Source organism: Tenrec ecaudatus, chromosome 1 (genome assembly GCF_050624435.1).
Source record: "Tenrec ecaudatus isolate mTenEca1 chromosome 1, mTenEca1.hap1, whole genome shotgun sequence".
NCBI lineage: Eukaryota > Metazoa > Chordata > Mammalia > Afrosoricida > Tenrecidae > Tenrec > Tenrec ecaudatus.
Genome location: NC_134530.1, coordinates 17142910 through 17281450, shown reverse-complemented (window position 1 = coordinate 17281450; position 138541 = coordinate 17142910). Strand labels below are relative to the sequence as shown.

The following is a 138541-nucleotide window of genomic DNA, read 5'->3' as shown; positions in this document are numbered from 1 at the left end:
GAGTGTGTGAGTGCATGCATAGTGAGTGGTCGTGTTTTCCATTTTCATCCCTCTTCTTTCCTCTGGATGGAGAGAGACCAGTGGTTGCACTTTAGATGTCTGCCCTCCTTGGTTAATTTTGCCTCCATTGTGCACCACCAGATGTGTGCATATGTTTGAAGCAAAGGTAGATGCACATATATAAATACCCCTGTCAAGTCCGTAAGTATTTGTGGGGATATTCCCACTCTCCCTCTCCTACCTGTCCAACTAAGCATCTTCTCATAGATCCCCACTGTTTCAGGATTGTATGGATAACAGGACTTGAAACAGCTGATTTCTGATGTGTGTGTGTCTTTCTGTCTTATTTCGGACCATTGCACTTCTAGGCTTAAAGGCCAGATCAGAGAGCCAGAAATACTGACTCCCAGGTCTGCCCCAGGCAGCCCTATCCTAAGTACTTGGAAAAGAGGTGAGAAGCCGGAGCCCCTCAGGACCCCGCCTCAGACAGACAGGAAGACATCCCTGCCCCTGGCCACTCCTGACGTCAGCTCTCCAGAGGCCAGGGCCAGGAGAAAAGTGGATGCTGTGTGGATGCCCACCCTTTATGTTTGCTTATTCTTAAGTGTTTCATTATGAAAACCCCAGGTACAGAACCACAGCATGCCAGAAAGCAGAATATACAGCAAACAAAGTTTAAAATATGTATGTTGACAACTGAAATACAACCAGCATCCCTGAAGCTGCTTGCACCACCCATCCCAATGTATCTTAAATGTCCTAACAGACTTCCTCTTATTAATTCCCAGACTTTATATGCCTCAAACCTCTGTTGGGACAATCCGAGTCCGTGAGTGTATTTTCATGCTCTTCATGACTCTTCTGGCGCCACCTCTGAAGTGGAAATCATCTGGTCTTCTTCACAGTATGCATGCCCTTATACATGTCATCGAGTCTGTTCTGATTCCTAGTGACCATTTGGAACGGAATAGAGCCGCCCATAGGGTTCCTGGCTCTTTCAGGAGGCAAATCACCAGGTCTTTGTCCCTCAGAGCCATGGAGGTCAACCTTTTGGTTAGCGGCCGAGTGCAAACCAGGGCTCCTTATACTATACATACAAACACTTATTCACACAGAACCAGAATTTTGGCCCCTTTAAGTCTCTTATTACTATATTTCTTTTATTTAACCCAGCAGATTGAAAATATTATTCTTTCAAGATGGAACCAATATGGTATTGCTGACATAATTTACACTCCTTTGTTTTTGTCCCCAGCCTTCAAAGTTCAGTATGTATTCAACACACAGCACATCTCGATTGCTGTATCGCATGTCCATCTAGCAGCAGGGCTGGAGTTCAGGTGGAAAGGTCAGTGTAGGATGCCTCTAAGCTACCCCTTTGGGAGTCGAACGACCCTTTCACAGGGGTCACCCGATTCATAACAGTGATGAAGTAGCAACAAAAATAATTTTAGGGTTGGAGGTCACCACAACATGAGGAACTGTATGAAAGGGTCGCGGCTTTAGGAATGTTGAGAACCACTACTCTAGGCCAGCACAGCTCTTCCTCTAGTCCTTAGGTTGCCTCAGAAACCTCATCTTCCAAACCAGGAGGAACCCTAATTTAGACTAAACCCTCTGGGCAAGTCCCAAACCCACTGGTATTAGGAAAAAAATATCCAGGAAGGACATTGTATAGGGCTTTTCCTTTGACCTTTTGGACTGATGTTAACTGGCGGGTACACAACAACTGGCCAAACTCAAAACCTGATTGTGGCTGGTATTCATTTAAGGGGTCCTGGTAGTGCAGTAGGCACTGTGATGGTGTAGTGGGTTGTGCATTGAGCTGCTAAGTGCAAGGTCAGGCATTCAAACCCACAGGAAACAGGAGGGGCTATTTACTCCTATAAAGATGTAAAGTCTTGGAAACCCAAAAGAACAGTTCTGGACCTTGGGCCTCTACTCAAACACTCCTTCAATGCATGAATACTTTCTTTTATTCAATTGGAGCTCTATGATGCTCACTCTCCCGACACAACTGCTGAAGCCAAAGTGGGTGAACAAGTAAATGTGAAGAAAGCTGATGGTGCCCAGCTACCAAAAGAGATAGTGTCTGGGGTCTTAAAGGCTTGAAGGTGAACAAGCGGCCATCTAGCTCAGAAGCAAATAAGCCCACATGGAAGAAGCACACCAGCCAGTGCGATCACGAGGTGCCAAGGGACCAGGTATAAGGCATCATGCAAAAAAAAAAAAGATATAAGTGTGTGTATGTATGTGTATATATGTGTATATGTATAGATGTATATGTATATATGTATATTTATACCATATTAAATGAAGGGGGAAGTGCAGAGTGGAGACCCAAGGCCCAAGTGTCAGCCAATGGAGATCCCTTCATAGAGGGGTTTAGGAGAGGAGATGGGTTAATTAGGATGTGAGGTAGTACCGATGAAGAACACAGCTTTCCCCCAGATCCTGGATGCTTCCTCCCCCCAACTACCATGATCCGAATTCTACCTTGCAGGGCTGGATAGGACAGAGGCTGTACACTGGTACATATGAGGGCTGGAGGCACAGGGAATCCAGGGTGGATGATACCTTCAGGACCAAGGGTGTGAGGGACGATGCTGGGAGAGTGGAGGGTGAGTGGGTTGGAATGGGGGAACTGGTTACAAGGATCCACATGTGACCTCTTCCCTGGGAGAGGGACAGCAGAGAAGTGGGGAATGGAGACTTCGGATAGGGTAAGATATGACAAAATAACGATGTATAAATTACCAAGGGCACATGAGGGAGGGGGGAAAGGGGAGGGAGGGGAAAAAAAAAAGAGGACCTGATGCAAGGGGCTTAAGTGGAGAGCAAATGCCTTGAGAATGATTGGGGCAGGGAATGTATGGATGTGCTTTATACAATTGATGTATGTATATGTATGGATGGTGATAAGAGTTGTATGAGTCCCTAATAAAATGTAAAAAAAGAAAAGGAAAAAAATGATTAGGGCAAAGACTGTACAGATGTGCTTTACACAATTGATGTATGTATATATATGAACTGTGATAAGAATTGTATGAGCCCCAATAAATTGTTAAAAAAAAAAAAAAAGAAAGCTGATGGTGCCCAGCTATCAAAAGAGATAGTGTCTGGGGTCTTAAAGGCTTGAAGATAAACAAGCGGCCATCTAGCTCAGAAGCAACAAAGCCCACATGGAAGAACACACCAGCCTGTGTGATCGAGTGGTTCCGGAGGGATCAGTTATCAGGGATCAAAGAACAAAAAATCATATCATTGGTGCACACCTCCATGATAGGATCGCTGAAGACAAATGGGTGCATAAGCAAATGTGGTGAAGAAAGCTGATGGTGCCCGGCTATCAAAAGAGATAGTGTCTGGGGTCTTAAAGGCTTGAAGGTGAACAAGCGGCCATCTAGCTCAGAAGCAAAAAAAGCCCACATGGAAGAAGCACACCAGCCAGTGCGATCACGAGGTGCCAAAGGGACCAGGTATAAGGCATCATGCAAAAAAAAAATATATGTTATATGGAGTTCAAAGGAAAAAAAATATATATATATGTATATGTATATATATATGTGTGTGTGTGCGTGTATATATACATATATACACCATATTGAATGAAGGGGGAAGTGCAGAGTGGAGACCCAAGGCCCAAGTGTCGGCCACTGGAGATCCCCTCATAGAGGGGTTTAGGAGAGGAGATGGGTCAGTCAGGGTGCGATGTAGTACCGATTATGAACACAGCTTTCCCCCAGATCCTGGATGCTTCCTCCCCCCAACTACCATGATCCGAATTCTACCTTGCAGGACTGTATAGGGCAGAGGTTGTACACTGGTGCATATGGGAGCTGGAGGCACAGGGAATCCAGGGTGGATGATACCTTCAGGACCAGGGGTGTGAGGGGCGATGCTGGGAGTGGAGGGTGAGTGGATTGGAAAGGGGGAACTGATTACAAGGATTCACATGTGACCTCCTCCCTGGGAGATGGAGGGCAGAGAAGGGGGAAAGGGAGACTCCGGATAGGGCAAGATATGACAAAATAACGATGTATAAATTACCAAGGGCACATGAGGGAGGGGGGAGCGGGGAGGGAGGGGAAAAAAAGAGGACCTGATGCAAAGGGCTTAAGTGGAGAGCAAATGCTTTGAGAATGATTGGGGCAGGGAATGTGCGGATGTGCTTTATACAATTGATGTATGTATATGAATGGATTGTGATAAGAGTTGTATGAGCCCCTAATAAAATGTAAAAAAAGAAAAGGAAAAAAATGATTAGGGCAAAGAATGTACAGATGTGCTTTATACAATTGATACATGTATATGTATGGATTGTGATAAGAGTTGTATGAGCCCCTAATAAAATGTTTAAAAATAAAAAAGAAGAACAGTTCTACTCTGTCCTATAGGGTTGCTTTGAGTTGGATTTAACTGATGGCAGTAAGCTTGGTGTTTTTGTGTGGTGATGCAATGGTTCTGGCGCAAATGATGCTAAGTGAACGGTCAACAGTTCAGCCCCACCGTTTGATCCACAGGAGAAAGACCTGGTGGTGAGTAAAGCCTAGGAGATGCCATGGAGTCCTGCTCTGTCTTTATGGTCACTACAAATCAGAATTGACCCAGTGGCACACATTTGAGATATGGCACCCTCATGCCACAGTGGTGGTTGCTGTCCATCCAGTGGCTCAGAAAGACCCCGGACTTGCTTTTGTAAAGATGAAAAGCCAAAACCCAGCCCATTGCCCTCGTGACGAGTCCTGTAGAGAGCTACACAGATTCCAGGCTCACTGCTCTTAAGCAGACTCTTCTCTGCTGTGCAAATCTTCACAAGAGCAGAAAACCTCACCAGCAGTGACTGGTGGGGTCAAACGTATGATCTTGTGGTTGACGTTACCACTACGCCACCAGGACGACTCCTTGAAAAATCCAGGGAGAAGATACCATTTGGGGTCTATCATGATCTTCCTCTTTGACCCGATGGATTGGCACAATGGTTGCAACAGTGGACTCAATCATTACAACAATTGAGAGGAGTGCAGAACTGGGTAGTATTTTGTTCTGTTGTACACGGAGTCTCTGAGTCAGAACTGACTCAGGAGCACCTAACAACAACAACGTGATCTTCCCCCACTATCCTCAGGAGCTGTCCCTTGTTTGTACCCAGTCTAATTGACAGGTGGCCTGGTGCTTTTGAATTACAATAAGGTAAAAGAAACTCTATCAAATTCTATTTGCATAGAATTAAGTCACACAGGGAGCCAGATTATATACACTAGGTGATGGGTGAGCCCTGGGGGTGTAGCATTGGGCTTATGTCTGCCAAGTCAGCAGTTTGAATCCACCAGTGCTCCTCAGGAGAAGGCTGAGGCTTTCAGCTCCCAAAAAGATTTGCAGCCTCGGAGACCCAAGGAGCAGTTCTACCCTGCCTGTCGGGTCACTGTGAGTTGAAGTGACTCGATGGCAGTGGGGTTGGCATAGAATTTTTGGTAGGTGACTTGATCTATGTAGTTGTCAGGGCCATAGAGTTTTGTAGCTATCATCAGTCAGTCCATATAATCCAGGTCTCTGAATGAAAGCCCATGCCTCCTTAGCTCTTTGTTTTAAGCCCTTGTCCCAGCCCTGCCACTTCATGTCAACATCATTAAAATGTGCCCACACCTCTATATAAAATTTATTAGTAATACTTGCTCTTTTGTCTTTATTTCTTTGCTTTCTTTTCTTCTTTCCCTTAATTTCTTGATTCCTTCCTACCCAGTCCCCTCTCCCCAGCCCCACATAGCCACTGATCTACTTTTCTAGGAGTGCTATTAGGTAAGCATTGGACTGCTAACCACAAGGTTGGTGGTTCAAACCCACCAGCTACCCCATAGGAGAAAGATGAGGCTGGCTGCTCCCCTAAAGATGTACAGCCTCAGAAACCCTACATTGTATCACTATGAATTGGATTGATTTATCTTTTTTAATGTCCTGTTTTATTGATAAATTCTTGGGGCAAAAATATAGAGCAGATAGTTTGTTGTTTATATTTTTAGGAAATCTTATATATAGTCACTATGAATTGGCAATCAGTTAACATTATTTGATTGATTCATATTTTTGAAGTCCCTGTTTCATTGATTAGTTTGTAGTAAAAAAAAATATTGGTGGTGAGTTTGTCTTTTCTCTTTTCACCTTACTTTTCACAGTCCAGTACTCCATCCTGTCCCCCTCAGTGAAACTAGTGGGTAGCTCAGAAACAAATGCCTGGGGCAGAGCCATTTCTGGCTCCTTTTTTTTTTCTTCCAGCTTTCTTCTTCTCTAGACCTCTTTCAATCAAAACTGGTCTGGAGACGTCACACCTGTGCGATTTCTCTTCCAGTAATAACACTTCTGGGCTGGGAAGCCACTCATAAACCTTTGCTTCTGTGCGTTTGCCTATTCTCGATATTTCAGCTATGTTGAATCCTAAAATAGTTGTCTTTTTGATTCTGGCTTATTCCCCTCAATAGAATGCTTTCAAGGTTCACCGTGCTATGGCACTTCTCTTTATGCCTGCATAAGATTCCATTTATGGAGGGACCATCCTTTGTTTACCCATTCGTCTATTAATGAACACTTGGGCAGTTTTTACCTTTGGGCTATCGTAAATAATGCTGCTGTGGACATTGGTACTTGCCCACTTGCATGTAGTTCTGTGTGTGTGTATATCTCTGTGTACATATACATACATACGCACGAAGGAGTGGATTTGCTGTGTCCGATGGCAATTCGTGATTTAACTTTGTGAGGAACAACTAAACTTTATCACAATGGTTACACCACTGTATGGAAGTGGTACCAAAAAAAACAAAAACCCAGAATTGAACTTGGTGGAGCAGAGCTTCCGTAGTATGCATTTTTCCCACTAGGCAAGCATTAAGCACCTTGCTCTGAGTTAGTGCACCCAGTGGCGTCTCTGGTCACAATGATGTTTTTGTAAAAGCAATTTTGCTCGAACCTCGTTTTTTGTGATGGCCCATTTAAGAGAGCAGCATGTGGCTGTGAAATTTTGTTTCCTGCTCAGGAAAAATGCTGCAGAAACTGTTGTGATGTTGAACACAGCTTAAAAGGACAGCACTATGGGAACAACTAAAGTGTGTGAGTTTCCAAAAAGGTGAAATGTCAATGAATGACAAACCTCATTGTGGACGTTCATTAACTTCCTGAATCGACTAAAATGTTGATTTGTAGTACATTTGGATTTCATTCTACCAGACTATTAGACTTTTAATCAAGCTTTCTATATGGATGTTCTGAAAAGATTGCATAAAAGAGAGTAACAAAAAAGGCCTGATTTGTGGCAGACGGGGGGGTAGGGGAGTAGGACAACACTGCATGACAATGCACCTCTTCACACAGCCATCTCAGTGCACCAGTTTTTGGCAAAAAACAACATGCCTCTCTTGGCCCATGCACCTTACTTACCTGCCTTCTTTCTGCACAACTTCTTTTTGTTTCCACAAATGAAGAGGGACATGAAAGGACAGTGATTTGATGACATTGAAGAGGTGAAGAAAAAAACAAGGGAGGTGCTGTCAGCCATCCAACCAGATGGGTTTGAAACATGTTTCCAATAATGGAATTGCAGATTTGACAAATGTATTAAGTATAATGGAGAGCACTTTGAAGGTGATAAGGTTTTATATAAAAAATTCTAATACAAAAAATTTACTACATAGCTTTGAAAAAAAATTATTTTTGGTGGGGCTAACCCCTCATATGTACCTACTAACAATGAATAAGGATCCCAGTGTCTCCCAATCCTGACTGACACGTTCTCTCTCTCTCCTCTATCTGTGTGTGTGTGTGTGTGTGTGTGTGTGATAATAGCCAACCAAGTGGGGTGCAGTAGTGCTTCCCTGTGGCTTTGAGTTGCAGTAATCACTGGCACTGGGCTGCTGACTAAAGAAGAGGTTGATGGATGGCCCTCTCTGTCTTGTCTGCACTGGGAGCAACTCACCTGCCACCACCCCTCATCCCCTAAAAATGTATGCCTGTGCCAACTTTGTCTCCACCCTTTCCCTGGTCAGGAGCACCTCCCAGCTGCTGAGCTGACCATTGTCTGTGTTGGTGCAGAAATAGCCCGAGACACTGACAGCAGCAGCTTGACAGCCCCACGTTCCCTGACCTCTCTTATCCCTAGTTGAAGCTTCCAGACCAGGACCATCTCAAGGGATGTGTCGGGGCTGTCACAGATGGAGTGCGGGCTCTGAGACACATTGGGACTAGGTTTGGGAGCCTCATCATTGATCATGCCAGAAACCCTTCTCTGAAGCAGCAGCTCTTCTTCTGTGCCATTCTGGGCTTTGCCCTCTCATGGGTCCTGGACTTCTTTTGCCTGCTGATGGCCTTCCTCATCCTCTTCACCATGTGAAGGAGCTGTCGCCACCTCCCATAGTTCTCTGCCCTGGGTCTTGCCTGCCCTATGTCTTCCTTTCCCTGCATCTCCCAGGGCAGCCTGGGGAAAGTAATTGGCTCAGGGTGTGACAGAGGGAAGACAAATAAATACTGTATTAATAAAGAAAAAAAGGTTTTGTGGATGGAGTCACCAGTAGCTCTACAGGAGAAAACCCTTCTGCTTCCCTATAGCTGCAGCCTAGGAAAGCCTAGGGGCCTGTGGTACGTACTTTGTCCTACCGGGCCAGTGCAAGTCAGAGCTGACTGGCGGCACACACAGGAAAGACTAGTGCCGTCGAGCGTTCTTCATGGCTTGCTGGCCATTTGAACACCTTCTTTGGAGAAATGTCTGATATTTGCCCATTTCCAAATTGAGTGATTAGCCTTTTTGTCTTGGGGTTGTAGGAGGTCTTTAGATATTCCTGATATTAAACCCTTAGCTGATAAATGAGTCTCAAATATTTCTCCCATTCTATAGGTTATGTCTTCACTTGGTTGATACTATCTTTTAATAAGTAGAAGTATTTAATTTTTATGAACTCTATTTTCCCTTTGTTGCTTGTGCTTTTAGCTTCATACTTACCAGTTTTTGCAGACACGATGCTGTTTGGATCAAGTGTTTCTTGTGTCATCTTGCCATTTCTAGAATTTGCCTTATAGGGAGCCTGGGGCATCAGCCCACTCAAGAATCCCTGTTGAGTTTAGGAGCCCGTTCCTGGTGTGTGCCTAAGGGGTGCAGTCAGTGCTGTCTCGGACACAGTAGCTGTATTCTAGAGGTGGGACTCTGCACCCTTCTTAGGAGCTGAGTATAACCCAGGTCACTGTTCGCTGCCTCCACTCCACCTTTTTTAGCAGATGCTCAAGGGGCTCCCTTTTGGGAAGCCTTGGCCTGACTTTTTAAGAACTTGGTCTTGGAGCCCCAGCGCCTTCTCAGTTTTGTCTTTGTCCACTCAGCACCCCTGATGAAGACACAGAAGTCCCCAGCAGGCAACCAGAGAAGGACACGGCCCCCTTCCCTCTTTCCCAGGTGAGCATCTGTGTGTGTACAAGGCACAGCTTTCTCAGCTCCAGCGTCCTGTGCTGCTTCTCACTGTCACCAGTGCTAACCAAGGACAGCAGACGGGGACAAGGGCTGCAGTTGAAGCAACGAGAAAAAACAGACTTGTTTTTCTTGAAGACCCAGTTCTTTATCCCTCACTGTCCTTGCTGCTCTATTCTTGTCCTGTCCAATTTACAGAACTCAGTCCGGAAGTTTGTTCCTCCGTTTTCAAAACCCAAGAAAACCATGACAAGAAAAACAGAGGACTTCGGGAGTGGGGCCTTCAACCTGGTAAGGGTCTAACACCCGCCCTTCTGAGCCCTGCAGAGTTCCGCACTCGGCCCAGCCTCAGTTAGCCAGGGCACCTCTCCGTGGCTCACTTCATTTCTTCTGGCAACAACCAAACCTGTGCTGTCAACATTCCGCCTGATGGTCAGCGCATCCCATGCTAGGGGTTTGAATGCGTACAAGAGTGGGAGCTCACAGGCCTACTAGCGGCATTTAGGAAGGCCAACCCCTTTCCCCCAAAGTTAGTTCACTCCCCATCCCTCACCCCCTTTGTGTTCCAGGGGCTTTTGTGTGAATTGGGAGCTTGGTCATTTGCTGTGGGGATGGCAGTGTCACTGGTAGCACGTGCCCACCATAAAGGGGCCTGTGGACTGTTCACATCTTCATAATCTCTCCCTAACTGGGGACACTCCAAATGGCCTTCAACAGTGACTGGTTCATCCCCACCACAGAATACTAGTCGGCAATCGAAAGGAAGAACTGAGGAGAAGCATGAGAAATGAGAGGGGGAAGCCCATGTCAATGCCACATACGTGCCGTGTGCTCCCGTATCCTTCCCACAGCTGACACGGCAAAGTGATAAACATCCAGCGTAGACGAGGGACTGTGGGAGCGAGGGGCTGTGCTCGGTGGTGTTGGTACCATTCAGGGTCTTGACGTTGGTGGACACAGAAACCACCACAAGTGACAAAATTGTCCAGAAAGTAAGACACATGCTGAATGAGTCCAAGTCACAGTGGGGAAATCTGAATGAGATGCTTGAAGTGGATCATTATCATCACTGTGAAATTACTGCTGTGGCAAAGCCCAGGGTCACCAACAAGAGCGTGGTTTACACACGGGCAGCAGATGAGTAGCACCTTATTCACATAGCGACGGGGCTAGGGCAGCTTCCACCGTTGGTGTCAGACCCTGTGGCCAGCGGGTCACTCCCTGCAGCTGGTGGTTGGTATGCACTCCTTGTGCTACAGCTGGGAGACTCGTTCCCATGCTGCCAGGAACCAAGCCAGCAGTGTTGGCCAAGTGTGTAACGTGCATATGTGAGCAGAGACTTGATGGGGCCTCCTCACAAGCAGAAGAAACTGGTGGAAAGAGGAGCTCAGGCAGGGCTCCTAGCCCAGACTTGACAGGGCAGCAGGTGAGAGGTGGAGGGACCTGGGCCACCCATCTGCCCTGCACCCATGGCTCTGCAGGGGGCTTCTGCTGCAGGCCTGTGGTAAACCGAGCTCAGGGTGCTTGGGCTCCTTATAAGTAAGTGTCTCAAAGTAAAAAGTTAATCAAAAGGCAGGAGTGGGCAGCTTCCTGATGAAGTGAAGACGTAAGTGTGTGAGATTCAGCAGGCTGATGGCCTGCGGCACTAGAACTGGTGGGTATCTGTAGTGCACAGTCCCTGTGCTGAGAACTGTGGAAGAAGCAGTGCTGAGGAGTGCATGCTGGGCAGAGCTCTGTGCCCCCTTGTGGACTTCTTTCTCTGCAGCTCGTGTGTCGCAAAGTTTCAGGGCCAGTAGGGTGTAAACGTTTCAGGTATGGGTTTTGAATGAGACAGAGTTTGTGTCCCACCTCTGCTGCTCGCCCACCCTTACTTAACCTTGTAAATGAGGCATAATGACAGCAACGGGTCTCCCGAGTTCACTGCCAGGACTCTGCCAGGCACTGTCTGTGATGTCAGCACCTCACCAGCCCACGGACTGGGTGTCAATGCTAGCCAGATGCTCTGGTGGTTATTTGTGCTTGCTTCTTAAAAGCTTTTATTGTGGTGAAATAGATAAAACCATAGAGTTTTCCATTACAGCCATTTTAAGGGTCTCATTCATTGACATTGATTGTATTCATGTCACCCCTGTCAAGTTCCTGACCTTTTTCATCACCCCCAAAGGGAAACCTGGTCCCCATTAGCAGTTCCTCCCTACTTGCACCACCCATCTTCTCCCTGTCTTGGTCCACCCAGTCCACAGGGCTCAAGGAAATGGAATCACACATGTGACCCTTGGCATCTGGCCTCTCTCACTGTTTCTGGTGTTTGTGAGGTTCATCCACGTGGAAGCACATGTCAGTGCCATGTTCCTTTTTAGGACCAAGTAGCATGCCTTCATGCTTAGTGAAGTAGAGGGTCAGCCAAGGAAAGAGCAAGATGCTTGGGGAGATGGACTGACACGGTGGCTGCAAAAATAGGCTCAGACATAACACTTGTGGGGATGGCACAAGGCCAAGCAGTGCTCTATTATGGTCTATGCAGAATCGCTATGCGCTGTGGGTCAGAATCAACTCCAAGGCACGCACCAACAATGTCCCGTTGCATGCATCCACCACCCTGGGCCTCTGTTGAACTGCTGCAGAACGCCCGGGCAGTTCCCACCTGTTGGCCCTCATGGACAGTGGCCATTTGCTCAAGGGGCTTGAGTCCCTTGGCTGTACTCCTGCTGGCAGACACTGCAGCACACGTGAGGGTTCACTTGGCCTGACTTTTCCCAATCACTCCAAAAAGACATCTGTCTTCTCTTGCGTCTTCTCAGTCCCTGACTCTGCTGTGCTGCCCTTGCGGGAGTGGTGCTGCCATGACAAGGGAGAACCTGTTAGGGACACCAGTGTTTAGCTTTTGCTTTTTGAACTTTTTATATATCTTGAAGCAATTCTAGACACAGGAACTTAGAAAGACCATACAAAGAAGTCCTCCACGCCCTGCTCTGGCCTTCCCCCTGTAGTAACATCTAGTTACACAACTGAAGTCCCTGGTCAAGACCAGGAAGCTGCCACCAGAGCTCGCCAACCTTGCTGCCTGGCCAGAGAGGACACCAGGCTCCGGGTGGAGTGTTGGGGGATGTGCAGGCAGGTGGGACAGTGTGCATCAGGACAGTCTGCCCAGGGGTGGCCAGTGAGTGCTCTGCTGTCTTTCTTTCCACAGGAAATGCTGCTGGAGCCTGTTGCCCCAAAGGCAGGAAGTCAACAACTACAGGCATCCCTGGAACTGGCTGCCTTGGAGCAGGGCCAGCTGCACAGCCAAGAGCTCCCCCTGGAGCCCGGGCCTGGCAGTGGGGCTTCTCTGCTTGGCACATCCACCCACAGCTCCTTTGTTTCAGAGAGAGCCAGCCAGCAACCTCTGTCAGAGCCAAGCAGGGCCTGTGCTCTCAATGGGGGCTGCAGCAGTTCAGAGCCTGGGCCCCCAGTAGAACAGCCTGGGGACAATGGTCTGGCTTCCCAGGGTCCTGCCCAGGAAGGGTCCCCACCAAGCAGTGAGTCTAAAGGAAGGGACTCACATGGAGAAGGCCCCCATGAGGAAGACAGTGATGTCCCAGGCACCTCAGGCCCTGCTCAAGGAGAAAGTGTGCTAGAGCCCGGCTTGGCCACTCAGGTCCACCCCGAGTACATGCAGACCCCCAGTCAGCCTCTCCTGGTCACCACAGATAAGAGCACAGACCCCACAGCACCACCACTGGAGCCACCCAAGAGGGGCATGCTGGGTGGGCAGGCCCCTGACAGTGGCTTCAATGGGGTCCAGCTGAGCAACTTGGAGGCTTCGGGGGAGACAAGGCTAGAGGACCAGCTTCCGAGCAATACCCCCGGGTCCCCAGTAGCCTCCCCAGCTCCCATTCACAGGAACCAAGAGTCTACTGTAAATGTTAGTGATCCCTGGCCTCTAGCCCCAGCAGCCAGTCCAGGTGCAGATTCAAAGCTGATGCCAGGGCCTGCTCAGGAGGTGCAGGCGGGTACCTGCATGCTGCCTTCCCCAGTGGAATCTGAGGGTGAGAAGGCAGTCAAGTCCAGCAGTGGCAGCCAGCCAGTCCCTGAGTCCTCAGGACATGGCCTCCCCCTCCAAGCCACTAGCCCACTAGCACCAAGGGAGGTGCTGGATGGCCCTCCCCAGGAGCCTGGGGCCTGCTCTGCTCCCAACACCATGGACCAGTCTGTCTGGGGGGACGCCTTGCCCATGGAACTTGACTTCCTGCCCGACAGCCAGATGCAGGATGCTTTGGATTGCCCCGATTTCCAAGCCCCACCTGAACAGGTAAGAGCCTCCCTGGGGCCCACCCCCAGCCTGCTCCAGGGCAGGCTCTGGCTAGCGAGGAGCCCTTCCACAAACTACTGCAGGGGCCTTCAGGAATCTGAGTGGCAACAGGGCTGGGTGATGGTAAGTCGTTTTCTGGGAAGGTCAGAACTGCCTCTGAGGGGCCTGCCCCATAGGGCAGTGGAAGAATCTGGGGGCCTCTTAGGAGCAGTTACCTCACTGCCCAAGCAGTCATTGAAGTCCTTCCCTCAGCCCTGGGGTCTCCCCGACCTCCCCACAAGAACCTTTGCTCATCCATAGGGTCACTGGACATTCCAACAGGATTCTATTAGTTAACTTCAAATAATAGCTATGTGTATAAAAGTGCATTTTAAAAAAGGAAACCAGTTACAGATAGCCTTGAAGCCCCGCTGCCCATGTGCAGTGGACCCAGCCAATTTGGTTTAATTTATGTGTATGTATTTGTGTATGTCTTTGTTCACATGTGTGTATGTTCGTGTGTGTGTGTTTGCTTCCCCGCTGTGATTTTTAAGGGCTTCACTGCCTGACACCTGCCCACCTGACAGGGCAGTGGGAAAAGCTGCCCAGGTGTTGCCTTCTTTGGCAACAGAGTCTATGCCAGATGCCCCTGGTTCCCTGTCAGGGCAGGTGGCTGCCTCCATTCAGGAGGTGTGGGGTTCCTGACAGTTGGTGCACCTGCGCCTGGCTGAGGGCTTGGCAACCACAGGGGGTAGGGGCAGGCAGCAGTTTGCACACACAGGTGCAGACAGGACACTGAAGGGGTCAGGCACCTGCCGGAGGGGGCCCACAGTGAGCAGAGGAAGCAGCCGGCCCCCAGGCTGGTGAGGTGCTGACACTGCACCTCAGCCACGCTGTCGGCGGGGTGAGGAGCCCATTTCTGTGGTCATTCCTGTCAGCACCTGTTTATGGAGCACTTGCACCTGTCAGATGTGGCCTCGGCCTCCTGGTTCTCCTGAGGGGGCATCTTCATTCTGCCTGGTTTCCCCTGTAAAGAGGTGGTGCAGCATGGTGAACTAGCTTGGCTGTTGACCAGAAGGGGGGAAGAAAGACTTGCAGACCTACTTCTAGAAACCCAGCTGTTGAGAGCCCTGGGTAGCACAGTTGTGCCCCAACACATAGGGGTCACCATGAGTCAGGTTAGCTGGACACTGAGGGTTCCTAGAACACAGCTTCCGAGTGAGCACAGATGAAGCCTCAGCTCAGGGACCAAGGCTGGGTGGGGCAGAACGGGGACCGGGTAGGCTGGACTGAGCAACTGAACCATCAGCAGCGTCCCCAGTGTGGCCCTGTGGTAGGAGCTGGAGGAGTCCTTTAAAGAGCTGATCCTGGGTTCTTCCCCCGGTGAGCACAAGTCCTAGGGCAGGTTCTGCCCCATCAGGAGAGCCCCTGGTCCTGGGGAGCAGCAGTGGAGCTGCTGAGCATGAGAACGACTCTTGGGCAAGAAGAATTCAGTGGTGAAGGACATTGAAATGGAGTTAAGTTGCTACATTGCCTACAGAAAAGAGGGGTGACCCAGTATGTGAGTACTGTGAGGCTTCTCCCCCTGGTTCCACTGGTGCTGGGGGCCAAATCACTGCCTGTGGCAGGTCATCCCACACAGTGTAGGGTATGTAGCAACCTCCCTGCCCTCAACCCATCAGGTGACATTAGCCCTTCCCGCCCCCCATTATCACAACCTGACATGTTACCAGACATTGCCAAGTACCCTATGGGGGCCGCAGTCACTCCAAGAATCACTGGGTTATAGGCAGGACCTGCTCTATTTTTTAAAGAGCTTTAAATGAAAAGTCCAAACTCTGCCACTGAGTCAATGCTGACTCACAGCAAGCCTATAGGACAGGGTAGAACTGGCTCTGTTCTGTGGGCTTCTGAGACCGAGAACCCCACCTTTCTCCCTCAGTGTGGCTGGTGGTTGCAAGCTGCTGGCCTCATGGTTTGTAGCCTAATGTATAATTACTACCCCACCAGGGCTGCTTATCTGTGCATTTCCACAGTCCCCAAACAGAACATTCCCATAATTTCCCCCCTCCCCCCAATCCTTGCAAAGTAGCCACTCCACTTCCCCGCCCCTGGCCCCACTAATCTGCTCCTGTCTCTGGGATTTGCCTCCGGTGCTATGAGCTAGATGTTGGGCCATTAACTAAAGGGTTAGTGGTTCAGATCCCAGCCACTCTGTGGGAGAACAAAGCTGACTGCTCCTGTGAAGACTTAGTCTCAGAAACAGTCTACGGGGCTGCTATAAGTCAGAATTGATCGCCGACAGGGGATGACTTTACAAGGTGTCAAAGTGCCCTAGTAGTGCTGTGAGTGAAGCAATGAGCTGAAAACTGAAGGTCAGTGGGTCAAGCCCACCAGACGCTTCATGAGATTAAGATGAGGCTATCTTGCCATCAAGACTTGCAGTCTTGAAAATTGTGGGAGGTGGTTCTCCTCTGTCCTGCAAGGGTGGCTGAGGTGGGGTGGGGGCGTCCGTGTTAGTGGGATGGGATAAGATATGGTGTCAAGATTCATCTACTCGGGACCCTCAGGCAGTTCCCTTTCTCCATCTCCATTCAGGGACATTTGGGCCCTTTCCAGCTTCTGCAGTTGTGGACAGTGCTGCCCTGCAGGCACCCCTGAGAATCTTTGGATCCTGGGGCCCTGGACTCTGGTGACTGGAGCCTCTTGCCCTGTCATCTGGTTTGGAAAGGCATCCTGAGAACAGGGCCCCTCTCCAGAAGCGGTGGCCCCACGGCCCAGCTGTAGCTCTGCCTCTTAGCGGGATCTCAGGTCATCCCCATGATCCAAGCTGACAGTGCCGCAAAAACTCAACCACAGCTGACATTTAGATACTTTCCTTCCCGTGGTTACCAGGCTGGCTCCTCCGTTCATAAGAACTTGCCCTTTCGCACCAGGGGTTGGTGGGGTGGGGGTGGCGGGGCAGGCAGAATCTCTTCCTGTTAGAGTAGACGCAGGGCCACCTGGCCGGGGTCAACAACTGCTTCCCCTGACCTGGCTGTGCCCATAACGTGCAGCTGAAGACCCCAGTGGGCTTCTTGGCAACCTGCAGTTGGTTTGCCTAGTTATGGACAGTGGGTGTATCCTGGGGCCACTGGTGCCCACCCAGGAGCCTGCAGGGAGACGCAGCACCCAGGCGGGTGACTGTATCAGCAAGGAGAGTGGCTGGTCTCCCCCAGGAGGCTTCTTCCCACAAGGAGTCCTGCTTGGTGGGTCGGGGGTAGGACTCAGGGCTGGTCTCAGCTGGCTATGTCCTACATTTGTGTGCTTACTTTTCAGGCCTGCCCCGGAGGCAGCAGACCGCCTGCCAACAGAGCCCCCATCACCACTCTCCAGCCCAGGTGGGTGTAGAAAGCTGTAAAAAGTCCTGGGGACACCCCCCTCTTTACCCTCCCCAGACACCCTCACATCTGCCATGTGGCCCCCACTCTATCAGTAAGGGGGAGGCAGAGCCAGCCTGGGTTCCCCCTCTTTAGGCCCATTTCACCAACCAAATAAGAGCTAAGTCTGCCTTTTTTTTTTTTCTAAGTCTGCCTTTCAAACCCTCAAATCATAGAAGAGTGTTCAGCATCCTCCCAGTAGGGTCCCTGGGGTGATGCCCCAGTGCTCTGTGTTCATATTGCATATCTCTGCCTCTCCCAAGAGGACAGGGGCAAGGGGTAGGGGGGTTAGGAAAGCAAAGAGCCACAGGCTGACAGTGCCATTCCCAGTGCTGCTCTCAGCTCTGGTACCCTCGCCACCTTGGTGCTCTCCCTCCTGGGAACCACAGGGGGTGGGGGAGTCCTCCAACCAGCCCCTTGGGGTATCCTTCCTTCACCCTATGCTGCTGTCCTTCTGTCACCTTGCATGGGAACCTGCCTCTGCCAGGCACATTCAAGGGCTGTCTGGGATGGGGCTGGGCCACACTGGTCTCCTCTGCCCTGCACATGGTCACAGCTAGTAGCTGTGGGGCCACCTGCTGTGCCCTTTTCCTTTCTCCATCTTGTACTAGTCTCTGGTTCTCCCTACAGGGTGTCCCCCCAGCACAGATGGCACACAAGCCCTTGGGAGAGTTCTGTGGCCTTAGGTTTTAGAACCCGAGGCTGAGTGAGACACCCAAGAGGCTCAGGCCTGTGGGCAGCCAGCCACCCTGGGGGCAAGGCCACAGCTACTGCCTGCAAGTGTTAAGCAGTGCAATGCCCTAGGGAAACCCCAGCCTGTGCAAATGATTAAAAACTCTAAAAAACTGCTAACTCAAAGGTTTGAGTCCACCCAGAGGCACTTGGGAAGAAAAGCCTGGTTATCTACTTCTTAGTTGGAGTAGGCTCTTTAGGATTTTGTTCTCACAACCTCTCCTCTCAGTTGCCTAATGTCCTGGTGGGTGGGGACCATGTGACAGGGCTGCAGCTGCTGGGGAGCACTGGATTCAGGCACGAGTGGCTTTGGCCCGGCCAGCTGTGTTGACAATAAGGACTTTGCCCCAAACAGAGAAACCCCAAACCAAGCCACTGCTGCCAAGTCGATTCCAGCTCACAGCAGCCTTAGAGGCCAAGGTAGAACTGCCCCGTAGGGTTTGGAGACTGAATCTTCATGGAGCAGACAGCCTCTTCTTCTTCTAGAGTGGGGCCTGGTGGGTTTGAACTGCTGAGCTTGCAGTTGGCAAGCCAACATTTAACTGGGGCAGAGTAAATGGTGGGGGAGGGGGAGAGGACAGGGGCAGCAACCCAGCTACAAAGCCCCTCAAAGGTCCCTCTAAATGGTGCAGCATTGGGCTGGGGCCCAAGTCAGATCAGAGTCTTCTGCCCTTGCCTTTCCCAGGTCCTGCGACTCCTCAGACAAGGGCGTTGAGGGTCCTAACCTGGAGGATGCCACGGCCACCATGTGTGGCCTCGTCCTGGAGCTGTCCAATCTCAAGTGAGGACTGGGCTGGGGGATGGCGTGGGAGAGGGGCAGGGGAGGAGTGGCTTGGGTATCTGGGTGGTCCCCTTGGGAGCTTCCAGGGTTAAGCAGGATAGAAAGGGTTGAATTTTGGAGAACAGTGACAGCCCCCTCCCCACGACTCTGACAGGACGATTTGGGTGCATGTGTGCCCCAGGTCAGTGAGGCTGTGTGCACGAGTGCATAGGTGAACATCTGCCCTCGTGTGAGTGTGCCTGTGTATATGCACAAGCATGTCTGCAGGCGTTGAGGCAGGCGGTTTCGCACGCATGCGAACCCCTCTTGGGTGAAGTGTCTGCACCACAAGCGCCCACCGCAGCACATCTACCGATCCCCTCACTCCCCAGCCGGCTGATCATGAGCACCCACCGGGACCTGGAAGCCTTCAGACGCCTCAGCTACCGGCAGGCCAAGCTGGCGGGAAAGCCTGCTGCACCCTATGCCTTCAAGGGGTCTGGGAGTCACACTCGTGGGGACCCACCCTGGAGGGACGCGTAGGACAACTTCCGGCTACCAACTCTATGTGGGTTGCGCACAAGCCCGGTTCCTTTCTCGAAGGACGCTCCTGCTGTTCAGAAGGTTTGGGGGTTCCTGCAGCATCACCAGGGCCGGGGTGAGGACGGCTTGGTGTGTGGTTTCCGGCCAGTGTTCTCAGCCCCACCCCTCCCTGAACCATGGGCACCTGCGCCGCCTGCAGGCAGCCGTGTCAGAGCAGCTTGGTAGGGGGAGGGGGGCACCCAGATGTTTATCTTGGTTTGCGAATTTCCTCTTTGGAGAGGTGATGGAAGGTTCAGCATTTGTTTCTTTCCCGTGTGGGAATAGGGCTCCCTTTGTTGGTTGTATCCATCTCCGGATTTCCATTTCAGGAACAACAGTTAATAAATGATTCATGAACACAGGCCAGCTTGCAGCCCTTTGCCTCTGCGCGCTTTCCTGTTCTTCCGGTGAAGCGCTCTAACTCGCTCCCCTTAACCCCCACCCCGACCCCCACGGAAACACCGTCCCTCCTGTGATCCATTCCCACCTTTTTGCTGGGACAAAAGTCGGCTTGCCACCCCTACCCCTCCATCAGTAAGTCTGACTACGCCTAAGGGCACACGTGTATAGTGTGCGCACATAGCAAACTCAGACGTGTGAGCCCACTGGGACACCATAGCTAACGATTGGCCTGGAGTTTTGAGTCCAGTGCTCAGGTTCCTACCCCTACTGGGCCTTGGCATCCTGGCAGACACAGCTGTCCATCAGAGGGAGGCACCACCCACAAGGACCTCACCAGACAGCTCACCTGGGGCCCCAGGGGCTGTTGTCCTTGTCCCAGAGTAACACTGCTTCCATCAAATATGGCCAAGGCCACCTCCAAATCCCAGACAGGGCTGCCCCCTCATCCCAGAGACCCAGCACCAGGTGAGCTGGGGCTCCCCAAGCTGTGGCCACCCAGATTCCACACTCTGTGATGCCTCCTTCCACGCCTATCCAAGTAGACCTCCAAGCCATCACCGTGCCCTCTGCTCAAGACCCAGCTGCCCTGAGCCCTAGAACAGTCCCATTCCCTGCCCCCAGAGTGTCCCTAACTCCCACCAAGTCTCCCTTTGCTTGCTACCAGCTGCCTGGAAGGTCTGCACAGTGCCCTTTGCCATTAGGATGCCCATGGCAGCACATGTTCATGGGGCCTCCACTCTGAGACAGGGTGCTTACCCCACCAGATTCCAGTGTGGGAATCCGGCCCATTCCTGAGTTTTAAAACAACTGAATTCGCAGACATGTGGAGCCCGGCAAGTACAGTGGTTACACATTGGGCTGCTAACCTTGAGGTCAGCAATTCAAAACCACCAGCTGCTCCATGGGAGAAAGATGAGGCTTTCTATCGTGAAGTTTCAGTCCCAGAAACCAAAAGGGGCAGTTCTACCCTGCCCAATAACTATCATGAGTCAGAATTGACTCGATGGCATTGAGTTCACAGATAGGGCCCCTGAAGTTGAGCCCATGATGAGAGGATGTGATCAGAACCCCACATGCCCACTCCTGTCCTGGGACTGGTCCGGTGAGAATTTGGGAATAGTTGGGGAGGGTGGGTTGTCAGGGTAGGTCCCAGGGCTGGACTGAGCTGAGGGAGGGAAGAGGCACTCAGGCACCTCCAGCCCCAAACGCCCGAATGTTCAGGCCCAAGATGGTCTCATGTGACACTGCTCCATTCATCCGGCATTTTATTGAGCGCTGACTCCAAGGGGGTGGGGGGATGAATGGGACAGGCTGGGGTTTGGGGCTAGCAGTGTGGGGGAAGGAGGTGGGGTGTACCTGGGACTCCCCTCCTTCCCCATAGGAAGGATAAATCCATCAAGGCCATACTCCCAGACCTTTGTGTGCCCACTAGCCCATGTGGCCTCATGCCTAGGTCTGGGGGCCAGTCCTAGTCGGGTGGGGTGTATCTTCCTGGAAATCCTGCCTGCACCAAGCCTCAGTCCCTGCCCACAGGCGAAGGCAGGCCAGCGGGGAAAAGGGGGTTGTGGGGGGCTGTGTGTGAGGTGGGGTGGATGTCTGTTCTCCCAGACCTGGCCTCCTAGGCTTAAGTGGAGGGACTGCAGGAAGAAGGCGAGGGTCCTTAAGGCTTCCCGGCACCTTTGGAACCTGGATTTTAAAAGCGGGGAGGAGAGGGATAAAACAATATTGAAAATGAACTGTATCCTCAAACATACCCCCTTCCCGCACCCCACCCCACCCCAAGCTGGAACTTCGGCATTGCTGTGGCTTGGGCGCCACCTGGGGGCTGCTCAGAGTAGCAGCCCCAGTGCCTCCCAGAGCCGAGGTGGCAAGCTAGGCTGGCGAGAGCACGTTCCAGGGCCGGACTAGTTAGCCCACAGTAGTTTGTTTACCAGGGTGCCTCAGGTGACCTTTCTGGGTTCGTATCCTGGCACTACCTCTCTCTAACCTGCATGGGAGTTTTCCTGTTCCTTAGGTTCAAGGGGGCAAAAACAGACCCCAGGTTGTCATTTCTGTGCCTCCTCTGCTTTCAGCATCTCCCACTTGGCCTTCATCAAACCTTGGAATAAAGCCTGATCCTAACGGGGAACCCAGGAAGGAATTTCATTCATATCCCAGTGTCCTCAGCTCAGCTGAGGTGGGAGAGGAATCAAAAGTCACCGGTCAGCTACTACCCCCAGGGAGAGTCTAGGGGGAGGCAGCACCCCTGCAGCCCCTCCTCCATCCCCTCAGGCAATGAAAGGTGCTAAGTGGATGGGTTTCTCTTTAAAATCCCTGGAGACCTGAGCTCTTTTGCACTGTTAATAACTCCAAACCCTGACTCCTCCCTCAAAGCCTGACACCATAGAGGGGACTGCAGACACCAGGCCCCACCCCAGCCCTGCAGAGCTGGAATCTGCATTTAAACAAGGTGCCAGAAGTTAGAGAAAAGGCGGGGGGGGCGGGCGGGGGGGGGGCTGAACTTCCACAGTCCAACCATAAAGCCTGCTGCTACCCAGGGCTCTGCACCTCCACTTAGGAGACTTTGGCAACACCAACCCTCTCCCTATCATCCAGCATAGCCTCGCCTTCCACTCGGACACACAAATCTGCCTGGCCTTTCCCATAGCTCCCCAGTGACCAAGACTGAAAACACACACACACACCACCACACCCCCCCCTTCACAAAGTCCCTAAACTGGCTGCTCCACACACCCACCCTGGAGCCGGGCCCCCTCCCCCGCTGACTGAAAGAAACCTCCAGAAATCACTTCCTCCAGCAAGTCCTGGGCTGGGCCCCCATTCAGCACCTGACACACATTCCCCCCTGTGCCCCAGTAACTGTTGGGTCCTGCCCAGTGCCTGGCACGGGACAGACAGGAGTTCTCGCAGCCGCACTGCTCCTGTACCACTGCAGTGCTGCTGCCGCTGCCCGGTCACTGGGTCAGGACAATAGTACTTCCAGGCTACCAGAGAGGGTGGCAAACCATAGGAGGACACACAGCAGACCTGACCCTAGCTGCTTCACACCGAATACCACTTCCAGATCTGTTTCTAGAACCCTAGCCCAAGGTCTCTGCTGGAGTCCTGTCCTTCACCCAGCCCTCCAACATAAACCCTGGGGTGAATCCCACTACACGGAGGCCCAGGGGCGTACTGTCCCACTCCAGGGCCCCTGTACAACATCCCACCTACCTGTTTCTCCTCCTCGGCCATGACCCTGGACCTGCATCCTCGTCTTGTCCGACCGGACGACCTTCTTGCCAGCAGAGTTGCGGGTGGTGTAGCTGTAGACGGAGGTGTAGCCCTGGCCCGTGAGCGGGCAGAACCGGCGGGTGTGGGCCCGCTCTTGGGTGGCACCACATTGGGGGCACACATAGTCTCGCAGGATGGGGCACAGCACCCGGCCAGCCTCGTCCTTGAGCATATGAGACTGATAGATGGCCCGGGACTCCCCATTGTGTTTGCAGAAGGTGCACAAGCGTTCGGGGGCCAGAGAGGACTCTGGGCCGGGCCTCTGATCCAGAGGCTGTGGAGCTGGCGGTGGCTGGGAGTCCAACCTGGTCTCGCACTTCTCTTCCCCACGGGGGGCCCCCACCAGACGTGCCAAACCCAGGTAATCGGTCCACAGGTTGAAAGACCCCATGGCTTGGGGGAGAGCCAGGCAGAGGTGCAGACAGAGAAGCTACCTTTGCCTGTAGCTCAGCCCCTTGCTCCTACTCCTCTCAAGAGCCTGGGAGTTTGTTCCCTCCTCTTACCTCCTACCTATAAGGGGGTGTGAAGGGGAGGAGCCAGTCGAGGGAGGCTCTTTCATGTGGGAGGGCGCTTATTGATGACCACCCCCCCCCACAATGCACCTGTCAATCTCCCAGGTGGCTAGAGGCAACAAGATGCAAGCTCTAATGGGGGGGGGGCGTTACCAGCTCGGGATCCACACCACCAAAGGGTAGTGGGTGTGGGGGCTACCCTGACTCTCCTTTCCCTGGCCTCAGGCTGGCCTGGGGGAACTGGGAGCCCCACCCACCCCATAGACAGACCTCGTAGCCAGAACTGGGCTGGGGGAGGGGCCAGGTGCCTCTCTGCTCTGGAGGGGGTGGCTGGTGTTTAGCAGCCTCTATAGAGAATGGGGGTTGGCTTCTGGGTTGTGGGATGTTAAGCCCTGAGGGGTTAAACCCTGCAGGTGTGTGGGGGTGGGATGGCGGGAGCCAAGCTTGGTAGTGTTTCCTGGGACAGGCTAGTCTGAGGCCCCCCGGCACTGGGCTTCTCTTCCCCCAGTCCAGTGAGACCCCGTGTCAGCCTGGGCACAGGCATCCAGAGGAGCCAGGGTGCACAGAGAGCAAGTCAGGGCCCGTGGGTGCTGGGAGGGCACGGTGCAGCCTCAGGAGTTGACATCAGATGAGGAGCCACTACATCCGTTCATTCATTCAAGAAAGCTGTCCTGAGTCTCCAGGAAACAGAGCTGACTGCACTTTCTGAAAGCTTTCTCCCCACCTCCCTCCGCCCTGGTTTGCCCCCTGTCTTACCCTACCCGCCAAGATTCCACCACCAAATCCCAAGGGCTAAGAGGCTGGGGGTCAGGGCAAGAGATGGGCACTAAAAGACTGAACGGGGGATGGAAGGGTTCTGCCCCCGCCCCCCATCTTCAAGTCGTGTCTGGCCCAGCCACAGTGACATTCATCCTCCGGTGGGTCTGGCCTCGCTCCTCACAACCCACCGACAACAATGAATGTTGATTGTGACCTTTGCGGCGGCCCCGGGGGCTACGTGTTCTCTTTGGGAGCCCCAGACCCTGCCCCACCCAATCTCAAGGTGCAGGAGTAGGGGCGGGTGTGTGTGTGCGTGGCGCACAACAGGATGGCAGTTCCAGGCCTCGGGGTCCACTCAACGGTCGATGGTTTGCCTGTGTTGCCCAAACTCACCGACAGGTTGAATGTTCCCCCAAACCCTTGGTTGGCTTCTCCGGGGACCAGGTGGTGGAAGGGGTGATGGGCAGGGAAACAGAAAGAAGAGAGAGAGAGCCAGGGACCGGCTGACTATCATTAACATGGCCAGCAGTTACTGCCTGCCAAGTGTCTGCTCCAAACCTGGGGGACACATGGGTTGGAAAATACCAAAAAGCCCCAAACATCCACAAATTCCACTGCCCTCCAGTCCGTTGTCCCATAGGGTTTCCAAGACTGTCGTCTTTCCAAAAGCTGCCTGCTATATTCTCCCACAGAGCAGCTAGGGGTTTCAAACTGCTGACCTTTCAGTTAGCAACCAAGTGCTTAACCCAGCTGTCCTCAACCTTCTCAACCGTGACTCCCCCAACGGTAACATTACATTATTCTCATTGCTACTTTATAACTGTCATTTTGCTACTGTTATGAATTGGGTGACCGCTGTGAAAGGGTCATTCAACCCCCGCCCACAGGTTAAGAACTGCTGGCTTAACCACTGGGCCACACCTGCTGCTAGCTAGCACCAGCAAACCGAGTTACATAACCCTGGCCCGCAGTGCCCACAGCTAAATCCCTCAACACAGTTCAGGAAATGGGGTGAAGACCCCATCTGTCAGGGGAAACAGATCTAAAGGCCTGGCTCGAGAGACAGACAGACAGACAGACAAGGAATTATGTGAGACCACATCCCACTCCCCTCCCCAGGAAGATCCAGTCAGAGGGCCATAAACAAGTCATTTTAATACAATGTAACACCTTTGTCTCAATGTTTCCAGCACATTGTTAGGAATAGGAGGAACTAGCCTGAGGCCACCCACCCCCAATTTTACCTGGGAGAAGGCAGCCCACCCCCTCCAGCTGGCCAGCAGGATTTGGGGTGCACACCTTGGAACTCAGGCCCTTGAGGAGAGCTGCCCTCCATAATGTAGGGGTGTAGGACCCCACTCTAGGGCCTTGAAACAGGCTGTAACTAGCCGGCCCTCAGATGGACTACAGTTGAGTGCTGCTTGCCTTTTCTCCTCCCTACAAAGCCCCCCAGGCCCTCCCTCCAGCAGCTGTGTAGTTTCCTCGAACTGGGGGATCAGGCTCCATTGTAAACTCCATCCCCCCACCTACTGGAATTGCAAGCAAGTATCATACATGAAGAAAGCAAAAGGTCATTACAAAGAAAGAAAGAGCGAGAGAAAGAAAAGTGGAAACTAGGAGACTCTGGAATGCGAGCAGCTAAGGAGACAGGAAGCAAGGATGAAGTCCCGAGAGCTGAACATCAGATTTTAAAGGGCGGCTCCAGAAGACAAAAAAAAGCATCTGTAGTGAAGTGTGGAAAGACTCGGAGTTGGACAATTAAAAGGGAAGACGCACTCAGCATGTTTCAAGCTGAAAGGATTGAAGAAAAGAATTCAAGCTCCCCAAGTTGTAATCCTGACAGATTCTAGGGGCAAAACAATCCTTTGCGAGGGAAGCAAAAGGTCATGAAAAAGACAGGAAAGAAAATTCCGAAATGGGTGTGAAAAGAGACTCTTACACTTGAATGAAAAAAAGCTAAAGCGACAAGGGAAAAAAATGATGCCGTGAAAGAGTTGAACGCACAACATCCTCAAGATGGCTTTAAATGACTCCCACATGTTCGGCTCTTTCCCCAAGCAGAACCCCAAGTGTGCTGAGCTTGGGTGAGCCTCAGCACACTAGCGTAAAACAGCAGGCCCTGCCTGCGAGACCCCCCCATCCAAAATCCACCCTCTCGTGAAAACTAGCAAGCCCACCTCCCTATTAACTGACCCTAGGGCCCTCTCCCTAAAGCCCACCCAACCCCCTCCAGCCTGCCAGCGTCTAGTATCCCTTGGGGCTCACCCTCTAGTATCCCTTGGGGCTCACCCGATATCAATGCCTTCCCAGCTCCACAGGCCAGCCCACAAGCCCACGACCCAAGGCACCCCACCAATGATTTGTTCAGGAATAGCCCCCACCCCTTAAGGCCCTAACCAAAGAAGCCCACTCACCTAGAACCTAAAATAGGCCTCGGATTCCCTCTCCCAGCCAGTCCTTGGGGGCCCACACCCCGCCCCAAAGCTGCCCCCACAACTGACCCAGCTAAGTCCCCCAACAGGCTAAACCCTGGAGAACCTGTCCCTTGAGGCTCCCCTTCCGTACAGCTGCATCCAGACACCCTAGCCCGCAGAATGGTCGGGTGGTGGCCGGGAATTGCTCCACTCCCCACAGCCCCCTCCCGGACCCATCCACAAGGTATCCAGGCCCTTGAGCCTTGGTCTCCCCTGAGAAATGGAAGCTTCGAGGGCTGGGTGCTAAGGAGGTGAATGCCTAAAGAGAAGGGGCTGGGAGAAAACAGATACGGAATGCAAATTATTAGGATCCGAATAATACGGCCTTCCAGGAGACCCATTTAAGGACAGGCAGGGATGGTGAGCCTCAGAGTTGGGAACCGCAGGGGGCGCAGCAAGGGTTCCCCAAGTTAGAGGTTCCCCAACTTAAAAGCGCGGGTGAGCGGATGGGCAGCCCTGGAGGGGGCGGGGCGCTCCCAAGTCACTTCTGTGCTTGCTTCCCTCCGTGGCCTGAGACCTGCAAGAGTCTCCCCAAGACTGGGAAAGGCCGCGGCGGGGCAAGAGGGCGGGCCTGCCAGCCAAGGGGGTGGGCGGAGCCGCAGCCCCGTCTGGCCCGCGGGCGGGGGCTGTCTGGGCCTGCGGGTCCGCCTGTCTCCCTTTGTTTGCCCCTGGTTGGTCGCAGCCGCTTTCCCTCCCTCGGCGTCTGTCGGAGTCTGCCTGCCTTTGTTAGCCCCGGGTCGCCTGTCTGGGTCTGGCTGTGTGTGTGTGTGTGTGTGTGTGTGTGTGTCTGTCTCCCGCTGTCGGGGTCTGCCTGTGAGGGGTTGGCCCTTTTCACCCAGCTAACCCCTCGGGTCCAAGCAGACCCTGTGGGTGTTGGCGGCCCCCACTCCTGCTTCTGATTGGCCGGCCTGACACCCTCCCGCCACGTGTCCAGAAGCTCTTTGGGGACGTCTGGTCCTCCAGTCCCCGTTCTGATCCTCCAAGCCTGACACCGGTCCTCCTTTGAAGGCCCAGCAAGTCAGAGTGGGAGGGCAGCACCGCTGCCCCTCTCAGCCCGCCCTGCCCACTGCTGGCCATTCTCTGCCGTAGACGCCTCCTCCTTAGCCCTTGGTTGAGACACCCCACCCCCAACTAGGAGGGTCTGTCTGAGTCAGGGGCCTGGGGCTGAGTAGGGTGGTGGTGGTGGTACCGGCTCCAGAAACCTCTCTGCCGCCCTCCCTGGGTCCTGGAAGGCAGGCTAGCTGTCTGGTCTGGGGGCCAGGGTCAGAGGTGAGGGGTCCCAGCAGTGCCAGATCGGCAGGCGCTGGACAGAGCCAGTTGTGTGCAGCTGTCAAGTTGAAGAACAAGGAAGGGGTGAGGAAGGTGCCAGGCAGGAGTGTCCTAAGGCGTGTATGTATCCCTAACCCAGGACTCCTCTATGTGTATGCCCGTGTGTGTTTCTGTGCCCTTGTCACTGTGTAAGTCCCCAGGCCTGTGTCCCTCTCTCTGTATATGTGTATGGCTCTGAATGAGTGTCCCTAAGTCCCCATGTGTCTCTGACTATTCCTGAGTGCACGGGAGGTGGCTGGTCGGACAAAGAGCTTGTAGAGAGGTACTGTGACAGTGCACCCCATGGGGGGCCATCTAGACTTGAGGGCCCGTAGCTCCTGAGTTGGATGACACCTGCATGGTTCCCTGGGTTCTGTCCTCTTTCCCATGGTGCCTCCCGGCTTCCTTTTTGGCTACTCAGGCCTTTTTTGCCAGTGTCCTCAGACAAGGGGCCAGTCTGTCTGGCCCAGATGTGGTGGCAGGCGGACCAGAAGCACAGCTTCCTTCCCTGACCAGAAGTGGAACCTGAGCTGCTGCAGCGAGCTGGGGAGGCTGGGGCTGGGGCTCTAGGGGAGAAAGCCAGCCCATTCCACAGAGGCTCATGGGGAAGAATGACCCTGAGCCAGGTCACCTGGACTCTGGGAAAGGAGCTCAGAGGGCTGCAAGTAGGCTATTCTGAGGGGCTACACTGGGGGATGCATGAGGTGGGGGGTGTCCATGAGTCCAGGTGGGTGAGAGTCTGGGCCATACATCAGGGCTCCCGTGGGCTTCTGTTTGTGTGTGGATGTCAGAGCAGCTGTGGGAGGGCGTCAGGCTAATTGTGGGGAACTGCAGGTTGATGTGAGCCAGTGTCCGTGGGTGTCTGGTGTCTGTCGATTGCAGCATGGGTGACTGGAGACTGTGTCATCTGATTAAGGTTTCTGTGCGCCCCCCCTAAAAAAAAAACAAAAAAAACCCTGGCTCCAGGAAGGCAGGGACATTGATGGTTTGTGCATAGCGGTGTCCGCGGGGCCTGACACACAACAGATGTTCAGGAAACGTGTGGCATCTGAGTGTCAGGGCAGCTGTGGGAACTTCTGCACATCCTAGTGTCTGCTTTCCTATAGGGACACCACCTGTGTGTGTCAGTATTACCATAGTACCTGGGGGGCTGATTGTAGACCAAGTGTCAGGGTACGGTCAGCACTATTATGGATGATGGCCACTGGAGGACATGGGGCAGCCGTGTGCTAGTGGTGCATAGCTGTGTTACCTGGTGGGGGGCAGGGGGGGCTCACAGGTCAAAATGTCCCCTTTGCAGGCTTGGACCATCTGAGTGTGTGTGTGTGTGTGTGTGTGTGTGTGGTGTGTGCCATTGTTGGGCAAGCCAATACAGAGTGCTGGAGTGCATGGCCCTGTCATTTTGGATAATGGAGTCTGGGTCACGGAGTCTATGTAACTGTATTTGTCAAAGGCGGCTCTGGGTGACTCTCTGTGGATGCCTGGTCCTCATGACCACTGTGGGGGTAGCTGACAGATTCAAGGTGGCCCCAAGTGGTCCCAACCCCACTGCTTTGTGTACACACGTGGCAGTGTTATTGTGGGTGACCGTGCACGTGTGTGTGCCAGTGTGACTGCAGGTGACCCTGGCTCAGTGAGTTAAGGGGATGCAGTGTGGCTTGAGAGTCCTTGATGACTTGGGAGACCCTGTGTCTAAGTGTCTATGACCACAGTCACAGGTGGGGGAGAAGGTGGCTATGGAGATGAAGTGGGAAGCCCCAGTGCCCTGGAAGAGGACTGAGAGTCAGTGTGGGGGCTTACCTAGTCCCTCACCCCAAGCAGAACCTTTCTTTCTGGGTGATGTCCCTGGAAAGACACCCTGTCCCTTTAAAGGGGCTCCCTAAGCAGGGGGGTTTTTAAGGCCATTTCCCCTTATTTAGGCCAATTTTGGGGGGTAGGCTACTCTTAGCAAACCGTGGCCTCTTGTACACCCAGCAGCTGCTGTTAATGACAGACTGCCGGTGGCCCGGGGAGGGCGCCATGGCTCCCACAGGCGGCGCCGCTGCAGCCCCCGGCCCCGGGCGCAGCCAGGCCCAGGAGGGCCCGGCGGCCAGGATCGGTTTCCACAAGGCCGAAGCAGGCCCATGCGCCCCTGAACTTGGCCGGGGACGCCTTCCTGAGCGCGCACGCGAGTCGGAGCCTCTTCCAGCCCGGCGTCTGCGAGGCCCACACCCGCTCTGCTCCCGCAAGAACAAAGCTCGCCGCTGGACACGGCCCTCCCGCCGTCAGGTGCCCGCGCCCCCCGCGCCGGTGCCCCTACGCCCCTGTAGCTCGTCCCCGCCCCGCGGGGTCCGCTCGCGCGCCCTCCCCGCGGTGGCCCCGGCTCAAAGACTTGGGGGCCTGCCCTCTTTTGGGAGCCTGGTCCTCGGGCCCCTTTTCCCGGAAGGCGAGACGGAGAGATGCCACTGGGGCTGGGCTCCCCGCCCCCTTCCCAGCCGCCGCAACAATGGAGGGCCGGGCCGCAGAGGCCGGGCGCCCGCCCCCGGTCGTGAGCAGGTGCGCGAGGGGGCTGCGGCCGGGCCCCCGCCGCGCCCCGCCCAGGCGCCCTCGCCCGCCCCCCGGCGCCCCCGGCCGCCCGGCGTCCGTGCTCACCTCGATCCAGCCGCCGCCGCAGCTCTCCTCGGCTTTCCAAACCCGCCCGGAAAAGCCCCCGCGCCCAGGCGCCGGCACGGGAAATTGCATTTCTCCGGCTCCGGGTCGGGCGGGGGCTCCCCAGGCCGCGGGGGGGTGGGGGGAGGGGGGCCGCGGGCCCGGCGCCGGCTCGAACCCGCGGCTGCCGCCTCCTGCCCGCCCGCCGGCCTGTCTGTCTCGGTGACGTGCCCGCGCGCCCAGCCGCCGCCGCCCCATCCCTCCTCCCCAAGCCGCACCGAGTTCTGGGGCTAGCCGCGGCCGTGCGCTCCCGAGTTCTCCCGCCAGGCGCCCCTGGACGCACGCGGGATGTCCACCAGGCTGGGTGCCAGCACGCGGCTCCCCAGGCTCGCGCCAGAATCCAGGGGAGCGATGGGCACAGGCAGGGCGCCGGACGATTGCAGACCTAAGGCGCGCTGGGAGCACAGGCGCACAAAGGCACGTGAACCGCAGCCTCTGGGAAGGGTGTGCAGGGGGCTGGGAGAGTCACATCAAGGGAGGGGAGGTGGGACAGATCGGGGCGCTGGGCACGAGGCCACATTGGGGTGGCCATAAAACAAGTTCCTCGCTGGACGACCCCCAAGGAAATGCAGACACATGCAAGACTCCCTCACCCAGGAGAGGAGGGGTGCTCCTCAGAGCCGAAACCTACACAGAGACGACCGGAGGACACCTCACAGATGGCCACACATACACGTACACGCAGGGGCCACAGGACCCCTAACAGCTCAGCCCTGGATCACACGCAGACACACACAATACACAGAAAATCGGCAAAATCTACCCCCTCCATCCTCATGCACCAGATACACACCGTGGGCACACCCCAACACACAAAAGAGCCCCTAATGCACGGACATCCACACAGAACTGAGACAGCGCCCTAGCAACACAAGGGGAGCTTCAGATTTAGATGCACAAACAGGCACTGTCAGAGACAAGACCCAGGGACTTCATAGCGCGGGCGCGTTCCCTGCAGATCCCTTGGCAGGGCCACCAGGGTACACACAATTCAGGGACGCCCAGTAATATGCAATCGGTACACAGGACATACAGACTATCAAAACCAGGACTCCCTGATCTCTCTCCTGCTCCCAGGTACATGAGCACACCCACAGGTCCCTTCCAGGGACAGTCACACATCTGTGTCCCCCACCCCACTCCCTATAGACTTCTCTAACACGCACACACAGCTGAAGCCCACCTGACACCCATGGCCTGCAGACAACACACGCACATGGGGCAGGCTGTGCTCTCAGGTGGCTTCCCATTGGCCTAGTGGCTGCACAGGTTTTTCATACCATTACTATATCCCCCACCCCAATCTGGCCAGAGATTGGAGAGATTTTCCACAGGGGGGGGGATTTTTTTTAATTTAAAAGCCCAGGCGTTAACCCTTTCAACCCCAGTCCCCTCCCCCTCACCACCCAGCCCTGGTTATCCTGCCTCAGTTTCTCCCTTATTCCCCCTTATTTCAAGTGTCATGCCAGAAAGCCAACCTCCAGCTGCCCCCAGGAAGGTCGGTGTCCCCAGCAGGCAGTGGAGACCACACACCATTGCTAAACCTGTTTTGTTGGACTACCAAGGAGTCACACACACACACACACACACACACACACACTTAACCCCCACTCCCAACAGGCTTTCACCCTTCCCTCCATAGGCTATGGATCTGGCCATGTGATCGACAGGGTGTTCATGGGTTGATTTTCTAAAGTAGATCACCGGGCCTTTCTTCCTAGGCTCCTTTAGTCTTGAAGCTCCACTAAAATGGTTTGGCATCACAGCCCTGCACAAGCCTTCCACTGACAGCACATGAGGGGGATTAGCAGGGAATTAAATATGAAAGGTGAAAATCCTATCACCAAACTATCAATATCCCCTTACCTAGATTTACCTCACACCCACCCCCCACACACATACACAAATCAAATTCACTGCCATTGAGTGGATTCCGACTCACAGCGACCGCATGGGACAGAGTAGAGCTATCCCTGTGGATTTCTGAGACTAGTAACTAAATAGGCGTGGATAGAATTCCCCGGGATGGCAGGGGGAAGGAGAGGGTGGGTGGGGGTCAATAGGAACTGGGTCTTCGTGGGTGGGTTGGCTCGGTGGGTGTCCCTGCTGTGTCTTTCCCTCTCCCTATTCTAAAGGGGGGGAAAAGGATGGGGGGGTTACTCTGAAATATCCGACGTTCATTCCGTCATTCACTCGCCCGCCCCACCCCAAGGTACCACTATAAATAGGGATTGGGGTCGGAGCTGGAGGGCTCCCACGTCTTCACTTCCCATGACCCTGCTCAGTCCCGGGGATGGAATCTTCCGGGCACAGCCTGCAAGTGGCAGAACCCGGGTTCTGGGCCAGAAGCGCCTGGTAATTTCTAGGTTCGATTTCCAGGCTGGGCCAGAAATGAACTGGGACCAGCTCTCCTGCTCGCCGAGCTCTCCGCGGCTACCAGCAGAGGGCAGCAGACTCCAGGATGGGGGGGGGGACTGGCATTCAGTGTGCCCCCCCCCTCCCGCCCCGCAGCTCAGGGCTGGGCCAGCTCAACAACCCCCCCCCCCCAACCTCCCCGCCCCCGCCTCGCCAGGAGCTTCCTCTACAGAACGCAGAGGCCGCAATAAGGCGCTCTTCTTCAATGAAGCCTCGTGGAACTGACGTACTCACAAGTGCCCCACGCGCACGTGGTCCTTGTTAATGTCTAACTCCACTCCTTCAGCTGCAACACGTTCTCTGGGCGGGCAGCCTCGGCATTCCTAGACTGGGTCAATCCAGGAGAGAAGATTCCTGGATCCTGGCCCAGTGGCCAGTCCACCCTTGGGTTCTCACCCCTCCTCCCCAAATACCCGGGAGTCAGCCAGCACAGGATGGGAGGGGTGGGGGTGGGGGAGCTTCATGCTCTGGACTCCTGGTCTCTCTAGCGTGGGAACTATTCCCCCCCACAACCCCTATTCCCCGGGGGAGCCCCTGCCAGTGCTGACTCATAGGGGGCAACCGGGGCAGTGACTCAGCATTGCTCTTCCTGAACCTCTCCTGGAGAGGCTTTCCACATCCCAGCTTAACTCCTGCCCCGCCTGGTGGGGGGGGGGGGCATGTGTGCTGGATGGGAGCATGAACCCCCTTTACTGGTTTGTGAACCCAGGCCCCAGGGGGTACAGACCTTTAATTCTAGGTGGTCAAAGGTTGCAGGGGCTTGGGCATGTGTGCCCGCCTGTGTATGGCTAGTTTGTAGGAATCAGGAGTCCAAGTCTAGGCTCTGGGGGCATCTGCCTCTGTACCCCACTCACCAGGGCTGTCAGGGCCCCCACAGGGCCTACGACTCACTCCTTCAGGACCCAACCAGTGTCGCCAGCAAGAGCAGCTTCAGCTGCGAAGGCCAAGCACTTGGAGGTGCCATGAGGGTTATGCAATCCGGAGACAAATACAGTTTTGTTTTGTTTCTCAATCGTTTTATTGGGGGCTCATACAACTCTTAGCACAATCCATACCTACATTCATTGTATAAAGCACATTTGTACATTCGTTACCCTCATCATTCCCAAAACATTTGCTCTCCACGTAAGCCCCTGGCGTCAGCTCCTCATTTTCCCCTGCCCCTCATGAACCCTTGATAAGACAAATCCAGTTTACTGTTGTTTATGAATACATTGAGTTCAACCATTCCATCTCCACCCTGATCCAGCCCCAGCCATACAGTCATGCCCCACTGCTCCTCCCCTCACACGGACTGCCCTCCCTTGGTGCCCACCTCACTCCAGGCAGAGAAGCCCAGGTCCTCCCTGGCGCCTGTACAATCGGCACTACCACCTCCCAGCCCTCATGTCTGCCCCTAACTGCCGCCGTGCCCCAGGTCTCCTCTGTTCCTCAAACCTCCCAGCGGGGTTGGACTCGAGTCTCTCTGCACACCGTAATGTTGCTTCTAAGAGGAGGCGCCTCCCACAGATCCCCACCTGGCCCCCACCTTCCTCCCAGAGGTCTGACATATCTGTTTAAGAAGGCTCCCCCTGGCTTGCTGCTGCTGCAGTTCCCCCAGAAGCCTATAGCATTTCAACGTCTTGTGTGTTTTGAGGGCACACTCTGCCCTTTGTCCATGGTGATGGTGATTCCTGCGGTGACCCCTACAGCAGGACCTGGGTGGGGTCTGTGGAGTCAGTAGATTGCTAACTCCCATCCTCTTGGCCTCTCGGGATGGGCAAAGGCAGACACATGGAGCTTGGCTGCCACCGCTGGGTGGAGAGGGAGTCATCTAGCCAGTGAATGACAATGCCGAGAGAGCTCAGTGCTAGTGCTGAGAACGCACAAGAGGTGCCCAGCCTGGGGGGCCTGTTGTAAGCCAGAGGGGCTTCTGGAGGAGATGGGGTCCTGGGGAGTCCTGTCCACCATCGTGAGAACTGGGGAGTGTAAGGAAGAAGAGAAGGCTTGTGGAGGATTTTCTTCTTTGGGCCAAGTGCATGGAGGTCTTATTTACACACAGCACAACTCACCCTGTCTATACCTCGAGATTTGATCAGTGTACACAATGACGTAACCATTTCCTTGGAAGCCCTGTAAAGGAGGGTGGGGTCGTATCACAGGGTGAGGTGCGCAGCATGGGCAGGGGAGTGGGGGTGGCAACTGTGGAAGCCCAGGGCCAGTGGGGAGACCAAGGTGGTTGTCCAGGGCAAAGGCCATTGCCTGGGTCAGGTCAGGGGGCTGAGGGGGGGACATTCCAGGATGGCCAGCTTCAGGAAATGGGCTGCCAGGACTCCAAGATGGACCAGGTGTGTGTAGTGGGTACAGAACTACAGGGAGATGTGGGGCTCAGTTGGACTCCACTCCATTTGAGGTGCCTGGGGAACACCCACGGGGGAGTTGGTTTTGAAGGGGTCATCAGTATATGGGGAGGAATGGTATCTGAGAGAGTGGAGAGGTGAACCCATGGGGTGGGGAGGGGAGCCATTCCACTGAGAAGACAGAAAGGAGGGCCTCCAGTGACAGTTGCATGCCAACGCCAAGGAGGAAAGGGCAGGTGCTATGTAGAGGTTGAGGGCGGTGGCATGTGAGAAGGTGGCCTGGCTCGGCTGGTTGGCGTCCTTGGTGTGATCGGGCTGCTGCATGGAGAGTAAACGGAGAGGAGGGAACAAAGGTGGCGGGGCTAGTACAATGTTCGTTGTCCCCCAGAACTAACTTGTGAACTTCAGGTGGGAACCACATGCCAGACTTAAAACATTTTTTGTAGCCACATCCAGAGTTACAAAGAATCGGGTGACACTGCCATTAACAGTATTTCATTTGCCCCACTAGATCCCAGAGAGCAGCAGCATGGGCTCCAAGACAGGCCCACGTACCAAATACATGGAAGCAAATGTGTCATAGAAGTGACCCATGTGGAAACTTCCCAGCGCAAACCTAAGAATGGCTGTGAGGGAGGCACAGGACCAGAGCATCTCGTTCTGTCATACACCGGGTCGTCATGAGTCAGAACCTATTGGACAGCAACTACCAAGTCTCCCCTAGCCAGTGGGGGCTCTCTGACCCACACAGCTCAGTGTAGACCAGCTGTGTGTGGGGAGGTCAGATGCTTAAAGACATCTTCCCTGAAGGCAGTCACTGCCAGACTGCTGTCTCCCCACACCACAGGGGTGGGGTCCTGCGACCATTAGCTTGGTTCCTGTAGGTGGAGTTCACACCCCACTGATAATGGTCTTTATCAGTTGAGCCAGGGAATAGGCCAAACCAGCTCCTTGACATCCAAAGTTAGGCTGCCATCCTGTATCTAGGATCCGCCCATCTTGTCACATGTATACCCCTAATCCCTCCTCTTCCTATTGCATGGATACCCCTAGATCACCCCCTCCCATCACTGTATTACCTATAGCGCAACCCCTTCCGGTGACGTGGGTCCTCACCTGCAATGAAGGGGCTTGCATGTCCCCAGAGAATATAAAAGCCTGGGCTAGCATTAAAGATGCTCTCTCTCTCCCTCCACATGGACCACCAAGAGGGACTAAGGTGTGCATGCTACCATGAATCGTGTCTGACTCCATTTATTTCAATACTTCTCTCTCTCATGCCCTGGGAAACTTTACTATGATCTTTACTTATTGCTGTACAGTTGCTCTTACCGGACCTGTAATGATGTGTTAGGGGCTGGCTTCCCCTGACACAGCTGTATTTGGGACTCACAGAAGCTACCTTGGAGCACACCTGTCTGAACAAGACCAAGCCCTGCCCTTGCTTCCCACTCACCCCACCCCCCCATGCTAGTCCTGTGGCCTTCCATTTGTCCTTACAGTTGGAATGTCCTGTTCAGTGTAGATTGCTGTTTTTGTGGTCTGGATTTGGAATTTTTTAAAGGCATTTAAGTAATTCACCCTTCCCACACACGTGTGTGAGCGCGCACACAGACACACACACGCACAAGCTTGTACGTGCACATTCCTAGCAGCGTTTTTCATAAGTGAAAGAGCGGAGACGAGGGACGAATGGGTGCAGGCGGTGTGATACATCCAGGCATCGGGCGCGTATGCAGGCTTGAAGAGGCATTAAGTCTTACCTACACACACGCTGCAACACGGAGGAATCTGGACATTACGGTCCCTGAACGAGGGTGGTGGCAAAGAGTCGTTTGTATATTGTATGCATCCATGTATGAGATTTAAGTTCCCCAAAAAGTAGATTAGTGATCGTCGATGGTTGGGAGGTTGGAGACTCCTCGGGAGTGACTGAGGGGCCCCTTGCCTTTGCAGTGATGAAAAGGATGTTTGCACAACGCTGTAGAGACTTAAACGCCAGCCATTGGAGGTGCACATTCAACCGCTGTTCTGAAAGAAGATCTTTAGGGGCCCTGGCAGTGTACTGGTTCTGAGTTGGGCTGCGATCCTCATGAACCATCGGCAGCTCCGCTGGAGAAAGACTGGGCTTTGTACTCCCGTAAACAGTCTCAGAAACCCACCCTAGTCCAACACACGCCAAGCTGAAGAGGTGTGGAGAGAGGGGCCCAGCATAGGTGGATTGGGCAGATGGGGTGTGGATCTGTGGTCACATCACCCTCTTATCTGCCCCGAAGCCATGGGCTTCCCTGGGATACACATTCCCTGAGTGTGTGCGTGTGGGGGGTATGCTTATTCCAGGGGGTTCTCTGAAGGCTGATTCTCAGAGCCCTGCCCATCCGCCCTACGGACCTCCTATTCTGACTCACTTTGCCCGCTATGTGCCATGGGCTGTGCGTGTGACCCTCCGCTTCCCGAGTGACTCAGGGGCCTGGGAGCCCCCTCCACCTCGGGGACACCAGGCTGCCCACGAAGGCTTTCGCAGTCCTGGCGGAAGCAGGCTGGCGCCTCTCTGGCCCAGACCAAGCTCCTGGGGGGCAGCCTAGCTGGCCTGGGCCCCACAGCCCACCCCTAGAGAGAGCCTAGAGGCTGGGGGGAATTTTCTCAAAGAGCCTTTGTGGGAGCGGCTGGGTGGGGGGGGCTACCGGGGGACCCCGCCCTGCGTGACTCAAGCTTCATTGCTGGGCGGTGACTCACACCCTGGCTCCCTCCCGAAAAGGCCGTCTGCAGCAGGTGTTGCCTGGGACAGCATGGGCCTGGAGCCTCCACAGCCACATCCATACCACTGTCCAGAGGGGCCCACCCTGCACGATCCGGGCTTTTCTCTGTCTAGGGCTCAGAGCGCCCACGAAAAGTCCCACTCCCCGCCATGCCCCTTCCACTGAGGGCCAATAAGCACTTGTGTGGAGCGTGCTCCTGTCCCCTCCTTTTACAGATGGGGAAACAGGCAGGCTGTTTGAGTGATGAGGTTAAGTCAAGTACCGGAGGGGTAGCGGGGAGAGATGGGTCACCACGCAGGCTCCCCAGCGTAACTGCGCAGCAACCCGAATTACCCTCGGCACCAGGCTTGGGTGCCGGAGACTCCCAGCGCCTAAGTACATCACACACCCACAGAGGTAGGCGAGGAGGGATTCGAACTGATGACAGAGTCTGCGCGCCGCTTCCCCACGGGCCTGGGCGCCCTCCCTCCCCAGCCCCCACGCCGCCGCCGCCGCCGCCGCCGCCGCCGCCTGGGCCCCTTCAGCCGCCGCCGAGGCCGGGCCGCCCGCCAGGCTGCCGGGCGCCGTGCCCGCCGCATCACGCCGCTCTGAGTCACCGCGCCGCCGGCCACGCCCCCCGCCGCCAACAAACAGCGCGTTGCTTGGCAACCGCCGCCGACTCCCTCCCCGCCTGGCCCGTCCTGGTGGACCTGGGTTCCAGACTCCTCGGTGGGTGCAGAAGCGGGGCAAGATGCCCAGGGTGCATTAGGGTGGGGACAGGAGGTGGTTTCTGCCCAGCCCCGGTTAGTCTGGGGTGCGTGCCGGGGGCAGCCTGACCCACCTCTGTCCTCTGAGATTCCGGTGGGTGGCCTAAATGCTGAACCCGAGCTGTGGCCCAGGAGCGAAAGCCCTTTTCTTGAGCGATGTGGGGCGCCAGCCTGGACTTTCCGTGTTAGAGACCTTCCGCTTCTCATCCTCCCCTACCCTGTGAAAGTCGCTAATCCCCAATGAGGCCCTGCGGGACTTCAAGCCCAGACCTGTGTACAGTCAATGTGTGTGCCTGTATATTTCCATTCCGTAGATGAGGAAACTGAGTCACAGAAGGGTGGAAGGCCCATTTTGGAAAAGACGCGCCCCAAGCCGCCAGGCCCAAGGCCCCTCGTGACCCAGGCGCCACCAGCGCACACACCTGATGGATTTTAGAGCATGGGGTGGGGGAAGGGGCGTGCGTGGGACATGTTTAGACTGTGGCGGAAGGCGCTAGGCCAGGGGCTATGTCCATCTCCTCCCCGACGGTGGCCATGTCATTGAAGGCAGCACCCCCCACAGTTGTCATGACTGAACTGCCCCCAGGCGGCGGCCTGGGAAGGGACCACCTTTGAGCCATTCAGGTGGCAGCATTGAGCGCTAGGGATATATATGGCCAGGCAGCCCCAGGGATGCCTGGTTGGGCGGGAGTAGAGCCTCGCTGGTGATGTCCTGGGATCTGAAGGGTGACCTTCAGCTCCTTGGAGGGGTGGAGAGACTTGATCCGGGCCCTAGAGAGTTTGGGATCTTGGGGGGTAAATGGCTTACAGTCTGAGTTGTGGGTGAGAGAACCCACGTTCAGTTTAAGGTTTAAAAAGCTCTCTGGAGAACAGGGGGAGCAGGGTGGCCAGAGCTGGGGGAGTGTGTTGAGCTGGCGACTTGGGGGGAGGGCTGCGAGATCTAGCAAGTAAGAATGCAGGATGCCAGGTTATATTTGGAGTTTCGGGAAGGGACGAGTAATTTTTAGTACATATGTGTTCCAAATTTTGCATGGGACATACTTATAATAAAAAATTATTTGCTGTGGATCTCAAAATTTAGAGTTAATCTGTATTCCAATCCAACAACAGACAGTTCTTGGGGGGGTTTGGGGGCCCTTAGGGGTGGGGAAGACTCGTTGGGCGCTCCCTCCTCAGAATGCACTACCATTAGACCCATTTTCCAGATAGAGCACTGGAGCCCAGACTGGGGGTGGGTAAGTCGCCTGTGCGGTTATTAAGAGACTGGGCCACGAGTTCAATTCAGGCATAGTGGATACAGTTCCACCGCCGCTGACCCCCACCCTGTGGTCCCCCTTAGCCCAGGTAGGGGTCTTCTTAAGCCAGGGCACGGAGGCAGTGGCAGGTGGGAGGAGAGCTCAGGGGCGTCCTTGGGGGCCTCCTCTGGCCTTGCTGTCCCGGGTCTTCTGCGGCGGGAGGATCGGCCGTCTGCGCCCGCGGTGAGGGGGAGGGGGCTGGTTATTTTTACCTCCCTCCCGGCGGCCAGCCCGGGCGACAGGAAGTGAGCACGCGGCCCGCCAGATGTGGGGAGCCAGGCAGCTGGGAGCAGCCACAGCTGGACTGGCCGGCGGCCGGGAGCGGTGGGGGTGAGGGAGGGGGGAGAGGGCGGGTGTGTCGCAGGGTGGAGGTTGGGCTTCAGGTCCCACTTTGTTCCCGCCGCCCTGACACCCACCCCCCACCCCCAAGTCGCCCAAGCCGCCCGGGGTGGCTTCGCTGTCCTTGTCCGTGTGTCCGTTTCTGCGGTGCACGCCAGGCTCTCAGGCCATAGTCGTGGAGACGGATCCTGCTCGTCGCTCCGGGGATCCCGGGTCCCAGGCGAGTTGGGGTGAAGGGGGAGACGTCCCCTGGCCGGCCCCGCCTGCCACCGCCATTGTTTACCCGTCGGCAGCCTCCTAGGAAACTTAACCCGCCAGCGGTAATTTTATTTGGGAACTTCCGCCGGTTGTCATAGCAACTTCCAGTGACGTCAGAGGGGCTGGGGCCCGAAATCCCCAGGAAAAGGTGGGGGGCGGCGGAATGGCGCTAGGGGGAGACCCTGAGGAGGGCCCCCAGTTAATCCTGCAGTGCCAAAGTAGCCTAGCTACTTTGGATGTCCTGATGTGGCCCCACAGGGGCGCCCCCTACCCTGGCACCGTGCCAAGTCAGAGTGACAGGCCAGGCTCTGATGTCATTGTTTTCTGGGGGGCTGGTGATGCGTCAGCGCCTAGGTAGGGGCTAGGCTTAGGGCTATTCCTGGGAGCCACCCTATTGCCCCTGAGGACTCAGGGGTGGGTGGGTGGGTGGGGGGTATTCCTACAGCTCCCTGAGGGCCCCTGCTCCCTAAACCACCAGTAGATATAGGTCCTGACATCTCTCCCAGCCTCTGGACACTGGGCTGGGGCACTGAAATGGAAGAGTGGGAGGTAGAGAGTGGGGGGGCCATCTGCCCCTTCCCAAGACTGGAGAAGTAGCTGGAGCCCAGATGAGGGAGGGGGGCAGGTGGTGGGCTCCCTGCTTAGTCCATAACAGTCAGTCGCCAGGGTGACAAGAGGCAGGGGCCCTGCTGGCAAGGAAGCCAGGGAGGCACAGACAGGATCAGGGGCTGGGCTGGGAGGAGCGGCTCTAACCACAGTGACGCGGGACTTCCTCGCAGGGCCTGTTTGATGTCTCTGTGTGCAGCGTTGCCATGGGGCCCGGCGGGCGGTCTGCATGCCAGCCAGGGTGACCTGCCTCGCTGCTGGGACTGTCAAGGTCCTGCATCCCAGCCACCGCCCCTGCCCCTCCACCTCCCCCCTCCTCCTGGCCTGCCGGGCTTTGCGGACCTGTGTGCACTGGTTGATCCAGCCTCTGCCCCAGCCCATGTCCCGGCTGTGACACTTCTCACCCAGAGCCTGTTGGGCATAACAGCCAAGGTCATGCTTCCATCCCATTTTCCAGCTGAGGAAACTGAGGCTCAGAGCATTCCAAATGCTTGCCCAAGACCTTCCAGAGGAGAACATTGGGGAGGGAAGGAGGTAAGAGCTGAACCTCCTCCTTCTACTCCACTCCTCCCCCATTCACATGCACAGGCATCATCGCTCCCTCAAAAACCCGGAGGTGTTCCCACCGCCAGGCCTTTGTGCCAGTGTGTCCCTCTTTCTGGAACACCATGCCACCACGAATTAGCCGGACTGCCCTCTCACCTCCTCCAAGCCTTTGTTAGAAAGCCACTTCTCCTCTGGAAGTACTGACCCTGTCCTCTACCTCATCACTCTCAGCTCCCTTCCCCCTTTGCACACATCTCCCCCCACCCCCCACGTACGCACTACCAAACCGAAGCCCCCAAACCCAGAGCAGGCTCCCTGCCAACGCTGTAGGACAGGGTAGAATAGCCCCTGTGAGTTTCCTAGACTGTAACTCTTAGGGGAGTAAAAAGTCCTGAGTCTTCCTCCCGTGGAGCGGCAGGTGGTTTTGAACTGCTGACCTTGCAGATCACCACCTGAGCGCGCGCACACGCACGCACACACACACGCACCACTACACGTACCCTTCTGTGCCCCTTCAGCTGGTTGTGTGTGTGTTTTCCCTATGGAGGTCAGCCTTGGGAGGGCAGGGACTTTTCCATCTTGGTCCCTTCTGTGCCCCAGTGCCCAGACAGCCTCTGGCATACACCAGGTGCTCAAGGACTGCTGGTAGAATAAAATGAAGCGGGAGTGGTAGTCCGTGTGCTCAGGGTCCCTTCGCCCCTTCACCACCCTGGCCCTCCCCTATCTCCACTCATCTGTCTCACGATGGAGCAGGCATTACTTAGGGGGCTATTGTCCAGAGTAAAGTGGGTCTGTGGGGGGAAGATGTAGGGGACCCAGAGGAAAAGCTGGCATACGTGGGTGGAAGGCCCTCTGTGATTGGCTCGAGTCATGTGAAAGAGGACAGGATAGGGCAAGTGTCCCCTGAGGCCAGCCTGGAGGAGCTTGCATCACCCCTAGCTGTGCGGGCTGCACTGACAGGTGTCCAGTGGGCTGGCCACAGGGTCTGGGGTATGAGGGGAGTGAGCCTCCTGTAGGGCCAGAGGGTACTTGGCAGAGAGGGGTGTGGTGATAGACTAGCATGGCTTCCTGACTAGTGTGCCTGTGGCCTACAGGGGGACTTGGGTCTTGCTGCTTTGTAGCTGCTCTGGCCCCACCCTGAGCTGGGGAATTCTGTGCCACCCCAAATCCTCCCCCGGGCCCCATGGGCGGCTCTGCCCCTCCTGCCCCAACCTGCCAGATCCTGCAGCCGGGGCCAGCCTACCCCTCCGGGCCCCACAGGGAAGAAAGACCCAGGAGTGCCCGGGGATGGGCCCATTGGGATGTTCGCCAGGTGTGGCTTCCGCCCACCTCTCTCCTCACGCCCTCCAGGATGCAGGGTGGGAGCTTGTTGAGTTGAACTGAGGGAGGTGGGGACCCTGGAGGACATCTGGAGCACGGGTGACCCAGAGGTGTCCAACCAGTCCCTCCAGTCCTCTGCCTGGGCCTGCGTGGGTGGGGGGGGGGGGTAACTCCCCCAGCCTTACTCAAAAGGAGAGGTCACCTCCTTTCTGCTGGGATGTGGGTGGTGGAGACTCAACATTCCCAGTTCCCAAGAAAGGACTTCTAGAGTTGGGGGTGGGGGCGTGCGCAGTTTGGAGGGGTGGAGTGGGAATAGCTGTCCTCCAAAGCAGTGCCCACAGAGGTGGGGCAAGGTTGTGTCAGGCCCCAGCGCCTACCCAGGGTGTGGTGGAGGCACACAACCCCTCTCCTGGACAAGAGAGGGGAAGTGGTGGCTGGACATGCCCAAGGAGGCTGGCTTGGCAGCAGAGGGCACCAGCCCCTCCTTTGTGGAGTTTTGTTCCCGGCCCCCCACCTGGGCACTGGGCCAGGCCCTGAGGCAGAACCCGTCCTGGGGAACAATGGCTCCGTGTTCCTCCCGGTGGAGGCTGGAGGATGGCGGGAGACACGCATGCACGCAGGGAAGGAGGGAGGGACCAGGGAGGGCCTCTCTCCCAGGGATACTCCAGGAGCTGGGGAGTTTCCCAGAGGCCCTGGGGAAGGGGATGCTGGGAAGTATGGAGTGGGGGAAGGGGACCCAGACCAAGGGACCCCCTGGGCTGGGGTCTGGAGGTCTCTTCTATGTCAACAAGAGAGGGGTCAGTGGGCTACAAGGAGGGACTGCAGAAGGGACTGTGGAATTGGTGAAGTGAGGAGTCCTGGTTTGGCCGGATCCCAGAACACCCAGACCCAAACCCTCCAGGAGGCTAGATGCCCGGGCACCAAGTCTCCCCTAGCGCCCACCCCTACGTGCCCCCTCCCCGCGCTGCTCTTTTTCCACTTTGGGTCAGGACCCCCCGGGGCCAAGCGGGGTCCCTAGGGTGAGAATGGAGGCTAGGATCCTCTGCTCCCATCCTATTCCCTCAGGGAGGCAGGCAGATACAAGGCTTCGACACCCCCCCTACCCACCCCCCTGTGGGGAACCCAAGTTCAGCACGCACAGCGAGAAGTTGGCCGGGGGTTTGGGTCCTGGGCAGATTAGGGGCACCACACCGGGAGAAACTTGGGCCTGAGTTGGGGACGGGACAGAGTTGGGGGACAAGGGAGAGAAAGTGAGGGCGGGCCGGCTCGGGGGCACATGACGGCGCGCCCGCCCCGCCCCGTGCCCGCCCCCCGCCCGGCACGCGGGGGTGTAAGGGGGGCAGGGGGAGGAGGAGACGCGAAGGTTTTAAAGGCGATCAGGCCCGGCGGCGGGCCGGTCAGTGAGTCGGGTGGAGCGCCGGCGGCCGCCTGAGCCCGCCGCCCGCCGCCGCCGCCGCGTCTCGGCCGCCGGGACCTGGCGCTGGGAGCCCCAGAAGCCGGTTCTGCTCCCGCCGCGGTAAGTCGGAGAGGCGGGATCGCAGAGAGCGGCGGCCAAACTTCTCGGGCGCCTAGTGTGTGGAGTGGGGCGCGCCCGTCCGCCGGGGCCTCAGCCTTGCGCCCCGGTGCGGGAAGGAGGGGGCGCGGCGGGGCACGCGAGTCGGGCGCGCTCAGCCTCTGGGTCGGGGGCGCGGGGTGCTGGGACGGCCGCTTCTGGCGACCGCGGAGTCCCGGGGCGCCCCCTACGGACCGGGGCCAGGGTGGCCCGCCGCTGTTCCAGCCCCGGGCGCCTAAGGCGACCCGCACCCAGGTCCCCCAGGAGACCCAGGGGGGCGGGTCCTAAAGTAGTTCAGGGTGGGCAGGGAGGGAGCGGCGGTGGGGTCGGTGGGCACGTGCCCGTTTGAGCGCGGAGGGGACAGATCTGTGCGTGCCCGCGCTGCGCGAGGTGCCTGGTCTGGTGGGGGTGGGGCAGGAAGAGTGGGAGGCCAGGGGCCCCTCTGGAGCTCCGAGGCCCACGAAGTACGGGAGTCCTATGGATGGAGGGACAGGGTTCGAGTTCTTGTGCTGGAGTGTGGTGGGGAACCCCCCACACACACCCAGGTCTAGGGCCTGGTAGGGCCGAGCAGTTCAGTAGGGTTTAGAGGACGGCTCCTTGGGGCCTGGGAGGGACCAGTTCCGTCAAGGTTGCATGGGAAGCCGGCCAGGACCGGGAGCTTCCTGGAGGGGTCTCTGTGCAGCCCCCACTGCCATGTCCTTGAGCTTTGGGAGATGGGAAGGACCCGGGTTGAACCTAATCCCCAGCCTAGTCCCTGCCTGGGTCCCAGATCCATCTAATGGCTCCCTGTCAGCTCCCTTTCCCTCCTGCACCTCATCCGGCTGATGGTGGGGTGGTGGCGTGCAGGAGAGTGGCACCCGGGGGCTGGTAGACCCTTGGGATGCGTGGTATCCCCGTGTAGCCTTGCCCATGCCAGCTCGAGAAGGAGGGTAGCACCCGACAGGTGCCCAGCTGAGAGGCGAGGTGATTGATGTAGGACACGCCCTGTCCGCACGCCTCGCCCACGCACCCTGCCCAGGCCAGCTCAGGCCCATGTGTTCACACGCCACCTGACCTGGGAAGGCATGGGCCCTAGGGCCTGGTGCCAGTACTGCCTGGACATCCAGGGCCACCCATCACCCTCTGCTCCTGCTGAGTGGCCTGGGAGAGCGCCCTCAAGACCCCAGTTGGTAGGCCTAGCCTGTAGGGTGAGGGGGGGGCCCTAAAATAGCTACGCTGCACGCTGGGCCCTGGTACACGAGTAGCCCGTGCGTGACAGGGCGTGTCCAGGGGGCTCAGCGGCGGGGCTGTCTGGGCAGGCCCGGCCCAGTGGCCTCCGCGTCTACTCAGACCCTTGCTTGCTGTAGAAAGCCCAGAAGACGTGGATGCTCCAGGGGTCCTCCCACAGACCCTCTTGTCCACCCCCTGCCTGTTGCAAGTGGAGGCCAGATGCTGTATGCAGGCTGCAGCTGTGGGCCAGGTCCCCCCTCCCTTCTGATGCCCCAGGATAACTGACTGTGGGGACAGTAGGGTGACCTGATCGCCATGGGCCCAGATGGCACTTTGACACGCTTATGTTTGCCCTTCATTGAGGGAGACTGGCTGGGGGTCTGCTGCCATCGAGGATGCCTCAGGAACGCGGGGTGGCCTTGGCAAAGCCCTTTCCAGCCCTCTGGCTTGCCCGACTCCCCGCCTCACTCAAGGTTTACTGTGTCCCCCGCTTTTCTGCGTCTCCTTTCCAGACCTACCTTGGTCCAATCCTGATTCTCCCTGGGTTTCAGTTTCCCCATCTGCAGCCTTGGGGACTTGAGCGGAGGGAAAGGGGATGCTTGTGCCTGACCCAGGCCCTCTTGGGTCGCAGTGGCCACCTTGTCTCTGGCTGCCTGCCAGGTGTCTGGGGTGGGCTGGGAGGTGTGTCTGGGGCCAGCCCTGCCTTCAGGGGAAGGATGTACGCAGAGGGATGGCGGGCGTGGGTGGGTAGGCTCCTTGGGTATGGAAGAGGGACGCCAGAGGGACGCCGCCATGCTGGGCTCGGCTGAGTCACGCTCCAGCGGCGCCTTGCCCCAGGGTGCTGGAGCTGGCGCCACCCTGGGTGTGGTCATTGTGCTCTGGCTCTGGGCATGGCGGCGGGACTGGGTGGTCTGGTGAGGAGCTAGCATAGGGGCCGCCCCCACTGTCCAGGTTTGGGGTCAACCACACCTTGAGGTTTCGTGGGGAGGTAGAGACTCTGATGTTCTGGACCTGGGGACTGTTGGGGTGCTGATGGAGGCACACGGGGCCCAGAGGCCAGACTAGCTGGGACTGCTCTGGTGCCCCCCAAAGGCCAGCCCAGGGCCATGCACTTGTGTGGGGGAGAAGGTGGAGGTGGCCAGGGAGGTGGGGATGTGCCCCTCAACTCAACTCAGGGCTCACAGCATGAATCTTGGAGCTCCTGGGCAGTCTGTGGCTGGTTCGGGGGAAAGAAAGTCTAAGCCAGGGATTGGGGTGTGGTGACTCTGGGCCCAGTGGGGGTTGGGAGGTGACTTTCGTGGTTCCCCTATTTTTAACAAGTGATTCAGTCCTCACTTACTCACCCCTTCCTGAGCCCCCCTCCCCCAGCCTGGGTGGGCAGCCAGGGCCCACCCATTGACCAGCCCCCTGGCTCCCTCCAGCCTGGTGCCAGCTTTGAAGGTGCCCATCTGAGGGCTGTTTTTTCACAGTTGAGATCTGGTTAGAAGTGGGGGGCTTGCAGCTCTCAACTGGCTGGGAAGCCCAGGTTGGCGGCTGGCTCTGGGCCCAGCCCATGGAGCTTCTGCTGAGAGTCTGGGCCCATTAGGGAAAGCGTTAGTGACAGGCGGGGAGGGCGGGGCCTACAGCCCTTGGTATTTTCCGATCCCAGCTGCTCCGTGAGGGTGGAAAGTATTTGGGGACCAGGCTTGGGGGCGGTCGTCGTGGCGCCCCCAGCGGAAGTTGCCCTGATTCATTCTTGGAACATGGGGTGGGGGTGGGGTAGTACTACGAGTGCCCACATAAGCCTCACCGGCACACGCCCTGTCTGCAGAACGGAGATACACACACAGACAGGCAGGGACTGGCTGCTGGGTCCTGGCCCTCCCAGACCCCAGGGTCTGCCCTTCCCCCAGGCCTCCTGATGCCAGAGACTTGGCCTTCCCTGGACACCTATCCCATGAACCTTTGAGGCACACCATGGGTAAGGGGGGTGTCCGGCGCTGACCACCTATGTGGCAGTACCCCTTCACAGGAGACTTAGCCTTTTGCTCCCTTGGGGATGGGGAGTGGCCTTGGCTCTGGCTCTGGGCAGGGGAAACCCCACAGGAAACAGGCCTGGCCAAATGGCCGCCCTTCCCGTTCTCGTCCCTGGGACACGAATGTGCTGTCTCACTTCCGGAGGAGCCTGGGGAGGCTGGCCGCTCTTCAGGGCCTCGCTGACCCGGCTGCTGCCCCAGACCCTGCCGAGATGAGACTGAGCCTGGCTGGGCTGGATCTGGAGGGGAAATAGGGTGGCCAGTTATCTGCATGTGTCAGGGGATGGGGTTGGGGCTCGGGGCTGGATGTTTCTCCCTGCCTGCGCCTTTCTGTTGAGGTCCCACCCATGATGTGTCCATGTGTCCCTTCGGCCTGGTGTCTCCTGGACCCTGTCCTGGTTGCAACAGATGAAGGGGATGCTAATCTTATCCCCGTTTTGCAGATGGGAAAACTGAGTCCTAGGGAGCGTAAGTGACTTGGTTAGAGTCACACAGCTAGGAAGCTGCGGAGCCGGGGTTCAAACCCAAGCAGATGGGCCCAGAACTGGTCTGTACTCAAAGGGGGCTTTGAGCCTCATTCAACATTCTGCTGCTGGCGTCTGGAATTTTTAATGGTTGAAGGACTTGGGGTCCCCGCACACGCTGCCTCGTCCCAGCGCTGGGCACTGTTCTGAACTGTACACACATAGCCTTGATGCAACCTCCCTGGGCCGGGACACAGTAGAGGTGCTTGTCTCCGTTGAACAGATGGGACTACTGAGCTTGGAGGTCACTGGGGAAGTACAGGACTGGGATTTAAACCTCGGACTGTCTGGCTGGAAAGGCCTTGCGATGATGACTTTCAGCCTTGGTCTGGGGGCTCTGCAGTGTGTGTGTGCATCCAGGGACAGAACTAGGTGCTCTCTGGCGATGCTCACTCTGCTGGGACCTGAGAGGGACTGGGCCGGGCAGGGAGCTGGACTGGCCTGCTGAAGCCAGGGCTGTAGTGGGGGCGGGGGACTGGTGGTTTCCTCCTGCCCTCCAGGCTCGGAAGTGGCGCCAGCTGGGGTGAGATCACTTCCTCACCCGCCCGCCCCCCCCCTTCCTCTCCTCCTGGCCCCATTTGGCCTGCCCAGGGCATAGGGCTGTGGAGCTGTGGGGGTGTGGGTGCAGGACTGGCTTTGGGTGTTTTGAGCACTCTTTGACCTAAACAGATTTCTTGAGGCCTGGGAGGCAGATGAGGCCGAGGCGGGGTGGGTGGGGTCAGCCTCCTAGTCTGGTTCTTCCTGCTGTGGCTCCCAGAGAGGTCCCAGAGGTGTCAGGCTAGGACCTTGGGGTGGGAGTGTTTTGTATTTCATCACCTTTCTTCTATCCCCCCCTTAGGTGCCAGCTGCAGGCCCTGCCGGTGCCCCCACCCTGTGCCACGGCCGGCGGGGGTTCCTGGGGATGGGATTTGCTGCCTGTCACAAATCACATTGCCAGGGATTTCCAACCGACCCTGGGCCCTGCCATCGGGCCACCGCCCTGCCACCACCACCACCACCAACACCACCACCACCACCACCACCACCACCGAGAGGCTTCGGGGAAGGGGAAAGGGTAGCAGGGAGGTTCCGCCGGTGCCTGGCCTGAGGAGCAGGGCTTAGCTGCTTGTGAGCAGGGTCCACACCAAATCGTGTTCACAGTGGCTAAGTTCCGCCCCCCGGGCCCCCACCTCACCCTGGCCCTGCCACCCTTCCTCCCCACCACTGCTGCCGCCGCCGCTGCCACAAGTCAGGCTCCCTGGGCTCTGCCTCCCGTGCCTACTGAGCTGAAACACAGTGGATTTGTGCAGACTGGCTCAGTTCAGCAGGAACAGGAGTCGTGCCCCCTCGGAGCCCGTGGCCACCCCCATCCCCCCACCTTCTGTGGCAGATCTGGACCCAGACCGAAGTCATCGAAGGAAAGGCTTTGGGAGGGGGTGGGGCTTGGGATTGGGGTGGGTGGGCCTGGTGGTGCCCAGCTGTCTGCAGCAGGCCCCTTCCCCCAGTCTGCACTTGGAGACCCCCCACGTGGCCTCTCATTGGGCTAGGCTCCCAGGCAGCCCTTCTGTGAAGAAGGGAAGCCAGCTGTGTCCCCAGCCTGGATGACACCCCCCACACACAAGGCCTGGAGCCTAAGCCCTCCTCTCCTTAGCCTGGCCACCAGTTAGTTACCCAAGAGGAAGCGGTGCTGGGCCCCCAGACCGTTAAATGCCAACTCCAGGTTTCCGGCACCAGCCTGGCCTGACCTAAGCCTGCCTGGCCTCTTCTCCCTAGGCTACGCAGCAGCCTTCTAACTTGGGGAGTGGGGTGAAGGGAGGAACACTGGGCCCCTTCTCTGACACAGGCAGGGACAGAGACTTGTCGACCAAGAAAAGCCACAGGCAGGCCTGTTTGGTCCCCTTGGAGTGGGGGGGGGGGGGCTGTCCCAGGACATGGAAACAGGCTGAGATTGCCAGGAGTCCCGGATAAGATGGGGTGGGGCTGGAGAGAGAGCATGCCCCTCCTCACTAGTGCAGCTGCTGTCCCCAGGTCCTCAGGGCTGGCCTGGAGCTCTCCCTAACCAGGGAGGGACAGACAGAAGCTTGGGGGTGGGAAGTGGGGAACGGGGAGAGGGGCAGTTTGTACTGTGTTGCCTGATCAATAAAAGTCGCCCTGGCTTAATTTCTGAGTGATTCTGTCCATCCCTTCTCTTCCCTTCCCAGGAAGTTCGGGCTTTTGTGGCAGGAGGGTGGGTCAGGCGACACTGGGGGGCTCTGGGAAAGGCAGCAGCTTAGTTCTGGAGATGGAGAGGTAGCCCTGGGTGTGGAAGGGCATCCTGAGGTGGGGAGTGGTCCTGAGGGAAACCCTGAAGCCGAGGGTCTGACACTTGGGGACAATGGGGTCTGAGAAATGACAGGGAGAGAGCTGGTCCTGGGGCTAATGAAACATTGGGAATGTTGAAGGGAGTCCACTTGAACCGTAGTGGGGTTGACCTGCGGGGAGCTCTGAGGCCACAGACTGACACTAGGGATGACCAGGACTGAGGGATGTTAGTCCTTTCCTGGAGTTAGTGACCTTTGTGGGCAATCAGGACCTAAGGGTCCCTGGTGGAACAATGGTAATGCGTTGGACTGTGATCTGAATGGTTAACAGTTCAAAATCACCAGTAGGGTCTTGGGAGGAAGACTGAACTTTCTACTCTCTCTACAGTCTTGAAAACTCACAGGGTGTGATTATGAGTCAGGATTGACTCGATGACCCTGAGTTTTTGGTTTGGGGGGACAACTTAAAGGACCGGCGTGTGCAACATTTGATAAGTTCCAGGCCCAAGTAGGGGCATTTGGGGTGACTTGGACCTGAGGAGTTCCCCAATTACAAAGGGCATATCGGGAGCCCGAGGGTGGGCAGTTTGCCGTGAATGGAGGCCCAAAGAAGGGATTGAAGTAAAGCCGGCTTTGAAGCCCGGCACTACCTCTCCCAGGCCTCGAGGCGGCGCCAGGAAGAGCGCCAGCCGGCCACGCCCGCACATACCTGCGGAGCGCGTGGGGAGGGACGGAGGGCGGAGCCGCCTCCCATTGGGCTCTTGGGACTGATGACGGCGCCGCTAGCCAATCGCTGGGCCCAGCGCCGCGGCCGCCCCGCCCCCGGCCGCTCTACCGCCTGGGCGCCCGCAGCCAGCAGGCCCCGCCCGGTCTCGCTCTCGGCCCCGCCCCTCCGGGAAGCGCCTGTCCTCGGCTGCCCTGGCGGACAGTGACCCAGACTGAGGCCTCTGCCACGAATACCCCTATTTGTCCGTCAGCAGGAAGGCCCCGTGGAAGCTGCTGCCTGGACAGTCACGGAAGGAAAGCAGCCCAAGACCTTCCTGCCGTCCTCCAGACGCCTCATTCCATTTGGGGGCCGGGCGCCGCCTCTGCAGAGCAGAGCGCCCCTGACCCGTCGACCGCACCTTCCGCCTTTGTCCGGATCACGCCCCCCCCCCCGCCCCTCACTTCGAGGTTGGAGCCCCACCCTCCATGGCCTGTTCTAAACGAAGCCCGGGCCCTGGCCTTCCGGCCGGGTGCTTTTCTAACCCTGCCCATCTCCCTCGCCCGTTCAGCCCCGAGTGCCCCTGACGGTGTGCCAACCCAATCCTGGGACCGCGGGACTCTCCGCCACCCTGGCCGGTTCATCAGCACCCAGGGCCCCAAGTGGCTGGCCTGCTACTTGTAATTGTAGACCAGACCCTGGGTAGCCTGTCTGGTGCCAGTGCACCCCCGAGTGGCCGTTCCTAGACATGCAGGGGCCACGCAGCCTGGGCAGGGGGCAGCCGGGTACTAAAGCTAACCCTTCGTAGCAACTTCTGGGCTTATTTTCCCAACTGTAAAATGGCCACGATAATCACACCTCCCAGGGCTGCTGTTCGGAATGAAAGGGCAGAGGTAAATCGCTGGTACCTGCCCCTTAATGTCGGCAGCAGCGGGGCTCCCTTGTGTGGAGCTATGTGTAGAATGGAAGTGAGATTTTCTGGGGACTGAACAAAAACGGGGGGGTTCTGGCCCAGGCGGACGCAACAGTCACAAAATAAAAGGAAAAGTGAAGTAGTGATCATTCTTTTTTATTTTTAAAAAAGGGAAAAGCAAAAAGGAAATACAATATACGGTTCAATAAATAGAAAAAAATACAAAACAGTATTGATCTTTTGTCCTTAATATACATGGAGAGAAGAGGATGCAGAGGGGTTGACCTGGGTGGGGCGGTTTCCCCTCCTCTCTGGGCTCAGGACGGGTGGGAGAGACCAGAGAGACAGCAGTTGGGGCTTAAGGATACAAGTAGCAAGGCAGCCATGAAAGGAGAGGAGGGAGATGGGAGAGACAACTGGATGGAAAGCAAGTAAGAAGGGGGCCAGTTCCTGGCTCTCCCGGTTTGGAGGGGTGCTATGTGAGCGTGAGCCTTGTTTATGTTCCTGAGTTCTGAGTCCAGTGACTAACAGTTAGGGGGAGGGGCGACGCTGACTCCAGCCCACCCTGGGACCCTAATGCTGAAGAGAGGGGGTGGTCTCTGCTGGAAGAGGGGTGATGAGGTATGTGTTTGAGACTTGAGGCCTCTTCTAATCCTTCACTGGGCAACCTGGGTGGGGATGGCATGGAGTGGGCCCTGAGGCAGTGAGGGGAGAATGCACAGGGGGATTGAGTCCCCTGTGGTGGCCCAGGTAGGGGGTGGGGGGCTTGGTTACTCGGCCTTGGAAGGCTGTTAGTGTGAAAACCCTTGCTCCTAGGCCCCCCAGAGTCCAAGCCAGACCTGTAAATCCCAGCAGGGGCACTTGCCTATTGCATCTGGGGTGCCTGGGGACACCCCCACTCCCGCTCCAGGCCTCTGGGTGGTGGCTATGGCTTCTGATCCTGTGTCTTGCACACTCCTAGGCACGCCTGTGGTAGGATGCCCCTCCTGTCCCCTACTTCCGGTTGGGCTTGAGGGGTGGGGGTTGGCGAGCAAGACTCTTTTTGGCCCAGGCCAACTCCTTCCTTCCCTGACTTAATACTGAAACACCACGTGGGCCTCTCTTGCGGAGGCCCCCAGTGGAGAGTGGTGCCAGGGGGACCTGGGGAGGGGGGACGCGGAGCCCCTCAGCCGAAACGCTCCCGCACCAGAAGCATGAGCTTCTTTTTGCCCTTGTAGGTCTGTTTGAGGTTCTCCAGGAACTGGGTGAACTGCAGGTGCCCGTCGGGCGCCAGCAGGAAGGTCTCGCGGGCCTTGTCCAGGAACTCGATGAAGTCGCCGTAGTGCCGCGGGCTGATGTGCGTGAGGCGCGAGTGGCTGGTGGTGATGTAGGCCGTCACCGCCGCCTCCAGCAGCTGGCAGAGGGGGGCCCGGTCGGCCCCCATGGGCTTGGCCGCCCGGCGGGCCCCCAGCGGGCCCAGGCCAGGCGCCGAGAGGGTCCAGCGGCGTAGGATGTCGGAGAGCATGGGGGCGCAGTGGACGCTGCGAATGATGAGCGGTACAATGGCGGAGAGCTCGTGGCGGCCCAGCGAGTGGCTGAGCGAGCAGGCCCAGAGCACGTCGTTGACGGCCGGGTGGCTGTCCTGGTTGAAGGCGATGCTGAGCTGTGCCAGGGCCAGCGTGGCCAGCTTGTAGGCCCGCAGCGGCAGGCCGCGGTGCTCCATGTAGCGCGCCACCGTGAAGAGGTGGGCATGGCCCAGGCCGCCGGCCGCCGCGTCCAGCACGATCTGATAGGCGGCCTCGAAGGCGGCGTGGTTCTTCTCGCACAGCGTCAGGGCGGGCAGTGCGCAGTTCTGCGGGTCCTTCATGGCGCACTGCAGGGCCAGGGTGTGCGCGCAGGCCCAGAGTTCCTCGCGCCGGCGCCCGTCCAGTTGCAGGCGCAGCAGTGTGGCATGCGTGGTGCCCGTGACGGCCACGATGGTGGCTGCCTCCACAGGGGTGAACAGGGAGTACCAGTTTTGCATGATGTTTATCAGGGCTTGCGGGCCTGGTGGGAGGGCAGTGGGAGAAACGGGTCAGGAAGAGGAACAGGCGGGTGCACGTGTCTAGGTTAAGTACCCTACGGACATCGTTGCCTGTCATGGCTGAAGACCCCACTCGTGCATCACAGGACCTGTCTCTTACTACCTACCCTAAGGTCTATGCACTTTGGGGAGCAGAGACTGGCATCCTAAAAGCACATCAGCAGCCACCTACTCTACAGCTACTGGGCTCTCCCCATCCGAGGGAAGGGCAGTCATGAAAACCAAATGACACATGGAAACAATGACTCCAACGGGCTAACAGAGCAAGCAAGTATCAGTCTCCACAACCCAGAGACCAGAAGAACTAGATGGTGCCCCACGGCCACTGCCAGTTGCTGGGAAGAGGATCACCCGAGAAGGTGCCTGGATAGAGTGGGACAGAACATGGACCAGAACTCAAAACCTTAAAAAAAAAAGAGACCAGGCTTATTTTTGAGATACACTGGTGGGTCACCACGACCCCATGCCAAGTCTGTGGTTCTTAGGCGCCCTGGGGTTCTAGAAGGGTACCCACCTGTGTGTTAGCGTAAACCACCATTTAAGATGCAACATTTACCCAAGGACAACAAATCAGAGTGTTAGTGAAGGAGGAGGAAAGGAAACGGGTGGCACAGGGTGGAAGTGGGCTCAGGGATGGAACCATGAGTGGCCATGGGCGAGTGGAGACAAAATGCCTATCAACCGTTGAATGAATGGCGGATGATCTGCTATGTAAGCCTTCACCCAACTCAGAGTTAAGTTGGAAACAACCGACTGTGGTTTACTTGTCCAAAGGAGATGGGGGCCACCGAAAGGAACGAGGCTAGATGAGAACAAAAGTAGGGGGGCTACAAGTTATAGATCGGCTTCCTCCCCAAAGCACTTTCACCTGGCCAGCCTTCTGGCCTTTGTCCGTATGGGCTCTCCAGCCTGATGCTCCCGTCCAGCCTATTCCTGTGCAGAGGCCGGGGCCAGGGAGATGGTCTTGCTTCTCCCCTGCCTGGCCCGTCCCCTTGTGGCACCAGAGCAAGGGGCCAGGAGCTGGGTCCCACTGGAAGTTGTACCGGGGCCAAAGAGTTTCCCCCTCCCCAAAATGCGTGGCTACTTGGAACCTGTGAATGTGAGCTGATTTGGAGATTGGTTCTTTGCAGGTGTCAGAGTGAAGAAGGGTGGATTCTTATGAAGAGGGACATTTCGACCCAGACACACACGGGGATGCCAGCCATGATACGCTGGAGCTAGACGTTGGCATCATGCTGCCACAGGTCAAGGGATGCAAGGATTGTTGCAGCCACAGGAAACTATTGGAGGCCAGGCAGCGTTCTCGTCTGGAGGGAGCGGGCTCCTGCAGCCGCCTCTGCAGCTGGCCTCCAGGCTGGGAGAGAACAGGCTTCTGTCGCTTTAAGTCACCCAGTTTGTGGGGCTTTCTTAGAACCCAGCCCTCACCGATCTCGGTGGCACAGCTGACCAGCCAGCGCACCATCTCCCGGCGGCGCCACGTCATGGTGTTCAGGGTCATCCGCATCACCTGTGGGGTGGGGTGGGGAGAAATAGGGGGGAGAGGTTACCCAAAGCCGTGAAGTGGTTCACCTGGATGGGAAAGACTATTCCCATGAGTCATCTAACCGGGGGCAGGGAGTCACCTCTCTGGGTCTCAGTGGGCTCCTCCGTCCAAACGGGGTCAAGGAAAGTACATCTCATGGGCTCTGAGAGCGAAATGAATCGATGTGGGGAAGTGCCTGGCACGCTGCGTGGAAGTTCTCAGCGGACACCAGCTTTCATGTCTGCTGTGGGCATGACTCTGAGACCCACGGGCCCTACCTCGGTCAACAAACCAACCCAGTCCTCCTCTCTGGAAAGTTCCATGCGTCATAGTCCTAAATTCAGCACCTGTACTCCAGGCACTGCCACCTTCAGGTCCCACTCCCCAGTGAGCACCCTGCCTGCTTGCCTCTCCCTCGAGAAGCCCCCCCCTCCCCAGCCCTGGTGGACCTCAACTTTGGCCAGCTCCTTACTAGCCTGCTTCCTCCAGAGCCCACAATAGATCCAGCTCCACAGGAGCCATTCCTGGCCAAGCCTGCTCCCCAAATACCCCATGCCGGCGGCCTTTTCTTCCAGGGAAGGTGGGTGTAAGCCCACCAGCCCAGTTGTTCCTTGATTTACCTCCAGCCCCAGCCCCTCAAGCTGAGTCCACAACAGGACCTGTGCTGGCCTGGCCTGTCTCTTCTGAGTGCAGAGCTCACCTGCCAGGTCCACCCATGCTGGGCCCTGACTTGGCCCCAAAGGCTTCTGGGATTGCCTATGTACTCCCCCAGAAGGCCTTGGCCTGCAACTGCAGACTCCACCTCAGAGGTACTCTTTGCCCCCAGGGACTTTCTGAGCCCCCACTCCAGGGATGCCTCCCTCACTCCCAAGAAACTGCCTTGCTGTTGTCCACCCACAGTCTCAGCCACAGGCTCCCCACGTTCCTCCGCCACAGCCCAGTGCTAACACACTCTGCTTTGTCCTCTCCGGAGACCCAGTGCCTTGAGGTTCCCCACAGTGGTCCCCAGACCTCACCCCCCCAGCCAAGCCCCTCCTTCATGGGCCCCTCCCTCATCAGCCTGACCCTCCAGGCCCTGCCAGCTGCACTCAGACCCTGCCTTCACCTGCAGGCCCAGCTCCAGCGCGATGCCCAGCAGCGTGGTGTCCGGCGGCGCACTTGCCGGGGTGGCCGTCTTGCAGGCGTCCTGCGCCAGCTTGAAGAGCAGGGCGGGAGAGTGGATGTTCTGCTGGATGGAGCCCAGCACCACGTGCAGCCACTTCGGGTCTCCTGGGCAAGGTGGGGAGAGGCATGTTGGGCACACCGGCACCAGTCCGGTGCACACCCAGGAGGGCAGGGAGGGAGACACTGCAGACAAGCGGGCGCTGGCTCCGTGAGGTTGGGACCCATGGCCTCTCCTGCCAGCCCCTTCTCTCCTCTGTACCTGCTGGGCCACTGGACCGAGTGCCAGGAAGCCAGTAACTACCATGGCATCTGCTGTGTCTTGGCACTGGATAGCCGTGTGACTCTGGACAGGTCACCTCACCTCTCTGTGCCTCAGCTGCCACATGTATCAAGTGGGCATGAAGGGGGAGCCCTCAAGGAGAAGCAGTTAAGGGTGTGGCTGTGAACCCAGCAGCTGCCCGCAGAAGAACGACGTGGCAGTCTGCTTTGGAAAAAAAGATCACCACTTTGGAAACCTCTGGGGGCAGTTCTACGCTGTCCTACAGGGTCTTACGAGTCTGAATGGACTCCACAGCAAAGGGCTAGGGTCTCCCTCAGAGGAGCGAGGTTTCGTGGTCGTGAGGAACTCCACATGGTGATCACTGAAAAAGCAGTAGCGTTTAGCCCAATTAACACTCCTGGCCTGCTCCCCACTCCTCTCTCTCCTTCTCCTCCAGGCACCTCAACCACACCAGGCTCGGTCCAGCCCCAGGGCCTTTGCACTGGCTGCTCCCTCTGCCGAGAGCAGCAGTTCTCAACCTGTGGGCTGTGACCCCTTTAGGGGTCAAACTACCCTTTCACAGGGGGTTGCCCGATTCATAGCAGTAGCAAAATGACAGTGATGAAGTAGCAATGAAGATAATGTTATGGTTGGGGGGTCATCACAACATGAGGAACTGTACTAAAGGGTCATGGCATTAAGAAGGTTGAGAACCACTGGCCTAGAGCGTTTTCCCCCCTTCAGATTTCCACAGTCAGTTTCTCCCTGTTTGGGGTCTCTGGTCCTTTCTCTGTGTTCACTCTACAGGTTGGGACCCACCAGCCACTGGGGGGAACAAGATGTGAGGATTATGGCTTCAGAAAGGTCGTGCGTGGTGTGGTTCTGCTCTGGCCCACAGGGTCATGAGGAGTCGCGTTCTACTCCATGACAGCGACTTTGAATTTGGTTCTTTCCCTGGTGACTGCCCGGCTTGCCAACCAGGCGGGGAACCCCAGGGAGCAGGGATCTGGGGCTGTTCTGTTCCCAGCTCAGTCTAGTAAGGAGCCCTGGAGGCGAAGTGTGTAGCCGAGCATGGGACTGCTCGTGGCTGGTCACAGATCAAGCCCACCAGTCCTTCTGCGGGAGAAAGTGAGGGCCTGCTTCCATAGAGACCGGCAGCCTTGGAAACCCCTGGGGGAAGTTCTACTCTGTGCCATGGGGTCCTGGTGAGTCAGAATCGGCTTGAGGGCAGGGTTTGGGTTTGGGTTTCTGCGCCAGCACCCGGAGGAATTTCAGAGGGAGCGGAGAGGGCGGTCGCTGTGCTCACCCTTGGCGGCCGTCAGCATGGTGGAGGCCAGCTCACACTGGCGGGTCTCCAGGTGGCCCAGAATGAACCAGCGGGGGTAGCGGTTGCTCAAGACGGAGTCCAGTGGATTAGGGTGAGGTTCTCCGGCGGGAAACGCTGTCTCCAGGACCGGTAGCCTGGGGTGAGGGGTGCAGAGAGCCCATGGTGAGGCTGGAGGCCCACTCAGTGATCCCGCCCCAGCCCATCCACCCTCTGTGGCCAGCAGAGCCCTGGTCTCTGGAGATGGCAGGTGTGTGCCCGTGACGTTCACTGCAGTGCTGTTTATGAGAGAGGGGCTACGGACATCCCTGAGCTGTCCAACACTTGGGAGAAGGTCACCGACGCCAGGCTGCACCAAGGGCAACAAGGCTGAAGAGAGACGATGACTTGTGTCCTGATGGGGCCTTCTATCACCCTTTCTGTGACCTCCCTAAGCCACACCGTGCCACTGTCAACCCACCCCAGGGCCTTTGCTTAGGCCAAGTTCTCTGCTCAAACCTGGTGGCTCCTCCGCACCTCCTGCAGCTCTTTGCCTGATCACCCCACAGGAAAATGGCTGGTTCCCACCCTTACCTCCCTCTCTTGTCCCCTTCCTCATTTCATTTTCCCCAGTGAATTTAGCACCGTCTGCCATACAATGCATTTTCCCCACTAGCCGCCTGTCTTTCCCTGCCCACAACCTCAGCTCCGCGCGGGCAGGGTTTTTTCTGAGTCCTCCGCCCGAGTATGGGGTAGGTGAACGGTATGTACTTGTGGGGTGACTCAGTACCCAAGCTAATGCGGTGAAAGTGGCTCACTGACATGTATGCCCGCATTCCCTGAACGATGGGTGACAGGCTTGGCTCGTGACAAAAAGGTGTTGGAGGTTCAAGTTCACCCAGAGGCCCGAGGATCGTTCAAAAGCTGGTATTTGAAAACCCCACGGAGAGCTTTTCTCTCTGGCACACACACACAGGTCTCTGTGAGTTGGAAGCAGGGGCAACTGATCTGGAATGGGTGGGTTTGTTTTTTCTTATAAATAAATACGAGCTCCGGCTCCTTGCTGTGTGACCCTGGGCAGTGAACAAGCATATCTTGGGTCACTTTCACTTTCTTGAGGTGAAAAATGGTCTTCCCTGGGCTGCTAGGAGGGTGGGATCAGGCACTAACTAGGTGGACATCGTGGACTTCAGTGGAGGGGCCACTGAGTCTCTACTGAAGAGACTCAACTCTGACAATCCTAAGCGGATGAAGGGGTTTGGCTGTGTTTTAACACAGAGGCGCTCTCATAGCAGGGGGTGGGGTGGGGGGCCGTCACATGTTGGGCTGCTAACCTCAAGAGTAGCAGTTTGACACCACCAGGCACGCCTTGGGAGAAAGATGAGGCTTTCTACTCCCCTAAAGAGCTATGGTTTTGGAAACCCTTAGGGACAGTTCTACCCTGTCCTATAGGGTTGCTAGCAGTCAGCGCGAAGACAATGGCAAGTGAGTTTTGAGTGTCTTAATACCATTGTATCTCTGGACCCCGAAATTTGAATTTCCCCTAATTCTCCCGTATGGCACCAAGCAGTCTGCTTGGACCATTTCGCCCAATTATTTGAAAATGCAAGCACACCTGGTGCTCGTTTAGGAATGCTCGAGATGATTCAGACCGGAATGCTGGACTGATCCAGACTGGAAGTTCAGGGGGGGGGGGGGGGGCTCAGTTGGACAAGAAGGTCGAGAAAGCCCACGGTGGCCTTGAATGCCAGGGTGACGTGGAAGGGAGAGTCCCCTGAGCTGCCTCCCCATTGTATCCACCCTCTACCCCCATGCCCGTGTCCCCAGTCACCTCATGGCTCGCAGCGCCAGGCGGTAGGCCAGGTCGGGATCGTGGGGCAGCAGCGCGGTGAACAGGTAGCGGGCACAGGTGTGCATGGGCACACTCTCCCGGAAGAGCACCTCCCCGAAGCCGCTGAAGGGACCACCTGCAGGGGCAGCCTTGGCTGAGACCTCAGGAGTAGGCGGGCCCCTGGACAGGGTGACTGGGGCTAGGCAAATCCCTGGGGTGGGGTGCCCAGGGCATTAGGATATGCTGGAAAATTGGAAGCAACGGGGACAGACCCCTGGGTGCGCCCCCCGCTTCACACAAAGGGAGGGTGAGACCAGAGGGAGGAGGTGGGGCCCGCATCTGTGGTGAGGGCAGGGCATTGGACAAGGCCAGTACACATTATTACCATAGAAGAGAGGCACCTGGAAGAGGCAAGGTCAAGCTACCTCCACAGTGTGGTAAAGGGAGCAGGGCCTGGAGGGGGGCGGGGACAGAGTTGAAGGGCAGGGCCTAAACTGGCCCCACCACCAACATGCTTCTTAGAACTGAGTTAGGTGAGACTTTTGTCTCCGGTACTTTGGGTGGGTTCTCAGGCAGGGCTGCTCCCCGGAGAGGAACTATCATACTTTGTGAGTAGAGAGCGAGAGGAGACCTTCTGGAGATGGACTGACACAGTGGCTGCAACAATGGGCTCAGTCTTTGGATGGGACATGGGGGTCTCGAACAACACAGACCTGCCTGACAGTCAGGACCAGGGGAGGAACCCTCGTGGAGTTGGCGGGTCGAGCTGCTAGCCAGAAGGCTTGAAGTTCAAACCCACCAATGGCTTCCCTGGAGGAAGCTGAGGCTGGCTGCACCCATAACGATTTAAAGTCCCGTGGAGACCCCCAAAGGGCAGTTTCTACTGTGTCCTGTAAGGTTGCTAGGAGTGGGAATTGACCCGACAAGTGTCTTTTGCACCCCATAAAGACTTAGAAAGAAAACCGCAGGAAGATTCCCAGCGAACTGGACCGACTTCGAGACAGGGGGGTGAGGGCCAGGAGGCGGGTCTGGGGGCGGGGCCTCACCTTCCAGCAGCAGCCCCGCCTGCTTGCGCAGCACGTGCACCAGCCGCTCGTCCAGCTCCACCTCCTCCAGCAGGGCCAGCAGCTGCTCCTCGTTCCGCACCACCTTGTCCTGGGCGTACAGCCCCTCGGGCAGGGCCCGCTGCTGTCCCAGGCCCAGGAGGGCCACCTCCAGCGCCAGGGCGAAGTAGGACTCGCCGGGACTTCCGGGCACAGGCACATGCTGGTAGGCCACCTTCCGCTTTTCCGGGCCTGCATCTGTGGGAGATGGGTGTACTGTAAGGGGCTGCTGGGGTGGGAGTGGGGTCCTTGTGCGGGAGGCAGGGCTTAGGGGAGGCCCAAAAAACCCATTGATGGCTTCGTGTTCAACTGATAAGCCAGACACAGGCGGGGGCGTGGCCAAGCAGGGTCGCCCCACCTTCCTCAGCCCCCTCCCATCGTGGATACCTGGGTGAAGAGAAAGGGTCTCTTCTTCCAAGCGACAGACCTCCAGCAGCGCCCTGCAGAGACAGCCAATGGGGTCCAGGGGGTGGCCCACCCATCCTTCCGTGTTGGTGACGCAAGTGGACCCTTTCTGGAGCAGCTCTGTGGACGGAGAGGGGCTGGCTCAGTCCCTGGGTGGCCGTCTCTTGCACCGTAGGCTCCCCCACCCCCTATCCGGTGGCTCTCTTCTCTACCCTCTTCCCCACCTCCGAACTGACGGTAGCCCTCAGCCTGGGCCCTGACAGGGTCCCCCACTTCTGACAGGATAAAGCCTGAACAGCTGGCTCCCAGGGCCTCCTAACCAGCGCTGGGTTGCGCGTGCGTGGGTGCATGTGTGTTACCTAGCCTCCCTCTGGTCACCGCCCACAAGCCATAGCGCTCCTCCAACCTGGATCCTGGAGCAGTCTTCTCCCACCTCTTCCTCCTGGGGGAGGTGGTCTCCTAAAATCGACCCCCCCTTGGGCGCACCTCACTAACCGGCCTTTCTCCCATTACTCCTGCACGTCCCCCCAGATCTTTTGTTTTGCCTTAGTTTTTTTTTTCTTTTTAAAAAAACCAAACCACATCAATTTGAATGGATGGCTCACGTTTAAAAACCAGCCATTTGGGGTCCACGCATCGAGATGCCCGGCCTCATTTGATGAGCCCCGTTGGCTCGGAGAGGCAGGTGCCAGCTCTGTGAGGAGTGGTCATGCCCTGGTGACTGGGATGGTCCGCAGAGTGTGGCCAGCAGGTTCTGGGGTCCTCTTGAGAACCGTCCCTTTGGGGGCTGCAGGTCCTCGGGCCAGCCCGCCATGGGCGATTTGTCATGACTTGTTGCCTTACCATGGCTCTGTGAGTATTTCCCAAAGTCCCGGTCTTAGCTTCCTGCTGACAGGGGGTTCCCACCTTTTTTCTGCTGCTTGTAGCTCTCCAGCTGATGGCGCCGCTGCAGCCTCAGGGTGTTGACGATGGCGCCCGCCAGCCGCAGGGCCTGACGGGGGTATCCGTGTGCGCGCAGGGTGTCCACTCGGGCGCAGGCAGTGGGGAAGGCCTCTCCCAGCCAGAGTGGGCGGCCCTGGGGGTCAAAGGCCAGCTTGTCTCCACCCACATTGCCTTTGAGGCTGGGGCCGTAAGAGTCGCTGGCCAGGATCCTCTGCAGGTGGGCATCGCTCCAGTGCAGCTCCCCGGCCTGCAGGGCTCGGCTAAACACTGTGTGGCGGGGACCTGCCGCTGCCACTTCTGAGCCTGGAGGACAGGGGTCCAGGAAGACTGGGTGAGGTGCCAGGTGGGGGATGTGGTCAAGCTCCCCAACCAGGTGCGGATTCGGGCCTGGGCCCTGGCTCAAATCCTCACCCCAGCCCTCTGAAGGGGCCTGTGGGGACCTAGTGAGCTGTGATCACCCCATCATGTAAATCAGCTGTTCACAACCTGTGGGTCGAGACCCCTTTGGGGGTCGAACGACCCTTTCACAGGGGTTGCCTCATTCATAACAGGAGCAAAATGACAGTGATGAAGTAGCAACGGAAATAATGTATGGTTGGGGGTCGCCACAACACGAGGAACAGTATGAAAGGGTCGCGGCATGAGGAAGGTTGAGAACCACTGCTGTAGGTGGAGACCCTCTACCCATTTGCCTATGCTGCTGCTTCGGTCTCCACTTGGCTTGCCTCCCCCTCTGCCTCGTCCCTCCCCTCCATCTCTGCCTCTCTCCTCCTTGCTATCTAGATTCCCCACCCCCTCCATTCTCCCTGTCTCTGTAACTAGTCACAGAAGGCTGATCCAGGACCTCAGCCAGGATGAGAGGTGTCTTTACTTTCACACTTCAGCACCTCCACTCCCCACCCCACCCCCGGACTGCCAACCTCCCCTTGCCTTGGGCAAGTGCTCTCCTCTGACTGGGGCTGCCTTTCCGCTCCCCCACAGCCTCTTCTCTCCGGGGACAGGGACCCCTCTCCTACCTGAGCTGGGGGTCTCGGAGGGCTGCAGGCTGGGGCCATCAAAGGCATAGTTGCCTTCTTCCAGGGGGCACACCTCCAGTTGGTCCCACTTGCGTAACAGCTGCAGCCAGCCACCCCGCTCCTCGGGCTTGCAGTGGGGGCTCAGGACAACACAGACCCAGAGGGCCCCTGAGCAGGGAGGACAAGCCCTTAGTGAGCGTCTACTGTGGGCCAAGCCCTGCTCTGCTCAAGCCTCTCCTGGCCCACGAATGACATTTCCACCTTGATTGGCTCAGGGCCACACAGCTGGTACGTCGAGCGGCAGGAGAGGAACCCAGGGCACTGGTGCCGTCCCAGAGTGGGGGGGGGGGGCACACTTGTATCTAACATCTCTGCAGAATGTATCCACCTGCATCCAAAGCCACTTTTGAAGTGTTGAAAAACAAGACTAAGAGAACACTATGTGGCTGATGACAATGCTAGGGAAGTCACACAGAGAGACAGAAGTGGCCCCAAAGAGATAGAATGGAACACAGCCACGCACTTCCACCCAGGTCTCCTTTTGTGGCGGGGGCGGCAGAGTAGGTCGGCTGCAATGGAAACTGCGCTGAGGTCCTCACGCTGAATGTACTGACTATCCGGCTGTCCTTGCGGGGTGTGCTCCACCTCCCCCAATTCACATCCAGATGGGACCTGGAAAGGGGACCTTTTTTTGGGGGGGGGGAATAAGGTTTTGCAGATTCTAGCTAGTGAAGATGGGCCTGCGAGGGGTGGGGTTGTGTCCTTTAAAAAGATACATTCAAGTCCTAACCCTGCACTTGGCATTGTGACCTCATTTGGGGCAGTGGATGTCTTCCTTTGAAGCTTTTGTTTTAAGTTGAGAAACATTTTATCGAGGCAGGGAAAGAACTTCCAGGAGAGAAGGGAGAGCAGAGAAAGGGACAGCGGGCATCTTGAGCCCCTGGGCAGGTTCCAAGACCCAACAAGTTAGGTCAGGGAAATCACCCACCCCCTTTGAATCTATCTATTGGTGAAAACGAGGTTATCCTGGATTCAGCGTGGGTCCTACTACTATCTGACAAGGATTCATCTTACAGACTTTGGACACGTCATCAGGAGAGACCAGTCCCTGGAGGAGGACAGCATGCTGCGTAAAGTGGAGGGACAGACAAGAGGAAGGCCCTCAACAAGATGGGTTGACACGTGGCTGCAAAGGAGCACTTGTAGAGATGGCGCAGGGTTTCCTTCTGTTGTGCATAGGGTCACTATGGGTCAGAACCTAGGGTTCCGTAGTCGATGGCACCCAATAACAATACTATCTGGCTAACACATTGCTGTTAAGTCCATTCAAACTGATGGGGGCTCTGTAGGACAGAGCAGAACTGAGCCATAGGAGTTTCAAGGCTAAAATTCTTTCTAAAAGCAGTCCTGGGGGTGTCGTGGGTGGCTGGCTGCAAGCTAAGCAGTTCAAAACCACCAGCTGCTCCTGAGGAGAAAGATGAGGCTCTCTACTCCTGTAATAAAGAGTTACAGTATCAGAAATCCACCGGGGGCCATTCTACCCTGTCCCACAGGGTCACTATGAGTCATCGTCAACTCAATGGCAGGAAGGTATTTTTTTTAAGATTCCTTACAAAAGCAGACCATCACGTCTTTCTCTGATGGCTCTGAACTGTGGGCTTCTCTCATTACCACCCGAGTGCCTAACCACTGGGCTCCCTAAGCCAACATGACTAACTAACCAAACTCACTCACTGCCATTGAGTCCGTGCTGACTCACAGTGATCCTCCACGACGGCAGAACGGCCCCTGTGAGCTTTGGAGATGGCAAGTCTTTACAGGACTAGAAAGCCTGGTTTATTTCCCGTGGAGCTAGCTGGATGGTGGTTTGGAACGGCTGACCTTGAAGTTAGCAGCTGGCTCGGAACCACTAGGCCCTCAGAGCTCCTATGTGACTGGTATCAAGTACCTGAAACTAGTCAAGTATCTTATAAAGAAGATGGACCCGGAGACCACGTCACCCAGGAGGACAGGGTGCCACAAGCCAACAGAGATGGACACATCCAGAAGCAGCAAAGGACTGCCGAGGGCTGCTGGTGGTCACTAGAAGCAAGGGACAGTTTTTCCTCTCGGGACTCTCAGAAGGAATCTGTCCGATGAACGCGTTTCCAGAAACAAGACAATCCATCTCTCTTCTTCAAAGATACCTCCTTTGGGCTATTTGACACCGACTGCCCCAGGAGACCCAGAGCAGGTCCTGCTGGAAGGGGATGAACCGAATCCACGGACAGAACACTTCTTAGAAGCAAGGACAGCAAGACTTGGCTTCGCATACATTGGACATGTTGTCGGGCGAGACCAGTCCCTGGGGAAAGGCCTCGTGCTTGGGACAAGAGGAAGGTCCTCAACAAGATGGGTTGGCACAGCGGCTGCAGCAATGGGCTCCCATCTAACAGTAACGGTAACGGTGAGGACGGTGCAGGGCCGGAGTGTCGTGCTGTAAAGGGTCGCTAGGGGCTGGAACTGACGTGACGGCACCTAACCACCACCCAGAGAGCCGGAAAAAAGATGGCGTTTGGTCCCAGAGATGTGGGCAGAGACCCAGCAGCGAATGCCACGTGACGACGGAGGCAGAGGTGGGAGCCATCTGTCTGAGCAAAGGGGCATGATGGATTGCTGGCCACCACCAGAAGCCACACGAGGCAAGGAAGCCTTTGGAAGGAGCCTGGCTCTGCCAGTGCCTTGACTTTGGACTTGGGGATCTCCAGGCTGTGAGCCCCTACACTCCTGTTGTTTTAAACTCCCCAGAAGCAGCATCGAGCTGACCTCTGGTCGAGCGTGTCTGTTGCATTTTATTATCTGTCTTTCCCACGAACTGTCAGCTCCGTGAGGGCAGGGATTTTGTCTCTCGTCCTCTGCTGGGTTTCCCATACTCAGGATACGGGCCATAGTGCACATAGTAGGTGCTCAACAAATACTTCTGTAATGAACGGAGGAAGGATTCACAGGCCAGGCCTTAATCTCAGGCAGGAGCCTGGTCTCGGCCGCGCTCAGGGCCGGCCCTTACCCAGCTCGTCCCACAGCTGCCGGCACTTGTCAGTCATGCCCGCGCCCTGCTGCCGCCACAGCGCCAGGCGTGGGTCCTGCAGGAACTGCTCTGTCATGAGGATCAGCATCCGTGCTCCGTTGGAGTCCCGCATGCGCAGCATTTCCCGTACCTGTGGGGGGATGGGTGGTGAGGAGGGGGCGGGCGTCCAGGGCCTCCTGAGGACGCCTCCCGCCGCCCCAGAGCCCACTCAGCACCTTGCTGAACATGGAGCGAAGCTGCTGGCTGGCTCCGTAGTAGCCACCATGGGACAGGAGCTGCTTCACCTGCTCCTGGATCTGCTCTTCGTCCAGGTGCCAGCAGTTGGCATCCTCGATGCCAGCCCCCGCTGTGGGGTCTGGGGCACCTGAGAAGAGGAAGGGAAAGTTGAAGCTGGGGCGGGGAGAGAGGGTGTCTGCCCCTGCTGCCTGTCCATTCCTCCAAATTCCCCACCCCACCCTAAATAGCCATCTGTTATCCCACTCACCCATGCATCAATTTACCCATCCATCCATCGGTCAGTCCGTCTCACCATAACTATCACCCCTCCTACCCATCCACCCATCCACCCCACCTAGAACATCACCTGCCTACCCAGAAGTTCACCCCCACTCATCCATTTACTCATTCATACACTGATCCATCTCCTCTTAAACATGACCTACCCATCCTCCACCCACCCTTTATCAGTCTCACCTGAACCGCCACCTGCCTGACAACCCATCCATTCATCCCGCCCAAGTCACCACTGCCCCCCCTCATTCATCCATTTACTCACCCACTCATATGTCCACCTCACTGTAAACATCACCTGCCCACCTGTCTGTCTCATCCGTACCATCAGTCATCTGTCCCACTCAATACCCCACCCCCACCCACCCACCTACCCACCCATGTACTCATCCATCCACTTGTCTATTCCATTTACTTATTCATCCATGCTCTCATCCACCATCTACGCCCCATCCATTTGTTCATTCCAAAAGAAACGCCACCCACCCATCCATCCATCAGCCTGAAAAACCATCACCCATCAGTCTCTCACCCAGGTCGTCCTGGGCACCTAGGCCCTCATTCTTTATCAGTTCGTCCACACGTGCACACCTCCCTGCGTACCTATCATTTATCACCCACTGTGCTGTAGCTCCTACCCTCTGTACGTTGTTGGTGTTTAGGTGCCGTTGAGTCAGTTCTGACCCGTGTTAACCCTTATGTCCAACAGAATGAGACACCGTCAGAGCCCACACCATCCTCCCAAGTGCTCTTACACTCGAGCCCACCCATACAGCCATGGCGTCAGTCCATCTTGTCAAAGGTCCTCTCTTTCGCTGCCCCTCTACTTTATAAAGCACAGCATCCTTCTCCAGGGACTGGCCTCTCCTGACAACATGTGCAAAGTATGTGAAACAAAGTCTCGCCAGCCTGGCCCTAAGGAGCATTCTGGCTGTCCTTCTTCCAAGACAGATGTGTTTGTTCTGTGGTACTTTCCACAGTCTCTGACCTCTATCTACATATCCATCTCATGTATCCATCCAACCCTTTGTCCCATTTGCCATTCCAACCCATCCAGACCAATGACCCACCAGCCCCTGACCCTTGTAACCATCCTCTCCATCCACCCAAAGAACCACAACTCTCCACCTGGCCTTCCCCGGGAGCCAGGCATTTCTCCACACATCTGTCTGTGCACTAGTACACCTGTCCCTGTTAAACAAGACGTCCACTTGCGCGATCCATTTGCCATGCTGGCCCTCCCACACGGACCTCCCACGCGCTCATCAACTCACCCCTGATATCCATAAACCTTTCGGTCCTTCCATCCTACCACCTCACCACCTCACTTATCAAAGCCTTCCCTGACCACTCATGCATCCCTCTAATTGCCACCAACTCCCAGTTCGTCTGTTTTTCTACTTACTCACCCGTCCACTCACCCCACTGTTTATCCCATACCATCAGTTCTCCCCAAGACCCGTCATTGATTCTTTCTGTACCCATCCACCCCCACCCTCAATTCCATCTGTACTTCCACCCAGAACTCATCCACCTACCCACCTAGGCAACACCATTCTGGTAGAGCCCCCACAGCCTCCCAACACCTCCCCACCCATGCCCCAAGTCTGACAGCCAGGGATGTCCCAACATGCTCTGCCTGCCCCCGCCCTAACCAGACCCAAGCCTGTCCCTGTGATCTTGACAGATCCATACACCCACTCTGAGTTTCCCCAATTCAGACTCTGCCAGAGCCTGGATTTTTGGCCAATCTCCCACCCCCAGGAAAGATGGAATCCAGGCATGGGGCCTCAGAGTAGTGCCCGTGCCCTCAGGGACCAAGCTAGGGGCTGTGAGGATGCCTGCTCCACAGCTTGGGAGGCTGTGGGTTGCCCCCTCGCAGCTTTGCCCCCTCTGAGCATGACCCCCCAGCCCTCACCATGCACCAGGTTGATCTCGGAGCCCAGCAGGAGGATCTCATCGGCCAAGCGCTGGGCGGTGGGCAGCACCTCGGTGTGGTGGGCGCTGATGAGGTACTGCACAAACTTCTGCAGCTGGTCCCTGTTCATCTGGGAGAGGGTCTCCGAGATGGGCAGCCGCAGCTCCACCCGGCGGGCGAGCCGGATGCGGTACAGCGACAGGGCCACCACGTGGGCGCAGTAGAAGAGGTCACGGTTGTCGCAGCCACAGCTCACGGAGGTGATCTTGCAGCGGTCGAAGCTAATGGAGACGTGGTAGAGGCTCTCGGGTTCGCCAGGGCCCCCCAGCTCCTTCACGTTCCCGCTCAGGTGAAACCCTAAGAGCAGAGCCAAAAGGTCAGAGCCCTGTCCTCCCAGGGGACAGCGTGCCCTGTGTCTACCAGCCAGGTGCACACAAACCCGGCTGAGTGAATCAGGGCCTGTGCCCTGACTCCACTGAGCCTCAGTCTCCAGTGGAAACCGTGGTAAGAGCCTCCTGGTTGGGCTACTTTAAGAGTTACATGAGTTACACGTTGCACATGCTTAGAAGCCTGTTGGCAGATGGCACAGCCACAGGGTCTCTTAGGAAGGGTGTCTGAGATGGTTTTCGCAGATTTGGGTCACCATGGACACCACCAGGGCGCTGGGACCTCCGGAACTCTCTGGAAAGATGTCCAAGGCTTGTGGCATTTGGGAGCGAGGGGCTGATGTGGCAGGCCAGGGGTGCAGGTCACCCCATCAACCCTTCCCTGGCTCCTGGTGAGCCAGCTGCAGGCTCACCGGACTGGTTAGGCTGCTCCAGCTCCAGCCCCAGCCAGCCCTGGCTGCGTCATCGGAGAGACAGCTTCCTCATACCGGCGGGAGACAGCTGAGACTGCCGGCCAGCGGTGGGGGCCCCAGGCTGTCAGGACCAGGGAGGGTAACATTGGCAGAGCACCTGCCACAATCAGGGGGTGTGGGACAACTTCTTCTGGCTCGGTCTCTTCTGAGCCCTCCCCCTGGAGTTGGAAGCTGCTGCTTCTTATCCCCCTAACCTAGTCTCTGTACCTCTTCTTTTGCATCTAGCCCATCATCTGGTTCCCCAGCCCCCACCTGGGATGTTGCTAACCCTGCACCTCGACCCTCCCCTCCCACCATAGGCAGAGGTCCTAGGCCGCCCTCAACCTCTGGTCCCAGCCTCTACCTGGAGTCTCTGCCTGAGGTCTAAGATGACCTCTAATTCTCTGCTGCCTGAGGTCTAGGAACCTTTGAAAAATTTCTGGCTCTTAACCCGCACCCTAAAGTATCACTGGCACCCTAAAGAATCCCTGGGCCTCACTGCCTGAGGTCTGGAATGTCACTCTTCTGGTTTAAGGTCACTCCTCTCACTCCCCACCTGAACCCCACTCCCCACCTCTTCCCCAGCTAAGCTGCCTGAGGTCTTCCTTCACCCACTGTTCGGAACCCTGCAGGCAACCTGCGCTGGGCCCAAAGCCTGAGGTTTTGGACTTCCACAGCTTGCCTCAAACCTCTACCCCGAGTTGCCCTCACGGCCTTCAGTTCTGCCCTCTGCCTTGACATGGGCCCCACTGCCTACTTTCCAGGGGCTAGCTCCTCTCTTCTCCCTTCTGCTTAACCAGCCGTCCCCGGACCCATCTAAGCCCTGGCGCCTGGGGTCTAGGGCCATCCCTGATCTTGAGCTCACAATACACACTGCCACAGAGTCGATTCTGACTCATAGCGACCCTATGGGACAGGGTACAACTGCCCCCGTGGGTTTGAGACACTCATTCTTTCAGGGAGTAGAAAGCCCCATCTTTCTCCCAGGGAGCAGCTGGTGGTTTCAAACTGCTGACCTTGCAGGCTGCAGTCAAAGTGGAACCACAACCCCACTAGGGCTCCTCCGGCTCCCAATGTCCTATTGCAGCTGGGCTCGAAGCCTGAGGTCTCTAACACTCCCCTGTTCTTCAACCCTCAAAGCCACTTTGGGCCCACTGACTGTGAAGGGGATCTCCCCTCCCTCCCGCTGGGCCCAGGTCCAGAGGGGCAAGCAGGAGGCACTCACCTACTTGCAGCACTCGGTCCACGGCCCCACTCTGCAGCAGGTGCAGCCCCCGGGTGAAGGGCACCCGGGCGTCATGCTCGCCCTCCGGGGGCTGGTAACCCAGTGAAGAATACATGCATATCTCCCGCTCGCTGCGTGGAAAGGACCAGAAGATAATGCGCTTCTGGACCGGCTCTGGCACCCGGGAGAACCGCGCTTCTACCTGTGGGAAGGGCCAGTGGATGAGAAGCCCCGGCTCGGGCCAGGGGCCTGGGTTCAAATTCCTGCTTTGCCAAGTATATAGCTTTGAATCCGTCACTCTGCCTCTCTGAGCCTCCCTGTACCTCTGGAGGCTACCAGCATCCACTTCCTGGGCGGGGGGGGGGGGGGGAGATTAAATAAGCACCAGGGCACTCAAAGCCCCTACAGGAACACCAGACCCACAGCTAGTGTTCTAGAAGGTTCTGTGCCTTCCCTCCTGGAAACCAGGCTCTAGGTCCGCAGGGCAAGTAGCCCTGCCTTCCAGGCCCTTAGGCAGTAGGAGGAAGGAAAAGAAAAGCCATGCAGGAATAATAGTAAGTAAAGCCTTGTCTTTAACCCTGCTATAAAGCTTCCATTTAATTCTTAGACAAAACAACCCCAAGAGGTGGATGCTGACAATCACTGGCCCATTTGACAGCCAAAGAATCAGAGGTTCATTGGGGAGGGGGTGTCAATTCACTGGCTCAGGGTCCCAGAGCTGGTGAGCTCCAACTCCCAAGGCCAGCTTTGTTCCAGTGTCAGTCACCTCTCCTTGTCCCACCCCCAGCAAGGGCCCCCAGGGAGGGAGGGGTATCCTTAGCCACCCCTGTGGGCTCCAAACAAGGAACGGAGCTGGTTGAGCCTGTGTTCCAATCCCGGCTTGCTACTCACTTACTGGCTGGGTGACCCTGAGCAAGTTTCCCAACCTCTCTGTGCCCCAGTTTCCTCACAAAGTGGGCCAGAGTGCAACTCCCAAAGGGCTGTTGGGGACATGCTGAGCTTCTGAGGGTGGGAGCCACCAGAGGGGGTGTTAGGATGATGTGGGGTATCCTGCACACAGTGTTGGGCAGAGACCCTCCGGAGCCCGCCCTGGCTCCTGTTTCTTTGGTGGGTGGGGGGCTGGCGGAGAAGAGGGAGTGTCTATGCCGGGCAGGCTCAGTCCAAGGGGACAGTCTACAGATGACTAAGGGAGAGGGATTTTCCAAGCCCTGAATCAGAGCCTGCCTCATCCCCACTCGGCCCAGTACTCATTTTCCTGGCTTAGCTCCTAACTCAGGAGAGGCTAGGGAAGAAAAGACCATTTACAATGCTGGTCCATGGGAGCCCACTCTGGGGCTTGGGGAGGGCATTCAGGGTCCCCAGCCCTGGGACATCCTGGCGGTGCTTCAGAAACCACAGAGGCAGGGTGGACAGGTTCACCTGTTCAGGGATGAGGACCTGCTTCTGGGGCTATTGGACACCCTTCCCCACCAAGCTCCAGAAGGGCTGGGATGAATGCCAGGGGGGCAGGGAGGGCACTCTGGCCCTTGGGTAATCCCCTACGACCATACAGGAGGGGTTGGGCAGTCCCAGGTGGGAGGAGGGCCCAGGGGCGCTGAGGGGGAGAGAGGGCTTGAGAATAAGGGTCTGGAGAGGGGAGCCCACCAGGTGCAGGTGTGTTCTGGGGGGTGGAGAGCAAGATGAAGGGAGGAAAGGGATGTTTCCAGACGGGGATCTAGGTAGGTGGATGGGTTCTACTGGGGTCTGCAGCAGGATAAAGACGGGCAGGAATGGGGGTACAGAAGTCTGCACTCTGTGCTCTGGGGAGGTGGGCTTGACGGAATTGTAAAGAGGAATGAGAGTTCAGTTGGCGGCACCTTCGGGAGAGTAAGAACGAGGGAAGAAAAAGCGTGTCCCCCGCCCCCTCCGTCCCTCACCCCTCTCAGTCACCTGCTCGAAGGCCCAGCTCTCGGCCACTCGCTTAGCACTGAGGTCCAGCAGCGTCTCGGGCCGGCCTCGGCAGCGCGCGGCCCCGGCCCCGGCATTGCGCTCCTCCGGTCCCGCGGGGCCCCCCCGGCTCCGCTTGGCCGTGGGGGGGTCCATCGGCCAGCCGGGGCCGGGGCGGGGCTGCCAGGGGTCGGTCCGGTGCCTGCTGGGCGCCGCCGGCTCCCGCGCCGTCTGGTCGATCTCCAGCCCTTCCTCGGCGCTTGGCCACCCGGGGACCCCCTCCGCACCTACCCCCGCCCCGCGCCGGGCCGGCCGGGTGATGCGGCCCCTTTAAGACTCTTCACAACAATGAAGCTGCCTGGGCAGCCGCTTTATCCTCTGCCGTCGTCCCACCCCCGTCGCCCGTCCCCGGTCCCCATTGGCCCCCCTCCGTTCCCCACGGCCCTGCTCTGCCATTGGCGGCGGCGCGCGCTCCGTCGGCGAGATGCCGCTGCTCATTCGCTGGAGGCGCTTGCCCCTTTGGTGGGCTCGCCCAATCAGAGTGCTCAGCGAGAGGAGCTGTCGCTCACGGAGCGCCGGCGGCCAATCGCAGCGAGAGGACCCCCGCGGGGTGGTCCTTCGGCGGAGTTTCGGGGCGGGCCCTGGGTTCATTCACAACATTCCTCCCCCGCCCCCATCCGGCTGGACTGCGCGCCCCGGGGCAGCTGGGGCTGCGCCCACACACGGCTTTGTTTACTGAGGGTCGCTTCCGGGCTAGGTGAGAACGAGCCACTAGATCCGGTCAGTGGGGTGAGACGGCGCGAAGAGAGAGACCCGAGCAGGTCCCAGCCCCTCCTTCCCCCTGCCCATGGGAGCCCGGACAACTCCCTCGGCCTCTGTGGGCGCCGGCTCTGGTCACATTTCCCTGCCCCCTAGCTTGTCGGGCCTGTGTTTCTCATTGGGTCTCTTCCCTCGTCTCTCCGTGGCCTCAGAGAACCGCATTTTCCCCGGATCACACTTCTCGCCATCGCCATCCAATGTACTTTTCTCTTTCTGGGGCGCTTTAGTGTCGGTGGCTCTCCGGGGCTGGTCTCATTACTACAGGCTGAGCCCCCATCCAGCCCTGGAACAGCGCCTGGCATACAGCAGGCGCCCAGTCTGGAGCTTGTAGGATCGAACTCCAGACTCGTCCGCCCTTGGTCCCCTTTCAGTTGACGTGACCCACAGAACAAAAAAAGCCCAAGCTGGCCGCTAAGTGACCTGATGATTTCCCCTGAAACCTGACTTTCCTTCGGGGAACTTCCAGGCCCCACCCACCATTCAGTAAACTTCCCTCCAGACCTGAACTGTCCAGAATGGTCCCCAATCGTTTCCAGTGATTTTTGAGCCAGGTTGGAAATGTGCCTTAAATAGAAAGCACATACCAGACTTTGGAGGGAAGAAAGAATGTATAATGGAACACTAAGAAATTTTTATATTGTTTGCAGGTTGAGATGCTAATATTTTGATAAGCAAAACCAAAACTCACTGCTATTGAGCCGATTCTGGCTTATAGTGGCCCCATAGGACAGGGCAGAACTGCCCCTGTGGGTTTCTGAGACTCTTTACAGGAGTAGAAAGCTTCATCTTTCTCCCTTGGAGCTGGCTTGTGGTTTCAAACTGCTGACCTTGCAGTTAGTAGCCCAATGTGTAACCAATATGCCACCAGGGTGCCTATACTTGAGATAAAGTTGAGCTACATCAGTAGTTCCTAAAGTAGGCGATTGCCTTCTTAGGGCGCAGAATGATCCAGGTAGCTTGTCTTCCAAATTTCCTGGCATACATGCGTGAGTGCTTTGAGCACTTAAGTTTTCTGAAACATTTCGGTGGGTATTCATTCGATTCCTGGAGCCTGGTTTTTGCCTAATGCTTTCAGAGCAGCTTGAACTTCTTCCTTCAGCCCCATTGGTTCTTGCTCCTATGCTACCTCCTGAAATGGTGGGTCCTGGACAAGTTGTTTCTGGTACAATAACTATTCTTTCCATCTTCTCTTGTCTTTCCACTGATGTAGTCATTTTGATATCTATGTATTCCCCTGGGGAAGCCTATGTGGATAGTGTTTGTGTGGTTGAAAAAAGGCATTTGCTACGAACAAGTTGTTGGTTTTGCAAAATTCTATCATCTGCTCGCCAGCTTTGCTTCCAAAACCAAGTCCACATTTCCAAATCTTGTTCCTTCTTTGTTTCCAACTTTCGCCTTCCAATCACCAACTATCAATGCATCTTGACTGCATGTTGGATCAATTTCTGACTGGAGGTGTTGAGAGAATTCTTCAGTGTCTTCATCACTAGCTTTTGTGGTTGGTGCATAAATGTGAATGATGGTTGTATTGATTGGATTTCCTTGCAGGCAGGCAGATATTAATCCCATGGTGGACGTAGCCAGTCCTTTCTGACAATGAATGCCACACCATGCCTCTTGATTGTGTCGTTCTTGGCACAGAAAATCATGATTTCTGATTCAAAATGGCCAGTACCAGTTCATTTCAGCTAACCGATGTCTAGGGTATTGATCTTCACGCGCTCTATTTCATTTTTGGACCACTTCCAACTTTCCCAAATTCATACTTTGCACATTCCATGTCCCAATCCTTCGAAGATTTTTTTTTTTTTTGCAGCTGTTTCTCCTTACCTTGAGTCCTGCCCCATCAACACATTCTGCCGGCTGATCCTGAAGCCTGCACTCCCACAGGCTTTACCAGACTCGGGGCACCCTGGCTGAGTCCCCTCCAAGCAACCAGTTCCTCTTCCGTCACAAGGGAGCCCATCTACTGGGAGTATCTTCGGTCCGACAGGGTGCCCTCGGTATTTGGCAGTGCTCCGAAGCTCTGCGTTAGGTTTTCCACAGCTTCTTCCTCCGAAGTGGGGAGTCGAGTCCGGTACCTTCTTCATTGTCTGTTCTTAGTCTGGAAGCTCCGCTGAAACCGGTTCACTTTGGGCGAGCCTGCAGGTATTTGAAAATACCGGGGACACATAGCTTCCAGCGTCACAGCAACTTACAAGCCACCCCAGTAGGACAAACTGACAATGAGGTGACAGACGGCTGCAGAGGTTCTTTGTCCAGGAGCACTGGGGTTTCCCAACATCAGTATCTAGTGCAAATGTAGTTGCCCTGCAGGGGGCCACCGGGTTTACAGTCCCTGTCTTTGTTTTTGAAGGGTGACCTGGCTTTTCCAATTGTTAGTTTAAAAAGCGCAAGGAAGCAAGCAAGAACAAACGATTGAGCCACATAAACAGGAGCCTCGTGAAATGGCAAATGTGGGCTGGGGTCACTTGTCGCTGGGGAAACAGGAACTTCTGACTCAAGGACCTAATGTTCTGGGGCAATTCCGGAATGGAGGTCCTAAGAGAGGGCCAGCGAGTGACCTAGGGGCACACAGCAGTCTGGAGGGCGCCTGTGGTCAGGGGGTCAGGGAAGGTCCTGGGAGGTTGGGGACAGTTCTAGGAGGAAGACTGTAGGCCTTTTTTTCAAGCTGGCCCCGTTCCTAGCAAGAGTTTTAGGAGAGAGAGAGAGGACGAGAGAATGAACTCTGTGTGTGTGTGTGTGTGTGTGTGTGTGTATGTGTGTGTGTGTGTGTAAGCTGTTAAAAAAAAAACCCCAAACACCAGAAAGTACTGCCATTGAGTCAATTCTAATTCCATAAGGCCCTTTATAAGATTTATGAGGTTGAAAATCTTTACAGGAGCCAGTCTCGTGGGTTTGAAATGCAATGTAATGCTTATGGGACACCCCCCCGCCCCCCTCCCCACCACACAAGGGCTCCGGCAGCGCTGCTGCTGTACAGGGCGGAATTCAGTCACCACAAGGCAGAGCTTAAGCTTCAGGGAAATGGAAGCCACGTTTACTCCGCTGCCCGTCGGCTGGCTGTGAGCTCAGTCTAAGCATCCGCAGCTCCTGACCCCACATCACATGTGACCTGGAGGGGGTGGTTCAGGTGAGGGGGTCCTTGGTGGCCTGGCTGTGGGGCCATCCCAGCCCACCCTTCCCAGGGTCCTTCCTGCCTGCCAGGGCCGCCCCCCCCCGTGCCCCCCCTGTTGACTCAGGCGGGGTGGGGTTGGGGGAACCAGCAAGGGCACTTTCGCTTCCTGGTGCTGACCCAGCCCCTCGGCTGGCACGACCAGCATCCTTCCTTTCTTCCTTGCAAATCACAAGTTTCTGGGCACTCGGTTGGCCACCGCCTCCCCACCCCCACCCGCTGGCCAGCAGTGGGCATTCCAGGTAGAGAGGGAGGTTGAGGCAGAGAGAGAGAGAGAGAGAGAGAAGGTCTGTGCAAACACACTTCTGCTTGAAATATCTTTACTGACTCAATGGCAGTGTTTGGCTTTTTTTCCCCCCTGCCCTAGTGGCTCAGTGGGTTAAGCACATCCGGCCGCTAAACCAAAGATCACCAATTCTCCTCAGCAGTCACTCGGTGGGTGAAAGAGGTGGCCCTGTGCCTCTGTGAATACTGACAGGCTGGGGAGGCCTCGCAGCGGGTGAGTTCTGCCCTGCCCCTTACTTCCTGTGAGTCAGAGGGGACCTCTCTGTTTTTGTTTTGAGGTTCTCCAAGGGGCTGAGTGAGGAGCATAAAAGGAAATAGCTAACCCTTTGGATTGCCTGGGCTCCGGGGCGCCTCCTGGTGGTCTCTGGAGGGACCACAGCGCCAATTCTCCAGGGGTTAAAGGATCATTTTCCAAAAGAGGGTGAGCAGCCCCGAGTTTCTCAAAGGCGACCCGCGTTTGGACATCTCATTGAACTTCTGAGGGATCCCGAGGGGATATTCCAAAACAAAACACCAAAACAAACCCACTGCCACGGAGTTGTTTCCAAACTGCCCCTTTGAGACTACACCTCTTTATTGGTACAGCACCCCATCTTTCTCCCGCGGAGCAGCCGGTGGTGGCTTTGACCTTCAGACCTTGCAGTTAGCAGCCCAACATGTAACCATTATGCCACCAGGGCTCCTTCTGGGGGATGTTACCCACAGGCAAGTCAATAGAGATTGGAAAAGCAGATACTTTTATAAAAGCTGGAATACTGAAGAACACATGCAAATGGGACACGTTTATTTTTGGGGGGCGGTGGGGTACAATAGACCTTCTGCTCTGGGACAGACCTTGTGAGATCAGCAGATGAGAATGATTTGTATTACCCTCAGTTACCTACTGTGTTAGTCCAGGTAGATTAGAGAAGAAATCCATAGAACTCATATGTATAAGAGAGTTTGATATGAAGGGTAATTGGACATTAAGAAAGTATCTCAACCCAGTCCAGTCCAACCCATAAGTCCGAATATTAGCCCATATGCCTTCATACCGATCTATCGAGTCCTCTTCAGACTCACCAAAGACACGCAGTGACACTGAATGACAGTCACAGGCCAGTGGGTAGAAAGTCTTTGGATCCAGTGGTGGGGTAAGCACCTCCACTCTGGCAGGAGTCTCCCCATGGCTTCTCGGGCTTCAGAGGTCTGGTGGCATCAGGGTAGGTCCACGTGGCTTCCCTACCTCAGGGCACTAGCTTGGTTCCATGTGTTTTGTCAGCTGCAATGTCTCCCAGGGAGTCAGCAGAGAGAGAGGTCTCCCGCAGAGTTCCCAGAGTGCCCACACAGAGACCTCATTGGCTATGACCAGATTGACAGACTAGACCCCACCCCTTCACTCTTAATCCTCTCAAGTCCCCAATTGATAGCAGATTATGTAACTGACACGCCTACAATTTATTTATTTACCTATTTATTTATTGTTCACACCTACAATTTAAAGTTTGGAAAAACTGTTCACTGGGAGAACCCAGGTAGCCCAGCTGGGTGTGTGGTTGGGAGAGGCAGCACAAACTCCACCCCCCCCCTCCCACACACACACCGGTGTCCTCCCAGCCGGGGGTGGTATGGAGGTGTTGGGGGTGGTGGGGAAGCAGCAGACCCTCCATCCCTTCAGCACACCAAGGTCTTGAGAAAGGGAGCAGCTACCTTGGTGAAGCCAGTTTTTCTTTCTAGGTCTGGGAGCCGCAGGTGGGATCAGGACAAAGCCAAGCAGAGACCAGGTCAAGCGGCCGTGAGCACTAACGTGGAGGTGATCTGTCAGTCCGGCACTTCAGAGGGAACAGGAAAGGACAGAGAGTGGGCATCTGACAGGAGCCCTGGAGCTTAGGACGTTGGGGAAAGAAATGGGGGTGGGGGTGGGGGTAGGCCACAGCGAAGGCCCAGAGGTGGGGAGACCCAGAAGCCGGGATGAGAAGGGGCAGCCCTTGGGGAGGATGGTTATTTTTTTTAATGGGGAGTGGATGGTTATTATATTCAGCATGCTGGACCGCGATGGTTCCTCTCGCGGTGCTCCCTCAGGAGAAGGACCGGCTTTCTACTGCTGCAGAGAGTTAGTCTGGGAAACTCACAGGGCCGTTCTGCATTGCCCCATGGGGTCACTCTTGAGTCTGCACTGACTCGATGGCACTCAGTTTGGGTGTTTTTGAGTGGAGAGTGAGGGTGGGAGCCGGTCAGAGGAAACCAGCCTCTAACAACCTTGGGGTCCGTAGGCGCAGCTATACGGCGATAATATAGATAATACAGAAAGATCATAGTAAAGTCCTAGATCAGAGAGAAGATAAAATAAAGGAGTCAGACACATTTTATGGCAGCCTGTTCATCTCAGCCCCTCTTGGTGGGCCATGTGGAGGTGGGAGATGAGAGGGGCTGGGGGAGGATAGGTATATTTTTGTTTGTTTGTTTTTAATCATTTTATTGGGGGATCATACAACTCTTATCACAATCCATACATATATCAATTGTGTAAAGCACTTCTGTACATTCATTGCCCTCATCATTCTCAAAACATTTGCTCTCCACTTAAGCCCTTGGCATCGGCTCCTCATTTTTCCCCTCCCTCCCTGCTCCACCCCCCTCATGAACCCTTGATAATTTATAAATTGCTATTTTGTCATATCTTACACGGTCTGACATCTCCCTGTACCCACTTTTCTGTTGTCTGCCTCCCAGGGAGGAGGTTATATGTAGGTCCTTGGAATCAGTTCCCCCTTTCTACCCACCCTCGAGAATACATGTATTTCTAACCGAGGCTTATATAGACTTAGGGGGCATGCAAGCCCTGCTGATTACAGGTAACCACGTACGGGAGTAACAGGAAGGGATTGTAACAATGGCGATACAAGCAACGGGAGGGAGTCGATCTAGGGGTGCACATGCAATAGGAAGGAGGGGGGCTAGGGGTGCACGTGTGACAAGGTGGGCAGATCCTTGGTTCAAGGTGGCAGTAACCTTGATCCTCCTTGAGCTGGCTGGACTTTGTCTCTGGGCTCTCCTTCAGGGAAACAATCACAATCAGGACTCCTTAACAGTAGGGTGTGAGTCCCATCCAAGGAGGGACAGGCTGATGTCCTCAGAAAGAATACTTCTAAGAGGCTGACTACACAATGGCTAGCCAGCAGGCCATATCCTGGGGAGAAATCTTTATGTGTCCCCACAGAGGCCCAGGCATGGCCCGGGGGTCATCAACATTTCCAAGGGAGGAGAGGGAGCTGAAAGCAACCCCCACAAGGGCAGCCTGTGGGGGAGGAGAAAACCTGGGAGATGGGGTGCAGGTGAGGCACCTGTGACCGTGGGCTCAGATTCTTAGTGTCCTTACACCCAATGGAATGAGCCCACAGCATCAGGGAGGAATCCAATCTCAGGATCATGGGTGAGGTGTAACTCATTGATGCGGCTACTGGCCCTCCACCTAGCTGGGGCTGGACCCTGGAGCCACACGATGTTCTTTTGGAACAATTGGTCCTTCCAGGAGACCTGCCCAAAGTGAGGGAGCAGGTCTCACTGTCCTCGCTTCCCAGGAGAATTCTCATATTTCTCCCAAGACGGATTTATCCGCTCTTTTGGCCGTTAAAGGTACATCCATCCATCAAACATTCTGGGCCTGCGCAGCGGTTCGAATGCGTCCATTCTCCAGCCGTCCTTCCCCATACCGAACTCTCACATGCATGTGAAGCAACTGCAAAAGATCACCGCTTGGGTCAGAGGCACTGCAGTCATCCAAGTGATGTCTTTGCTTTTTGAGCACTGCAGAGAGCCTTTGGCAGCCGACGCTCCTAATGATGATGTCGTTTTTTTTTCTTGCCCGCCGCTTCCCTGGGTGTTGATTGCTGATCCCAGCCGAGCGAGATCGCTGACAACTTGAATTTCCTCCCCATTTATCATGCTGCTTATTGGCCCAGTGGTAAGGCTTTTCGGTTGTAAGTGGAGCCGGGTGTGTGAGAAGCTTCCAGAATTTGGGTGGAGTGCTTAGATCGCAACAAAGTGCCAAGAATATTCAGTGACTGGGTTTTGCTTTTTCTTCTGGGGGTGGGTAGAGGGACTATAACCTTCTGGACATGGTTTTTCCTTTCTGCCACACTTTGTCCACCAAGCTAGGTTACCTCTGGGGTGGCTATGAGGTTGCCCGAGTACACGGTGCTGTGAGGGACTCAGCCAGGCTCCCGCAGGGTCTGCAGGCAGCTCTCTTACCCTGGTGGAGACCAGGGCAGCCGAGATTCCCACTCTAGGCTCTTGTTACCTCCCCATGTAGCCCCTGGATTTCCTGCCTGTGGGGGGGGGGGGGAAGGGAATTTCTTAATGTGCCTTTTCTATCCATGTCTCTGGATAGGGCATCTGATAATTTCTTTTTTTTTTTTTTTTTGATAATTTCTTAATATGGTTCTTCTTGTCCATGTTTCTGGATAGAAGAGCCATAGTAAGAACTTTCACAGGGGAGGGAAGGAAAAGAGGAGGAGCTAATGCCAAAGGCTCAAGTAGAAAGAAAGTGTATTGAAAAGGACGATGGCTACCTATGTACAGATGCGCTTGATGCAATGGATGGATGCATGGTGATAAGAGCTGTAAGAGCCCCCAATGAAATGATGTAATTTAAGAAATTTCACTTCACCATAGGCAGGCTCTTTTATCTATGCCTCTAAGCAGCTCTGGTGGTGTCTTGATTATGCTTTGGGCTGCTAATGGCGAGGTCCCATGTTCGAAACCACCAGCTGCTCTGAGGGCAAAAGATGAGGCTTTCTACTCCTGTAAAGACCTAGTCTCGGGAACCCACAGGGGCAGTTCTACCTGCCCTGTAGACCTGTGATAAGTGTGCTCCTTGTCTCTGCAATCCCTACGGAATGCTGGGGTGACAATGTGCCAATGAGGTGGGTGTCAACGAATAGCAGAAGGTGGTCAGTTTCCATAAGTACTCCCCCTGGGTATCAGGATGAGCTGTCCTTGAAGCAGGAGCAGAGAGAAAGGCCAGGACACCCAGCAGAGCACATGCCAGATCTGTCTGAAGTGGCAGAGGCTGAGACAGAGATGGAGGTATGGAAACCATGGGATGGAAGAGAAATGATTGGGGCCATGTTGAGACTTTGGGACCGAATGACAGAGCCACAGGTGGACTCCTGGCCCAAGGAGGCAGGGGCCCAGGACCACGGGGCTGATAGGCTGAGGACCAGACACTTGATTGATGGCTAAGGAGAGTTGTTGTGGACCAAGGACTGTATCCTGACTGCGGAGGTGTCCTGCCGCATGCTAACCTGTTCACAGGCCACCTCCACGCTGTATACTGTGGTGCCTTAGGGCGGAAGCCTGTTGGGAAGGTGGGTGGCTGCCATAATGTGCACCTACTCTTACAGGGTGCCAGCTACTGGGCCTGTGTGCACATAGCTGGACCAGTGCAGACCTGCCAGAAACCAGTGAGGATGAAACCTCATTGTTCACCCCCTGCCCCGTCTTTACCCTTTTTTGTTTTTGTCTGAGTAAAAAGCCCCTTTCACTGTCCTCTGCTTCAGCCACACCAGCCTCCCTCCCTTCTATCCTACCCTCCGTTCTGACCCCAGGGTCTTTGCCGATGCCCAGGATGGTCTTGCCTGGGAATCTGCTCAGTAGCTCAACTTGTTTTCCATCTCTGCTGGTCCCAGAAGCCTTCCTTGGCCACCCAAGTCCCTTCCCTTTCTCCCCCTCCATCAGTTCATCACAGTGTGGATTCCTACACGGGTTAGGTGTTGGACTACTAACCCAAAGGTCTTTGGTTCAAGGCTACCTGTCACTCTGAGGGAGAATGATGAGGTTGTCTGCTCGCGTCTTTAGTATCGGAAATCCTGTATGAGGTTTGCTACAATCTCACTGCCATTGAGTCAATACTGGGAAAGGGTAGAACTGCCCGTGGGTTTCCGAGACTGAACTCTTTATGGGAGCAGAAAGCTTCATTTTTCTCCCATGGAGTGGCTGGTGGTTTTGAACTACCGTCCATGTGGATCACAGGTTGGCATGTAACCACTATGCCACTAGGCAACTAAGGGTCGCTATGTCAGAATCTTCAATGGCTCTGTGTTTCGCCTTCCTCAACTAGAACATCTGTTCTCGGTGTGCCAGTCGGCACAGAGTGGGTGCACAATCAAAGTTCATTGCCTAGGGCAGAAACTGCTGCTGAGAAAGGCAGCTCTGGTCGGCTGAACCTCTCTCTGCTGGAGGGTAGGAAGCAGCCTCTTTAGCTGGAAGCCTGGGGACCTGGTGGCTGTTACTGGGTGACACCATGCTGGTGCCCTGAGAGGTACTAGTGGTGTCTGGATATAGGGGTCTGAGGCCAGGTGTGACTAGTCCCCTCAGTCTCATGCCCAGGCAGAGGTCACCAGACGCTTTAAAAAAATCATTTTATTGGGGGCTCCTATATATCTTATCACTAATTCCATCCATTGTGTCAAGCACATTTGTTGTCATCATCATTCTCAAGACATTTTCTTTGTACCTGAGCTCTTGGTCTCAGCTCATTTTCCTACTCTCCCCTGCCCCCTTCCCTCATGAACCCTGATTAATATATAAATTATTTTGTCATGTCTTACACTGTCCGACGTCACCCTTCACCCTTTTCTGTTGTCCATCCCCCAGCGAGAGGGTTATATGCAGATCCTTATGGTTCCCCTTTCTACCTCACCCTCCCTCCATCCTCCTGGTTTAGCCACTCTTACCATTGGTCGTGAGGGGTTCATCTGTCCTGGATTCCCTATTTACATTGTACATCCTCATGATAGTGGGGGAAGGGGGAAGCATTGAGGAATTAGAGGAAAGTTGTGTTTCGTTGCTACACTGCACCGACTGGCTCGTCTCCGCCCCCCACCAACCCGTGATCCTTCTGTAAGGGGATGTCCAATTGCCTATAGATGGGTTTTTTGGGTCTCCACTCCGCACTTGCCCTCATTCACAATATTTTTTGTTCTTTGATGCCTGATACCTGACCCCATTGACACCTCGTGGTCACACAGGCTGCTGTGCTTCTTCCATGTGGGCTTTGTTATTTCTCAGCTAGATGGCTGCTTGTTTACCTTCAAGCCTTTAAGACCCCAGACGCTGTATCTTCTGATGGCTGGGAACCATCAGCTTTCTTCACATTTGCTTATGTAGCCGCTTTGTCTTCAGCGATCATGTTGGCAAGGTGAGCATCAATGGAATGCCAGTTTAATAGAACAAAGTGTTCTTGTATTAAGGGAGTACTTGAGTGGAGGCACAATGTCCATGTGCTGCCTTAATACTAAACCTATATACACATAGATCTATTTTCCCATCATATTTACATATGTACATGCCTATATTTAGACCTCTATAAATGCCCTTTGCCTCCTAGTTCTTTCTTGTATTTCCTTTTACTTTCCTCTTGTTCCACTATCATGCTCAGCCTTCATTTGGGTTTCAGTAATTCCTCTTGGTTACATTGCCCTTGATCATGCCCTACCAGGCCTTACACCCACCTCACGACCAATTTTGGATCACCTGTTGTTCCCTGTCCCGGGTTTGCTAACACCACTTCCCTTCCCTTGCCTCCCCCTTCTCCCATGTTCCCCCAGAACCCTCATCAGTTATTTTCTCCTCCAGATTGTTTATCCCACCAATCTTATCTAGATAGACCTGCAGAGATAATAATATGCATAAAAACAAGACAGAGCAAAACAAAGCAACAAAACGAAGGAAAGCCTGTTGTCAAACCCTCCCCTGCTTGTTTCTTTGTTGCCCAGTTTGAAAATGTCCAGTTGCCAATGTTACAAAACCGAGGAGTGACTTATTCCCAAAGCTCTTAAACTTCGATCTTGAGCACGGGCTAGAGGGTGGCTGCAGACATGGATGCTGGGGAGCTCACTACTGGGGCAAGGCCCAGGTCTGAGGGAGTTGTTGGGGGCTTGAATGTGGAACCACTCTCCCTGCATCCCCAAACCAAATTCAATGCCATCAGTTCTGACTCATGGCAACCCTACAGGGCAGGAGGGTAGAACTGCCGCCGCTGAGGGTTTCAGAGACAGCAAACTCTTTATGGGAGTAGAAAGCCTCATCTTTCTCTTGTAGAATGGCAGGCAGCTTCAAACTGCTGATTTCTCAATTAGCAGCTCTGGCAGTTACAACATCTTTTGTCAATTTGAGACTATGAAGAGTGAAGGGGTAGTTTAGCCTGTCAATCTGGTCACAGCTTGATGACCTCATTTGGAGGTAAACAACTTGCTGGAAGTGGGACACCCTCCCTGGGAGGCATTCCTGTTGACAAGACACATGGAGGCCCCCGCCAGCGCTGAGATGCCTTCCCTGCCATTGGATCCAGACTTTCCACCCAGTGGCCTGTGATCTTTCTGCATTTGGCATCATTGCCTGTGTTGCGTGAGTCTGAAGAGGAATTCACAGATTAGTATCAAACACATGGGCTAATATTGGACTTAAGGACTTGATCTGGATTGGGATGTTTCCCAATATACAATTTCTCTTTGATAAAGCTCTTTCTTATACACATTATGAGTGTCTCTGGATTTGTTTCTCTAGTAAACCTGGACTAACACAGCAGCTCAACTTGTAACCAGCCGGGCTCCTCCTGACACCAGTAGCTCTCAGGGCAATAGCTTGCTGTCACCTAGTAATGCAGCCACCAGGTCCCCTGGCTGCAACCTGGTTACCAGATGAAGAAGAGCCTACTCCCACCCCTCAGCTGAGAGGGTCATCAGGCCAGAGCTTCCAGCAGATTCTTGAAGCATGCCTGGCCAGTCAGACCCCAGCACCGACTTCAGAGATGAGGAGCCTAGGATGGACTGAGAGAGACTATTGGACTGGTGGGTCAGAAGCTCCAGTTCAGAGTGGTGGTGGTAGACCTCGGGAGCCCTGGGGCAGTGTGCACAGCTCCAGGAAGTGTGCCAGCAGCAGCAGCAGCAGCGCTGACTCCCATTTTTCATGTCCCTGCTTTGCTGAGGTGGCACCAGGCGGTTTGTGGGATCATGCTGAGGTGTCAGCAATCCCTACCAGAGCAGCAGCATCCCTGGTGACGCCTGGCTGGTCTCTGGCCCTGAGCAGTGGCTGAGTGTCCTGCTGTCCGTGGTGGGTGACTAGATGGGCAAGGCAGGTCACCAAGATGACTACTCTCCCCACAGTGCCTGCCTTCCAGGCTGGAGGCCTCTCTCCGGCTCTGATCATGTAGACTGGGCTGTGGTGGCAGCAGGGGCAGAGGTGGCTGGGTGAGTCTCTGGTAGCAACTGCTGGGCTCACCCCGTGTCATGCCAGTGTTGGCCTGGGGTGACAGTGGCCCTGGTGCCAGCCTCCTCACAGAACCATGGTGACATCAAGGTAGACAACAAAGCCTGTTTTATTGCTTGGGGTGAAAGCAGCAGAGATGGGGCCTGGGGACAGAGGTGGCAAAAGCACTTGCCTTGGTGTCCCTGGGTTCTGGGCCTCGGCACCTGGACCTGCTGGCCATTGGCTTGTAGGCTGGGCCCTCACTGAAGTCAAGTGCCCTCAATCCTGGGAGCCGGGTCTCTCCTCCTCCTCACAGTGGCCCGGGGGACTGCCTGGAGACTGGTCTTGGACACGGGGTGTGACACTGGGCTCCACAGTGGGGGGAGGCCTTTAGGAGGTCTTCTTGGCAGAGGCTACCCCCTTCTTTCTGGGGGCCTTCAGCAGTGCCAGCTTCTTGGGCAGACTGCTGTTGGCCTTCATCATGACGTCATGTTCGATCTTTTTCCGGATGCCAACCTCCAGGTCCTGAGGGGGCAATCAGATTGGGGCCTCAGACAGAGGTGAGCCAGGGGCAGGGCGGTGCTACACAGGGTTGGGTTAAAAACCATGGCCAAGTCTCTGGGCCCTTACCCCAAGCCCCCCCTCAGCCTTGAACCTCAGCTTCGATACCCCTATGCACCCCCAGCCTACAGATGCATGGTGGGGATTTATGCACTTACCCGTGGTCCCCAAACCATGGGAGTAGGGGGGACCTTGGAACCCAGCCCCTAGCCTCAGCAGGGATCATGCAACACCCTGTGTTCCTGGGGGCCCTGATTTACAGTGGCGAGGGGTGCAGCTCGGCAAGTAAAGGCATGGAGACTGGAACCCACACGCATTTGGTGCCCAAATTGGTCCCAGTATTGTCCGTACCCTGCCCCAGGTCTACTGACTAACCCTTGCCTAGGGGTTGCAGCTAACCCTTGCCTAGGGGTTGGGGACATGAATAATCCCTGCCCTGGGGGAGCTGACATCTTGGGAGGGCATCAAGTAAATGTGTGCCCGAGCATGGCATACGGCCACAGGGCCAGGAAACAAAGTCTGGGGGCAGATGTTGGAGTCCGACTTGAGTCTAAAGGTGCGAGCAGGTGGCTCCCTCAGAACCCAGGCAGCGCAAACAGTTGGGGTTGCAAGTTCTGCTGTGGAAACATGCCCAAGAAGCACTTAGGGGGCCAGCATGGCTGGAGCAGAGGGAGGGAAGCGGGCAGAGGTGGGGGTGGCTTGCAGGACGTTGATCTTGATCTTACTGATGTGGGCGCCATGAGGGGTTCTGAGAGGAGGAGGGGGGGCCTGCCCACAGCATGGATCCAGGTTAGCTTAGCAGTTAGGGCCTGATAGTGTGGGGCTGTGAGCCTCAAGGTAACTGGGGAGAGGGTGGGCTTTGTTTTCGTCTACAGGCAAAAAGATGGGGCTGATCAGATGTGGGAGAAAGAGTGGGGGATCCAGGAAGATAAGAGCGCCTGAAAGGATGGGGGTACTGTGTTGGGGGGTGGGATGGGAGCCCTTGCGGGAGAGCTCGGTGGGTTGCTGAGGTCTGAATTCCTGATCAGAGGTCTGTGTAACATGCAGCACAATTGGATCCTGCAGATCTGACCCCATGGAAACCACCTATCTGCACCGGACAAGCTCTGCCTTCCCACTCCCCAACCATCCCACCCCCCTCACCCCGAAACTTGTTACCATGACAACACCAACTCATACTGACCCTGTAGGGCAGGGTAGACTTATGGGGAGTGGCGGCGGGGCTCCCAAGTCTGTAACTCTTTAATGGGACTTGAAAACCTCATCTTTTTCCCTCGGAGCAGCTGGTGGTTTCGAACTGCTGGCCTGGCGGTTAGCAGTCCAACGCGGAACCATTACTCGACCAGGGCTCCTCTTGTTAGGAAGCATCGAATCTTTACAACCCCGGGGGGCTGGGCTAGCACTGGAGGGTGGGCGGGGCTGAGGCTCACGTGCAGTCGGTCTCCCCAAAAACAGGGGTTGCCACTTCTCCCCAGCCCGACCAGGTCGGAGGAGGAGACCGGCAGAAGCACCCAGGGGTTCCTGCGTGCCGATCGCGCGCGGCGCGCCCCGCTCACCTTCTTGAGCTTTCGCTGCTGCACCACGCGCGCCTTCTTGGGGGCGATGACCCGGCCTGCGGAGACACGCGCCCGCGTTACGCCGGGAGCCCCGGGCTGTCACGCCCCCGGCCCCCGCGCCCCCCCTCGGGCGCCAGCCCGCTCCTCACCGCCCTTCCTCGGGCCCCGGATCCGCTCCGAGGCGGCTGCCGACGCCGCTGCCTTGCTCTTGGCCGACTTGTGCGCCTGGAACTTGCGCTGACCCTGCGCCATGGCCCCGTGTGCACCGGCGGGGGCGGGGCCAAGCACGCCGCCGGAAGCCGCAAGGCACGACGGGATACAGGCTAGCCCGCGGGCTCAAAGGCTTATGGGGAAGAGCGTGGCATGAAATTAAAGGGCCAGAAGCCGAAGTGTGGCCAACCACACCGTCGGATCCATTCCGATTACAGCGCCCCCTGGGGCAAACAACTGCCCCACGGACTTTTCTAGGTTGTCAGCTTCACGCAGGTGGACTAGCATGTCTTTCTCCCGCTAGCGGCGGATGGGTTCCAAACATCAATAGGGGCGCATGTCAATCAAAGCCAGCATTTTATAAACTGTCCCAATGAAAGGTAGTAACGGCAAGTTAACATTTACTAGGCGCTGTGGAATACGTGTAAAGCCTGCGAATTGTGTCTGCTCCACAGGAGAATGAGGCTGTGCCCACATTTACAGCCTCGGAGACCCTGGATCGGGTGACTCGAAGTCAAAATTAACCCGATGGCAGCGGGATGGGCGGTTGGCTGGCACAAACCGTCTTTATGTCATCTACAGCCAGATGAGAGCCAGGCAATAACCTCTAAGCAAAATTAAAGAGGGTGCTAAGTCACAATAATTAAGTGGAAACTATATCTCAATATTTAAATCGGCAAAAATACGGCGTCCTGGTAAATAAAATTTTCTTGGAACCAGGGCCTGAGGGCGAGGTGAGGCCAAGGCAGGACTGACAGACATTGAGTCAATTCTGGCTCATAGAAACCCGGCAGGCCAGTGCAGTTGCCAGGCTGTAAATCTCTGCTGGCTCAGAAGGCCTGTCTTTCTTCTGGTAGATTCCTAACTTTGTGGGTCGCAGCCGAACATGTCACTCACGACACCAGCAGGGCTCCATTCTATTTCAAACCTCAGAATTTTCTTCATATTCATTTTTTTGCACCTTATTTTTCAAAAATCGCATCAAAATATTATCTAGCTTGATGACTGAGCTCGTTGGAATCCCCTTTATTTTAGCACCGGAAGCGTCCACCTTTGGAGGGAGGCACCAGCCGAACTCCATTCCCACTTGGAAAACGGGAGACCCAGACACAGGGAGGTGAATGTGAAGTGAGCTCACAGTGGGGAAAGTGGGAGAGCTTGGGTTTGAATTTGGGTACTGGTTCCAGCCACCATGGAAGACCCAATCCGCGGCACCTGCTTGAAGAAGCAGGGCTCAGGGTGAAGGTCAGCTTTCGGGCAGTCTAGTCCATACATTTATTATAAAACAAAGGGGGCTGGCATGGTAGGGAGAGCCAGCTTGGTAACTTGTGGGTCCATCCAGGCCTCCCCCTGCTCACTTCAGGAGATGGTGGTGGCTAGGGCTGCCCGGAGCTCCTTGGGGGCAAAGACGCCCAGTTCTGTGATGATGCCGCCGGTGATGAGGTCGTGCGGGGTGACATCGAAGGCTGGGTTCCAAACCCCAATTCCTGCAAGCAGAAGGGATACAAGAAGGCAGAGTGAGGGGTGGCATGTCTGCTCCCCTGAAGCCCCTGGCCTTGTCCTGAAGCTCTTGTCAACTAGCAGGGGAGCTCTGAGAATCTGGGCAGCCTCACCCCCCAAAAGCCTGAGGGCTCAGGCTAAAATAAGACTTTCGACTCCCAGGAGGGAGGCTTTGAAATCTACACCAGCCCCTCTTCTCAGTTCTTCTGCCAAGTGAGAAGACAGAAATGTACAATAAATAGCAAGTCTCAACGCTCATTCAGTGTAAAGTCTATCCCAGGCCTTTCACTTCTCAGATGCCTCTGTTAGGATAAAAAAATCAAACCCTCTGGTATCAAGTCATTTCTGACTTATAGTGACTCGATGGGTCAGGGTAGAATCGTCCTTGCGGGTTTCTGAGACTAAGTAAAATTTCCCCCTTCTCCCCAGGCAGGAGCAGCTGGTGGTTTCGAATGGCTGACCTTGCAGTCCAACTTGTAAACCACTCCGCCACCTGGGCTCCCCCCTTCCATGAGGATGACAGGTCAGAGAAAGCTGCCTGTGCCCAGAGAACTGTCGATGCCCCACGTGGCACTGGCTCGCGTGAGGGGAGCCGAGGCGCCTGAATGAAGGGGATGTGGCGACCCTCCCAGAGTGGGCAGCTTACCGGGCGCTGCAATCCTGACCCCGCCGATGTCCGTCAGCTCCTGGCCCAGCCGCTCCTCGATGACAATTTCCTGGCCAGTTTCCAGGCGGAGGTCGCAGGAGGAGCTGGGGGCGGCGACATAGAAGGGGATGCCATGGTACTTGGCAGCTATGGCCAGCTGGTAGGTGCCCACCTTGTTGGCAGTGTCACCGTTGGCAACCACACGATCAGCTCCCACGACCACAGCTGTGGGGCAAGCGATGTCAAGGGTCACAGCCCAGGCCTGGGATGTTCCCCGGGGGCCACCCAGCTCTGTCCCACCCACCTGCTGACCTGACACGCCCCGGAGGGCCATGGCAGCCGCTGCCATGCTGTCGGCGATGAGGGTGGCTGGGATCTGCTCGTACACCAGCTCGAAGGCTGTTAGGCGGGCTCCCTGGTTATAGGGCCGGGTCTCTGTGCAGAAGGCGTGCTCCAGGCGGCCCAGGCGGTGCAGGGAGCGGATCACACCTGCAGGGCGTGAGGGGTTAGCAATGTGAATGTCAGGAGGTGCAGGCAGTCCTGGCTATTCCATTTGCCAGCACATCCTCCCCAGATCCTACGGCTTCCTTACCACCCCATTTATGTCCTGAGATGGCCTTCCTGCTCACTCGATTTCAAACAGCAACCCCCCAACACCTCGGACCACCTCCTTCCCCGTGAGATCCCTCTTTAGCACTTATTACTTAGGACACAGCGTCTAGAGAACAGACCGGCCGTACTGTCTGCTCTGACTTCCCTGGGAGCTCTGTGAGGACAGACCTTCTTGTACTTTCTTCACGGTCTGTCTTCGGAGCCTAGAAGAGTGCCCGGCCACCAGGCCAAACACCTTCCACTTATGGGGTCCCTCCAGGCCGGTGACTCAGAGCAACCCGAAGGGGCTGAGCACGACCCCAGAAAGCTTCATCGTTCTCCCCTGGAAACAACTCCATTCCCCTGGTCCTCTCAGAGTCCACGCGTTGCCCACTCTCTAGGCAGGCACAGCCTGGGCCCATGGGGGTGATCTGTGATGGGTGGGTGACCCCATCAGAGTCCCCAAGATGGGGGAAGACTTCTGGTACTGCAGCAGAGACCCAGGTCTTTTTCCTTCGAGCCAACCTGGGGAGCTTGAGGATGCAGTTACCAGGAAGGACAGAGTGGAGGGACAGGGATGGACGGGTCCTGATGCTACTGTCTGAACCCTGGATCCAGCCATACCTGATTCCACCTACCTGAGCACTTTCCTTACAAGAGCTAAGAAACTCACGTATGGAGAGAGCTAAAGGAGCCTGGTGGGGCTGCAGGGGCAGTGGGCTACTTAATGTGACTCTTCTAGTCAAGTCTCACTCCCACCAAATGACCTTTTCCTACATGGGTCTGGTAAGAGGCTGGGGGAGGAAACTGATAGGATCCACCTGTGAGGAACTATGACCAGAAGTCCCTGGACTGTCACCCTGCTGCATAGAAAATAAGCCCTCTGAGAAGATCGAGGAGTACAGCATGTTCTGGATCCAAGGTTCTGGCACAGTGAGTCTCTTGGATCCAGACGACAGCTGGCATATCAGAGGAGCAGCAGATCAGGAGCCAGAGCACGGAAGAGTGGTGGGCTTCCCACCCACCCAGGGAGCCAGTCAAGCTGCAGGCGTTTGTGCAGGTTAGCTTGTGGAATGGGACACCTTTGGGCACGTAGTTGGGGAAGCTGGGCTTGCTGACCCACGGAAACGGAGTTGACCTCCTTCGGGCTGATGTGTACTGGAGTGCAGTGCCTCTGGGCACTTAATTCAAGGAGCTGAGTTTGCTGACCCATGGAGCTTGGGTCGAAGGCCTTTTGGTGGAAGCTTACAGCATTTATCAGCAGATCTTTAAGGAACTTTGTGAAGATATCCGGATAAACTCTACCCTGAGCATTTCTCACTGGCATTAAAACTTGTTAACTTCCTTAATAGACCCCTTTAATCATGAACATTGTCTGTGGGCTCTGGGTAGACGTTGCCATGGGTATCAGAGACCCAGTAGAGGATTGAGGATACTTATCAAGACAACACAGGGGCTTCTCTTCAAAAGAAAATCAAAGAGGCCTGACTGGCTGGAGGACAGGGGGAGGGAGGACCCTGGAAGACCCCCCTCCACCCCTGCAGAGAGACCCACTCACCCAGGGCTGTGCCATAGCCCGCAGTGGCCAGGGCACCAGTGTTACAGTGGGTCAGCACAGTCACCTTGCCGCCCCCGGGGGCTGCGCGTTCCAGGAGGTGCTGGGCTCCCAGGTCCCCGATGCAGCGATTGTCCTTGAGGTCCTTGGCCAGCATGTCCTCGGCATAGCAGATCACCCTGGATGGACACGGGGTTCTCAGCACGTGGGGAGACAGGCCGGCCCCTCATCCCTCCCCCATGTTGTTCTGCTCCAGCCATCCTCGAAGACTTCCTGTGTGCCAGGGCCTAGGCGGGGTGGGGCATAGAACAAGCCCCTGTGGCCCCATGCAGTTGACGCTGGGGTGGGGGACCCAACAGGCAGCTGGTAGGGGTCTGGGAAGCCCTGTGATGAAGATACGGGCAAAAGCCCCCCCAAACCTCAAACACACCGCCATGAAGTCAGTCTGACTCATCACCATGCTACAGGGCAGGGTGGAAATGCCCCTGTGGGCTTCTGAGATTGTAACTCTCGGCAGGAGTAGAAGAAGCCTGTCTTTCTCCCGTGGAAGGGCTGGTGGTTTTGAACTGTGGACCTTGCGGTTTAGCAGCTCAATGTGTCATCTGCCCCATCCCCAGGGCTCCTGTTTGTTTGCTCCGGTGCCCCACTCCAGCCAGGGTCACTGGAGGTGTTCTGGGTGGCATTTTTGTTGGCTGCGGGGACGAGGTCCAAGTCTGCAGTGGCAAGAGGGGCAGGAGGGCTCCCTGCAGATACAGGCGGAGAGGGTGTAAGCTCCCTGGCCCACAGGAAGGGAAGGTGCAAAGGCCCTGAGGCAGGAGAGGCCTACCAGAAATCCAACCCAACCTGCTGCTGCCAAGTTGATTCCAACTCATGGTGACTCTACAGAGCAGAATAGAACTGCTCCATAGGGTTTCCGAGGCCGTAAATCTTTGTGAGAGCAGCGAGCCTCATCCTTCTGTGGAATAGATGGTGGGTTTGAACTGCCAACCTTGGGGGTAGCAACCCCCACACACACCCTGGGCTGGACGGGTGGGCGTCGGTGAAGAATGGGAGAGTAGGAGCTAATGAGGGCAGGCGGCGAGGGGTCCAGGCCAAGCAAGAAATCCCGAGCAGCAGAGCTCGCCGGCGCAGCTAGCAGGAGAGGGGCCTTCAGAGGGCCCCCGGGCCTCGGTGCACCAATGGGTCTCGAACTCCCGCCTGGAGCGTGCTCGGCACTCTGCACCGACCTCTCTCGGACCGCCTCCTCCGTGGCGCCTTCCCGCTCGGCCTCCCGGGCTGCGGCGTCGGCCAGGTCGCGGGCGGCGCGGGCCATGTTGACAGCGGTGGGCCGGGCGGAGACCAGGTAAGTCAGGGCGTCCCGCACGAAAGCCACCAGTGCGGCGACGCCGGGCCCCCCGGCGCCCGCCTGCAGCTCCACGGCGAGGCTGAGGCAGCCGACGAGGGCGATGGCCGGCGCGCCGCGGACCTTCATGGCGCGGATCGCGTCCCAGGCCTGGCGCACCGAGCCCACCGCCTCGTAGCGGCTTTGCTGGGGCAGCAGCAGCTGGTCGAGGACCTGCAGCGAGCCCCGCGAGTAGCGGATGGCTTCCAGAGCCATGGTGCCCCACGCCCCGCTTCTCAAGCCCAGCGAGTACGGTGCGCACGCGCGGCGGGGCGGGGCGCAACTGCAGCGAGGGGCGGGGCCACCTCCGGAGTGGGCGGGGACACCCCGGAAGGGGCGGGGCTCCCTCCCCGCCTCCCTCCCGAAAGAGGCATGCGCACGAGCGTCTCAATCCAGCTGCCTAAGGGAAAGGGCTGGAATTTTGAGCCCCCCGTTTTCCAACTAACAGCGCCCCCACCGACGGGCGCACCTATTGGACCGCAGGCGCTGTGCTTGCCATTCCATCCGAACCAACCTCTGGTACAGGTGTGGGTCACCACTCTAGCTTAAACAGTCAAGAACCGTTACTCCCGTCGAATTCCGGACAAGGACAAGAGGACAGAGGCAATTGTTGGGAACGAGGGAATACTGTGTGGTTAAAAGTCAAGGAAGGTGTGTGTTAGGGCCTCGATCCTTTCACCATACGTAATTGGTATACTGAGCAAATGATTCCAGAAGCGGGACTGGATGAAGAACATCGAGCATCGGGATTAGAAGGCTGGCTATTAACCTGCGGTAGGCAAGTGACACAGTCTTGCTTGTTGGATGGAAGAGCTTGACGTGGAAAAAGTACAGTGTTCAGGATGGATTACAACTCAATGCAAAAATAACCCTGACAACTGGATCCAGAGACATTGCCATAAGTGGAGGCACATTGAAGCTGTCAAGGGATTCACTGTGCAGGGATTTCCAATCAATGCTCATGGGGGCGTCAGTCAAGAAATCAAATGATGTCCGATTGCATCGGGCAGATTTGCTGCACAAAGATCTCTTTAAATACGAAGAAGCAAGGATGGTCTTTGAGGGCTAAGATGTGCCTGACTCAAGCCATGGGATTCTCAGTCACCTCACAGGCATATGAAAGCAAGGCAATGAATCAGGAAGAGTAAATTGATGCTTTTGAATGGAATGTGGATGCCGAGTATGGAAGTACCACCGAGCGAACAAATCTGGGGAAGTACAGAATGCTCCTTTGAAGCGAGGATGGCAGACTTGCCTCAGACTATGGGCATGTTTTCAGGATGGCCCAGCCCCTGAAGAGTATTTGGTGAAGGAAAGGGTCAGAAAAAAGGAAGACTCTCAAGAGGTCAATTGATCTCTTGACTGTAGCCTCAAACATAGCAATTATCTTGGCGGTAGTGTCAGGCCAGGTAGTATGTGGTTTTTCTTGGTTCACAAGGTTTCTATGGGTCAGAACAAGACTGAATGGCACCTAACAACCAACATTCTGGGGTGCCAACACTTGTGCAGGGTCACAGGGTCATAAAGACAAGGTGAGTTTAGGGGTCTTAACGGTGCCACCAACAGGTTGAATGTCATGAGAAATTGAGAGAACTTGAGCAAAGACAAATGTTCTACATTCACGTTGGTGAGTAGCGCCAAGGATATCAAATGTGCCCGAGAGGCCACCTAAGTAAGGCCTGTCCAGAGCAAAGAGTTGACAGAAAACAGCACTCGGATGGAAGCAAGCAGTTGATTGGCCCACTCGAACATCAGTTTCCAGGAGTCTGAGACCAGAAGAACTAGATGGTGCCCAGCTACCTCTCCCAACTGCTCAGAAGGGGATCTATCACATAAGAAAGTCCCAGATAGCCAGCAAAGCAAACTCAGTCATCCATTCAATTGACTCACAGTGTCCCTCATCCCTTTTAGGGCAGAGTAGAACTGCCCCTGTGGGTATCAGATACTGTTAACATTTTTAATTAAAATATCATTTTATTGGGGACTCTTACAACTATTAACTCTTGATAAGTGTAAGAAAGCCTCATCTTTCTCCTGAGGAGTGGCCAGTGGTTTTGAACTGCTGACCTTGTGGTTAGCAACCCACTGTGTAACTGTCTACCAGAACTCCTGTCCTGGATAGAGGTGACAGCGGGAGGTGGGTGTGTGTGTGTGAGTGATGTGGAACACAACTCAAAATCAAGACCAGGTTTACAGGTTAGCTAGAGCCTGGTGGAACCCAGGCTGGGCTGGAAGCAAACTCGTCCCAATGGCTATTTGCAACCAAATAGGCTGGGGCTGCAAGACAGGGAAGTGTGCGCTCCTGACAATCATCTACCATTTGAGAGCCAAAGGGCTGTGCCTACCCGGGGGAACAGAGTTCAGAAGGGTTAGGAGAGAGACGAATGGAAACGGGCAACCGGAGGCGGCAGCGGGATAAGTGATGTTTCTCTGTCGGTGGTCTGTGAGAAGAAACAGACATCTGGGTGGCTTGTGGGATGGGAAAACGCATCTGTCGATCTTGGACCAATCACAGTAGCTCACTGCCATTGATTCCTCCCCTCCCAGTGTCTGATAGGACAGGGTAGAACTGCCCCCTGGGGCTTTCAAGGCAGGAACGCTTCACAGTAGAAAGCTTGAACGCTTCACAGTAGAAAGCTTCACTTTCTGCCATAGTGGTTTTGAATCAAACATTGGTTAACGTGAACAGAGGACCAAGATTTGGGGACTCCAAGGTGCTGACAAGACCTTCCCATCCTTGTGGGGTCCAGGGATGGAAGGGGCAGGGGCTGTGTAGGGCAGACTTCTGGGAACCTGGCTGAGGACAGCAGGCTGTTACTGCCATGGTCTGGGCTTTGCTTTTCAAGGCTGAGGGGAAGGTGGGGGGCATGGGTGTCCCCTGGAGGAGGACCTGGCTGGCAGGGGCTTCAGCTCCAGTTGTGCTGACTTTATCAGTTCCTTAGAGAGGAGGCTGAAACTCTCCAGCTGCCCCCTCTTCCCCTCCCGCAGGCCTGGTGGGCACACCCATTCTCCCAGCCTCCACACACTGGGGAGCCCACCCCATGGTAGGTCAGGTCACAGGCTCTGGCTGCGGCCCGGGGTCGCTAGTGACTGGAGGCAGGGACAAAGAGGCAGGGCTTTAATAGGGGACCTGGGGTCTCATAAGGCATGAACGCCCTCATGGGACCAAATAAATAACCCACTGTCGTCAGGGGTGCGTGAACCAGGGACGAGCAAAGGGGAAGGGGGAGCAGATTCCGGGGTATGGGCTTTGAGGTCGGCCTGCGGTCATTCGCTTTCCGAGTCAGAATAGTCCGCCACCAGGGAGGCACTGAGGGCACAGGGCTGCGGGGTGTCCGAGGTGTCTGCTGCCTCCTGGAGCGTGCCTCTCGGGGACAGAGGCTGGTCCTGACAGCTGTCCTCCGGAGAGTAGTCTTGGGGGAGCGAGTGCCTGTCCTGACCAGTCCCCTTTGGCACCTGTGGCTCCTTGGCTGTGGGGGTCTCAGGGGCATCTTGGGGGCTCTCTGGGACATCTCGAGACCGCCGCCGGACGATGCCCAGGTCCCCCCTGGTGACGGGGGACGCGGCGGGGGTGGGCCTGCGGCTCTGGGCCAGCTTCTTCAGGACGCTGCCAGCCTTGCTGCTGCCCCCAGGCCCGGCCGCAGAGGGGAACCAGGAGCGGCTGATGATCTCTGTCCGCTTGAGTTTTTGCTTGTCTTCATAGGCTGCCAGCAGGGGAGAGGTGTGTGAGAGGGGGTCCAGTCCACTGCTCCCCCCAGCCCGACAGGCTCCCCACCGCCCCCCCACCCCTGCACGCACTGTCCAGGGTGTGGAACTTGAGCAGGGCGGCCAGCCTGCGGTCGTCCTCTGTCTCGGGCACCAGCGGGATGCTCAGGCTGGCCTTGGCCTGCAGGGCCTGGTCTCGCTCCTCCTCTTCCTGGATGGCTTTCTTCCTTTCCTGGAGGGGGGGGGACGGGCAGGACAAGGAGCTCCAGAGTTGCCCCCATTGTGTGTGGGGACCTCCTCTGACAGCAGGGTGGGCAACAGACACAATCACTGCCAACACATGCGTTTTCTGTCCCTGGTCTCTGGGTGGCAGGCCCAGCAGTGAGCAGGTAAGCCCTCTGCCCTTGGGGAGCTGGCGTTCTAGCCGTGGCGTGAAGGGGCCAGGTGGCTACCTGCAGAAGGACTGCAAGGCAGGGAGCAGCCGGTGCCAAGGCCCTGAGGCTCGTGTGACTGGAAGGGGCGAGCGGGCGAGCGGGAGGGCCCATGGGCCTTAGGGACGACTTCTGGCCTTTGTGCTGAGCAGGGGCAGACCACCCCGTGGGGGAGGGGAGAAACGCTGTCAGCGAGGGGGACACTACAGTGACCGTCTACAACTTCTTCCTGCCGAGTGTGGGCAGGACTATCTTCTCTGCATGGAAGCCCCCCCCCGACCCACCCCCAATAGCTGGTTCTAGGGACAAAACCACTCTCTGCAACAGAGACCCTGACAAGCTTGGGTGCAGTGCTGCCGGTCCCTGGGAGCTGTCTATGGTGCTCAAGTCAGAGCCAGGGCCGCCAACACCCGGGCTCTGCCCGCAGGCGTCCGGAGCCCGAGCAGCTGCCCCACTGTATTCAGCCAGTCACGGTGTCAATGCTTCAGGGCTCTTAGCTCCGTGTTGTCGTCAGTCCTGTTTGAGTCCTTATCAGTGACTTTGTTTTGAGCATGCAGTTGTCATGAAGAGAAGGCCCGTGTTGTGGATGACAGAGTGACTGAAAGGTGGCCATGTGCTAGTCGCCGATGGCACAGCCGTTGCCCCTGCATCCGAGAGACGCGGAAACGAGCGGCTGCCGAGTCGCCTTGGTACAGAAACATGACCGGATTCTGTGTGATCCGGTACGGGGGGAGGTCCACGGGGGACGGGGTAGTGACATCGACCCTTGTGACGTCACTGTGTCTGAGGTGGGAGCGGGGGGGGGAGGGTGAGCAGAGGGATGGGCCCTGATGGGGAGCTCACAGGTGCGCCCAGCTGCTGCGGGGAGAAGAGAGCTTGTGCGTGTGTGTAGGGGTGAGGTGGGGAGCTGAGGCGGGCCACGTCGTGATGGGGTGGGATCGTGGATTAGAGAAGCAGGCGGACTGTAGGTGGAGCCTGGCACCTGACCTCAGGGAAGGGGTGGTGATGATAAGGGGGGTCCAGGCTGGCAGAGCTGCCTTTGGGTTTGGGAACCCCCCTCTGGACAGAGGTCCAGCTGGGGTGCGGTGGGGTGTGGGGCAGCAATCCCCAGTGAATGACTAGGAAGAGAGCTGGCTATTTGGCTTCTCTCAGTGACCGAGACAGGAGACGGGATGGGAAGCTTGGGCACTGAATGGGGCAGAGCAACCGGGGCAAGTGTTCAGGGTGGCCGCTGTCCCCGGAGTGGGAGGAGCTTCTGATTTGTAGCAGGGCTTCCTGGTGCCCTCAGCGATGCCCGTGAGGGGGAAAACCTGTTCACATGCACCTGAACCAGGGCCCCAAACCCGACACGGCAGCACCTGGCCTCTCCAGCATCCCCTCAGGGCTCCTGTGCCCTGCCCCAGCCCCAGCCAAGACTCTTGGGATGGACTCTGCCCGCATCTTGTACCATCGGGGGCCCTACTCGAAGATGCCTGGAGTCCCCTGGGGGTTTCCTGATCTAGGGGACTCGTGGCTGGAAGGGAACTGGACCACCTTCTGCTCACAGTGGCCAGGCTGACCCCACCCAGCTCAGCTCTCTCCCTCCCTGAGAACCGGCCTCTCCCCAGCTAGGCACCACAGGGGAGGGTGGTGGACCCCACCGCAGTGGGGGGACACGAGGCCGCTCACCCGGAAGCGCCTGCGCAGCATGCTGTTGAGGGCAAAGTCGTCCTTCCAGGCGCTCTGGGCCTCCTGGATGTGGCTCAGCGTGGGCAGCGCCTTCTTGAGCGTGCCGCGGTCGGCCTCGCCGTGCTCCAGGCGGAACATGGCGTCCGTCTCCAGCTTCTGCTTCTTCTCGTGCTCTGCCACGTGGGGGAGGGAGGGCAGGTGGGTGCCGCGCCGGGCCAGCCTGGCCCAGCCTGGCCCCCTGGCGGGTGTACAGGAGGAGGGTGCTGCTCACCTGTCGTCAGCACCTGCTCATTGTCCTCCATGTCCCAGCGCTCCTCCTTCCGCTGGGCGCCACTCACGATGACGTAGTCGCAGTTGGCTGGGTCCGTCTGCATCTCGATGTGGTTCACGCAGAGGTGGCACTTCATCCGGAACCTGCCCGGGACCGGGCGGGGGCCGAGTCAGGATACCGCAGCCCTCCTCCCCAGGCCTGGGACCCTGCACACGGCTTGTCATCCATGCCACCCAGCACCTGTCCCCCAAGGCCCTGCAACTCACTGGGCTCTGTTATCTGGGGACATGTGAGCAAGACACAGAGTGCTCAGACTGACCTCTGCTAAGGAGCCTGCCGAGTATTCACCCGTTAGTTCAAACCTTCATTCAACAGACCCCACCTTATGACAGGCTTGGTGCCCGGGGACCCAGCCCTCTGTGACCAGCAGAGGGCAAGCAGCGATACGAGGTGGGAGAAGGCTGCCTAAGGTCAGTGTTCTGTGGGAGAGGGAAGAGGGGAGTGTCCAGGTGTGTGGTTCAGAAGCTGCCAGTGTGGCTGGGGCAGTGTGCGCAGAGGGGCCTGGAGGAGACCAGGGTGGGACCAAGGCAGGTCGTGCAGGGCCTGAGAGTGCCATGGGGGTTGCATGTCCAAGGGGGCGCAGGCTTCTCTCCCTCTCAGACCCCTGGTGCCACTCACCCCACGGCTGCCCCTACCTGTAGATCGGGGTCGTGTAGTAATTGCCCACTTTCTTCTTTTCGGCGTTGTACCGAACTCCTGTGAGGGCAGAGCGAGAGCAGAGGCTGGGACCAGGCTGGCCCAGGGGAGGGGAGACAGGGCCCAGCTGGAACAGGAGGGGCCTGGCCAGGGGAGGGGAGACAGGGCCCGGCTGGAACAGGAGGGGTGCTGCACTGATGGAAGGAACGGGCCCAGGTGTGAGAGGCACTCAGATGGAGAGGGGCCTGGGGAGCCAGGCTCACACTCCAGCTCCCCCGACCTCAGGCCAGCCGCCTCTCATCTCAGGCTCTCAGGGGCCCCTGCGGGGACTGGCCAGGGCGCAGAGTGAGCCGGGGATGGGGAAGGCACAGCAGGTTTCATTTCAGCTTATTTCTAGCAAGGTAGACTGAGGCACGCAGCAGGTTGGTTGCCTGTGCAGGGCAACACAACTGGGACGTGGCAGAGCCGAGAACCAGACCCAGTACCCGCCTCGGCGCCCACCCGTCTCCTCCTGACTTGATAGGGAGCCCTGAAGGGGAGGGGAAGGTGCCCGCAGGGCTGGGAGGTAGGGAGCGGGTACGGAGCGGGGCACAGGCTCACCCATGCCGATGTGGTTCTTGCAGCCGTCGCACCAGATGTTGTACGGCATCTCGAACCTACACACAAAGAAAGCCCTGTCTGGCCAGCGTCCCCGGGGCCCTGCCTGGTGCTGCGGCTGCCCTTAGTCCTGGCTGAGGCCTGGTTTCTGGGAGCCATTTTTGGGGCATCTGGAGGGGGGTGTCGGGGTGTGTGTGCAGGATGACGTTGGGCCCTATGTGGTGGAGCCGGCTCTGCCAGCACAGGGCGGTTCACTGGGCTATGCCCCCCAGCGCTGGGGCTCCGCCTGCAGTCTCGGCCCACCTCCCTCTGGACAAAGGGTGGGACCGGCCGTTTTGTCCCCGCACTTCTGCTGTGCGTGGCAGGAGGGGGAACTCACGTCACGGCGACCCCTGACCCCATGTGCAGCGTAGAACTGCTCCCTCCCTCGGGTGTTCCTGGCTGTGACCTTTGGGAAGCAGGAGCCTGGGGCGGGGGGGCGTGGGGGGGGGTGGCTTCGAGCCCCACTTCCGGGCTCCTAGTTGGGCGCTGAGCTGTTTGGGCCACCCTGAGACTGTAACAGGGTGGAGCCTCGAGGTCATGCCTCGGCCCCTTAGAAGGGAGAACGGGGAGCTGCCTCAGAGAAAGCATGGGCTGGGGCGGTTTTGGTCAGCAGCAGGCACTGACTGATGACATGGCAAGGTGCGTCTCCCTGCTGAGGGGCTGTGTGTGTGTGTGTGTGCGCATGTGTGTGTGCGTGTGTGTGCCGGGTCTTACCTGATGATGAGGATGCCCTGGGCCAGCTTCCGGGCCCGCTCCCGAAGTGGGTGGCTGTGGTGGTAGCGGTTGAGAGAGCCATGCTGCGTGGGGAGGACAAGGGGCCGTCAGTGTGGCTGGGCTCCGGGGGTGGGAGGAGGTTGCCAGGCTAGGCCCCACAGGTCCAGAGAGGTCCCCTACCTACGTCCTGCAGGGGGCTTAATGGCAGCAGAGTGGCACTCACGTTCGGGGGAGCACCAGGGCGTGGAGCCAGGATGACCTTGATAGGCATGTTCCTTCCCCCAGTGACCACCCTGGCCTCAGTTTCCCCCGTCTATCCTGGGGGCGGGGCGGGCACTGAGATAAGGACTGCAGGGCTGTGGACGGGGCAAGGCAATAATCCTGGCAGATAGGCGTGCCTTGTCTCATCTGGGTCTGAGTCTCGCTCACTGTCTCTCCCACTCTGCGTAGCTGTGGAGCCGAGAGGGCAAGTGAGGTGCCTAGGACATGTTGACCGGGCACCATACAGCTGGGAGTGGGGCGGACAGACACCCCTGCCTTCTCGGAGTGGACACTCTGGTGGGGGAGTCATCGGATGGTACGCAGTGGCCTGAGAAAGACGCCAGCTGGTTTTGGGGACCATGAGAGAACCCCAATCGAGGGGCAGATAACAAGGAGGTGGTCAGGGAGGGCCCCCTGTGTTGACATCTGAGGCAGCCTGAGGAAGTGAGGAAGAAGAGGAATAGGTGCCAGTGGCCTGGGGTTGGAGGGGAGTCGGGGGCCCTGACCCTCACCCTGAGCTCTAATGTAAATACACGAACCCCCCTTGGCTGGGCACGGTAAGGGGCTAGTGCGCGAGCCGCAGCATGGTTTCCGGCTGGAGACGGCGCCGAGGCTCCTGGCTGCTGTGCATGGCGGTGCGACCTTAGGGATGTCGGTGTGGCTGTGACTCCCCCACCAATTTCAGGAGGGGGACCGAAGATTGGGTGGTTTCTTCCCCAGAAACGTGTATTGTTTTGTTACGCAGCCGTAGCTGGCCGATACAGCGACTTGCTGTGTTAGGGCATCAGGGCCCTGGGTGGAGAGGAGGTGCCAAATTCCCCTCCCACAGAGCCTGGTCCTTACCTTTTCAGGATTGAAATCTGGAGGGTAGTACTTGTTTACACCTTTCCTTTCACCCTGGAACACAGGAGAGAGAGGTGACTCAGGGCGGGCCCTTGGCAAACTAGGTGGGCCCAGTCCCCGAGGCTGGTGAGCGCCTGGCATCTGCTCCGAGACTCAGGGCTGCGGGGAAAGCCTGCTGCCAGGGCTCGGGAAGGTTCCGTGTGAGTGTGATCCTTCTGGAGCAGGGGCCGTTGGCCACGGCTCTCGGTGAGAAAGCACCACGGGCAGCTTTGTAACTTTGCTGCAGCCTGACTGGGACTTGGGCTTCATGCGTCGCCGCCATCCTGACGTGGGATTCTCTCTTTCAGAATGCTGGCCACCCCCCGCTACGAGGATCCACCAAAGCAGTGCGTCTCAAAACGCGGCCACGTGGCCTCAAGAACCAGGGAGCTTCTAAACCATACCTACCTGGGACCCACCGCCAGAGGCTCCCCAGACAGAGATGCTGGCCTGGGGCACAGGGCTTTGAAAAACTCCCCCGGAAACCGGGTGAAGCACATACTTGTACAGACACCTGTGTTCAGAGGAACACCTGCCACCACAGCCAAACATGCATCAGCCATGGCCACGCTGGGCTCCGGCCACACCAGTGACGCCGGCCACTGTCAGTTAGGACCCTGTGCACAGCAGAATACAACACCGCCGGGTCCTGCACCATCTTCCCAACTGTCCTCAGGCCTGAACCCAAGGTTGCAGCCATGGTGTCCACCCATCTCATCGAAGGCCTTCCTCTCTTTCGCTGCCCCTCCTGGTCTTTTCCAGGGACCGGCCTCTCCCGATTACAGGTCCGAATTCTGTAAGGAGTGCCGTCATCTTTGCTTCTAAGGAGCCCCTGGCTGTCCTTCTTCCGGAACAGACCCGTTTGCTCTTCTGGCATTCCGTGGCATCTGCAATAGTCTTTGCCAGCACCGTCCATCCAAAGGCACCGGGGCTTCTTCCAATGTCTTCCTTGTCCAATGTCCCACTGTCACGTGCAGACGAGGCGTTGGAAATTACCGCGGCTTGAGTCTATTGGGACCGTTACCCAGCTACGGAAAGGGCTGCAGGGTTGGGGCCCAGGTGCAGCACGAGGGATGCCTGCCCACGTGCCTGCGCTCCACAGAAGGAACCAGACACCAAAGGGCCTGTGCTGTTGGCTTCCGCTGATGTGGAAGGGAGATAGAGGCAGACTAGCCGCGGCTCCCCTGGAGCCGGAGAGAAGGGGTTGAGTGGGGGCGAGGTGTCCTTGGGATGGAGGACAGTGGCACTGGAGAGTGGCAGCGGTGGCTGCATAACACAGTACAGGTGACCTTAGGTGAACTTCATTTACGCTCCGACACGATACCAGCCCAAATCAGCCAAACCACAGAACTGAAAGCCCCGCGGGTGACGCCGCTGTGGGCGTGTGGTCCAGTGCCCATAGAGGCTGGGAGGAGAAAGAGCCCATTGCTGTGACAAAATCTGCCCCCGCCGGGAGACCAAGAGCACCCGCTGTCCACTCACCATCTTGCCGGCGGCCTACTGCTCTTGGCCCTCAATGCGGCTGATCAGAAATCTGAGGGCGAGGGGGCAGCACGTGGCAGAGGGACTTCTCGCGAAGATGCCACGGGCTGTGTGGTGCCAGGCCAGCGGAGCCGCTCCCTGAGTGTAGAGGGATTGAGAGAACAAAGCTTGTCTGTTGAGAGAATTCAAGGGAGTGCTGTCTGGTCCACTCCGCACCCCACAGGAGCTCAAACCTGACCCTCCTCGCTGCCTCCATGGCGCCTGGCCCAGATCCTGCTCTGTCTGGTCCTTCACTCGTCCCTGCAGCCTACGGCCCCTCCTGCCTCTACAAGTACACTGGGCCCCTCAGCCTTACTCTGTTGTGGCCACATAGCCCCACTACTCCACCTCAATGCTCTTCCCCCAGCTGTCTGTTGGGCAGCTAGCTCGTGCTCAGCAGGTCTCAGTTCGAACTCCACCTTCTAGGTCCCTTCTTCTCTGGAGTCCTGTTCAGATCGCCCCATGCCTGGTTACGTGTCCGGTCTGTCTCCCCACCAGGTCACCCTGCCCTGTGTCCTCTGAGCCCAGACGAGTGGCAGCTCCTGTGAAATGCTGAGCAGGTGAATGATTGAGAGAACAGGCCACAGGGATCGGCACTGGTGAAGCAGGTTAACAAAGGGGGGAAGGGGGGACTCTGTAAACTGATAGGGCCAGAGAGAACTTTTAGGTCATATCAAAGACTCTACCTCCCACTGTGAGGCAGGGAAGCGCTCTCTAGAACAGGGATCGACAAACTCTGTGTGTAAACTCACTGCCAGAGAGCCAATTCCGACTCAGAACGACCCTATAGGGCAGGGGAGACCTGCCCCTGGGGGTTTGTGAGACTATAACTCTGTACGGGAGTAGACAGCCTCATCTTTCTCTCTTGGAGTGGCTGGTGGTCTTGAACTGCTGACCTCAGGGCTAGCAGCCCAATGAGTAACGCACGATGCTATCAGGACTCCCTCTGTGTAAAGGACAGTGAATATTTCTGGCCTTGAGGGTCAGAGAGCCTCGGTTCCATTCCCTTTTGCCCTTGTGGCTTGAAAGCAGTGAGAGACGGTATGTAAATGCGTGTGGCTGCGTTCCCAATAAAACTTCATTTGTAGGCAATGAAGTTTGATCTTCACACCCGTTTCACCTGTCATGGAGTTGCAGGAGCCCTGGTGGCTCTGTGAGCTAAACCCTGGGCTGTGAACAGCCACAGGCAGCAGTGCCAACTGACCAAGCTGCTCCACAGGAGAAAAGACGAGACTGTCTGCTCCCACAAAGAACCACCTTCTCTGAGACCCTAAGGAGTAGCTCCGCCCTGTCCTCCAGGGTTGCTCTGAGTTGGAATCGACTTGATGGCAGTGAGTTTGGTTTTGGGTCATGAAACCACTCCCCTTAAAAAAAAAACTTACAGCCAATCTTAGCCTGCAGGGCAATAAAGTCAGCAGGGCCTGTCCCCTGTGTGTGCTAGCTGCCGGATCCTGGCACTAGTGGCTCTTGTCAACTTAGCTGTAGGACCCTGGATGTGTACAGTATCCCAGGGACCACATGCAGGTGGGATATCCCCGCCTCATTGAGCCTGTCTTGCTCTTATGAGTGGCCACTGATGGAGGAGGATTTGGCACAGGGCTGGCTGAGTGAGGATCTAAGGGTCAGAAGCCGCTCCGTGGAAAAGCACGTTCAGACCTGGAGATGCATTGCTTTGCCACCTCTGTCTTTTCTTTTTTGCCACCTCTGTCTTTTCTAAGGTGCGTCCCAACCCCAACACGCTTCCATCAATAGTAAAGTGATGTGTGCTGGCTCGTCACGTGCAGCTCCCTGGGCTGGCCTGCACCCCACCCCCCTGCTCAAATTCCTCACTCGCTGGGCCTCCTAGACTACTGTCTGTACTGCCCTGGGCTTATTATAGCTCCTCACCTGTAAAGTGGATGAGGACCACAGGACTGACACTCTGGGGCCACTGTGAATGAAATTGCAGAGGGTTAAGTACTTGGGTGAGAGCAGATGGGCGTCCTGGGACGTCGGGTTACAGAGTCGGGCTGCTAGCCGCAAGATCAGCCAGCAGTTTGAAACCACCAGCCGCTCCTTGGGAGAAGGAGGCTTTCTACTCCCACAAAGAGTTATAGTCTCGGGAACCAACAGGGGCAGTTCTACCTTGTCCTATAGCAGCGGTTCTCAACCTGGGGTCTCGACCCCTTTGCAGGGGCCGCCCGATTCATCACAGTAGCACCATGACAGTGATGAAGTAGCAACGAAAATACTTTTATGGCTGGGGGCTCACCACCACGTGAGGAGCCCTATTAAAGGGTCACTGTGAGTCACAGCCAACTCCACCGCAGTGAGTTGTTACTCACCTAGAGGGTGCCAGTTCGAACCAACTCAGGGTTCCCGGGAAGAAGCCCCGGGTGATCTGCAACGATGCCCCGTAGCAGTCTAGTTCATTGCAACTCACAGTGCCCCTTTAGGTCCAAGGAGAACCCCAGACCCCCACCTCCCTACAGGGTTCCCCAGGCTGTACTGTTTTCCAGACTGAGGGCGCAATGGGTTCAAACCGTTTGGTGAGCAGCCGAGCACTCAACCACCGCGCCACAATGCCCCTTTCCCTAAAGATCACAGGCCAGGGAAAACCCCAGCTGGACTGGAGTCCAGCCGGCTGGATGGCAAGGGGCGTCCTGACAGATCTCATGTGCTCTGGGTTTACCGCTTGCGAGCGGCAGGGCGTTGGACCAGCTGCTTAATTCCCCCGTGCCTCAGTTTCCTTGCCTGTAAAAGGGGGCTTGCAAAGGATCCATGTGCCAGGGCTGCCGTGACGACGACGTGAGCTAAGTGTGCTTTGCCACGGGCGATGCCCAGCGGCGATGCCCGTGGCAGGAGCCTCTTACACAGCCCCCGACGCAGTCGGGACTCAGGGGTCCCCTTTTCCCCAGGAGGAAACGCGCACGTCCTTCAGGAGTGAACGGGGCGGGGCTGGGAGGCACGGTGGTGCCCGAGGCCTGGGGGACTTGGGTCGGAGTCGCCACTGGGACAGCGGGTCGGCCAGCGCCGAGGCCCTCCGGCTTCCAGCGAACGCGTCCGCACCCGGCGACAGCCAGACCCCCGACCCCACCCGGCCCGATCGCCCGCCCCTCAGCCTGCACTTACCTGCCTTCCTCCTGACGTCACGCCGCGCCCGCGCCCGCGCCCGGAAGTGCGTGCCTGACGCAGGCGAGAGGGAGGCTGGCGCCGGGCGGGGCGACGCAGCCCACGCCACTCTGATTGGCTGAGTATGGGAAACGCCTCCCGCGCTCAGCCACCGGAGCGGACCAATCCGAGCTTGCTCCTCTCTGACGTCAGGCGTTGCCATGCCCGGACCCGGTCTGGCGCGCTAAAGCCACGGGAGGGTGGGCTGAGTTCCCTGCGGGACAGGTCTGAAGCCTCAGATCTTAAGAATAGCACTCAGGCTTTCAAATGGGGAAACACAAAGAGAACAGTTCGTGAGTCATCAGAGTGTGAAATTCACATTTTAATGTGCATACAGTTTTTAAAAAATCATTTTACTGGGGGCTCGTACAATTCTTATCACAATCATACATCCATCCATTGTGTCAAGCACATATGTACCTTCGTTGCCATCATCATTCTCAAAACATTTGCCTTCTACTTGAGCCCTTAATATCTGCTGCTTATTTTACCCCTCCCTCCCCACTCCCGCCTACCTCATGAACCCTTCATCATTCATAAATTATTATTTGTCATATGTTACACTGTCCGACATATCGCCCCCCACGGCCCCCCCCCACCTTCTTCTCTGCTGTCCCTCTCCCAGGGAGGAGGCTATATGTAGATTCTTGTAATCAGTTCCCCATTTCTACCCCACATTCTCTCTACCCTCCAGGCATCGCCACTCTCACCACTGGTCCTGAAGGAGTCATCTGTCCTGGATTCCCTGTGTTTCCAGTTCCTATCTGTACCTATGAATATCCTCTGGTCTAGCCAGATTTGTAAGGTAGAATTGGGATCATGATAGTGGGGGTGGGGGGAAGCATTTAAGAACTAGAGGAAAGTTATATGTTTCATCGTTGCTACCCTGCACCCTGACTGGTTCATCTCCTCCCCACAACCCTTCAGTAAGGGGTGTCCGGTTGGCTACATATGGGCTTTGAGTCTCCACTCTGCACTCACCCACATTTTCTTTTTTTTTTTTCCCCACATTTTCAATGATGTGATTTTTTTGTTTCTCGATGCTTGGTGCATACATTTTTATTGTCATAAACCCATTACCTGGGCCGCCAAACCCACTGCCACCAAGCTCATTCTGACTCACCCGACCCAGCATTGGGTGTCTGAGACTGCAAATCTTTCATTTTTCTCCTGTGAAGCGACTCGTAGGTTGGAACGCTGAAAAGAATGCTTATCCCCCAGTGCCACCAGGGTTCATGTTCAATGGGTGAAATGGAAAGTTCATGGCCCCAGAATCTAACACATTTATGCGTGGGTCTTTTCCAGAAGAAACCCTTACCTAAGACCCTTCTAACACTTGGGTTACCCAAGGAAGTAGTTTTAAAATTTACATCAGTACTCTGCAGTGGCTAACAGACTGAATGCTCATTTGTTTATTCAACAGATCGTTATGAGAAGCTTCCAGGAGCCCTGCTGGCGTAGTGGTTAACGCCCAGGGCTGCTCACTGAAAGGTTTGAACTCACAGCTGGTCAGCACCCATGGAGAAAGATGTGACTGTCCGATTCTACACAGAGTGACGGTCTGGGAAACTCTGTGCAGCAGTTCTCTGTCCCAGAGGGTCAACATGAGCCCGAATTGATTAAAGGACAGTGGGTTAATTTGGGTACCATCTACTAAGCGATTCCCCCTCCCCCCATTTTTGGAGTTTCTAATTCAGAGATTTGAAGAACCACTTTCGAACACCATTCTTTTGGCTACACAGGGGCCTTCCAAAAGTTCATGGAAAAATTCCACTCCCTTTCAATGAAAAACTTCCATGGACTCTTTAGTCTCTGAATCTTGTACCGCAAGGGTACTGACCAATCCACCAGGTAACCTCACAACTGCCCTTGAGTCACTTCTGATGTAGAGTAGCCACGGGACTCCTTGGAGTTTTCCAGACCTTTCCGAAGGGGGACATACCAGAACTTTCTTCAGAGGTGCCTCTGGGTAGGTTTGAACTATTCTCAAAATTGGGCTCTTATGGACCTGTTCTAATTTTCTTCAGCTTTAAAACCTGAAATTACTTATGAGCAATTGATGGTCTGTTCCACAGTCAGCCTTTGGCCTATAGTGAGCAGCTGACCCTGAGCTTCTCCTTCCCCCAGATGTAGCCAACTTGATTTCTTTCTTTTCGTTCTTTTTTTACAGTATTATTGGCATGTCTTCCCCATATCATCCAATTCAATAGTTCAATCATATCAAGAAGAGTTACCAGAAGGACATTGGGCCTCCACTCAAGTACTCCCTGAATTCAAGAATACTTTCTTCTATTAAATTGGCATTCCATGATGATCACCTTCCCAGACACAACCCTTGAAGACAAAGCAGGTGAATAAGCAAATGTGGTGAAGAAAGCTGATGGTGCCTGGCTATCAAAAGATATAGTGTCTGGGGTCTTAAAGGCTTGAAGGTAAACAAGCGGCCATCTAGCTCAGAAGCAACAAAGCCCACATGGAAGAAGCACACCAGCCTGTGCGATCACGAGGTGTTGAAGGGGGATCAGGTTTTAGGCATCATCAGAACAAAAAATCATATTATAGTGAATGAGGAGGGGAGTGAGGAGTAGAGATCTAAAGCCCATTTGTAGGCCACTGGACATCCCCTTACAGAAGGGTCTCAGGGAGGAGACAAGCCAGTCAGGGTGTGATGTAGGAATGATGAAACATACAACTTTCCTCTAGTTCCTAAATGTTTCCTCCTCCCCCACTATCATGATCCCAATTCTCCCTTACAAATCTGGCTAGACCAGAGGACGTACACTGGTGCAGATAGGAGCTGGAAACACAGGGAATCCAGGGCGGATGATCTCTTCAGCACCAGTGGGGAGAGTGGCGATACTGGGAGGATAGAGAGAGGGTGGGGTGGAAAGGGGGAACCGATTACAAGGATCTACATGTGACCTTCTCCCTGGGGGACGGACAACAGAAAAGTGAGTGAAGGGAGACGTAGGACAGGGCAAGACATAACAAAATAGTAATTGATAAATTATCAAGACTTCATAAGGGAGAGGGGAGTGGGGAGGGAGGGGAAAAATGAGGAGCTGATGCCAGGGGCTTAGGTGGAGAGCAAATGTTTGGAGAATGATGAGGGCAGTGAATGTACAAATGTGCTTTACACAATTGATGTATGTCTGGATTGTGATAACAGTTGTATGAGCCCCTAATACAATGATTAAAAAACCCCAACAAAACAAAACAAAAAGTTACCACACAATCAGTACCACAATCGATTTTAGAACATTTTCTTCTTCCTTGAAGCAACTCGATTTCTTTGTACTTCATCTAGAGAAGCAGGAGCGAGATCAAAGCACACCACTTTATTAAAATTAAAGAATAAGCCTTTTATTAGAGCTAGTTGGGCAGCGAGAGGAGGCTGTCACATGGGAAAACACTATCAAGGGTGGTAGCCAGGCTTTCTGTAATAGTAAAACCAGGGGGCTAGACTGGGAGGGAACATTGGGTAGTTACCGCCTTCGTTTACGGGGCAGGCAGGACATTGTAAGGGGGTCAGGAGGGGACACCTTCAGATGAGTCAGGATCTGTCAATATGCACTACATCCCTTGCTTATGGGGCAGACAGGGCATCGGGAAGGGTTCAGGGTACATCGAGGGTGGGTCAAGATCTGTCAGGAGGTTGGGAGGGTGATAGAGTTAGAGTTTATTGTGCCAACCTGGCCGATAAACACGTGGGGTTAATTGAAGGGCGGAGAAATAAATGGCTTGGTGAGCCTCGCCTTTCTAGTTCTTGGGTCTCTTGCTTTGTGGTGTCGGACAAATGGGGTAATGGTTTAATGTTGGACATGTGGGCTTGGGTAGCACTGGGTTTGGATGTTTTCTTGATGCGCACTTACCCTTTATATAAAACTCCCTCTTATACATGAGTTTCTGTGGATTTGTTTCTCTAAAGTACCCAGACTTAACACAGAGGGGCTTATCTGGCAAGAATCTTTCTAGATAAGTCAGTTTGAAGGCTGTATAGAGTTCAGCAAGTTGAACTGGGTTACGACACATATAAATAGTTAGTCACCGTTTCTATTGTTGAAAAAAGATATTTACTATGAACAAGCCGTTGGTTTTGCAAAACTCTGTCATGTGATCTCCAGCATTGTTTCTATCGTCAAGTACTTATTGTCCAACTATTATTCCTTCTTCTTGGTTTCCAGCTTTTGCATTCCAATAGCCAATAATTATCAATGCATTTTGATTGGACATTTGGTCACTTTCTGACTGAAGTCATTGGTAGAATTCTTCAATTTCTTCCTCACTAGCTTTTGTTGGTACATACATTTGAATAATAGGTGTATTGATTGGATTCCTTGAAGGAGGACAGATATAATCTGATCACAGACAGCATTGTGCTTCATGTTGGATACAACATGAAATGTCCGTTTTGACAATGAATGCCACGCCATTCCTCTCCATTGTTTTATTCTTGGCATAATAAATCATATGATTTTCTAATTCAAAATGGCCATTCCCAGTTCACTTCAGCTGACTACTGCCTAGGGTATCAATCTTCATGCATTCCATTTCATTTTTGACGACTTCCAGTTTTCCTAGATTCACACTTAGCACATTCCCAGTTCCGATCATTACATTTTTGCAGCTGTTTCTCCTTAACCTGAGTCATGTCCTATCAGCAAATGAAGACCCCGAAGGTCCCCGTCCCGCAGGCTTCCCTCCATCACTCCACTGCAGTGTCTGGTGCCATCCTTGCAGTTAGTAGTCAGCAGGAATTGCTGCTAATAATCCTTAAGAAACAACCAAGTCTTCAGGACGTTGATGTTACCATCTACTCTGGAGTCTTGTTTCTATATTCCTGGAGTCTTGAACAGGTGGAAAGTAAAGGATGCTTGGTAGGGCCTGATGTATTAATAATCGGCGATACCCTCTCTGCTTGCTCACGAGTGTGGTCAGGTTACGTGAGTCACATAGACTGAATGTTGTGTCCCCTTCATGTGCCAAGGCTGTGTTTATTAGCATATCCAAATATAGAGTAACAGGCAATAACATATTCACTTGGTACATAAATGAAAGCTTGTCATGCTTGATACACATTCATATGTACTAATTAGTTTTCAGACGCTTGCTATGTTAGCATTACCTGGAATTGTTATTCCTACTCGTATTATGTTAAATGTACACTAGTTTGCATCCACATGCATATGCAAACATATCCCAAAGTTAATGTCAGCATCGTTAGGGTTGAAAAACCTGGGCCATAACTCTGTATGTAAATACTATCCAGTTAAATAAGTACCTTGGTTGAATTCATTCACTTTGCACATCATCTAGGATATAGAAACCAGTGTTTGCATCGTGGCAAAGAGCAGTGCTGGCCACCGGCCTCACTGGAGTTCCTGGAGCAGCTGACATGGAGGTGCAACAGGGCTGACGACCCTTTTTTTCTGTCAAGGCCCATTTGGGTTTTTATAATATAATTCAATCGCCATACTGGTCATTTAATTAATTCACCCTGGATGTGCTTGCTAGAACTGTTTCTCTTTGGTGGGCCACGCGATGGTAGCTGGTATGGAGGATTTCACGGGCCGTGCGTGACCCTCAGGCCAGATGGTCTCCACCCTTGATGCACAACAAGACAGTTCTCGCCCATATTGGTTTCAGTTGCGTGTTGGGTGAATGTAACAAGACTTCGCCAACTTCCCCTTCTTGTTTATTAGAAAGAATCTACTCCCTGAGACCTGCGGAGACAAGCCGAGTAGGAGACATGCCAGCAAAGGCGTTGAATTGGTAGGGGCCTCATAGCTTCAACTACCTTCTGCGTTGACCTTGAGACACCCTTCATTTCTAGTGGGCACATTGGCACTCGCTGGAACCAGGCTTAATTCCACTGTGTGGCCTGCCTGTTTCCCTTCCCGAGTCAGCGCTCACTTTTCCTTGTGTCCTGCCTCCTTGCTTTGGATACCTGGTGTCCCTAAGCACATGCTGATCTCACCGATTATGCGATCTGTCCCCTGATGCTCTGCTGTAACACTCCCCTCACTCCCAGTAATCTTGATCTTACTGACAAACGTCACCAGGAGATTAAAGCACGCAGCGGGGGGTGGGGGGGAAGGGATTAACCTAACAAATCTCTAAATGCCTTAATCATAACCGTGGGATTTGTGCCCAAACTCTAATTAAGGTGAATACTTCCTACAAGGCTCTTCGCCCTCCTGTTTTATGAAGAGTGTAGCAAGCAGCCAGTCGCATCTGACCCATCAGTCACCCCGGGACTGGGCCTGATGTCAACAAGGCAGGCACACCCCTGACCCCACTGAGGGCCCCCCCCCCCCACTCCTGGCTTCACCTTGCTCGAACTTGAGTCACTGAACGGGTGCCAAAGGCCCTGCCTTGTAACTGCTGCGTGCCTCACTTGGCCCGGATGGTGGGGGCGGGGGGGGCACAAACACTGGGCACAGGGAAGTACAGGCCAGTCCCTCTCTTCTCCCTCCCACTTGTTCCATCAGAAGGAGTGCCCTAGGCCACAGCATTCCAATGCAGAAGCGGGAGCTGGAGAAATTGCCAACTGGCATTCCTTGCTGTGCCTTTCCTAGAGGTCAAATCCACCCCCCATCCTCACCTTTGCTCTTCCTTCACGGACGGACGCTGTTGCCGACAGACAGGGTCCCGGATGCCCCATCACTGCTGGAGCCAAAGACCGAGCGAGATCTCTCAAGGCCGAAATTCTAAGTTCATTTCCGGAGGCACTTGAAAGAAGCAAACAGTAGGCGATGCTACCTCCTAACCGGCTTCAAAGGTTACAGACCCTAAACTAAGCAGCAAGTTGGAGGGGGTGTTTAACAGGCTTGTTACAAAAAAGAGAGGACTTCTGCCACCGGAGGCGTGGCTCACAGAAACAGGATGTGTCTCTGGGCCTGTCACGCCTGTCACCCCCGGAGGTCTCCGGCTCCATTGTTGATCCAAAGAACAGTGACTTTCTGGCTTGCACCGCGGCTGCCTGGCTTGCCCAGAAAGTTTTGTTCCACCAAACGTGCTGAATTAGAACATCCTTACCGATTAAGTTCAAGAGGCATTTCGATGGCAAGGAGGGGTGGGGTGGGTGTGTTTGACATTTTGGGTTTTGGGAAACCAAATTTCAACAGACTAGATCCCTAACCATGTCATAGTTCTGGTATTTGATCAACCGCAGGCTAGCTCTTTTACCTCCTCTGTCAAAACTTTCCCAGGCCCAGGGTCACGGTGGAGAGATTTCTTAGAACCAGCCCCTCCCACCCCACCCCACCCCACTGGGCGTTCAAGCCCTTACCTTATTTGGGAAGGATCTTTCTAGATGTAATTAGTAGACATGAGGTCATAGTGGAGCGGAGTCACATTGAGAGAGGAGTCACATTGAGAGAGGCCTCACATTGGAGTCACATTGAGAGAGGCCTCAGCAGGGACAGCGACTGAAGAGAGAGACAGGTATAGAAAGATGCAGCTACCACCCAAGGAACGCATGGGCCCCTGGAAGCCAGGACGGACGAAGGAGGATCTTACCCATCCGGGCTGCTTTTGTTCGATGCCTTGAACTCAGAGCTGGTTCCGACCCATAGCGACCCTGTGCACACGGAAGGAAGCATTGTCCGGTCCTGCTCCATCTTCACAATTGCTCCTACGCCCGATCGGGGTCAACCCATCTCCCCGAGAGCCTTCCTCTCTTTCGCTGCTCCTCTACTCCACCAAGCACGATGTCCTTCTCCGGGGACTGGTCTCTCCCGACAGCATGTCTCCTGACTACGAAGAAGGAATCGGCTGCCCACTTTGGAGGAAGTAGGCACGGAAAACCTTATGCATTCCAGGATGCATTGTCAGCAGGGGTGGGGAACCTTTTTCCTGCCAAGGGCCGTTTGGATTTTCCTTCCTTCCTTCCTTCCTTCCTTCCTTCCTTCCTTCCTTCCTTCCTTCCTTCCTTCGGATTTAATACATATATCCTTCCATAGTTCAATCACGTCATCATTGTACATACAATTGCCAACACAAACAGTTTCCAAACTACCTGGGGGGGAGGGCATTTGGATATTTATCACATCGTTCGAGGGCCCCAGTGACCAAACATTTCATCAGCTCACCCCTGGGGGTGTGATTGTGAGGCAGCTAGCTTGGGGACCCCGGAGTGGACTTCTCCCAAGGTGCCTGCAGAGGGCCACCACAAAGGGGCTCCAGAGAAATCAGGCACCCATCAGCCACCTATGGAAAGACCCAAACTGAGCATGCTCAGACACAAGCTCCCACCTAGGCCCAGGTGGGCGGTCCACCTGGGGGCACAGACTAGGTCCAGCCACATGACATCACCCAGGTGCGCTTCAACTCAGCCAATGAGGCCGGCCAATATCTTCAACCATGCCTTCCCAGCCTGAGGTGCTAAGAGCCTGCCAGAGGAAGGCCAAGCCTCTTTGACCCTTTCTTTAGGGCCGCTCCGGTTCAGGTGCACGCTTGCTGTGCGGCCCTGGGCCTGGGGCCAGAGCTCCCTCTCAGGCCTCTGTCTCGGGGCACTCTTTTGGTATTTCCTGCTCTTGGCCCCTGGGATTTCCCATGAAGACCTGACGCTTTCCTTTTCCTCATAAAAGTCACTTGGATTTCCAAAAGCCCTGCTGCTGCGTGAATTCGTTCACCGTGGCGAAGCAAGAACCGAGGTATAAACCGATCCAGAAACCTTTGGTGAGGCATGCGATTGGGAGCTGGTGGTGATGATTTCTCCAGCCTCATCAGGCCCGAGAGCAGGAGGTTCCCCACCTGCCCTCCAGCCTCCAGGGGGATTGGGGGGTGGGGGGTGTCCACTCCTGCCGACCCTCTGGATTCAGACACCTGGCCTCTAGAACTAAGGGAATCCATTATCTTTCCCTGAAGCCTCATCAAAAACCAGCCGCCGTTTCTGCGCACCAGTCCTCATTCCCGGCAACTCTCCGGGTGTCAGAGCAGCACCGGGCTCCGCAGTGTCAAGGGCTGAACTCTGGGAAGTGGATCATCAGGTCTTGCTACCGAGGTACCTCGGGGTGGGTTCAAGCCCGCCTACCTTGAGGTTCGCACTGCTTTGGACATTTTATCAGGAGAGGCCAGTCCCTTGGAAAAGGACCTCAGGCTTGGTCAAGCCGAAGGTCAGAGAAATAGAGGAGGACCCTGGACAAGTGGTGTAACCATGGATCCAACAGAGCAGTGGAGGACCCGGCAGGGTTCCCTCCTCCTGTACACAGGCTCACTGGGAATTGGAACTGGCCCGTTGGCCCCTAACGACTGTAACTATTGCTTTTGAACCTCCCCACCCACCGCATGATGCCCGTGCTCCTCGGGAGGGATTGTCCGAAAGGACATGGCACTGCCCCATTGGGTTTCCCAGGCTGTGCCCTTGAAGAGGGGGAGACTGCCAGGTATTTTCAACCCCGAGTGGCTGTGAGGTTCAAATTGTGCACCTTTTGGTTTGCGGCCAAGCCTCTAGCCACCAGGATCCCCCCTACACGGGGAGTCCTCAAACTTTTTAAACAGAGAGCCAGTTCACTGTCCCTCAGACCCGCTGGAGAGCCGGACTATAGTTAAAAAAAAAAAAACCATGAAAAAATTCCTATGCACACTGAACATATTTTAAGTAAAAGACAAAATGGGGCAAAAACACCCGGTGGCCTGGATAAATATCCTCGGCGGGCCGCAAGTGGCCCGCAAGCTGTAGTTTGGGGATTCCTGCCCTACACCATGATTAGGACAAATAGAAACCTTGGGGGGGGCAGGGGGAGGAAACTGCTTGAGAGGCCTGATGCGACAGTCCCGGCCATGGAAACAAAAGGGAGGGAGCAGAACCTCTGTCCCATCCCCTGGGCCAAATGCAGACGCCCACTACCGATGGCTCCTTGCTGCTAGGGCTGTGTGCTTCACACGGACCCTCTGCTATTGACCGCGCTTTGCAAGAAGTCTCCCTGGTCGTCTCTAAGATGGAATGGACCCACGCACCAACCAACAAACGACCCCCAGCAAAGCAGGGGCCCTGCACAGCAGCCACAAGGCAGACCCTTGGGGGGAAGAAAGATTCACTGTGATGACATCCGTCAAGTGGCATTTCCAAATGACCCTCCCCTTTCACCTCTACCTGCTCTGACTCACCTGCATTAAGATGAACTGCAAACAGACAAACCACAGGTATGCGGAAGAAGCTTCGGGATACAAAATGGTATGTGGGGAGGTGGGGGGCAGGAGACCGACTACCTCCCCTGCCCCGACAAGACCAGCCCCATCACGTCACAGGCTTGTTTCCAGTTCCCCCGTCACACCGATTAGTCCCATCTGATCTCGTCTAACTTCACCAGAGGGCCGAGGGCCGATTATCACGAGGTAGAGGACAGAGGTGCCCGCATCTTTCAATCATTTTACCAAGCAGACGCCAACTGTCCCTTCCCTGGCACTCGACTTAGCCACATACAATTTACAGACAGTAGTCACGGTTACGGAGTTGATTGCAGGGAAGTAACAGGTTACACTTCAGAGTCAGGAAAACTCTGAAGAATTTCTTCCATCAGGATAGGCTCCTCTGGTTGTGCTCAAAGCCACGTCTCTCTCTTCTGGTCTCTCCGCCCCTGCCTTGCCTCACTGAGCGGTGTTACAAAACTCTTGCAGCTCAAAGTTGCCCTGTCCCCTCAGCATACCTCGGCCCAGGATGCTCCTCTGTCCCCGCTCTGTCTACAGACGGGCTCCCAGGACCGATGTGGGGAATGCTCTTGCAGCAAGTCTCCTGGCCCCGGGCCTTCAGCTCTCTCCCTCTGGGGGCAGGGACGCCCACTGGCTCTGCTGCAGCTGTTTCTCTGCCACTGCTTCTCATCGTGGTTGGCGCCAGGCTCTGTCACCTGGATCAAGGAAGCTCAGCGCAGGGATGGTGGGCCTGGCTCTACTCCTTACTCGTTTTCCCCGCCTCCCAATTGCTTTATTGGCATACAATTCACATTTTATACAACCCAGTGGGTCAGGCACATCAAGGAGAGCTGTACGATTATCTCCGCAATCCATGTTAGAACATTTTCTTCACTGTTGCTTGCTCCCTGTTTCCCCCCAACCTACCCTGCCAGACCTCCTCCCCGCCAAGGAACCACTCATCCAGCTACTGTCTCTCTAGGTTTCCCTACCCTGCATTTCATATGCAGAAACACATGAAAAACAAGCAAACAAAAGCTACCAAGAACAACAAAATACAACAGATAAAAACTTCAATCACAAAAAAAGCAGAAAATATTTACGAACTGTAATGGATTTAACCGGATCATAAAGGAGACCCAATGAGGAGGTGCTCCATTTTAACCTCGGTGCAGCTGCAACCAGTTCCAAAGCGCTCAGCGTGCTGGCAAGGCCGTTGACATCCCGGGTCCATGGTCACAGGGCTTAATGCACAGGCATATTGTTCCAATTCAAACAAAGAAAGAAAGAAATGAAGCAACTTCACAATGGATCTAAAGGGAGATCGAATGATAAGGTATTCCATTTTGACTTAACTACATCGTCCATAATTGACATTACAACGCTCTCTGTGTGATAACAGGGCTAGTCATCTTCCTAAACTATGATCAGAAGGTATTCACTGGAGGCTTAATCGGTGAGATAGTTACAGTTTATTGTGCCAACCTGGCCGATAAACACATGTGGGGTTAATTGAAGGGCGGAGAGATAAATGGCTCGCTGAACCTTGCCTTTTCTAGTTCTCAGATCTCTTGCTTTCTGATGGTCAGAACAGGGTGCAGCTGCCTTATCCAGTTCCCTGCTTCAGCTGGCAAGGCTCACTTCCTGCAAGACATCCTTGAGGAGAGGCCTTATGGACCTATCCTGGGTAGACCTGGGTGCTGGATATCCATGTGGAGACCCCTGCCAGTGCTGAGATACTTACACATTTACTGAGTCTGCTTTCCTCTTGCAGTCGGCATCATTGCGTCTGTTTTGTGAGATGGAGGAGGACTTTGTGGATTGGTGTCGGACAGAGGGGCTAATATTGGATTGTGGGCTGGGGCAGCACTGGGTTGGGATGTTTTCTTGATGTGCACTTACCCTTTATATAAGACTCTCTCTTATATATATGGGTTTTGTGGCTTTGTTTCTCTAATGTACCCAGACTAAAACAATCTGCAAATGAATTTTGGGCTTCCACTTTCATCCGCAGCCTTCTGCAAACCAGGTGTTCACAATTTTACCTCTGATGCCATTCCTTCTGTTAGATTTGGGTTATATTATTTGCAATCCTTGGATCACACAGGCTGGTGCGCTTCTTCCACATGGGCTTGGTTGAGGCCTCACTTAGATGGCTGCTTGTTTGAAAACAAACCTTTAAGAGCCCAGACACTATTCTTTCTGATAGCTGGGCACCATCTAGTCCCTTCACCACACTTTGCTACAGCACCCATGTCTTCATTGATCTCTTCATGAGGCCAAGTATCAAGCAGGGCCATGTTACAAGAACTAATTGCTCTGAGACGGGGGCTAGAATTAAGTGCAGCCTCTAAGTCCATTCGTGCATCTATAGTTTTTATACATCACTGGCTCACCTTAGAGACATCAGTGTCATTTAATGTTAGCGAAAATTATCAGTCCTACCCTAGGGCATCACTTCCACTACCATCAAGCGAAGGCTGTCTCGTCGTGACCAGACGGGGTCCTGGGTCTTCCTTCATGGTGGGGAGACAACCTTTTCCACCTCTGAAATGGCTTATTTCGAATGAGAAGGGATGGCACGACTGATCAGTCCCCTTCCTTAGGGGTTTATATATAAGAGAAGTTAGGAGGACGGTGCAGGGCTGGGTGGTGTTTTGTTCTGTTGAACACATGGCTGGAACTTAACACCCGACACCACCACCTTAGATGTGAATGGCCTGGCTAGGTCAACAAGCTCTCCCATCCCCCGGCGGGCCACAAGGACCCCCCCCCCATTTTCATAGTCCTACCCAGTCCCTAAAGGAGCCCTGGTGGCATAGTGGTAACACTTTGGGCTATGATCTGCAAGGCCGGCAGTTCGAGACCACCGGCAGCTCTGAGGCTCTATAGGGCCGCTATGACTCGGGATGGACTCAATGGCAGTTGGGTTGTAGTTTGGACCCTGTCACCTCGTGGGAGTCCCAACACCTCTTGCTAAAAGGACCATGTCAGGACATTCACCGCACAGCACTGGTGACATCCAAGGACTTAGAGGAAGGAAGTACGCGGGCCCGTCCACTGAGTGTCACACTACCCCCCTCCAGTCACATGTTGGTGCTGCCCTGAGAGTCAGCCAGTGAGGGAGGAGATGAGGGAACTGCGGGGCGGGGAGAGAGGAGGACGGACAGCCAAAGGTGAGTGGGGAGCGGAAGTGGGGAAAGAGAAGAAAACCCTGTCTAATACCAAATATCCTCTAGAATGTTGCAAGGCAGTTTTGCACTTTACATCTTGAGATTGTCCTTATTTATATCTTATCCCGACATTCCCCAGGAGCCCTGGTGGCGGCGGGGGTAAGCTTGTGACTGTGAACGGAAAGGTTGGTGGTTCGAACCCGCTGGATGCACAGTTCCCTAGGGATGTGGCAGGGGTGGGTGGGAAGCAACGGGGAGCTACCAATTGTGGACACAAGGAAGAAGACGACGCTCTAAAATGCATTGTGACAATGATCACTCAAGTCTCTCAAGATAGGACTGAACGACTGAGTTGCATGATGTGTGAGTTATATGTCAGTAAAGCTGTAAGACAGGAGAGTCACAGCCTTGGGCGTCTATGCAGCACTTCTCTGGGGTCTCTGTCCTGCAGGGGTGCTGTGAGTTGGAATTGAGAAAGTGGCAACAGGTCTGTGTGTTTTTGGGGTTTTGGTATCCAGATACTACAGGTCGGTGTGGTAGTTACATAATCTGGTGCCAACTTGAGATGATGAAGCGTGAAGGGGTGGAGTTTAGCCTGTCAATCAGATCGTTGCTTGATGACCTCATTTGGAGGCGCCATGGAGATAAATAGCTCACTGGAGGCCAGACCCTCCCTCACTCGCATTCCTGTTGACAAGCCACAGGAAGCTATGCTGATGGCAGCCAGAGCCCTGGAGCTGGAGGAGCCATGTGGAGACCCACGCCAGTGCTAAGATGCTTCCACCGCCACTGGATCCAAAAGACTTTTCACTCACTGGCCTGTGCATCTTCCTACATTCGGTGTCACTGCATGTGTTGTGTGAGTCTGAAGAGGAATTTACAGACTGGTATTGGACATATGGGCTAATATTGGACTTATGGAATTGATCTGGGACTGGGCTGGGATGTTTTCTTAATGTACAATTGCTCTTTGATATAAAACTCTCCCTTACACCCATATGAGTGTTGATGCATTTGTCTCTCTAGTCAACCCAGACTAACACAGTTGGTCCCCAATGCCTCCATGACGTGCATTTACCAAGGCCTGCTTTGGGTCCAGGGTGACTGGATGTGGTGCAGACACCAACAGAACAGGCAGCCTTTGCTCTCCTGAGCTGTCATCCTGGTGGCTTCACTTTGAGTCACCCTACCAGACCACAGTCTGAATGCCTTACTTCACCCATCCACTCTTTCAAAGGAAGGTACAAATGCCTCTGACCCCTCACCTCCAACTGCAGAATTCACGGAGTAGTAGGTGGACACAGACGAGCTCATTCCAACGGTGATCTCAGCTGCCCATAAGGATATCCACCTGGCCAGAGTAAGTGAGGAGGAGAATGGAACTTTCTGGATTATCGAAGCACAACATCAGGGGAACTTTCAGAAGTCACGGTTTTTGACTTTTGTTTTTCTTCACACAAACCGCAGGGTGTTTGGGGGGGATCCCTCCCAACAAGCCCCTGCTCCTGCTGTGTTCCCCACCACTGTAATTTGCTCATTAGTACAAGGAGTAATAATGAGATGGTCTACATGCCGGCAGCCTGGAAGAAATGACTGGAGAGATGCGTTGAAGGGATCAGGCTGGGAGGCTGGGAGAAAGAACAAAAGATGTTTGGAGGTGAAAGGGGTGGGGGCGGGGGCGGGGAAGTCCTGAGGACGCTGGATAGTGAATAAAAGCCCAGGGAGGGTGGGGGCCGGCATCCAACCACTGTGGGAAGCAGCATGGTGATACCTCAAACACCAGGGAATAGACATTCCAGAAGGGCCAGCAGCCCCCCTGCTACGCAGATACCCTAAACAAGTAAGAGCCACATGCACTCCATGTTCATCGCAGCACTGTTCACAAAAGCAAGAAGCTGGAAACAGCCCAAATGCCTAGCAGTGGAAGAGCGGATGAAGGAATGCTGGCACGCACACACAAGGGAATGCCACGTCTTTCCAAGAAAGGATGATTGAAGCCACGAAGCCCCTCGGGACCTGGAGGGACCCGGAGAACATGATGCTGTGTGGCGTTGGTCAATCACAAAAGGATGGATATTGTCAGACACCACTACTGTAAGAACAGAAACCAAGACAAAGACTTGCCTACCTAAGGGAGCAGACTTTGGAGGTTCCTAAGGGGGGGAGCGTACAAGGGAGAGCAGACGAAACAATTGATTAGAGGCTGGCAGGTGTTGACTTGGATGGATGGAGGTCCCCAAGAGGCAGAAGAGAAATTAAGAATCGGGAAGGGATAACATATAGGTGTGTGTGTGTCTGTGTGCTGATGAGTAGTTTGAACTATTGAATACAGAGCTGATGGTCTCAAATATAATCCCCCCCCAACCCAATTAATAGAACATAAAACTCAGGGGGCTTCTGGTCAGAATTCCAATGTTTCCTGATCCTTGGATCCCAATATCCTCATCGGACTGAGCAGAAAATGGTGTCCGTTCACACTCACGGCTATCGAGTTGACTCCGACTCATAGCAACCCCGAGGACAGGTTAGAATGGCCCTGGGAGTAGAAAGCCCAGTGTTTCTCCTGGGGAGGGGCTGGTGGTTTCAAACTGGCGGCCTTGCAGCCCAACTCGTATAACCTACTATGTACCAGAGCTCCTTCACAGAGCCAAATGACTTACCTGTTCAAGGTCACAGAGCCTCGAAGGCAGTGGTTCTCAGCCTTCCTAAGGCCTCGACCCTTTCATACAGTTCCTCATGTGGTGGTGACCCCCAACCAGAACATTATTTCGTTGCTACTTCATCACTGTCATTTTGCTACTGTTATGAATTGTCATGTAAATCTTAATGTGTTTTCCAATGGTCTTAGGCGACTCCTGTGAAAGGATCATTCGACTCCCAAAGGGATCGAGACCCACAGGTTGAGAACCACTGGCTGAGAGACTTGTGCACCCAGCTGCTATCCACAAGGTCAGCAATTCGAGCTCACCAGCTGCCCTCCGGGACAGGGATGAGACTCTCTGCCCCGGTGGACGCTTATCGTTCCGGAAACCGGGGTGCAGTTCTACTCTGACCCATAGGTCGATAGGAGTTGAGATCGACTCGATGGGAGGGAGCTTGCCTAGTGTTGTGGACAACACCATCCGCTCCCTGGTCTATGATACGGTGTCCACACAACATCCAAATCCCCGCAGTCCTGTTTCACAGAACGCGTGGGGACAAAGTGACTGCCACAAGGGGTGAAAGTTGGATGGGAATTGTCAGGATGGCCCAGGACCCCACCGTGTTTTGCTCTGTTGAACACTGAGTGGCTGTGAGTTGCAACCAGCTTGGTGGTTGAGCAGCGAGAGAAACACTATTTGGTACATCAGGTTGTCATCGTGAGGTGCCAGCAAGTGGGTTCCGACTCATAGCAACCATGCAGACAACAGAAGAAAACACTGTCCGGCGCCATCCTCACAATCATTCTCGATCCTGAGCTCCGTGTTGCAGCCACTGTGTGTTTGGGCCAGGGCCGGACTAGGCAGCCCCCCATCTCCAAGGTCCTCAGGAAGATAGAACTTCAAGGCCCCCATTTCCAGCCTCTCGGGACGATAAATGACCTATTGAAGTCTGCATCTTCAGCCCCAACATTCCAAGGAGCTCATCTCTCCAGACCAAGGTTGTGCAGCCCTGTCCCAGCACTCCAGGGAGCAGGTTGGCAATCGACAAAGGCACTTCCCACAGATCGGATCGCATCCGGACTCAAGGTCCTGCAGCTGCAAGCAAAAAACTCCCTTGTTGTTAACGTATCCCTCCCTAGCTTGAGCCCTAGATAGCTCCCGACAAGCTGCCATTTCCCTGACCCAACTTGTTGGGTCTCGGAATCCACCCGGGAGCTCAAGATGCCCCCATCCCTTTCCCTGCTCTCCCTTCCCTCCCGAGAGTTCTTTCCTTGCCTCAGTAAAATCTTTCTCAACTCCACATTCCGAGCTAAATTCTCTCTCTGTTCCGAGTCTCCGTCTCCAACCTCTCACTGTGTCTGTTCGTCTTGCTTTCTCTTTGTCGCTGCTCCTCTGCTCTGCCAAGCAGGGTGTTCTTTTCCACGGGCTGATCTCTCCAGGCAAAGTACGCGAGACCGACTCTCGCCATCTGGGCCTCCAAAGAGCACCCTGGCTGCTCGTCTTCCAAGACAGATTTGTTTGTTGTTTTGGCAGTCCGTGTTGTGGGTGCCATCGAGTCGGGGGCTGCCTCATTTTGACCCTGTGCACAACAGAAGGGACCACTGTCCGGTCCTGCTCCGTCCTCGCAATGGGTCCTAGCCTGAGCCCATGTTGCAGCCACGATGTCCGTCCATCTCCACGAGGGCCTTCCCCCCCATCACTGTCCCTCCATAACATGATGTCCTTCTCCAGGGACCGGTCCACACTGACCACATGTCTGAAGTAGGTAAGAGGAAGTCTCTCCATCCTTGCCTCTCAGGAGCACTCTGGCCGTACTTTTTCCAAGACAGATCCATTTGCCCTTTTCGCAGTCCACGGTACTTTCCAGATTCCGCTCCAGCGCCACAATTCAAATGCATCCCTCCCTCCCCGGGCTTCCTTATTCAGCGTCCGACTTCCACATGCGTATGAGGCGACTGAAAAGCCCATGGCTTGGGGGTAGGTGCAGATTGGTCCTCAAAGTAAACTCCACTCCCTCCATCCCCTGCCCGAGCCATGAACCTTCTTATCATTTTTGGGGGCTGCCAAGCAGCAAGAAGCATGCTCAGGGGTCTTGTGGGCCACCTACTGTGCGCTTTAGGCACAGCCCAGGTGTCAGGCACAGTTGTTATGGTAACCGGGGCAGTTGTTATGGCAACTGAAGGGTGCAGAGCCAGACCACGGCTAGGGCTTCTTTATTTTTGACTGACCTGCATGAAGCTTCTCCGAGTTGTTCTCGGTGTTGCTCTTCATTTATCCTCTGAATGGACAGAAGTCGATTTTCTACCCAGGAGCATGTGCTAATCCAGTAACCACCAGGAGGGGCCGAATCTGGACCATTGTCCCTGGGGCGGATGCGGTCCATTGCTTAGGAACCTGGAAGAATGTCTTGCTCTCTGGCTTCTCTGGCCAGTTCTTGCATAGACTCCAAGCACGACTCTCAAGATGGGAGACATGAATCCGTGGGGACAAACTCCAACAGAGGGGTCTTTAGTTAACCATCGGGGCTCACAACAGGCTCGCTTTAGATAGAAAATGTCATCCATGTGCGGAGAATGACTCACCTTGTATACAATGTTTAGATCCCACATGTTTTCTTTCTCCGTCCCTCCCTCCTCCCCCACCCCCCATGTGAAGAAAAGCCAGAAAGTATGACTTTTGGGGTTCCAGTTTAGACACGCACAGATTTATTCCAAACAAAACCGGTTTAAACTTATCCCTACCACCCGTGGATGACTTGCAGACAAGTCCTCTGAGTCATTGGTCTCAGACTCCTTAGGGTGCCCTTCCAAAAAGCCTCAGTGATGGGGCCGCGGAGGGACCTTTCGAGGGGCCAGTTCAATTCAAGGCAGTGAGAGAGGGCCGCCCAGGAGGTGAAGCTGCCTGTTTTCGGGTGTTCTGAAGGGGACTTTCTTGAAGGACACAGGACCGTTATCAGGAAGAGGATCTAAAAAAACGGAAAGCTGAATTGGTGAGGAAAATGCCAGGGAAGTTGCCCAAAGGGAATATTCCCCTCCCCCACTCCAAAACAGATGCCCTCAGGGAGGTGTTGACATCATACACGATCTCATCTCATCGTGGGGGCGGGGGATTACATTCTAACAGATCGCACCTGGGGAATGACATCACACCACTGAGATTCGTGGCCCAGCCACGGTGACACACAACCTGACCGGTCACAGAAGGTTTCTGTTGCCATATTTTTTTTCTGACCGGCCCTTGTACTTATAGTCAGGGCCTCTGTGTGTGTGTTCGAGACCCAGCAAGGGTGCCTGGCGGAGAGGCTGGCACTGGGGGGCTGCCATCCAGCCTCGTTCATGCTTCTCCTGGAGGAGGGTGGGGCGGCACCTTCTTGGCATTCTTTTCTTAGAGGAAAGGTTTTTTTTTAACTTTTCATGTGGGGCCAGCTGCCTTCCTGCCCATATTGGTTGTAGAGTAACCTGCTGTTGGACTTTGGGCTGCAGGACCTGTTTGAAGCAAGCTTTCATACCAAGCACCCGGGAAGTGGTCCTCAGCCGCCTGGCAGAAGATGGCTACCTTCCATCCCTGAGGCCCAGCCCCGAGAGAGAGGAGAGGAGGACATGGAGGGGGCTGCTGCCACCAGGCATCCGAGGACCACTCCCAGGGGAAGAGAGGAGCACACGCATGGGAGAAATCTGGCTTCCTGGGAAGCTGGTAGAACACAGAAAGAGAACCAAAGGCTGGTCTCAGAATACATGCTTGGTAGCGCGCCATGTCCTATTAGAAGAATTGGGGGCCACACAAAGCTCATGGCATACAGGAAATGGGGTGACACATGACCAAACTGGGGTGACATGCTAGGAAGGCTTGGTATGGCTGTTGGGCTCCAGTTCAGGCATGCCCAGATTTATTCCAAACAAAATGGGCCGAAACTCGCCCCTGCCATCTGTGGGGTGACTGGCACACAAGTTCTCTGAGTCATTTGTTTGCAGAGCCTGGCAGCATGGGTTTCAGCCCTGCCTCGCATTGCTTGCTGACAGTGAGGGGCGCCAACCATCTCGCCACCCCAAAGGGCCTTCAAACCCTCTCCCCAGAGGGCGTGCTGCCGTGGGGGGCCATGGTGTTGATTCGGACTCATGAACACTGTATGGCAGAGTTGGACCGGCCCCGCGGGCTTCTGAGAGCAGAATGTCAAGTCTTTCCTTCCACCGAGCAGCTGGTGCATTTGAACCACTGGCCTTTAGGTGAGTGGTCGGGAGCACCACCAGGCGCTCCATTCCCAGAGGGCATGGCCAAGGCCAATGGGAGAAAGGCGTGGGGACCTCGTGGTAAGGCACTCAGAGCGTGTGGGTTCCCTCCTGATCCTCAGTGATGGCAACAAGACCAGACCTTACGCCTTCACGAGACACTCGAGGTTCCTGGCATCCACCCGAAAACCTCTGGCCAAAGGGAACGAGAATCCAGGTCAGGAAATGTGAGTGCCCCACCATAATCATCGTCAGCAAAACATGACCACCACATTGGGAGCCTGGCTTCCTGTGAGCAAGAGGCTGTTCATTTGAAAGGGGATTCAAGGTAAATGTCGCCGGTTATCAAAAAATTCACCAACATCTGTGTTAGTTTGGGTTGACTAGAGAAGCAAATCCAGAGGCACTCATATGTGTATAAAAAACAGCTTTATACAGAAGAACAATTGAATATTGAGAAAACATCCCAGCCCAGTCCAGATCAAATCCATAAGTCTGATGTTAGCCCATATATCCGACACCAATCTATAAATTCCTCTTTGGACTCATGCAACCCATGCAATGATGCCGAATGCAGGAAGATCACAGGCCAGTGGGTGGAAAGTCTTGTGGATCCAGTGGCGGTGTAAGCATCTCCGCGCTGACAACATCCAACAAGAGATGTTGGACACATGAGCAGCTAATGCGTATCTTCAAAAAGTGTCAGGGCCCCAGGTTGCAGGGGACGGAGGCGACATGGTAATGCCACGCATCTCGGGGTCCTGGACCAGAAAAAGGCATCATCGGTGGGACAGCGAGTGAGAGCTGAGTCACGTGTGTGGGTTAGCTCATTGTCTTGTGCCAATGTCAGTGTCTTCGTTTTGATCAAGGTTCCATGGTACAGACAGAAGAACAGACACAGCTGTCTTTATTCAGGAAGTACGGCCAGAGTGCTCCTTTAGAAGCCACGATGGCGGGACTGCCTTGTTCCCCAAATCAAATGAAACAAACCAACCAACAAACAAACAACCACTACCAACAACAAACCCAAACTCATTGCCATCGAGTCAATTTTGACTCACAGTAACTCTAAAAGACAGAGTAGAACTGTCCCTGTGGGTCCCCAAGGCTGAATGAGCAGTTGCTTTCTTGTGCATATTTCCTTTTTAAAAAACAGTCTGATTGGCACTTCTTCCACGTATCATACAATTCAATAGTTCCATCATGTCACGCAGAGTTGTACAATCTTTACATCCAACCCACTTTGTTTGTCTGGTTTCCACACACACAAACACGCCAGGAGATTGCTCTAAAGAAAAACAAAACGGAGAACGAAGCCAAGCATCCTATCAGGTCAGGGTTGAAAAACTTACTTGGGGGGCTCAGAAATCGCTCCCTGGGGGTTAGAGGGTTATAAGCTCTTCAGTGGGCCACCTCCATCTGACTCCATCAAATCTCTGAAATCCCAGACCGCTAGCTGGCCCCCGGTGGAAGCATTTTTGTTGTTGTTGTTGGATGTCAGCAACTTGGTTCTGACCTATAGCCACGCTCTGTCCAACAGAAGGCAACGCTGCCTGGGCCCACGCCATCCTCAATCGTTCCTACGTCTGAGCCCGTTGTTGCGGCCACTGCGTCCGTCCATCTTCTCAAGGGCCCTCTTTTCCGCTGCCCCTCGCTCGACTTTACCAAGCGCGCTAAGGGCCTTTTCCAGGGACTGGTCTCTCCTGACAGCATGTCTAGGGTATGTGAGACCAAGCCTCACCGTCCTGGCCTCTAAGGAGATTTGTTGGTTTTTTGGGTAGTCCATGGTGCCTTCACTGTTCTTCTCTAGCACGATTCATCTCTGGTCTTCCTTATTCAGCGTCCAACTTTCACACGCAGATGAGGTCATTGAAAAGACACTGGCTTGGGCAGATGCACCTTCCTCTTCAAAGGCACCCCCTTGCCTTTCAACCTGTACAGACGTCTCGTACAATAGCATTCACTGAGACAATCCAGCATCTTGTGTTCTCCAAGAAATCTTTGAATCCAATCAAGGCAGTGCTGGTCCCCAGACAGGAAGGGGCAGGAAAGAAGGATGAGGAAGTGGGGGGTGGGGGGGGGGTCCTAGGACACATCGCCATTCACGTTGCCAAACAAAATGTGTATGAGTTGTTGAACAGAAACCTCACCTGCTCCGGAAACTCTCCGCCAACCTGCCATAAAAGGGAGCGATCTTGGCACCACACAAGAACTAATGGGAATGTCGAGGCTGGCTCTCAAAGCTGGTTACCCCTCTCCTCGCCTCCAGCAGGTGTCAGTTTCTGTGGGACCTGGAAGTCTGCTCTCCCACTCAGCCACCAGAGGGAGCGATTGCCCGTCCTTTCCATCAGCGTTCTCCAGGCGCTGCCACTTATTTTGCATGAAAAAAAAAATTGAGGTAAAACATAAGTAAAACGAATTTTCTCTAGGCATAGAATTTCAGTAAGATTGATTACCGTCATCCTGCGAGGCAACTGCTACTTCCGTCTCAGATTAAAAACAAAAACAGACAAGCGAACGAAAAACCCACTGCGGAGTCAGTCCTACAGCCACGCTGTAAGACAGTGGAAAGGCTCCGTGGCTGCCAATCTTTACGGAAGCCAACTCTCACATTCCCCCCCTCCAGGAGCACCTGGTACTTAGAACCATCAACTTTTTGGTCAGTAGCTCAACTCTCCACCTGTGGGCCATTAGGGACTCTTTTAGTTCCAAAATGTTTCCATCGACCCCCAAGGACACCTGTATGCCTCAGTGTCCCAACCACTGGCAGCCACGAATCTGATTTCGGTCTCCGTAGATTCACTGTTCACAGATATTTCATACAAATGGAGCCACACGAATCCATTTGATGTCTGACGTCTCTCACTCGTGTGTTTTCAAGGGATACTGTTAACTTATGTCTCCTTTTGGACTCATGATGAGTGCTGCTAAATGACTTATTAAAAAGTTTACGTTTTAATGACCTAGAATGCACATAGCATACAATTCAATGGTGTCAACATACTGAACAGTCGCGCAAGCATTCCTGACCACAAGCAACTTTAGAACATTTTCTTCTTGTGTTCATGATTATTTACTTATTTTTTAAACATTTTATTAGGGACTCATACAACTCTTATCACAATCCATACATACATCCACTGCGTCAAGCACATCTGTACATTTTTATAAAACCATATTTTGGAGGGCTCATACAACTCTTATCACAATCTATACATACATCAATTGTGTAAAGCACATCTGTACATTCTTTGCCCTCATCATTTTCAAAGCATTTGCTCTCCACTTAAGCCCTTTGCATCAGCTCCTCTTTTCCCCCTCCCTCCCCGCTCCCCCCTCCCCCGTGCTCATGATTATTATATGAGTAATAATGCTTCTTTCCAACCTCTCAGGTCATAACCTAAGAAAATATTAATCTAGAGCAGTGGTTCTCAACCTGTGGGTTTCACAGGGGTCGCCTAATACATCTGACTTATCAGATATTTACATTATGATTCATAACAGTAGAAAATTTACAGTTATGATGTAGCAATGAAAATCATGTTGTGGTCTGGGGGGTCACTGCAACATGAGGAATTGTGTTAAAGGGTCACGGCATTAGGAAGGTTGAGCACCACTGATCTAGATACTGTCTCTGTCGATTTGCTTATCCTGGATTTCACATAAGGAAACATACAAAAATAAACAAAACAGAGAAACAGAACCAACAACAACGACAAAGCAGAAAAACCTCAGTTGAAAACAGAGCAGAACATATTAAAAACTACAACAAAAGGGAGAACAAATGATAAGACAACTGAAGACGGCCATGCATTTGCTGCTTTCCTATGGTCTTTACTTTTTCAGAACACATCTTAGTCCAGCAGGCATAGCTCTGCCTTTGTGGATAAGCATTATTGAAGGTTTTGCCCTATTTTCAACCCTCATTGTTTGCATATATAGTATCCAGTCACTTGAGTTTTTAATCTGTTCAAGTCAATAATCCATGTATTGTACCCCACAAAGATGTACTCTGCTTTTCTGGCAGTATTTTAAATTCTACACCATTGGTCACATTAATGGTACTTCCAATAGAAAGAGTATGGCATCTTGAATTGCTTTTTTGGGGGCATCCTTGAAGCGAGAGATTATAACCAGAAGGCAATGCAGTTATCTGCTTCTTATGTCCAAGGGACTAGATCAGTTCCTTTAGTCTGTTACAGGTGTGTATCAGGTAAGGTCTGCTTTGCTGAGTGGCGATTCTAAACAGATTCCTTCTGGTGTGGCCTATGAAGGACATTGTGCACCTGGAATGGACAGAAAGTTAAGTCTCGGTTGTGTATAGCCCTTGGCCTGGGTCACCAAGGGCTTGACATAAACTTGATTAAAAGTGCCTGATGTTTTTAAATAGTTTTATGAGGGGCTCATACAACTCTTATCACAATCCATACACACATCAATGGTGTAAAGCACATTTGTACATTCATTGCCCTCATCATTCTCAAAACATTTGCTCTCCACCTAAGCCCCTGGCATCAGCTCCTCATTTTTCCCTCCCTCCCCGCTCCCCCATGAAGCCTTGATAATTTATCAATTACTATTTTGTCATTTCTTGCCCTGTCCGATGTCTCCCTTCACCCACTTTTCTGTTGTCCGTCCCCCAGGGAGGAGGTCACATGTAGATCCTTGTAATCGGTTCCCCCTTTCTACCCACCCTCCCTCCACTCTCCCAGTATCGCCACTCACACCACTGGTCCTGAAGGGATCATTCGCCCTTCCCTGGATTCCCTGCGTTTCCAGTTCCCAGCTGTACCAGTGTACATCCTCTGGTGTAGCCTGACTTGCAAGGTAGAATTGGGATCATAGTAGTGGGGAAGTGGGGATGGAGGAAGCACTTAGGAACAAAAGGAAAGTTGTATGTTTCATCATTGCTACATCGCACCCTGTCTGGCTTGTCTCCTCCCCAAGACCCTTCTGTAAGGGGATGTCCAGTAGCCTACAAATGGACTTTGGGTCTCCACTCTGCATTCCCCCCCCCCATTCACTATGATAAGATTTTTTTGTTCAGATGATGCCTGATACCTGATCCCTTTGACACCGTGATCACACAGGCTGGTGTGCTTCTTCCATGTGGGCTTTATTGCTTCTGAGCTAGATGGCCACTTGCTTATCTTCAAGCCTGTAAGACTCCAGACACTATATCTTTTGATAGCCAAGCACCATCAGCTTTCTTCGACATATTTGCTTATGCGCCCATTTGTCTTCAGCGATCATATCATGGAGGTGAGCACACAATGATGTGATTTTTTATTCTTTGATGCCTGATACCTGACCCCTTTGACACCTTGTGATCACACAGGCTGGTGTGCTTCTTCCATGTGGGCTTTGTTGCTTCTGAGCTAGCTGGCCGCTTGTTTACCTTCAAACCATTAAGACCTCATACGTTATAGATTTTGATAGCTGGGCACCATCAGCTTTCTTCACCACATTTGCTTATTCACCTGCTTTGTCTTCAGCGATTGTGTCGGGAAGGTGAGCATCATAGAATGCCAATTTAATAGAAGAAAGTATTCTTGCATTGAGGGAGTACTTGAGTGGAGGCCCAATGTCCATCTGCTACCTTAATACTAAACCTAGAAATATATGCATATAGGTCTATTTCCCCATCCTCATATATATTTGTATATGTATATGCCTTTATCTAGACCTCTATAAATGCCCTTTGCCTCTCAGCTCTTTCCTCCATTTCCTTTGACTTTCCTCCAGTTCCACTATCATGCTCAGTCCCCACCAGGGTTTCAGCAATTCCTCTGGGTTACATTATCCTTGATCATGCCCTACCAGACCTCCCACACCCTCCTCACCACCGATTTTGATCACTTGTTGTTCCCTTGTCCCTGGGTTTGTTAGCACCACTACCTTTCCCCCTAAAAGTGCCTGATTAAGACCATCATACCAGACATAGTTTCCTGTTGGAGGGGGTCTATGTCAATTACATTAAGCATTTTCCTCAGTGGCAGGTTGTCCTTCCTGGCCTACCTACTGGCAAAAGTGACCGTGGGACTTAGTTTTAACGCCAGGTGTATTGAGGTGTCACTTACATACAAGGAACACTAGTGGTTCAAGAACTCAGTCACTAATCGTCCACGTGGCTGGTCAAACCCACCCGGAGGCGCTACAGGAGAAAGGCCTGGTGACCTGAAGCACAGTGCAGGGTTACCCCTTGGCTGCTAACCGAGAGGTGGCCATCGCTCCCAGGTGGAAGATGTGGTAGTTTGCGTCTGCGTCTGCGAAGAGGAGGGTCCAGAGAGCCCCACAGAGCAGTGCAACACGGTCAACGTGGGGTCATGCTGAGTTGAAAACCGACTTGGCTGCTCCTAGCCACAGCAAACGTTTTCCACAGAGGACAATCTGCTCTTTCCAGAGGGCACTTCTTTGCATTGCCCTGAGTGTCCCCAAGGAAGAAGCAGACCAATCAGTCGCATCAAGTTTAACCCAGCCCTACCCTTTGCCACGGAGTCATTTCTGACTCAGAGTGACTCTGGAGGACCAAGTCGAACTGCCCCATGGGGTTTCGAAAGCTTCCACCCTTTGTGGTAGTTACATAATCTGGTGTCAATTTGAGACTTGAGAGGATGAAGAGTGAAGGGGTGGAGTCTAGTCTGTCAATTGGGTCATAGCCAATGGGGCTTCTATGTGGGCATGGACTTCTCCTGAGAATTCTGAGAAGTCTGGGTTTTCCTCCCTGGGAGCGGGATGCATGATCTCTCTCTGGGGTCACTCCCTAAGAGATGCTCTACTGACAAGACACATGGTGCTATGCTGATAGACTCCATGTTCTAGGAACTGGAGGAGCCACGTGGAGATCCCTGCCAGCGCTGAGATGCTTCAACAAGACTTTGCATCCACTGGACTGTGAACTTCCTGCATTCGGCGTCATTGCGTGTGTTTCCTGAGTCTGAAGATGACTTTACAGATTGGTATTGGACATATATGGGCGAATATCAGACTGGATCTGGACTGGGCTGGGATATTTTCTCAATATTACAACTGATCTTGTATATAAAGTTCTTTCTTATACCCAGACGAATCTCCTTGGATTTGTTTATCTAGTTTACCCAGACTAACACACCCTTAAAGACGCAGACTGAGTGACTGGTGAGTTTGAAACCCCTCCCCACCTTTGAGGTAGCAGCCAAGGGGGTCAACCACTGTCCTATTCTTAAAGTTGGTGGTGGTTGTTAGGTTCTGACCCAAGAGCAGCCTTAAGCACAGCAGAACCAACACTCCCTGGTCGTGCACCCTGGTCCCTCACCACGGCAGGTGCTTTTGAGCTCATTGCTGCCGTCACAGTGTGAACCTATCCCATGTGAGATCTTTCCCACTCACCTCTACTCGGCCAGGCATGATGTCCTTCTCCGGGGATTGGTCGCTCCTGATAACATATCTGACGTCTGTGAGATGATCTCTCTCCATCCTTGCTTCCAAGGAGCATTCTGGCTGGGTCTTTCCAAGACAGAGTTGCTTGTGATCCTGGCAGCCTGTGGGGTGTACTCAGCATCCTTGGCCAATGCCACACTTCAAATGCATCTCTGCTTCTCCAGGCGGCGTTGTCTTGTCCAGGTTTTGAATGCCTACAGAACCAGGGGTGAAATATAGGAATTTCATCACTCCAGGGAGTTAGGGAGTTTGTCCATGATGCAAATCCTTCCAATCCCCCTCCCCCGCCCCGGCAACCACTGGTCTGTTTTCCACCCCTACAGTTTTACCTGCTTTCAGTATGTCCCGTGAAGGAAACCGCATGGCATGTAGCCTTCGGAGTCTGGTTCCTTTCACTCAGAAATCGGCAGCGGAGATTCATTCAGGTGATGTGTTTCCATAGGCCGTGCATTCTTTTTCATTGCTGAATAGTATTCCCCTGGGTATGGACCGCTGTATCCTGGACTGCTAAAAGGATGAAACCATTTGTCTTGGAAGACATAGGGCCAGAGTGCTCCTTAGAGGGAAGGACGGAGAAACCTGATCTCATGTGCTCTGGACAGGTTGTCAGGAGAAAATAGTTCCCTGGAGAAGGACTTCATGCTTGGTCCAGTGGAGGGGCAGCCAAAACAAGGAAGGCCCTCAAGGCGATGGATGGACATGGCGGCTGTCACCGTGGGCTCGGGTGGAGGGGTGACTGTGAGGACGGTGCAGGGCCGGGCAGTGCTGTGTTCTGCTGGGCACAGGGTCGCTCTGGGTCGGAGCTGACAGGATGACACCTAACCGCCACCATAGCAGCCACATAGATGCTGACGTTTATCCAGCCACCCCCAGTAGAAGAACGTGGGGGTTATTTCCAGAGGACCAGGAGTAGACCCATGGTATACATCTGCTGCCAGGTTTGGGTGTGAGCTTACAGGTTCACTTCTTTGGGGCCAACCCCCAAGGGTCACATGGTTGGGTCCTATTCAAATCTACATTTAGCTTTCGAAGTGTTTTCCATGAGTGACTTTAGAGAGGACACGCCGACCAGTCTTTCCACGCTCTGCCCCAAAGCCTCTTGTGGCCCCCTCCTTGCTCACCGTAGCGCCCAAGGACTGACAAGTTCGTCTCCTTGTCCTAGCTCCCCCCACTCCTCCCCATCACCCAGTCAGCTCCAGCCACCTGGACCTCCCCAGCATCTCTGGAACATGCCAAGCAAAATCCTGCCCCAGGGCCTTTGCACCGGCTGCCTGGAAACTTCTCTCCTCAGATATGCACAGGGCACCTCCGTGCCCTCCTTTGGGTCTCTGACCGTGTGACCCGCTGCCTATCCCGAGCTCCCCTGCATTTTGTCTTTCTCTGCCCGACAGGATGGTCGGCTCCAGGAACTCAAGGGCTTGGGATTGCGTTGGCCACTGCTGTTTTCCCCAGCATTCAGGACGGCGCCCAGCAGATGGGCCGCTCAGTCACGACGTGCTGCTGCCCACCACCAGAGCCCCCTTGCGCATGGGGGTGTTTTGTGCATGGTGTCCGGGCTCTGTCCTTTGCCAGGGCCTTCGGTCACTCGACTTTGCTTTTTTGCTCACTTGCTCATTCAGGCGGGTGCTGGGCAAGGAACCGACTAAACCAGGCCTTGCTTTGGGGCAGGTGGTGAGGATAAACCGAAGACCCAAACCTACCGTGGCGTCGATGCCAACCCCCCTGTGTCCCTGACCAGAACTGGCTGTGATCTTTGGGATGGAGAACCTCGGGCCCGCCCCCGAGGTGGCTGACCTTAAGAAGACACAAGGAAGAGATGGCACTGCTATTATGTGGAGTGGCTCAGAGGTTGGGCAGTCTCGGGCCCCTGGGGGGAGGGGACCAGCCTGGCCCTCTGACTGTTTTCTCAAACAAAGCTTTATTGGTACACAGCCAGGGTCCATTGCTTACTTACTGTCACAATGGCAGAGTT

General features: G+C 55.2%; 6 protein-coding genes across 7 annotated transcripts in view; 1 reads left to right on the top strand and 5 right to left on the bottom strand.

Annotated features, from left to right (window-relative positions):
• Positions 1 to 19547, top strand: part of BRME1 (break repair meiotic recombinase recruitment factor 1) — a 25376-nt gene extending 5829 nt beyond the window's left edge. Inside the window, exons 3-7 of the mRNA XM_075547346.1 lie at positions 9358 to 9430; positions 9641 to 9733; positions 12633 to 13733; positions 15050 to 15095; positions 18988 to 19547. Of these exons, the coding sequence (XP_075403461.1) occupies positions 9358 to 9430; positions 9641 to 9733; positions 12633 to 13733; positions 15050 to 15095; positions 18988 to 19166 (1492 nt within the window). The 3' untranslated portion in view covers positions 19167 to 19547. The remainder of the gene's footprint in view (positions 1 to 9357; positions 9431 to 9640; positions 9734 to 12632; positions 13734 to 15049; positions 15096 to 18987) is intronic.
• Positions 19548 to 20861: 1314 nt separating this feature from the next.
• NANOS3 (nanos C2HC-type zinc finger 3) lies at positions 20862 to 30956 on the bottom strand. 2 transcript variants are annotated; one of them, XR_012784041.1, is made up of 3 exons: positions 30565 to 30956; positions 22821 to 22912; positions 20862 to 21293 (listed from the first exon to the last, which is right to left on the bottom strand). XR_012784041.1 is itself a non-coding variant. In XM_075548035.1 (2 exons), exons 1-2 carry the CDS (start codon positions 23269 to 23271, stop codon positions 21268 to 21270), a joined length of 477 nt encoding a protein of 158 aa, XP_075404150.1. In that variant the 5' UTR covers positions 23272 to 25229; the 3' UTR covers positions 20862 to 21267. The 2 variants fall into 2 exon arrangements, 1 of the variants encoding a protein (XP_075404150.1); XM_075548035.1 differs by lacking the exon at positions 30565 to 30956 and having other exon boundaries at positions 22821 to 25229.
• A 21538-nt stretch (positions 30957 to 52494) lies between these two features.
• Positions 52495 to 73901, bottom strand: ZSWIM4 (zinc finger SWIM-type containing 4). The gene is made up of 14 exons (XM_075548028.1): positions 73534 to 73901; positions 71605 to 71806; positions 69542 to 69898; positions 67329 to 67477; positions 67093 to 67243; positions 64047 to 64214; positions 62995 to 63333; positions 62071 to 62208; positions 61627 to 61881; positions 60581 to 60716; positions 58753 to 58907; positions 57129 to 57292; positions 55927 to 56008; positions 52495 to 54464 (listed from the first exon to the last, which is right to left on the bottom strand). The coding sequence occupies exons 1-14, from the start codon at positions 73684 to 73686 to the stop codon at positions 53605 to 53607; spliced, it is 3309 nt and encodes a 1102-aa protein (XP_075404143.1). The 5' UTR covers positions 73687 to 73901; the 3' UTR covers positions 52495 to 53604.
• Positions 73902 to 80299: 6398 nt separating this feature from the next.
• C1H19orf53 (chromosome 1 C19orf53 homolog) lies at positions 80300 to 89459 on the bottom strand. Its single transcript, XM_075548018.1, has 3 exons — positions 89304 to 89459; positions 89155 to 89210; positions 80300 to 87562 (listed from the first exon to the last, which is right to left on the bottom strand). Exons 1-3 carry the CDS (start codon positions 89404 to 89406, stop codon positions 87428 to 87430), a joined length of 294 nt encoding a protein of 97 aa, XP_075404133.1. The 5' UTR covers positions 89407 to 89459; the 3' UTR covers positions 80300 to 87427.
• A 1166-nt stretch (positions 89460 to 90625) lies between these two features.
• MRI1 (methylthioribose-1-phosphate isomerase 1) lies at positions 90626 to 95301 on the bottom strand. The gene is made up of 5 exons (XM_075548009.1): positions 94883 to 95301; positions 93660 to 93835; positions 91823 to 91999; positions 91511 to 91735; positions 90626 to 90851 (listed from the first exon to the last, which is right to left on the bottom strand). The coding sequence occupies exons 1-5, from the start codon at positions 95251 to 95253 to the stop codon at positions 90724 to 90726; spliced, it is 1077 nt and encodes a 358-aa protein (XP_075404124.1). The 5' UTR covers positions 95254 to 95301; the 3' UTR covers positions 90626 to 90723.
• A 2839-nt stretch (positions 95302 to 98140) lies between these two features.
• On the bottom strand, positions 98141 to 109011 carry YJU2B (YJU2 splicing factor homolog B). Its single transcript, XM_075547996.1, has 11 exons — positions 108937 to 109011; positions 107713 to 107755; positions 105787 to 105924; positions 104266 to 104319; positions 103162 to 103244; positions 102409 to 102464; positions 101808 to 101868; positions 101113 to 101255; positions 100842 to 101014; positions 98836 to 98974; positions 98141 to 98741 (listed from the first exon to the last, which is right to left on the bottom strand). Exons 3-11 carry the CDS (start codon positions 105787 to 105789, stop codon positions 98305 to 98307), a joined length of 1149 nt encoding a protein of 382 aa, XP_075404111.1. The 5' UTR covers positions 105790 to 105924; positions 107713 to 107755; positions 108937 to 109011; the 3' UTR covers positions 98141 to 98304.
• Between the last annotated feature and the right edge of the window lie 29530 nt (positions 109012 to 138541).

What these genes read in the sequence shown, in the direction of transcription:
- NANOS3 (XM_075548035.1), bottom strand. Translation starts at nt 23,271, where the DNA reads ATGGGGTCTTTCAACCTGTGGACCGATTACCTGGGTTTGGCACGTCTG. An exon ending in TGGCCGAGGAGGAGAAACAG is followed by an intron (nt 21,294 to 22,820) that starts GTAGGTGGGATG and finishes TTTAAAATCCAG; the next exon opens with GTTCCAAAGGTGCCGGGAAG.
- ZSWIM4 (XM_075548028.1), bottom strand. Translation starts at nt 73,686, where the DNA reads ATGGACCCCCCCACGGCCAAGCGGAGCCGGGGGGGCCCCGCGGGACCG. An exon ending in CATGCTGACGGCCGCCAAGG is followed by an intron (nt 57,293 to 58,752) that starts GTGAGCACAGCG and finishes CACCTTGCCCAG; the next exon opens with GAGACCCGAAGTGGCTGCAC. An exon ending in CGCTGGAGCTGGGCCTGCAG is followed by an intron (nt 56,009 to 57,128) that starts GTGAAGGCAGGG and finishes CCCACCCCACAG; the next exon opens with GTGATGCGGATGACCCTGAA.
- C1H19orf53 (XM_075548018.1), bottom strand. Translation starts at nt 89,406, where the DNA reads ATGGCGCAGGGTCAGCGCAAGTTCCAGGCGCACAAGTCGGCCAAGAGC. An exon ending in CCGGGGCCCGAGGAAGGGCG is followed by an intron (nt 89,211 to 89,303) that starts GTGAGGAGCGGG and finishes GTGTCTCCGCAG; the next exon opens with GCCGGGTCATCGCCCCCAAG. An exon ending in AGCAGCGAAAGCTCAAGAAG is followed by an intron (nt 87,563 to 89,154) that starts GTGAGCGGGGCG and finishes TTGCCCCCTCAG; the next exon opens with GACCTGGAGGTTGGCATCCG.
- MRI1 (XM_075548009.1), bottom strand. Translation starts at nt 95,253, where the DNA reads ATGGCTCTGGAAGCCATCCGCTACTCGCGGGGCTCGCTGCAGGTCCTC. An exon ending in GGGCTATGGCACAGCCCTGG is followed by an intron (nt 92,000 to 93,659) that starts GTGAGTGGGTCT and finishes CACGCCCTGCAG; the next exon opens with GTGTGATCCGCTCCCTGCAC. An exon ending in GGCCCTCCGGGGCGTGTCAG is followed by an intron (nt 91,736 to 91,822) that starts GTCAGCAGGTGG and finishes CTTGCCCCACAG; the next exon opens with CTGTGGTCGTGGGAGCTGAT.
- YJU2B (XM_075547996.1), bottom strand. An exon ending in CAAGAACCACATCGGCATGG is followed by an intron (nt 101,869 to 102,408) that starts GTGAGCCTGTGC and finishes CTGCCCTCACAG; the next exon opens with GAGTTCGGTACAACGCCGAA. An exon ending in TACACGACCCCGATCTACAG is followed by an intron (nt 101,256 to 101,807) that starts GTAGGGGCAGCC and finishes GGTCCCGGGCAG; the next exon opens with GTTCCGGATGAAGTGCCACC.